This window comes from Helianthus annuus, chromosome 15 (assembly GCF_002127325.2).
Source record: "Helianthus annuus cultivar XRQ/B chromosome 15, HanXRQr2.0-SUNRISE, whole genome shotgun sequence".
NCBI lineage: Eukaryota > Viridiplantae > Streptophyta > Magnoliopsida > Asterales > Asteraceae > Helianthus > Helianthus annuus.
Window position 1 is genome coordinate 48,924,788 of NC_035447.2, and position 144,179 is coordinate 49,068,966.

The window sequence follows — 144,179 nt, forward strand, 5'->3', positions numbered from 1 at the left end:
CAGGTGACCTACTTTGAATCAAGTACAAGTGCGCAGGAGCACTCTGAAGCTTAAAGTAGTGGCTCGAATAAATAAAAAAACACGTTTGTATAAATAAAGAAATTATAAAATTTCTCCACTGTAAATTACGGGGTTTTATCCTGAATTATAAATAAATAATACTCGGGCATTTTCAAGTTTAAAACGACCCTGATAAGACATCCGCTGTAAAAATGAATACCACGGGTTTTCTGTCCCGCGGCTCCTGGACCGAGTCAAACCGGGCACGGGGGCCGTGACAGAAAGAGGTGGTATCAGAGCCACTGATTTAAGCCAATTAAGTATTTTAGAAATACTTAATTTATCTAATTGCCATTCTGTGATTCTGTGAAATTTTAAGTTTACAAAATTTTAACTTAGGATTATGTGCGTCTTCATGTGTGTTAACAGCATGAATGAAATATCAGAAGCCCTACAAAATATTTCAATCCATAGTACAGATATGGATATCACCGGTATTATTACTGGATACCAGGCGGACGTAGAGGAGCCCATGGTATTTAAAGCCCAGCCTCAGGAAAAACCTAAAGTAGTGAAAAAGAGACATAGGTGGGCGGGTTGGAGGCATGTGCGTAGGAAGAAGCCAGCGACCCAGAAAACCATGAAAAAGGACGACCCAAAAGACAAAGGAAAAGGCATAGAAATTGGAGAGAGTTCTAGACAAAATCAGGAACCCCTATCTTGGGAGGAAGAGTTAGATCGTAAACTGTCACTAGGAGATATCATTGGATCAACCGATGAAACTCTCCCTAACTACCCAGCAGAAGCCTTACTGCCTGTTAACCTAGAACCTGCTATTCCAGACCCTATTATGCACCCTAGACCTTTTCCAGGAACCTTAGAACAGTGGTGGTCTGCCGACTGGCAATTTCAGAATATCATAAATAGCCCTAACACTTTTCTCCCTCAATTCGACCCAGAACCTGCACCGAACCCACCAATGAGTCACGAGAACTTAGCAGAAATTCGCCATTTTGGCGAGGAATTAGTGGATGCCGGAAATAGGATTCGGGAAGTAGGAGAGCAGATCTCCTGGTAATATGACGAGAGGGAGCGTCATTTCTGAAAAAGCTAGTTAACAGGGATCGCAGGTGGAGGTGTGGTTGTAATGTATAATAGTAAAATATAAATCGTGTAAAATAGTTTTAAATAAAACCTTGTAAGATAAGCTGTGTGTACGGAAGCATAATATTAAAAATATATAAATCGGATAGTCGCAAAGTCGACAATTTTGGCTGTACATGTTTTTGTGATAATTTGTTTTCTTAATTGTTTTTATTAAAGTATTAATTGCCTATTTGTTAATGTACAGAATGGGTAAATAAAAGCTCTCGGATATTTACCAACAATTAGACAGTACCCAAAAGACTAAGAAAATCTCACCCCAACCAAAGCCCTCAAGATATTCAGTGAATACCAATGAAGGAATATTTATTCGTAAAGCATCTTATGAAAACCCACTTACTCCCGAGAAAAGAGACTGGATTATTAGAAAAAGCCAAGAAAAAGTAGGAACATCCAATTCCAAAGAAATAGTGATTAATAAGAAAATTGGTAAAAACCCACCATGGGAAGACAGGTTAGATGAAAAATGGTCAGACCTTTATATGTTAGCTACTACTGCTGCAAACCTTGATCCGTAATCAAGATAAGTAGTAACACAAAGACCAACCCTAGTAAATAAATAAGTATGAGGGAATAAAATAAATGCAGGATGTAATGATTATAGTATGTTTTGGGGAATTTCCGTTGTAATAAATCTATAGGATTGTGTGCTTATTTGTTTTAAATAAAGTTTGATTGTACAATGAACTCAAGTATTTGTGCTAAATAATAGTTTATAAACACTCAGATGGAACACGCTGTAAATGAACCAGTTAACGAAGTTAACCAGTCAGAACATAATAACGAGGATCATTTCCTAAATCGGCAAGATGTAGAAAACATTGTTGCTCAAGGAATAGTCAATGCTATCCCAGCCATCGTCGCTGCAGTGAAAAGTCCCGTTGAGCCTTCGCAAGCTCACCCTTGTAAACGTACGCACGACGATACTGCAAGTAATAGTATCAACGGAGGTGGTAATAATAATAACAATAGAATTCAGGCCCCTCAACATAAACGAATGAAAGCTGCAACACCTGGTTGCACTTACAAAGAATTCCTTGCCTGTAAACCTGTGGAAGTTGCAGGCAACGAAGGGGCAACTGCGGCACTACGTTGGTTGGAGAAAACCGAAGCCGTAATTAAAATAAGCAAATGTGCCGAAGAAGATAGAGTCATGTACGCTTCGCACCTTTTTAAGGAAGAAGCGTTGGAATGGTGGAATACTGTATTACAAGCCAAGGGAAGTGACTTGGCTTATGCCATAAGTTGGGAGGAATTTAAACAGCTGATAGAAAGAAAGTTCTGCCCTGAATATGAGAAAGAGCAGATGGCGAATAAATTTCTAAGCCACCGAATGGTGGATGTAGATTGTCGATGGTATACTTCAAAATTCTTTGAGTATGCCAGAATTGTACCTACTATGGCTTCGCCAGAACCGGTACTTATTTCTCGTTATATTTGGGGTTTAATTAGCGAGATTCGTGATATTGTCAAAGCTGCGAGACCACGCACAATTGACGATGCAGTGGAGTTAGCCAATACTCTAACTGACGGACTGGTACGCACTCGGGAAGAAAATAGAAAAAAAGATTTGGCTCAGAAAATTTCCCAAGGATTTCGTGTGGGTAGTGGTAGTAATTTCAAGAAAAGGGGAACAGGACAATCCTCTGTCATGCCATATTGCAAAAATTGTAAAAAGAAGCATTTCGGAAAATGTAGGGAACCCTGTAACTATTGCAAAATGGTAGGCCATCGGGAAGAGACTTGTAGAAAGAAAACCACAGTCTGCTACAACTGTGGAGAAACTGGGCATTATAAGCCAGATTGCCCTAAATTGGTCAAACCAGCAGACAACAAGACTAAACCGGCTGAAGGAACTACCAAGAGGAACGCTAGAGCCTTCCAATTGACTACTCAGGAAGCCGAACTAATTCCTGATGTCATAGCTGGTACGTTTTTAGTTCACAACGTTTATGCAAAAGTATTATTTGACTTTGGTGCAAACCAAAGTTTTATAAATACTTCGTTCTGCCAAGCCCTTAACTTACCTTTAGTCAATCTTAGGCAAATTTTTACAGTTGAAACGGCATATGGAAATTCTGTTAAAATAGACAAGATTTTGCAAAAAGGAAATATAGAACTATTAGGCCATAAATTTTCTGCAAACTTGTTACCAATGAACTTAGCCGAATTCGATGTCGTATTAGGAATGGATTGGTTAGTAGCCAACCATGCTCGAATTCTCTGTGATAAAAATTCCATAGAAATTCATACACCCACAGGAGAATTAGTAACAATTACCGGAGACAAACCACAAAAGCCACTGAAATTTATTTCAGTAATGAAGTTGGCCAGTTATTCAAGAAAACAAGGAATAGCATATATGGTTTCAGTAGTTGTTAATACCAAAAGTAAGAAACTGGAGGATATTCCAATAGTATCCGAATACCCAGATGTCTTTCGAGAAGACTTACCAGGATTACCACCTGATAGGGAGGTAGAATTTAGAATTCATCTAATTCCCGGAACGATACCGATAGCCAAGGCACCATATCGGTTAGCGCCAACTGAAATGTTAGAATTAAAGAAACAGTTAGATGAATTACTAAGTAAAGGATTTATACGACCAAGTGTCTCTCCATGGGGAGCCCCGGTGTTGTTTGTAAAGAAGAAAGATGGATCAATGAGAATGTGTATCGATTATAGGGAATTAAACAAGGTTACAATTAAGAATCGATATCCATTACCTAGGATTGATGATCTTTTTGATCAATTGCAAGGAGCTAGATATTTCTCTAAGATAGATTTGCGCTCCGGATATCATCAATTAAAGGTACAAGAAGAAGACATACCTAAAACTGCTTTCAGAACTAGGTATGGACATTACAAGTTTACAGTCATGCCCTTCGGGTTAACAAATGCTCCAGCAGCATTTATGGACATGATGAATAGAATCTGTAAACCATATTTGGATAAATTTGTGATCATCTTCATTGACGATATACTTATTTACTCCAAAAGTCAGGAGGAACATTGTGAGCACCTACATGCACTCTTAACTTTGTTAAGAAAAGAAAAGCTTTATGCCAAATTCTCGAAGTGTGAATTTTGGCTCAAGGAAGTGCAATTCTTAGGACACATGGTGAATCATGAAGGTATTCACGTAGATCCCTCCAAAATTGAAGCCATCACCAAATGGAAAGCCCCGCAATCAGCAGCGGAAGTTAGAAGTTTTCTAGGATTAGCTGGTTATTATAGACGCTTTATTAAAGATTTTTCTAATATAGTCGTGCCATTAACCAAGCTAACCTGTAAAGCTGTAAAATTTGAGTGGGGACCAAAACAGGAAGAGGCTTTTAGGATTTTAAAGCAAAGATTAACAAATACCCCAATCTTAGCATTACCAGATGGAACAGAAGATTTTGAAGTTTACTGTGATGCTTCTATGCTAGGATTAGGATGTGTGTTAATGCAACACAAAAAGGTAATTGCGTACGCCTCAAGACAATTGAAGAAGCACGAAGAAAATTACACAACTCATGACTTAGAATTAGGAGCAGTAATTTTTGCCCTTAAGATTTGGAGACACTATCTGTACGGAAGTAAATTTACTGTCTATACAGATCATAAAAGTTTAAGGTACATATTTGGGCAAAAATAATTAAACATGAGACAAAGAAGATGGATGGAAATCCTAAGCGATTACGACTGTGATATTCAATATCACGAAGGAAAGGCAAACGTAGTCGCAGATGCCTTAAGTCGTAAATATCACGAAAAGCAAAGGCGAATTCGTGCTCTTAATTAAATCTTCAGATAGATTTAATGGAACAATTAAAGAATGCTCAAACGACAGCAATCAAAGACGATGCTGAAGGAATGAAAGGTTACATAAAAGAACTAGAACAAGGAAGTGATGGAATTTGGAGATTCCACAAGAAAAGGATTTGGGTACCTAAACAGGGAAATTTAAGGAATAAAATTTTAGAAGAAGCTCATAAATCTAGGTATACCATGCACCCTGGAAATAATAAAATGTACCAAGATTGAAATAATTTCTGGTGGATAGGTATGAAAAAGGATATAGCTAGTTATGTATCTAAGTGTCTTACTTGTTCCCAAGTTAAGGCTGAACACCAGAAACCTTCAGGGTTACTCCAACAATTAGAAATGCCTGTTTGGAAATGGGAACTGATAACCATGGATTTCGTTACTAAGTTACCCAAAACCAGAAAAGGTAATGATGCGATTTGGGTAATCGTGGACCGATTAACCAAATCAGCTCATTTTCTACCCATGAAAGAAACTTTCAGCATGGCAAGATTAGCAAAATTATACGTAGATGAAGTAGTGTCCCTACATGGAGTTCCACTCTCGATTGTATCGGATAGGGATAGTCGTTTCACGTCACATTTCTGGACAAGTTTCCAAGAAGCCATGGGTACTCGATTAAATTTGAGTACGGCTTATCATCCCCAAACAGACGGACAAAGTGAAAGAACCATTCAAACTTTGGAAGACATGCTTAGAGCATGTGTAATAGATTTTGGCGGAAACTGGGATGATCATTTGCCCTTAATTGAATTCTCCTATAACAATAGTTATCATGCAAGCATTGAAGCTGCCCCGTTCGAAGCACTGTATGGACGCAAGTGTAGAACTCCAGTTTGTTGGGCAGAAATAGGAGAAAGTCAATTATCAGGACCTGAGATCGTGCAAGAAACTACCGACAAGATCACTCAAATCAAAGAAAGACTAAAGACCGCTCGGGATCGCCAGAAAAGTTATGCAGACAACCGTCGTAAGCCGTTAGAATTCCAAGTCGGAGATAAGGTACTTTTAAAGGTTTCTCCTTGGAAAGGAGTAGTGCGATTTGGAAAGAAAGGAAAGCTAAGTCCAAGATACGTAGGACCATTCCAAGTAGTCCAACGAATAGGACCAGTCGCTTATCGTTTACAACTACCAGAAGAATTATCTGGAGTACATGATGTATTTCATGTATCCAACCTTAAGAAATATCTATCTGACGAATCTCTGGTAGTACCTCTCCAAGATGTACAAGTAAATGAAAGGTTGAAGTTTGTTGAGAAACCACTCCAAATAGAAGATAGAAAGATTAAGTTCCTCAAACATAAACAACTAGTGCTAGTCAAGGTCAAGTGGGATTCAAAGAGAGGACCTGAATATACTTGGGAGCTGGAATCGGAGATGAAACGCAAATATCCACACTTATTTCAGTAAATCTCGAGGACGAGATTTTTATTAAGGTGGGGAGGATGTAAGGACCTTCAAAAATATTCTAGTGTACCCGTATACGAAAACCCGGACCCTAAAACCCTAACCTACATGAAAAATCAAGTAAAATCAGATTTTGGGGTTTTAGGCGGGCCGCGTAAGATATAACGCTATCTCACGCGGGCCGCTTCAACTTAATAACATAACCGGATTAGTTATGAGTCCGGGCGGGCCGCGTAAAGATTGAATGAACTTTGATGCGGGCCGCGACAACTCAAAGTTATCCAGAAACCTAAACGGGCCACGTTTGGGCCACCTGTTAAACCTAGCCCATGACTAATCAGGCCTACGCCTAGATTAGGCGGCAATGCGGGCCGTGTAAAGGCTATGCGTGATCCCACGCGGGCCGCGTCAGGGTCATTTTCAGGCTATAAATAGCCTAGACCAGGGGCTTTCATTCCGTGTCGTTCAAATTCGTTTTCAAACGAAGCTTTACTGTGAAAAAATTATAATTTTCATATAGTAGCGAGGTGCTGCCACATTACCGGGTAATAACTCGATCGCTATTACGATTCGATATCCGATCGATTAAAACTATCCAACGAGTGTTTAAGTGCTGCTCAATCTGGGTTTATACTTTGTTATTCGTCGTGATTCCAACAGGATATTTGAGCTATGCTGTGTTATTCGTTGTGAATTCGCTGGATATTAAGTATCGCACTTTGTCATTTGTTGTGAGGGTTGTATCTCGTGAATTATCGTAACGGCTGTATTCGTTACTAACCTGGTTGTGTGCATTATTGTTAAACTAGGTTATTTGGCTCATCAGTAGGCTAGGTACTGCCCGTCTAAACTTGCAATGTGAGTCATTCTCTTTTTATCAACTGTTTTACAATACTCCAAATTATTTTCCAAAGTTATAATTACAGGGATTAAGTTTATGTAATCACCAAATTACAGCCGGTATGTGGGGTATTGTGCACATTACTATTTTTATCACTTTAGGTGGGCAAGCCTAAAATTTGTGATAGTCATCACTATTAGGGCGACGGGACCCAATAGTGGTTTGACCACAGTCACAGATACGGTCGAGTGACAAATACCTATTCTTGTAAATTTGTTTGATAAAAACATTGTAATCTCTCTTAATACTGTAATTTATAACAATGTGACTTTTTAGTTAAAATGAATGATTCACTCAGTATTTCCCCGCTGACAAAATATTTTTACAACATGTTTCAGGTGACCTACTTTGAATCAAGTACAAGTGCGCAGGAGCATTCTGAAGCTTAAAGTAGTGGCTCGAATAAATAAATAAACACGTTTATATAAATAAAGAAATTATAAAATTTCTCCACTGTAAATTACGGGGTTTTATCCCGAATTATAAATAAATAATACTCGGGCATTTTCAAGTTTAAAACGATCCTGATAAGACTTCCGCTGTAAAAATGAATACCACGGGTTTTCTGTCCCGCGGCTCCTGGATTGCGTCAAACCGGGCACGGGGGCCGTGACATTAATGTAATGTAATTTTTTATTTAACGTAATATTATTTGATGTATTTTCCTAAAAAGGAAAAGAAATTAAAAATAAATAATTGGGTAATTATTGCAAGGGACATTATGGGGCATCATACCACTACACCACTTTTGAACTTTACCCCCATAATACCCCATGCTAACTGGGATGCCATATGTCACTTCATGCTCAAGGGAGGGGCTTGACCTTCAAGGGACATTATGGGGAAGCATACCACTACACCACTTTTGAACTTCACCCCCCATAATACCCATTAACTGAGATGCCACATGTCGCTTCATGCCTAATAGAGGGGCTTGATCTTCAAGCCCCACTACACATGGTCTAATAGGGATTATAATCAAACCAAAATTTGACTGGCAAACCCAAAACAAACGGACGTGAATGATATGAGTATTCGGGTATGTAAATAAATTTAAAATTTTCCCAGCGTATGGTAACAAGGTGAATTTACCAAGCCATACCAGTATATAATTTATCGTATTTTTATTTTATTTTTTCTTGGTATTAGAATAATCTACTAATCCACTAATATTTAGTTTTTATGTCAAACTAGTAACTAGTATTAAGCAACCCCGCCTTGCGGCGGGGGCGAACACCAATGCCACACTACTATTAGCGACCACGAACACTAAAGTTGCAGCGTGTTAATACGAATAAATTAAACCAAAACGTAAAACATATAAAAAAAATAACTAAGTCGATATAGGACCCGAGCGTTACGACGAACCTGTCAAACGGGAAAAAATATACGACGTAAATACGTTTAACCATACACGCATGTTGCGCGGTGTTTAAGCAACATGTACAACTTATAAATGCACACACTTGGCAACATGTACAACTTATAAATGCACACACTTGGCAACATGTACAACTTATAAATGCACACACTTGTTGCTAAATAATAGTATATAAATAAATAAATTAGCATATAAAACCACCAAAGCAACATGTACGACTTATAAATACACACATGTGTTGCAAAATAATAGTATATAAATTTCAATGGGTGATAATGTAATATAAAAACTAAAATAACAAGTGTACTAGGGAATATCAACGTTTAACTTTAAACAAACTAATAGAATAGGGATATATTTGGAATGTATTTATGATTGTGATTATGTAAATCTCTCAAGGAAAATAGGAGATAGGTCTCTGTGTATATATATTATTGGTTAATGAATGAAGAAGGCAAGGGATTCAATTCTAATATGGTATCACGCCTTTAAACCCTAATTTTCGATCCTCTCCTTATCGCCCCCCACCTCCTTTTCTCTGCACAACATTCTGTTCGTTGCCTTCTTCACATCAGACATCATGTCTTCGTCTCTTCATCCTGTTGTTACAGTTGGAAACATCAAAACCCTTATTCCTATTACTCTTGACATCGAGAACAGTCATTACACAGCCTGGTCCGAATTATTCAAAATTCATTGCATCTCGTATGATGTATACGATCACTTGCAGCCGAAGAAAATCAGCGAGACATCATCCTTAGCCGATAAAGATAAAGCCAAGGACACGACCTCTTCTTCACCATCGTGGGAACGTCTCGATTCCATTGTCTTACAATGGATTTACGGGACAATTTCCACCGATCTTTTGCACACCATTCTGAAACCCAACACCAATGCACACACTGCTTGGACGGCATTGGCGAATATTTTCCAAGATAACAAGGCCACGCGAACCATTGACCTAAATAATAAGTTTGCCAACACACGTCTTGAACAATTTTCAACCATGACGGCGTACTGTCAGGCGCTAAAGGTAATTTATGATCAACTTATCAATGTTGGTTCTCCCATCACTGAAGAACAATTGGTATTACAACTCCTCATGGGCCTTACGGAAGCCTATGAGAGCACTGCCACTATCATTCAACAAACTAGTCCTTTACCGGACTTCTATGAAACTCGATCAAGACTATGTATGGCTGAGACACGCAAAACAAATCAATTCCACAATGCAGCCCAAGCCGCTGGTACCGCTCTTGTTGCGTCTTCTGACACTCGTCCGACGCCAAATTCTGATACTTCTGACTCTCGGTCAGGTTCCAGCTGTTATGAAGCTTGCTCAGATTCTTTTCGGGAACAACACAACCGTGGACGAGGTCGCGGCCACGACCGCGGACGTGGACGCGGTGGTTCAGCAGGTAGGGGTCGTGGTAATTCTGCTTCACAGTTCACGGGTCAGCATGGGTACCCGCCATGGACTTTTGGGTTCAACCCTTGGGCCGGCCCAAATGCCTCCTACCCTTGGGCTCCTTGGACTATTGCCCCCCCCATGTCCATACCCCTCCGTTCCTCAGCGGACGCCACCAAACAATGTCGGTATCCTAGGTCCACGTCCGGCTCAATCGTATGCGGCGAGCTATGCTTCGAGTGAATATGATCAGCCCGTCTACACTATGGATACAGGTGCGACTTCTAATATGACTCCACTTTCGGACAATTTCTCTTCTTTTTTTAATGATGACATTTATAAAAATATTCTTGTGGGTAATGGCAAAACTATTCCGGTAATTGGACATGGCAATCAAACTCTAAAACCTCCTTTCCCACCTTTTAAATTAAATCAAGTCCTTTATGCCCCTTCTCTAATTAAAAACTTGATTTTTGTTCGTCGTTTTACAACTGACAATCACGTTTCCATTGAATTTGATCCTTTTGGTTTTGTTGTGAAGGATCAAGACCCGGACCCCTATCCTACGATGCAATAGTCCGGGGGATCTCTACACACTTGATCCTGCACACATTACCAAGTTCACTACACCATCATCTTTTGCAGCTATTTCTCAAGACATTTGGCATCAACGTCTCGGTCACCCAGGATCAAATTTACTTCAGTCTTTAAAACATTCTCAGTTTACTCATTGTAGTACTGTGAAACCTAAATTTTGTCAGTCATGTGTTTTTGGGAAACAAGTTACACTACCTTTTATTGATTCTTATAATTCTACTTTTATGCCATTTGATATTGTTCACAGTGATCTTTGGACCTCCCCTATTCTTAGTGGTGGAGGTCATCGATACTATATTCTGTTTCTTGATGATTACAGTAATTTTCTTTGGACCTACCCTCTTGCTAATAAATCTCAAGTTTTCTCTACTTTCTCTACTTTTGCTAAACTTATTACAACTCAATTTAATCTCAAAATCAAACAATTTCAATGTGATAATGGACGAGAGTATGCCAACTCCTCGTTCCAACAATTTTGTAACCAAAATGGCATGCAATTTCGGTTTTCTTGTCCTCATACTTCTTCTCAAAACGGCAAAGCAGAACGGAAAATACGCACCATTAACAACCTTATTCGCACAATTCTTGCTCAGGCATCTCTTCCTAATACCTATTGGCATCATGCCTTAGAGGTTGCTACCTACCTTCTTAACATTTTACCTAGCAAACTTCTCAATTATAATTCTCCTACTCAACGTTTATATCTCAATCGTCCTAAATATGATCACCTCCGAATTTTTGGGTGCCTATGCTTTCCTCTTCTACCATCCACAACCATTCATAAATTGCATTATCGATCATTACCTTGTGTTTTTATAGGGTATCCTCCTAATCACCGTGGCTATAAGTGTCTTGACCTAGCCACTCATAAGATTATCATTAGCCGTCATGTTATTTTTGACGAATCCACGTTTCCGTATGTTGATCGTTCCCCATTGGATTTTCGGTCCTATGATTTTCTCCACAATTTTCCTACCTCTTCTCCACAAGCTCCCTTATTTCCCACTGTTACTTCACAGCCGAACACACCCCCTATATCCCAACATATTCCCTCTTATCAACCATCCTCCCAACCCACTCCTCATGGCCCATCTTTCGGCCCATCTACCTACCCTAACTCCTTCCCCACTTCCGTCCTATTTAATGGCCCACTAAACTCACATTCCATTCCCACCTCTTCCCCCACATTATTACCACAGCCTACCTCACCACAGCCCAACTCACCCTAGCCCAACTCCTCGCCACAGCCCACCTCGCCTCAACCCCACTCGCCCCAGCCCAATTCGTCACAACAGCCCAACTCGCCTCCTGTTCATCAGGATCAAATTCCTATTGTTTCTCCCATTCTTCAAGCCGATACCCCTTCGGCTCAAACATCTTCTAATACATCGATTCCTTCTCATACATCGTCTTCTCCACTTCCCTCTACTTCCACTCGCACAATGCGTACTCGTGCCATGGATGGTATTTCTAAACCAAGGCATTTTCTAAACTTATTCACCTCTTCCGTTGTTTCGTTACCTAAAACTCCCAAAGATGCCTTGTCCGTTCTGGAATGGTTTAATGCTATGACCCTTGAGTTTAATGCCCTTATTAAAAATAAGACGTGGGAACTTGTCCCTCGGCAACCTCACATGAATGTACTACGCAGTTTGTGGTTGTTTCATCATAAATACAAGTCGGATGGTACGTTAGAACGGTACAAGGCACGTTTAGTTTGTGATGGGAGTAATCAACAGATTGGAGTGGATTGTGATGACACTTTTAGTCCAGTTGTTAAACCGGCTACTATACGTACTATTTTATCGCTTGCTTTGTCACAATCGTGGACGATACATCAATTGGATGTCACAAATGCGTTTCTACATGGTAATTTACATGAGACGGTTTATATGTATCAGCCAATGGGTTTTCGACATAAACACTTTCCGGATCATGTATGTCGTCTCAAGAAGTCTCTTTATGGATTGAAACAGGCGCCACGCGCATGGTACCAACGATTTACGGATTTTGTTATCTCTATTGGTTTTAGACAGAGTCGTTGTGACCATTCTCTGTTTGTTTATCATCGTGGTACTGACGTCTTCTATCTACTAATCTACGTCGACGACATCATTCTCACTACATCTACGGATCGTCTACGGGATCACCTTATGCGTCGATTAGGTGATGAATTTGCAATGAAGGATCTCGGCCCGCTCAGTCATTTTCTTGGAATTCAAGTTACTCGCACGGGAAATTCTATGTTTCTATCTCAGCAACAATATACTAATGATATTATTGAACGGGCAGGTATGACTTCTTGTAACCCGGTTGCTACACCCGTCGATTGTAATCCGAAACTCAGTGCCACATCTAGTCCAGAATTTGACAATCCAACTCAGTATCGTAGTTTGGCAGGTGCACTCCAATATTTGACGTTCACTAGGCCCGACATTAGCTATGCAGTTCAACAGGTGTGTATGTACATGCACTCTCCTCGTCTTGATCACTGGAATGCTCTCAAACGTATCATCCGCTACTTAAAGGGCACTGTTTCTTTTGGCCTTACTTTGAGTTCGCTTGGTGATTTGTCTCTTCGTGCATACACGGATGCGGACTGGGCTGGGTGTCCTGACACACGTAGATCTACATCCGGGTACTGTGTTTATCTTGGCTCTAATTTATTGTCCTGGTCTTCCAAGCGTCAACCCGTTGTTTCGCGATCTAGTGCTGAAGCTGAATACCGTGGTGTTGCCAATGTTGTTGCTGAATTGTCATGGCTTCGCAATCTCATGTTGGATCTTCACAAACCCATGCATAAGGCTAGCATTGTTTTTTGTGACAATATAAGTGTTGTGTATCTCTCAGGGAATCTGGTTCAACATCAATGTACTAAACACATCGAGTTAGACATTCATTTTGTTCGTGAACTCGTTCAGCGTGGACAGGTCTGGGTTCTACACGTTCCATCGCGATTTCAGATTGCGGACATTTTCACTAAAGGCTTGCCTCGCATTTTGTTCGATGATTTTCGGTCCAGTCTCAAGCTTCGACCACCTCAAGCTTCGACTGCGGGGGTGTAATAGAATAGGGATATATTTGGAATGTATTTATGATTGTGATTATGTAAATATCTCAAGGAAAATAGGAGATAGGTCTCTGTGTATATATATTATTGGTTAATGAATGAAGAAGGCAAGGGATTCAATTCTAATACAAACTAACAGGCATGCCCGATACTCAATTGTTATTGAGTTGTTATTTCATTCTCTTTAATTTGAGTAGGTTGTTGTAGTTTTCTTAATTTTTTTTTAATTTTACAAGCTATAAAGTTACGTAATTGTGTAACGTTACGTATTATGTTCCAGTATGTAATTACGTACCATATGTGCAAGCAATAACAAATTCTCAATAACATCTATAATCACGTACCATATGTAACAAGTGTAATGTCATGTGATCATGTATCATTACGTTATTATAATTTTTTGAGTGTATAATGTTTTTTACTAGAGTTATGCTTATTACATGATTAGACATTCATAAAAACTTAATTGTTTTTATGTTATAACGTGATTAGATATGTAATATAAGTCGTTACTTGATTATAGATGCATTGTTATATTGAGCATTTGTTACTGCTCTACACACATGGTACGTGATTATTACATGGAGTATTTGTTACTGTTTTACACATATGGTACGTGATTCTAGATTTAGGTATGCATTAAGTATCCGGTACATGTTTGGGTATTCATTGATCAATTGGTACGTGATTATAGATGTAATGTTTACAATGAGAGTTTGTTACTGCTTGCATATATGTTACGTGATTTAGGTATTCTTTAATTATCTTCTGGTATGTAATTACGTACTGAAAAATAATCACGTAACTTTATAGCCTGTAAAGTATTTTTTTAAATTAGGAAAACTATAAAAATAGCCTACTCAAATGAAAGAGAATGAAATGATCGTTAATACGGTGTAATTTATTTAGAAAAATATTATCGTATAAAAAGTTATAGATGTTTGAAAATTATGGGAAAGTAGTTTAGTTCACGCGAGAAAAGACATAATACATTTTTTTCTATTTGTGTATTCAGCTGTAAATTCCTCTTACACATAATTGCCACCGTGCCATTTAGAACCATCGATCTTGGGAAATCTAGAGTTGAGGTTCTCACGTACACTTCGTACGTGAAATCCCTCTTGTACACTAGCCAGCCCCATAATGTTCATACTGAAATAACTAAAGTTATATACAATTTTATAGTTTTATTTTTTGTCAAAAAATTAAGTGTAAGTTACCTTTTACGTTCTTTAAGTTTCAGCAAAACTTCAAACGTTGTCCTTTATCTAATGAAATTACAACAGATGTTATTTATGTTTTAATTTATTTACAGAGGATGTCTTTTATTTCTATAATCTTTCTAGGGAGAAAGAACGCCACCTTTAAATAAATTAGAACATAAAGGACATCCGCTGTAATTTCATTAATTAAAAAACAATTTCTGAAATTTTGCTAAAACTCAAAGGACATAAGATACAACTTAACCAAAAAAGAAAAAAAATTCTGACGGTTACATGGTTGCAAAAGTCGTTAGGCACTCCCTAGTCGATCGATCGGGGAGTTGAGAGTACTCGGACATGTTAAATTATAAAGAAATTAGTTTTTGGAAATTAAATACATGTCAAATAACATAAATTTATTAATATCCATAACAAAATACGTGAAAAAGATATTCATTCTTTAATATGGTAGACATAAAAATTATGTTTTATTAGATTTTAAGTCAAACTCGGTCCGAGTTGACCTACTAGATACGATTTTGCCCAAGGTTGACCGCGTCTGACCGATTCCGAGTAATTAGGCGGAGTCAAAGAAAGTTGCATCGACAGCCTACCTTGTAGCGACTGCTTGGGAAGTACTCGGCCTTGAAAACCTTGTTTTACAACCATGGACGGTTATAATTACACACAACTTACAGTTAGTCACTTAATAAACATCCTTGGTTATACTTTTTTACTTTTAAATGTTTTGCACTGTAAAACTTTAATAATATTTATAGCGAGTGGCGGATCTATAAGAAAAATTCAACGGTATCTCAATTTTTATTTTTATTTTGAATTATGGGTATCATAATTTTTGCTCAAGAATATCCAATACGTAGAGCGAGGAAGAAAAAAACTATAATAATTTTGCACTCCGACAAAAAAGTTGAGTAGCACGGGCATCCCCTCAACCCCTCTTAGATCCGCCCCTACTTAAAGTTTGGTATGTAAAACATAGGCTCAAGCTTGTTTGTTAAACTCATGTGTGTTTATGCATCGGCTCATTAAGAATTTAAGTACTAAATCATGCGTAACTTGCGAACAACTCTTGCCATTTTATACACTATGATTAAATCAACTTCTCTCGAGTACAAACACAACATTAATATTGCTAACTCTGAATCAACAATTATATTTAGCAATTTTCCCGACAAGATAAGTTGAATTGCATCTAACAGATTAAAGTTGTATTGTAGGACTGCCATGTGTGGATGAGGATAATCTATTTAGTTATACTGGATTTACTAACTAGCCAAATATGACATTTACTAAAAATAGTCACACCTGTCAATTTAGTGCAGAAATTCATTGCAAATACGGGATTTAAATAAACTTAAATTTCAAAAATAAAAAAATTACAAGTTTTGTTCTTTATCTTAATACCATATATCAGGCGGTGTCCTTTTTAACGAATGTTGACAGGTCTTGCCCTTTACTAGGTATTTAGTTGCACATTTAGTCCTTTACACCCAACTCAGTTAAAAAACCGTGTTAAGTCTGAGCACGTGATAAGCACATGAGGGTATTTATGTCTTTTCCACCCCACCCCTTCATTTTCCCCTTTAAAAACCCCGAAACCCCCAATTTCCATTGTGTAGCATAAAGTTTTGAAATTTCAGGGTTCTTTGAAAAAGCCGGTGAATCAGGGGGTGTTTGGCCTAGTTTTTATTTTTTGGTTTATGCTTAAATTTTAAAGTAGCTTATAGCTTATTTTCTATCATTTGATAAGCTCTTTTTAAGTTTTTGAATTAGCTTATAGCTTACTAGGTTAGAACCCCGTGTATTACACGGGTTGAATAAATGTAATTTTATATACTAAATTAAAACAATTATTCTTTAAAAGTCTCGTTTATTACACGGGTTGAACAAATGTAATTTTATATATTAAATAATAAAAAAATTATATCTCTAAGAACCTCATATATTGTACTGAATAAATGCAATTTTATATACCAAATAATAAAAACTCGTGTATTGTACGGATTGAATAAATCTAATTATATATACTAAATAATAAAAAAAGTTATATTTTTAAAAACACTGTGTATTACACGGGTTAAATAAATGTAATTTTGTAACCTTGTATATTACACGGGTTGGATAAATGTAATTTTATAAACTAAATAATAAAAAAAATTATATCTTTATAAACCCCGTGTATTATACGGGTTGGATAAATCTAATTATATATACTAAATCATCATCATCATCATCATCATCATCATCATCATCATCATCATCATCATACTCAGTAAATCCCACAAATAGCAAAGCTAAGGTAGGGTCTGATGAGAGTAAGATTTAGAGGCTCCTTTCAGTAAGACCCCCGACTCAATAGTAGTTTTGCATCAAGATTTGGACATAAGGCACATAACACTCAGCAATCGGGACAAAGACCGATTAGTGCATGTTCCCTTTTGTCTTTCTGCTATCAACGCCACCACATGATGATGATGCATGATTAACCGTCCGCCGTTTTTAACGTTATTTTCACAAATTTAGTAAAATAACGTTAAAATTAGTGCAATTTCACTTTTGCCCACCGAGCGTCCACACATATATACATTATTAAAAGTTAGATTAGATTATATATGAAATTAAGTGTATAACAAAAAGTCTTTATGAATTTCACGTAGAATTAATTGGAGTCCTTTATTAAAAGTAGGTTAGATTATATATGGGCTTATACATGATTATTGAATGGTTGAATTTTGAGGGTTTTGAAATGTGAATTTGATTATGATAGATTATATTTTAGTTTTAAAACTTCTAGAATGATTGAATCAAATAAAAGGATTATGATTTCCTAGAAACAAAAATAACTGAGTTTTTTTTTTTCTGATCATTTTGAACATGGGCAAATAGAACGATAGCATCTTAATAAAAAAAATAACTAATTACAAATGTGAAACCCAATAATTTTAGTTATGTCCCATTTGAACGGAAAAGCTAAGTACAAACTAAATTTAAAAAAAAAATGCAATATGAAAATAAGAGATAGAATAATCGATATTTTTTTTTTTCATAAAATAAGAGATAAGGGTAAACTAAATAAAAAAGTGTCAATTTGGTAAATAATAATATTAAGTATGAAAAGGTAGGAAATTACAAATGTAGACATCTTCAATGAATGGTACGTGTCCAAAATCAGGTTTTTTTATTATATAGTATAGATTCGTATACCAATCAACATCTAAAAAAACAATTTAATAACATATTACATGAGTTTTAATTTAGAAGATCAACTTCATAAATTATAACTCCATATATATCCATTTATACACAGTATATTGAATTGAACATGAACCTTACTTATGAAAAAAAAAATTATATAAATATCCAAATGAATTGGTTTTCAATTAAATAGCCAATTACATGGTGGCCTAAAGTCAAACGTTGAACATAAGCAAAATGAATTCAAAACAACCAATCTAAGATATTCTTTGTTTTATTTTTGTCGAATAATATATATATTATTTTGTTTTATCTAGGAAATTACCATGCTTATAATCGATATTTTTTTTTTCATAAAATAAGAGATAGGGGTAAACTAAATAAAAAAGTATCAATTTGGTAAATAATAATATTAAGTATGAAAAGGTAGGAAATTACAAATGAAGACATCTTCAATGAATGACACGTGTACAAAATCAGGTTTCTTTTATTATATAGTATGGATTTTCTATCATTTGCCCTTACACAAAGAAGCTTATTCAAATAAGATAAAAAACCATCTAAAAAAAAAACTATAAGCTTTGTTAAAAAAGCTAGGCCAAACACCCCCTCAGATTCCCAGATATTCATGTTTCCTCTTTGTATTTCGCTTTTATTCAAAAACCCAACTCATTAGAAACCTTTATAAACTGGTTAACTACACCAATTACTAGATATCATCATATCCCCAAGCAAAACATCAAACTCGAACAATGGGTGTTTCGAATTCAAAAACAGAGCCCTGCGAACCATTGCGATTATGCAAAGAAGGAAGAGGCTTCATGAAACAAGCAACCGATTCACGCTACAATTTAGCAGCATCTCATGTTGTTTACATCCAGTCACTTCATAACCTCAGAATCACCCTCGGTAAATTAGCAGAAACAGGGGAATCCTCTGTTCCACCATCTCTAAGCCACATTCACCACAATTCAACCTTAAATTACATGAAATCAGCTGTAGTTGGTGCTGTAACAATTAATCTTAATCCATCCACTGTTAATAAAAGTTGTAAGGTATACGTAGACGACGTCGATTCGTTAACAATATCACCACCGCCACCGCCTCCACCACCGCGGTTCTCGTGGGACTATTTTGATCCTAGTGATGGCCTGATGGGAACTTTAGGTTAATGGATGTTGTGGTGAAACAGGGTCAACTTAGGGTTTCTGGGGTTTATAAAGGGGGGGAGGGGGGAAATGACGGGGTGGGGGAAAGATATAAATACCAGAGTTAAATGCTTCGTTGGTCCCTGTGGTTTGCAAAAATTTCATACTTGGTCCTAGTGGTTTACTAATTACACGCGTGGTCCCAAAAGTTGTCAAAAATGAACTCGGTTGGTCCCCTGACCTAACCTCTGTTAAATTTCTTAGTTAACTATGTATTAAATGACTATATTACCCTTAAACAATTAAAAAAAAACATACCCATCTTCTTCTTCAACCTTTCTTCTCAAATCAACCTGCAACACCCCTACCCAAACCCCCATTTCTATTTCCCACACACTGTATGACAATCACCACATCCTCACCTCCGGCTCAAACCTAGCCACGGCCACCTCGACCTGACTCAACCTACTAACCCCAAGTCCCAAACCCATCTTCTGCAATCAACGATCTCCAGGATGAATTGCGTTATGATCTGAATGTTTATGGGAATTTGACGTATAGTCAGATCGGTGGGTTGTCAGGAATATCCGCGCAGGATTTGTTTTTGTGGTTTCCGGTTAAGGAAATGCAGGTCGATATACCCAGTTCTGGATTGATTTATTTCGATGTTGGTGTTATTTCCAAGCAGTTTTCCTTATCTTCCTTTAAATCACCCAGGGAATGTTTGGCTAATTCCAATCGGGTTGTTGTTCAATCTATCTTTAAGGTAATTTTTTAACCTTTCACTTTTTTTTGGTTATTGTTATTGGATTGTTAGTTTTGCTGCCTTTGGTTTGACTTTGTATGGATAATAGATTTGGTTATTATGGGGTGAATTGTATTTTTTGAATTTGTTAGCTTGCAGTTTCTTGTTTATGGCGTGATCAATTTAGTTTGAAGAAGATGGGTATGGGACTCGGGGTTAGCAGGTTGAGTCGGGTCGAGGTGGCCGTGGCTAGGTTTGAGCCGGAGGTGAGGAGGTGGTGATTGTCATATGGTGTGCGGGAAATAGAAATGGGGGATTGGTGGGGGTGTTGCAGGTTGATTTGAGAAGAAAGGGTGGAGAAGAAGATGATGGGTATGTCTTTTTTAATTGTTCAAGGGTAATATAGTCATTTCATACATAGTTAACTGAGAAATTTAACAGAGGTTAGGTCAGGGGACCAACCGAGTTCATTTTTGACAACTTTTGGGACCACGCGTGTAATTAGTAAACCACTAGGACCAAGTATGAAATTTTTGCAAACCACAGGGACTAACCAAGCATTTAACTCTAAATACCATCGTGTGTTTATCACGTGCCTAGACTTAACAGAGTTTTTTAACTGAGTTGGGTGTAAAGGACTAAACATGCAACAAAATACCTAGTAAAGGGCAAGACCTGTCAACATTCGCTAAAAAGGACACCGCCTGATATATGATATTATGATAAAGGACAAAACTTGTAATTTTTCCTTCAAAAATTGGCCGACAGCACTCTTGACATTCGATTTGTACACCACTACTCCCAACTTTCAACTTGGTGTGGTACATATCGAAGGTTTGAGAGTATTATCAGCCAATGATAAAAGTTAAGATTATTTGAATACAGTATCCCATAATGTAAAGAAACTTCATGATGAATCTTGATATTACAAATCATTAATCACAAGTTCGTTTTTTTTTTTTTTTTTTTTTGTATCAAGACATACATATATAGCATCCAGTCATGCACAGCACAAATAATTAATGAAGGACTATTCACACAATCATTTAACACAGAAACATGTTTTATGATTTGGATTTAGAGGATTTTGACGCTTTCGACGCTGCGGCTTTCACAAGAGTTGTAGGTTTGATTGCACTCTTTGGATTCAAAGCTTTTCCTATCTTGAAAACCGCCCAGGCAGTCCCTACCGCATGCCCGACTGCGCTCATCTTTTCGTGATTCAATTTTGCAGCATCTTCACCATGCCTGTAACGCAAGCAATTAGCAACTATTAATGAAAATGGTACGGTACAGTTTTAGACGATTTAAAAACAAATCCTCAGTTGTAACCGGTCAACAAGGATAATTTAAACCCAAAAGATTAAGCGAAAATAGCAAACAAACTATGGATTATTATTTGTTCAACAAAGCTCAACTTAAATGAGAAAGTCATACTTGTGTGAAACATAGTCCGTCGTAACGGTTGAGGTTGTCGACATCACGTTTTTCCCGGCCACTTCAATGGCGTCACATACTTTGTCTGTGTACAAAAACCCAATATCAAAAATCAGAAGCAACGTAAACAACACAACGATATCATTATATTACACGACTTTACGAGCTTAGAGCAAAAACATATATATATAACACAAGAAGATAAATATTCCCAAATAAAGACACAAGGAATCTTAAGGAAGGAGACATACTGAATCCATCCAAAGATGCAAGAACTATTTCACCAGGGAGAAGGTTGAAGAACTTCTTGCCGGGTTTCGAGTTGACAATAGAGCCCGTAACAACTCCAGATACCTTCACAACACCAGAAAGTACACCGGTCGCCATACCCTCTGACATCTTTGTCAATCTCTTAACCCTGAAACAAAATTCATTTGTCCATATAAATCTTACACTATACCAACGTGCAATAATATTACTTCCTCGCTTCAATTCATATATTCAAATATGGTCATTTTACTGAACCTAATAAGGATTAGTTACCTCTTCATTCTCTTCAAAGCTTGAGGACTAACCTCAGCCTTGACCCCAGGTTTACTCCTCTTCTTCATAACCTCATTCCCCCACTTCAACCTCTCCACAGTCACATCCCCACACCACATTATCCCCCTTATCAACTGCCCCGACCCCGCCGCAATCATCCGCGCTACCGAACCGCTATACTCCTCCACATTCGGCGCCAACGTCGTCCAATACCCCACCGCAGCCGCTTTCTCCTCCACCTTACCACCACCATTCTCCACCACCACATTCTTCTCCACCTGTTTCACCGAAAACGCACTACACTCATCCAAAACCCTATCAAACTCCCCCAAAACCTCCCCCAAACCCTGCCCCGTGACTGTCAGCCCGTAGTTTAACAAATTATCCGATCCGAAACCCGAGTCCGAATCCGACGGAAGACGGAGCGTGAAAAAGTAATGTGATCCGTCTAACTTCACGGCGGCTGAGTCTTTCGTTAACGGCCATTGGATAAAGTCGTCGATTCGAGCGAGAACGGCGACGACGGCGTTACCTTGACGGAGACGGACTATTTCTAATACGCCGGAAGCGAGTTCGATGCTCTGTTGTTTGTCGATTAAGTGGATGATTGAGTTAGGGATTTTGAGTATTATTTCTTCGGATGATTGGATTGGTGTCTGTGAATGTGGATCGATGAAGAGATCTTGGTGTAGATCTGTGTAATCGAGAGAGGGGTACAGAGATGGAGCTGAAGGTGTAGGGTAAGATGAATATGATGGGTTTGATTGGATGATTTCTGGATAGAGGTTTTGATTTCTAGGAGGGTTTTGTGATTCCATTTTGATCTGATTGAGGATTTAGAGTTTGGATTTTGTTTGTAAAGATTATGTAACTTGGAAATGAAGGGATGGAAATCAAGTTGACGAGTAGCTAAGCTAACGAGTAGAAGAAATAATTTAATAAAAAATCTTATTTTATATTAATCTATACAACCTAATAAAAGCCTTAATTAGGGGACACATGTCCTCCTCCTAGGGCCTCTAAAGCTCATTTTCCCGCCATTTTTTTCAATTTCTTCATCTTCATATGAAACCCGATGCGGGATCCATTTACACTATTCGGGTCATTTGGGTACTTCCATATTTAAAGCTCGAAACCGTTGATTTGTTTCAATTCTCTCTCTCTTCTTTCATACGTTTCTCTCTTTTCCTTCTGCATCTCTCAATATGCTCTTGGAGACATCTTCAATATCAAGATCGGAAGTTGCGGCAGATGCAGAGTGTTTTACAAGAGGTTTCTCAAGCCTCTCTCCCTCTGCTCTCTACTCTTCATAGATCTGCATATAATCCATCCGATTCAAGGTTAGATCTATGTTTTTCTAGGGTTCCATAACAATCGATCTGATTACAACTACATCAAGGTGAGTCGATTCTTGGCTTGAAACAGTGATCTACCTTCGTTTGAAAATGTAACGTTGCTTGACTTATCTAAATCTGTTATTTTTCATCATCTGAATCGATAAACTGTTGATTTGATTTACAATAACCCATCGGTGATTAATTTGTTTTTTTTGGATCTTCTAAATGTTTGTTGAGATGTATGATTAGTTTTTCAAGTTTCTGCACTATTGGCCTTCCAATCAGAATGTCAACGAGGTATCTACATTTATCATTGATTTGTTTCGTATGTTGATTATGATTTTTACAATTATCAGTAGTTTTGTTGTTTCTTATGTTTTAAAATCAAGTATGATAGTATATCATAAGTAAACATCATGTTTAAGGCGTTTTTAATATGATTTTTAATGTTAAAATCTGTTTTCTAAATTAATTCGTTTCGATTGTTTAAGGTTTTGTAAACTTTTATATTGTTTTGTTATTGTTATGTAGCAAGTTTAGATATGTAGTCCCCACAATTTTATATAGATGTTCATGGTTACTGATATCCCTACAGTTTGAGATTTTTGTAAACTATTATACTTTTAATTCTTTTCATGTGTTATGTTTCAATCCACGTACGATTGTGTTTTACACCTCTTCTTTTGGTTGGAGAGTAAAATATATTTTCAATTGATGCTCATACAAGTAAACTGATGGAAACCCCAATCTTTATAATTTCATCAGGTATTGTTCACCACATTTACTTTTTATTTTTATTTTTAATCTGTTTTGTTTCAAGATTAACTGATTTCGTTAGCAGAGATTTGGGGGTTTTTTATTGTGTGTACTGAAGTTGGGTTATATTGGAGACGTTTGTTTCCTCTTTCAACAAGATTTTGTTTATTATGTAAAGTTTTAGAAGAGTGGGTTAAAGTTTTCATACTTGCTTATTGAGGTTTCGTGGAGTTACATCTAAATGACAAGTTATCAATTTAAGTTTGTTTACTATACCATCTCCATTTTGTTTGCAGAACTCTTATTATTAGCAGCTCTTACATTTGATTCTCTTGAAATATGAAAAAACCCATTAATGGATAGCATCAACAACCAGTGTTTACACTGTATATATATATAGGTTGGTTTTTAAATGTCTTATTTTGTAACTTTAGTACATAATTGCATGTTAATCAACTAATTAAAAATATGCAATGAGATGGTTGTTTTTATTCTTACATAGGTGGTTCTCACTATTGTCGATTTTGTTCGAGCGAGTTTGACTTCCCATGGGGACTATCAGCAACACTCTTGGTAAAAATGATAGTTTTAATAACTTTTTTTTTGGAACAATACATTAACTTTATATATTTATGTTTTAACATATTAACTATACCTGCAGGAGTTTGGTAATATCAAGTCTCCAATGTACTCAAGACTTCCTCAGTATTGACACCACTGCTGCCATTGGTGATCGATGACGGTAGTTGAGGTAAACGTTAATGGCAATCTAATATCGATGGTTTACAAAAAATACGTTTGTCACATCATCAATTCTTTCGGGAGCTTTTAATACACATTTTTTAACTAAATTTTTGTATACCTATTTGGTTATATTATAAGAACTTCGTTGGTCCTGTTTTCTCATGACTTTTTGATGAATAAAAAATGGATTTTAATTAGCTTTGATTGTTTACGAATAGTCGAGTAGAAGATCAAGTGTGGTTCAAGCAACACTATCGGAGAGATGTGGGTATCATTCACAGGGAATTCCGACTCTTTTTTTCGACGCCATCAATTACCTAATTCACATGAAAAATCTATGGATCAAGGTAAATTGATATCACCTTATGTTTAAAACTGAAGTTGCAGAAGTTAATTATTATGATTTATTGAGTTTTACTTGAGTTATTTTTAGTTTTATCTTTGTATAGAGGGTTAAATTTGTGGGTGTTGCTTCAATCAAGAGCTTTGTTTTGCTTGATTAGCTATAATTTAATATTAATTTTCTATATTTCGTGTCCGTTCGTACAACATTTGATGTCAGCACTAATGATGTAGTTTATTCAAGGTTTCCTACACATCAACCAGCTTAGAAGTTAAATTTTAACTCGTGTAACCATCATCTTTGTTTCTTTAGTTCATCTAAATTCAATGAGGTTAAAGGTTAAAATGGCTCAATTAACTGAATTATTTCTAATTGAGTTAGTCAGATTGCCTAGGTTAAGGTGTTTTTTTTTATCTTGATGTTCTCCAATCTATTAGATGTTCTAGCCTAACTATTGATATTTGAAACTACACATGGTTGTCTGCAATAACATCACGGTGTACTCAACTAATTCCACTTATAAACTTAATAATTAAATTTCAAAAAACTAAACGGAATTGCGAAAGTATTAACACCACTACTAGAGGGGAGCAACATTGGACCTAACAAACTAACCAACAAATTCGGATTGAAATAGGGATGAACGTTTGGTATTGGGTACCGGTGCCGAATTTTCCGTATCGATTTTTGCGGTACCAATACCCAGTTTTTGGCATTTTCGGTACCGGTTCGGTGCGATACCGGTAAAATACCAAATTTTACCTAAAAATAACGGTACCGTACCGAATATTTCGGCACCGGTACTCAATTTTGATAATTTTGGTACCAGTATTTTCAGTACCGGTTAGGTACGGTACCAGTACCATGCTTATCCATAGATTGAAATGGGTCGGCACGAAAGCTTTTTGTCATGCCTTTAAAGAAAGTTATAAATCTATAGTGTCCTACACCGGTAAAATACCGCTTTCGTACCGAATATTTCGGCACCGGTACCGGTACCCAGTTTTGATAAATTTCGGTACCAGTTCGGTACGGTACCGGTTCGGTAGTACCATGCTCATCTCTAGATTGAAATGAGTCGGCACGGAAGCTTTTTGTCTTGCCTTTAAAGAAAGTTATGATTTGATTTGCTGGTGATTTTAAAAATTTTTATTTATCTCTTTTGCCTTTAAACTTAGGTTCTAAGTTTCTATTAAATACTCTAGAAAGGTCCCTCTTGCGGGTTAGATTACGGCTCGGATTCTTGGTTAGCTTGCAACTGACATTTCATGGATCAGATCGCCACATGGAGTTTTAGTCAGCTGTAACGATTCAGGAGTTTTGGTCAGCTGTATCGGGTCAGGTTACATATTAGTTGCAACTATCATCCTAATACATATTCAGCAAGTACATTGAAAGTAAGCATTTGATTCACAAGCCAATTTTTATTTTTATTTTATTTTTTACTTTATTTTGGCCAGCAATTCGTCAGCTAATTAGTTTAATTTTTATTAGTATGAATATATAGAAATGTACTTTTAGATTATATTGAAATATGGATACGTGGGAAGAAGCAATAAGATTAGAAATTCCGGTATCCAATTTTGACAAATTTCGATACCAGTATTTTCAGTACCGGACCACTGGTTCGGTACAGTACCAGTACCATGCTCATCCCTAGATTGAAATGGGTCAGCACGAAAGCTTTTTGTCCTGCCTTTAAAGAAAGGTATAAATCTATAGTGTGCTACTCAGTTTCTTTGATGCTAAATAATAGAAAAATATAGCAAGTGATCGATAGGATATGTTCTGCAGGTTGGTGTAATAATTTTTTATCGAAAATATGCCAACCTTTACTCTTAAATGGGACAAATACGCTTAAAATGAATATGCCTAATCGCCTTTCGGACTCTCATTGTTTAGCTATATGGTTGCTACTTCATCCTACAAATATATATAAAGAAATATCTTAAGCGGATGTAAATACTAAAGCTTGGGACCTTGGATATATTATAAAGCCCCCTTAAACTCTTTGACCCGTCTGTTTTTTACCTAGCTTTTTAGTCTTTTCTTCTGACCCATTATCAATATAAATCTATTCTCTGTTTTTCGGCATCCACCCTTCCATTTTGCAGTTCGGGTGGCCGCAGGCAGTCAATTTTAATCATCTGCGCTATTACTATGCAACTATTTTTGCTTCAAGGTAAACCCCAACATTTGCGTGCTTTAATTTTTCGTATTTGCGTTTGCTATGTTGTGATTTGGTATCGATATCCGCAGGATTAAGGCTCTTGATGTTTGATTTTGGAGTTATACGTGCAATTTTTGCTTGCAATTTAGTTTAAGAAACCTTTAAAAACTAAAGGTTGGCTTGGTTTACGGGCTGATATCGACCATTGTAAGCCAAAATTTTGTTTATTTTTATTTGTTTGGTCCATTAGAAAAAAAACTACTTTAGATCAAATTACTGCATTCTTTGGTTTCTGGTTTAGTATATGCATCCTATGAAGTTGTATGAGTTATAATATGACTTAATTTATCGAAGACATAAATTCCTATTATAAATAGAAAACAAATAATAAAGATTTAAATAAGGTAGATGACTTTTTTTATTTGTTCTTATTGATCGAGTCTTTTTTTTAACAAGGGAATGTTATTAAAGATTACGTTTTATATTCTACATTTTAGTTCTCGGGTAGTTTGTAACTTTCTATATGTAAGTCCCGCACATAAGGATGCTAATTAGAAAGCGCATAGATAGATGCACAAGTTCTTGCTTCATGTTTATATTCCTTCATCTTTTTAGAGTTTATACTTAGATAGTTAGATGTCTTGGCAAATAGAATAATGCTGATTATACTGTAAAATATAATATGGATAAGGCCAAAAACATTATTTTATGATTTGATTTGCTGGTGATTTTAATAATTTTATTTCTCTCTTTTGCCTTTAAACGCAGGTTCTAAGTTTCTATTAAATAGTCTAGAAAGGTCCCTCTTGCGGGTTAGACCACGGGTTGGATTCTTGGTTAGCTTGCAGCTGACATTTCATGGATCAGATCGCCACATAGAGTTCTGGTCAACTGTAACGATTCAGGAGTTTTGGTTAGATGTATCGGGTCAGATTACATATTAGTTGTAACTATCATCCTAATACATATTCAGCAAGTACATTGAAAGTAAGCATTTGATTCACAAGCCAATTTTTATTTTTATTTATTTTTTGCTTTATTTTGGCCAATAATTCGTCAACTAATTAGTTTAAATTTTATGGGTATGAATATATAGAAAGGTACTTTTTAGATTATATTGAAATATGGATATGTGGGGAAGAAGCAATAAGATTAGGAAAATGGTGGCAAAACACAACTGTATTTAGTATTCCTAAAGGACTAACACGTAATATTTTATCTATTAATATTGTTTATTTTCTGTTTTTTAAGCCATTTAGGGTGTCCGGGGCACTTAGCAGGGAGGGGATCGGTGAGCTTAGTCCCCGAGCGGGAACACCGCACAAGATTTCTCACTTTTTGAATGTTTTTTTAATTTAATGAGTTGATATAATTGACTTTTTTTTTAAAAAAAAAAATAAAAAAACAAGTCCCCTAAGAGAGGAGTGCCGCCATCAAATTGAGGGTGTGAGGGGAGTTAAAAGGGGAGGAGTGCCGCCATCAAATTGAGGGTGTGAGGGGAGTTAAAAGGGGAGGAGTGCCCCTCTCACCCTTAGGAAAGGTATATAGTTATTGTTTATTGGTCATAATGTTTTAGGTGGTAACATAAATGTTGTCTCAATCTCGATATGCTGAATGAATTTCAATATTTGAACATACAAGAGTGTTAGCAAAGTGAGTTATGAATGGTTTGTTAATGAAAAAAAGGTTCAGATAACCATTGGAATACTTGAAGTACTACGTGTACTTATCAAGGCAAAGAACATCTTGGATTTTTTTCCCAAAGTGAATGTCAAATAATTACCTTTTTTCCTGAGTGCACCCTTTAACCATATCATATATGCAAATTTTCCAATTGATAGATTTCTTAATTGTAAGGGTAAATTTGACATTTTACTAACTAAAACTTACAATTGTTATAATATCTTACAAAGAGTTTCTTTTACGAGCAATTATTATGGAAACTGTATTTTCTTTCATGATTCTTAATAATTCGTTGGTATGGGTGATGATTGTTTTTTTAATTGGTCAAAAACAAATTCGAGGTTATTGGTTACTGAATTCCAGCAAGTAGAAGTATTAGAGTAACAGGCTTTCAATTTATATTTCAAACCAAAAAACGTATTTCCTTCATTTACTTATGTTTTCGGTTTTGTTACATCTATGGTACGATACTTTAAGTCCATACGTACAGTTTCTTTATGATCAGTATAAACGTAAAAAAATTTTCTAAAAATAAGAAACATATCATTTATCAACACCGCGAAATTCGCGGGTATTAGCACTAGTAAAATAATAAATCTTAAAGCCTTAGAAAAGCTTAATCTGTTTACACACTCACCAAGTAATCGTATATTTCAATAACCGATGTATATGGGCTGTATATGTCTGTAAGAAAATATCTGATGTGTTCAACTCCTATTTTTTTCCATTATTTTCTGCAGCATTCAGGTAAAGGGTAAATATAGGGGTTGCTGGTTCATCTTGAATGAGAGGCGAAGTTTTACTAATTATTTCACTGTCGTGCCTTGGGACGGCTGGATTTCGGGTTTCGGCGTATCTGGAAGAGCCAAGAGGCTGGCGGCGGTTGAGTAGTCGACCTTGGCCACAACGACCGGTGTCACGGTGATTGGCGCGTCGTTCATATCGTTCAAAAAAAAACCTATATTCACTAATCTTAAAAGTCAGAGTTGTATATATTAGTATTTTTGTCTACCGGTTAGGCTGTACATCACGTATAGGTTTATATAAATTGGATCTGATTACGAATTTAAGGTTTGGATTTTAGAGGTTTTATAAAGTTCATATAACTTGGAAATGAAGGGATGAAATGACGTTGATGAGTAGAAAACCAAGTAGGAGAAATGATTATATACAACTACTGTATTGGGTTACGACTATAGTTAGCACTTAGCATTGCCATTTATAACCTCTCAGCTTTCTAAAGACATTGTTATCATTTTTACATGTTTATTTTTATGTATTTGTCGGTATATATTTAGGTTGATTTACATTACATAAGTCTTTTTTTTTTTTTTGGGAAATGAGTTGGCTTGGAGATAATACGTTTGGGTGCCTGTTTTTATGTATGTTTTTCAGTTGTTCTATATTTTGACATAAATTTTATTCTAAAACGAGTCGGATCAAATATAATACGTTTTCATGGTATAAATTTGAGTTACTTTACGTTTTGAGGTCGCCGCAACGCATCGTACCATCCCGTAACTTAAAAAAACATAATTTTCTTACGTACTTATTTTTATGTACATGTCGGTATAAATTCAAGTTGGTTAACGTTTCGACGTAAATTTCTTTCTCAAATAAGTCGGATCAAATATAATACATTTTCGCACTTATATTTATGCGTGTTTTCAATTTGTCTACGTTTTGACATAAGTTTTATTCGAAGACAAGTTAGGTCAAATATAATACTTTTTCGAGTTACTTTACGATTCGACGCTGCCACTACGTGCGAGGAAATTTACTACAAGTTGTTATTATATTATTAATAGCAAAGTGATAATACTATTTTAAAGCTTAGACAATCAACAAAAACCTAATTAAAAATTCTGATAACCATGTTTTTGTCATGACAATAGAGTCAAAGTTTAAATTAATCACATAAGCCATGTTGTATATTAAAGTTGCATTAGAGTTTCAACATATCATTTTCATGAGAATTGTTAATGTTGGATGCTTAAATTATTTATGGAATCCTTTGGAGAAAGAAAGTTGAAATTCATGAATTTGGGAGAAAAAAAAGTATTTGACCAATATTTTATTTTACATTTGTCAACCACTCGATTGATGAAAATATCTTAGATGATTGTAGTCATAATTAATCGTTTATGTCGACGTAAGACTTTGTTGAGTCAGTCGTTAACAAACAATCTTGCAGTTTGAACATGATCCGTGCTTAAGGCTTTGTTAAAATTTGTACATGATTCATGCCTAAGGCTTTGTTAAGCTTTTTTAAGTTGTCATTTCAGTTTTGGTAGAGAATTTTGCTATGGTTTAAATCCTGACATGAGGTATAATTAGTATTTATTTGTGTAAAGTGGAAAAAGTGTAACCTTTGCCGCAGGGGCGTAGCTTCATGGTGGCTCGGGAGTGCTCCGGCCTCGCTAATTTTCCACTCGTAATGCAAATTTCATTGAAAATTCTTGATTTTTTTTTGTAGTGTAAAATCTTTGATTTTTAATAGGGTTGACAAATCGTGTCTTATTAGGTTTAACAGGTCTTTAATGACGCAAATAACACAAATATTAAACACGGATACAACTCGTTTAACAACTTTATATCTCATGTCATTAACACAGTTTCTATGTTTTATGTACCAATAAGAATTGATGGATCTTAGCCTCTAAATTTTATTTATTTTCAACAAGGTGAAAAATCACGTAGTGTGTTTTTCAATAAATTGGTCTAGTCGTGTCTTATACAGGTGACTTATTGCCAGCCCTAATTTTTAAGAGTACGACCCCTACTGATTTGGATTTTAGGAGTCAGGCCCGCACTAATTTTTCGATCAAGCTCTGCCACTGCGTTAACGTTAATTTTTTTTAAAGCTAGTTGAGTATTAACTTAAGAAAGACAATGTGGGGTTAGCTCACTTGGTAGAGTCTTCTGTCTCTTAGTGGGAGATCTTGAATTTAAACTCAAACAACGAGTAGATTATGATTTGTTTAGTTTAATTTAGAAATTTGTAAGCGGTTGGTATTAAAAAAAGTCTTTCTAACTTAATATCTCATTTATTATTTCTTGATGGCTTTGGTTGTGAAATAAATTAACGTTTATGAACACTCAAATTGTACGTTTGCAAGTTGAGTTTTGTAAGCTTGCAAGTTGCATTGTCAAGAAAGATTCAAACTTAGTGTTTCTATATTTTCGAATACTGAAATGGTACACATTGCCGACCATACGAAATGGATACTGTAAAAAATAGCCTATCTTTATCATTCACTTGGGTTATTTTATTGTTGGGCTGATAGTCTCGTTATGTTGATCTGTTTATGGTCATTTATTATTTGGGCTTCTCTTATTTGGGCTCCTAGCCTGTTTGTTATGTTGCAGAAAATATCTAAGGGGTGTTTTGTAACTTGGAGGGCTGTTCGTGGTCTTTGCTGATTGTTATGGACTTATGTGAAAGTTTGGAGTATAAAAGGCAGCTTTCTCTCTCTTCATCATTCAGTTAGCTTAGATCTCATCTTTGTTCTCTCTGGATTCTCCGATTAGTGTTTCTGTTGTACTTTGAAGAGTTTTGTGATAGTCTCTCACCTGTATCTGAGAGATCTATCTTGTTATGTTGATGATCATCTGTGGATGATCATCATAGTTTGTTTTGTTGTTTGTATTTTGTACTTGATCTTACATTTGTAAGATCTGATCTCATTATTGTGAGATCTTTGGGTATTTTGGGGGGTAAAGCTTTTGGGTTGGTTAAATAAGATTTTGGTCACTTGTTTTGTCACTATTTCTGCTGTTCATTTGTGTTTGTGTTCTTTCCATAAAATTCTACATGGTATCAGAGCTTTAAAGCTCTTGGTACTGTTTATTTCCGCTGTGTTAATCTGATTCTGTTGATTGTTGTGCAGATCTGGTGTTGTGGTGGTTAGATCTTCTGGATCTTGCAAGATTTGTTGACTCTCAAACCCTAGCTAGGGTTTCTTGTATCTGTGTGAAGAACTGTGTTGGTCTCTAAACCCTCGAAGGTTTAGGGCAAACTGACCAGTTGATTTGTTCTTGATATTGTTTGGAACTTCAGATCTGTTTAGATCTGGTGTTCTTGGATTGCTTGCACCCACTGTGAGATCCTTCTATCTCCCCTCTTTATTTTCTGTTGGTTGGTTGATTTAGTTGAAGTCGGGGTAGTGAGGACCGGCACTTGATTGTTTCTTGGTTGTTGTTTTTGATTGTTTCTTGGTTGTTGTTTTTGTTTAGTCTTGGCTCCTGTATAAAGACCTGTCCAGGCACTATAAGTGACGAACCTGGAATCTGGACACTGATACAGCTTCGCCTTAGGGTTTATTTGTTTCATTCTTGTGTTGTTCTTTTGTGTGATTATTTGTTCTGTCTATTATGAGTGATAAGGGTGATAGTTCTGGGTCATCCCAGACTTTGATTAGTAAACTTGATATTGGTGATCCCTTGTTTTTACATCCTAGTGATTCTAGTTCTTTAACAATTGTTGGTATAAAATTAAAAGGAACAGAAAACTATAGGGTGTGGTCTAGTGCTATGAAATTAGCTCTTGAAGCCAAAAATAAATTTGGCTTCATAGATGGTAAGTGTAAAAGAAATACTGAAGATGATGTTTTAGGAAGTCAGTGGGACAGATGTAATTCTGTTGTGCTGAGTTGGTTGTTAAACTCTGTTTCTGAGGAGTTATATCTAGGGCAAGTTTTCTCTAAGTTAGCCTCTGAAGTGTGGGTTGATTTAAAAGAAACTTATGACAAGGTTGATGGCTCTGTAGTTTATGATTTGTATAAAAAAATTAATTGCATTACTCAAAATGGTAGTTCAGTTTCTGAGTATTATCATAAACTTAACACTATGTGGAAACAGTTTGATTCTGTTGTTCAACTGCCCACATGTTCTTGTCAAGCTGCAAAAGATTATAATGATTTTTCTATGCTTATAAAATTGATGCAGTTTCTTATGGGTCTAGATGATATATATCAACCTGTAAGAACTAACTTGTTAACTAGAGAGCCATTACCAACTGTCAAAGTTGCTTTTTCTATTGTGTCTAGAGAAGAATCACATAGAAATTCAAGTACAGGAACTAAAAGTCAAAATGTGTCATTTGTTGCTAAAGGAAATCAATCTTTTGAACAAAGGAAAAAAGAATTTAGAGGTCCTAATCCTAATTTTAAATGTACACATTGTAATAAACTTGGTCATACTAATGATAGGTGTTATGAATTGGTTGGGTATCCTCCAGGTTTCAAAAGGAAACCTGGAGGTCAGAGTGGAAAAAGTGGTTCTAATAATAGGTCAAATGTTTCATCTGTATCTGCTCCTTCTTTGTCTCCTTTTACCCCAGAGCAGGTTGCAAAGCTTCTTAGTCTTGTTGGTGAGAAAACTAGTTCTGATCCTCAAGGATCTAATATGGGAGGTGAGTTTAGTAATGTTTCTTCTGCCATGAGTAAATTTGTTAGTTGTTCTAGTTTAATAAACTTTGGTTTTGATTGTAATTGGATTTGTGATTCTGGTGCTAATCAACATATGGTAAAATCTGATAAGGATATGTTTAATTGTGTTGATGTTTCTGAGTATGATTTAACTGTGTCACATCCTAATGGAACTAAGGCTAAAGTTTCTAAAATTGGTTGCATTAATCTTGCAAAAGGAGTTGTTTTATATGATGTCTTCTATGTTCCTGATTACAGTGTTAATCTCTTATCTGTGCACAAATTGTCTAAGGATAGTAAAATCAATGTTGTTTTTAATGAATATTCTTGTTTACTTCAGGATTCGAAATCAGGGAGAATCCTGGTGACTGGTAAACAGGATAATGGGCTGTATTTTGTGAATAAAAATGGTAATTCTGTGAATTTGTGTTTCAATAGTGTTAATAATAGTAATCTTTGGCACAGCAGATTAGGTCATCCTGCTGATCAGGTCTTGTCAATTTTAAAAGATGAGATAGGTGTGGTTGATGTGTTTAAACATACTTGTGAAGTCTGTCATAGAGCTAAACAAACTAGAATGCCATTTCCGTTAAGTGAACATAAAACTAAAAATGTAGGTGATGTTATTCATTTAGATGTCTGGGGTCCTTATAAAGTTACTAGTAAAGATGGTTTTAAGTACTTTTTAACTGTTGTTGATGATTACTCTAGAGCAGTTTGGTGCTATTTGTTAAAAAGTAAGATGGAAGTGTTTGAAAACATTGAAAACTTTTATCAACTTGTGTTAACTCAGTTTAAGAAAAAAGTTAAAATCTTTAGAAGTGATAATGGCACTGAGTTTGTTAACAATAAAATGGATGTGTTTTGCAAAACAAAAGGTATTCTACATCAAACATCTTGTGCTTATACACCTCAGCAAAATGGTGTTGCTGAGAGAAAGCATAGGCATCTTTTAAATTTGGCAAGATCCTTGTTGTTTCAAAGTGGTGTTCCTCTTAGTTTTTGGGCTGATTGTGTGTTAACTGCTGTTTATATTATTAACAGGTTACCCTCCTCTGTGCTTCTAGGAAAGAGTCCTTATGAGTTAATGTTTGGATTTAAGCCCTCTTATGCTCATCTTAGAGTTTTTGGTTGCTTGTGTTTTAGCACTGTTTTAAATGATTTAGATAAATTTGCTTTTAATTCTGAAAAATGTATCTTGATTGGTTATTCGAATGTTAAAAAAGGTTATAAGCTTTGGAGTTTAGATAATAAAAGAGAGTTTTACTCAAGAGATGTAAAGTTTTATGAAACTGTTTTCCCTTATAAGTCTCATCAATTAACCAATCAAGATAAATATGTTTCAGAAAGTATAAATCAATTAAACTTCTTTGACAGTGTTGAATCTTCAACCATTAACTCTATAAATCCCAATGATGAAGAGGGGAACAATGATTCTCATGAGGTTGCTGGTAGTGATCAGCAATCATTCCCCTCTACATCTGCCACTCCAACTGATGCTGAACAGCCCTGTTCAACCAGTGGAGTTGAAAGTAGTAGTAGTAGTGAAGGATTTGATAGGGCTGAGAACACTGGAACCTTAAATGATGAGAATAACCTATCTGAGGGAAATAGATCTAATGTTAGAAGGTCAATTAGAAATCCTACTTTACCAAAAAGGTTTGAAGATTTTGTTCTTAACAGCAAAACCAAGTATAGTTTAGATAAAGTTGTTAAATATTCCTCTTTATCTGCTGAAAATTTGTGTTTTACTACTGTGTTAAATAAAACTTCTGAACCGACTTGTTATGAGGAAGCAGCCAAAGATCCCAGGTGGGTTGAGGCTATGAACAAAGAAATGGAAGCTTTGTTCAGAAATAACACCTGGACTTTAACTGATCTTCCTCAAAACAGAAAGGCTATAGGATGTAAGTGGGTCTATAGAGTTAAGTATAAGTCTAATGGGGAAATTGAAAGATTTAAAGCCAGGCTTGTTGCTAAAGGCTTTAATCAAAGAGAAGGGTTAGATTTTGGAGAAACCTTCTCACCTGTTGTTAAAATGGTAACTATTAGAACTGTTGTTACATTAGCTGTTCATTATAAGTGGCCTTTGTATCAATTAGATGTGGACAATGCATTTTTGCATGGATCCATTACTGAAGATGTATATATGAAATTGCCACAAGGGTATTATTCTAAAAATGAAACTAAGGTGTGTAAATTGATTAAATCTTTATATGGCCTTAAACAGGCACCTAGGAAATGGAATGAAAGGTTGACTGATGTGTTGTTAAAATCTGGCTTTGTTCAAAGCAAGTGTGATCATTCCTTGTTTATTTTTAACAAAAAAGGTGTTACTGTTTTTCTACTTGTATATGTTGATGATGTGGTGTTAACTGGAAATTCTGTTGTTGAGATTGAACGTATTAAAAGGATTTTGAATGACACTTTTAAAATAAAAGATCTAGGTGTTTTGAAATATTTTCTGGGAATTGAAGTTTTATATGATAATGGTGAGGTTTTTTTTTGTCAAAGAAAGTATTGCTTAGAACTTTTAAATGAGTTTGGATACTTAGGATGTAAACCTGTAAATACTCCTATTGAACAAAGTTATTTGGTTACATCTAAAGTTGATAAAAATCATGAGCAGCTAGCTAATGTAACTGGATTTCAAAAACTGATAGGCAAGCTGATATATTTGTCTTTAACAAGACCTGATATCAGTTATACAGTTCAATTTTTAAGTCAGTTTATGCATTCTCCAAAAGAGGTTCACTTGTCTTTAGCATTAAGATTATTAAGATACTTAAAGCTAAGTCCTGGTAAAGGAATTAGTTTTAGAAAAACTGATGAGTTGAATTTGTTTGGGTATGCTGATTCTGACTGGGCTAAATGTTTAAATACTCGAAAATCTGTTACTGGTTATTGTGTGTTTTTAGGAACAAGTCTTGTTTCTTGGAAAAGTAAGAAACAAAATATTGTTTCTAGATCAACTGCTGAAGCTGAATATAGGGCTATGTGCTCTATTACTTGTGAACTTATGTGGATTAAAAATTTGTTGTCTGAACTGGGTGTTAATTGTTCAATACCTATGCCTCTATTTTGTGATAGTCAAGCTGCTTTATCTATAGCAGCTAATCCAGTGTTCCATGAAAGAACCAAACACTTTGAGCTTGACTTACATTTTTTAAGAGAAAAGGTTGCTGATGGTATTATCAAAACTGAAAAGGTTGATTCAGAGAATCAACTTGCTGATGTGTTTACAAAAGGTCTTAGTGTTTACCAACATGAGACTGCTTGTAAAAGACTGGGATTGGTTGACTTGTTTCACCCAACTGAATGAAGGGGGGATGTAAAAAATAGCCTATCTTTATCATTCACTTGGGTTATTTTATTGTTGGGCTGATAGTCTCGTTATGTTGATCTGTTTATGGTCATTTATTATTTGGGCTTCTCTTATTTGGGCTCCTAGCCTGTTTGTTATGTTGCAGAAAATATCTAAGGGGTGTTTTGTAACTTGGAGGGCTGTTCGTGGTCTTTGCTGATTGTTATGGACTTATGTGAAAGTTTGGAGTATAAAAGGCAGCTTTCTCTCTCTTCATCATTCAGTTAGCTTAGATCTCATCTTTGTTCTCTCTGGATTCTCCGATTAGGGTTTCTGTTGTACTTTGAAGAGTTTTGTGATAGTCTCTCACCTGTATCTGAGAGATCTATCTTGTTATGTTGATGATCATCTGTGGATGATCATCATAGTTTGTTTTGTTGTTTGTATTTTGTACTTGATCTTACATTTGTAAGATCTGATCTCATTATTGTGAGATCTTTGGGTATTTTGGGGGGTAAAGCTTTTGGGTTGGTTAAATAAGATTTTGGTCACTTGTTTTGTCACTATTTCTGCTGTTCATTTGTGTTTGTGTTCTTTCCATAAAATTCTACAGATACAATAACCAATAAATTTAAAATTATAAAAAGTACAAAAGTATTATAAAAGCAAGGATTTTTCACTCGGTTCCTGTTCTAGCTTGTTTGACCGACCTATCCAGTCCATAAACATTGAATTTTCTGGCTATTTTCGAACTTTAGCTAAATGTTTAAGTGTTTCAAGTGTGGTAATCTTGCATGTTATTTGTGTATAACTTCATCATGGTATTTTATGATGTAGGATGATTTATACTAGCTTTATATTGTCCAAACAATGTTAACTAGTTTATAGATTTTATCTAGTTAGTGTTCGAATGCTTAATCGGGTGCAAGTTTCGTTTACGGATCGTTAAAAGATAACTTATGTAACTTGTATGGTAATTGAGGTTTATATATCCTTTTGGTATTTTCAACATCTTTGATGTTGTTTATGATGTTTAACATCATTTGTGGATCTTATATTTACCATACAATGTTGAATTTTGCTGTTAATTTGCTGAAAAATTGTTATTTCATGGTTCGGATCAGAAAATTTTTGTGTTTGTATATCTTTCGGAAAGTCATAACATGTATACTTGTTTTCCCACTTGGGTTTTGGTATAACCTTGATGTTGGACCTAATTCTAAGTCTTATACTTGTCGTTTTGGTGAGTACTTTAGGTGAGTACCAGAACCATGCTTACATAACTAGTCTAGCCGACCAATCTACCAATAGTCTTTGTGCATAGTTTGTATTGTTTCGCAACGTGACGAACAAAATTATGTGATATGCAAATGAAATATATTCCGTGAGACTGCTAGACTTATGAGACTTAAACGCATTGTAATTAAGTCTAATGCACGAAACTGTATAATTAAATAGTTATCAAATGTACGGAATTACCAAATAAATTTGCAGTTTGTCATAGTTGTGGTTATGAAACTTTGTATAACCGCTCAATCGGTTATGGTTATGAAGCTTAGGTTAACCGATATAACCGAACCGAACATGTAATGTTAAGTTTTTATAATAGATGTATGTTTTACATAACCATATAGAGGGTTTTTACTAAGACAAAAGTATGTTAATAACAAAATGAACTTAAGGTAGATACCATTTATTTTAATAATGAATTAACGTGTAATAACCATAATTTTTTTTTGTTTGAGAATTACCTTATTAAAAAGAACCACAAATCGTTAGTTTAACTAAAAAGTTTAGTCTTTATTATCTTATAAAAAGGCTCAAGCTAGGTTCAAATCGTGCACAATCCTATTTATTTCAAACCTTGCTTGGTCACTTAACCGAAATTAACCAAAACCGACTACATAACTGATTAGCCGTAATGTAAGACCCGGACTTACATTACTAAGAATTTATAAAAATTCTTACTTTTATAATAGTAATGCAAGAAAACATCCTTACAAAATTTTGGGTTTAATAAAATTCATAAGTATTTAAAACATTAACATTGTACGGTTTATAAAACAGCTAAACAAAAACAGAAGCTTTAACTTCAATTGTGTTCGGTTCTTCTTTAACTTGACCATTCATCCATAATGCCATACTGAGTACCTACATTGCAAAATTCGCCATAACATTAGTTATGTAATGTAATAAACATATTTAAGTATGTCTAATTACCTCACTTGCCTCAACAAACAAAACAAAAAGAAATTTTACATAACCCGCCGTAAGCTACAGTTGGCCACCGCTTACGGCCAACTTTCAACTTTTTGGATAGTTAAGCCCAACCGTAACCTACGGCTAGCCACCGTAGGTTACGACAACCATCAGCTGCAAAGAAAATACAGAAGGGACCTGTCGTAGCCTACGGCTAGCCATCGCAGGTTACGGCAGCCTGCTGCTGTACATTTTCCTTTTTACCCCTTTTTGGTAAAAGTCCAATATCTCAGCTAATACTTATCCGTTTAACATGAAACTTGTTCCTATTTGATCGTAAAACAATTATCCCATGTTAAACTTGCAATCCTCAACCCGGATTCTTAACCATGTGTTTTTCACTACCGATTCAAATTGTAAATTTAATTATTCGACCTGTTTGCATTAGCTAAGCAAACAAGCTTAGGAATTCACATCTTTTTCACATGAACATCATTTTTATGAATGTACCCCATTATCCGTGTTAAGTTCCTTGTGTTTTGCGCATCCGTTATCCGGTACGCATTCACACTTATTCATCCCGCTCAACCCTTTAACGGTTGAACTTAATTATTCCGAATTCTTTTCACAAATTCACCATCTTTCGATTATCACTCATTACTCGAATCTCTTGACTTTTAGTTCGCGTTTCCGTTACCCGGTTCACGCTTATATTCATAATTTTACCCGTCAACAAGGTTTAAACCGAAGTCATTAATTCGCGCACCCATTCCGGTATGCGTTAAAACTTCATTTTGACCCGTTTCGTTGTTCATATGAAATAATTCACTTTAAAACAAACCAAACATACCATAACTCCCTATTTGGACCCGTGTGGTTATTTATGTGAAAACCATCACTTTTAAACAACCAAACACATCAATACTCACTAATTTGACCCGTTTGGTTATTTGTGTGAAAACCATCACCTTTAAATAAACCAAACATGTCTATGTTCGCTTTTTATCCACTCGGTTCATTCGTGTGAAATCCATCACTTATGAATGAACCGAATTTCTTTAGTTTCACTTCACCATTCAACATTTATCAATACAAGAATCTTTAATAAAATCCTACGAAGCATAAAACCATGTACCTTAGAGCTTTCCTTTAAGTCGCATATCGCTCCCAACCTTATCGTCCACCTTATCACTCGAGTTGCCTATAAAGTACAACCCGACAATCGTTAATTTGTCATCATTATGGCTATTTCACCACATTTTCAAATAGTTAATTTGTATGGTTTACATCAAGATTTTCCATACATTAATAATAATCAAATTTCACTTAGGCATTACATCAGACACCTTGTAGGCATGAATTTAGAGCTTTTCTTTTTCTTAGGTTTATGAACTCCGAAAACCCAACTTCATTCCATATGAATATATACTAGGTTATCACCCGCGAACTTCGCGGGTAGGAAAATTTAATTTAATTGATAGATTTGTGTCATAAAATGACATAAAATATGTTTTTACAAATGTTTTATTGATTTATGTTATTTATTACACTAATTGATTTTTGGGTAAAGTTTTTTACACTAATTGACATGTGTAGATGAAATAATTTGCAACGAAGAACGGTAATAACAAAACTATCACCCACGACTTTTTATGACATCTCATTGGTGACGTCAGCTTCATCAAAGATATCAGCAATTCATGATAATCTTCTTGAACTTCAGCCTCTTTAGAAGGTGTTGTGTAGTTGAAGTACACCATTCACAAGAATCCTTAAAATGAGATATGTTGCTTCTTGGATGCCCACATAATTGCCCCCCACTGGAACATTGAATTATAGGCAAGGTAGTCACATAAAAAGCACCAGGTACATTACATTGTGAAACATGAGGCATGAAACTTAGCAAAACCTATCTAGAACCTACAACTCACGAAAGATAGGAATACCTTTTTATGAGTGGTACATGATGCAACTGTAGATGACACCATTTTTTTACTGGTACATGATGCAACTGTATATCACCTACAACAACTTTAGGTTTGACACCAACTATGGTTTTTACTCTTCGTAAAGCGACATAGCATCCACATGCTTGTGAATTTCAAACATAAAACACGTGGCCTTGAGCGATATGTGTTGTAGACCCATGCATAAATCATTGCAGCTCGCAGATGTTCACAAACCAATTTTACCTCAAACTCAGACCATTCATCTGCACCCCAACCCCATCTATTGTCATTTATTATGGTGTGCCTCTGAAACAATAATAAAATCAATTTCAAGAAACATGCGCATTTATCATAGATTCTATAATAAGCTTACCCCACACCAAAATCCTTTAGATGCAATATGATTAATAAAGCATTGCTACGCATCAGCTGATCAATATATGCGCCAAAGGTGGAAATGAGAGATAAAGGTCCTGAAACTTCGTCAAGCCAAAAGCATGACAACAGAACCAACCAACTGCAGTTTCTTTTTACCCACCCTTTGCTTAGCCAAGTACTTGTATATGATGCTAAACTTTGCTTGGCCAAGAACCTACAAAATCATTTCATAACTAAACTATAGATCTTAAGCACATTGGATTCAGAGGTTTTTACCAAATAGTGCAACTGGAATTGTTAACAAATATAAAATAAAAGAAGACTAAATATGTAATAGGGTTGTATGATATTCCTTACAAAATAAATTGATTTATATGAGTTAAAAAATAAAAGAGTTTTTAATATGATATATTTCATTTTGACCAGATCATGGCATTAGTTCCGCATCCACATTTGGATTAACTCTAAAACGAATATAATATTAGTTCTTTCTTGCCCTTTCTTAATTATCGTTAAAAACTAAATTAATAATAATAATAATAATAATAATAATCAACTAACAAAGTTGACTAACATGTGGTAGTTAACGTTTTTTTTCTAATTTTAACTTTTCTTACAGAATCCTATATAGTTGTAACAAAATCCATATTCATTAATAGTTGGAAAGAACCTCACACGTTTGATTAAATGCTTAATCAAAAGTAGAAGTTTGGAATGTTCGTGAAAAAACTTGAATCACCTCAAGATATAAAACCGAATCAATCCACATCACCTCAAGATTATACAAAGTCTATAATAGGTTAAAAGTTAATACCCGATGAAGACTTTAAAACCACCTCAGGATTAGAAACGCACCAGGGTTTCGAACAGCCACATTGTAGAACAAAGTTGCTGCAGAGGCCGGTCTTCATCAAATATGTGTAATCTGTTGAGCACAAACATGACGATACTCATCAGTTTATCAAACAACAAATATAGCCTCAATCATATCCAAATAAACCATTATACTCGAAAAAAATTATGCAAGTTAAGATGAACTTACCAGAAGCAGAAGTTGACCAGAACTTCAACGGAAAAAGGGTGGCCGGAAACGTATTCCTTGTCACCGCCGCAACTGTTGGATTGCTCAAATAAATGGCAGTTTACTTTAGCCCATTTTGCACGATTTTCATTCATTTGATAAGATATAACATCTCAGTTATTCAACAACACCTCTATCTTTGAATCTTTGATTCAAAAGTTTTCAATAAAAACAAATTAAAATAATTGAAAGCCACCTAACATGTATTTGTAATGTGTAAAAGAATCTTTTAAATCATCGTACAAAAGAAAATACAAATGGGCACCCTCCAAATCTTGAATTATAAAGAACCACAATCAACATGAACCTACAGATATCCCAAAATACCATTGAAGAAAACCAAATTGACCTCAAAATTAATGGTGAATCTCGAGTGAGCATTTAATCATGGACCTCCGTATATTTAGAATGATTCCCTCCCAAAATCACGCTCTACAAACAGATTAAAATCATCACATAGCAAGTAAAATGGTTCAAAAATACGATAAAACTCACACGATCAAAGCAAAGTGCATATTATCAAGCTTCACCGCCATATTTGTACAAAAAAGCAAACACAAAAACTGTAAATCACACAACACACCTGAACAGAGGTTGGTTGTATGCGACTTCCAGTAGAAACTATAGTGGTTGATGTAGTGATTGAGAATAAAAATTGACAAAAAATTGTTTTTTTTTTGGCTTATATGAAAGAGAACAAAGTGGGTAGGGCCCCGTCATGGCTGCATCACAATCCAGGTTGCCCCGCCAAGATACGGGTCCACTTTCACACAAAGTCCTCAAACTTATTATGCTCGGAAACATTATACGCAGAAACAAAGAAATCTTCATCGCCAACACAGATGCAGATATATACATACAGAAATAAATCTTCATCGCCACTACAGCCAACCCAAACACCACATCCACATCTCTTACAACATAAATCATGGACCTCCGTATATTTAGAATGATTCCCTCCCAAAATCACGCTCTACAAACAGATTAAAATCATTACATAGCAAGTAAAATGGTTCACAAATACAATAAAACTCACACGATCAAAGCGAAGTGCATATTATCATTCTTCACCACCATATTTGTACAAAAAAAAAAACGAACACAAAAACTGTATATCAAACAACACACCTGAACAGAGGTTGGTTGTACGTGACTTTCAGTAGAAACTATAGTGGTTGATGTAGTGATTGAGAATAAAACTTGACAATTTTTTTTGGGGGCTCAGATCTGCACATATGAAAGAGAACAAAGTGGGTGGGGCTCCGTCATGGCTACATCAGAATCCAGGTTGCCCCGCCAAGATATGGACCCACTTTCACACAAAGTCCGCTAACTTATTATGCTCGGAAGCACTATATGTAGAAAGAAAGAAATTTTCATCGCTAACACAGATGCAGAGGTATACATACAGAAAGAAATCTTCGTCGCCACTGCAGCCAACCAAAACACCACAACCATATCTCTTACACCATAAATCATGGACCTCCGTATATTTTGAGTGATTCCCTCCCAAAATCACCCTCTACAAACAGATCAAAATCATCACATAGCAAGTAAAATGGTTCACAAATACGATAAAACTCACACGATCAAAGCAAAGCACATATTATCAAGCTCCACCACCATATTTGTACAAAAAAAAAAAAGAAACACAAAAACTGTAAATCAAACAACACACCTGAATAGAGGTTGGTTGTATGCGACTTTCAGTAGAAACTATAGTGGTTGATGTAGTGACTGAGAATAAAACAAGAAAAAAAATTATATTTTTGGGCTCAGATCTGCACATAGGAAAGAGAACAAAGTGGGTAGGGCCCCGTCATGGCTGCATCACAATCCAGGTTGCCACGCCAAGATACGGGCCCACTTTCACACAAAGTCCGCTAACTTATTATGCTCTGAAACATTATATGCAGAAAGAAAGAAATCTTCATCGCCAACACAGATGTAGAGGTATACATACAGAAATAAATCTTCATCGCCACTGACACCATTTATGGTTTTAACTCTTCGTAAAGCGACATAGCATCCACATGCTTGTGAATTTCAAACATAAAACATGTGGCCTTGAGCGATATGTGTTGCAGACCCATGCATAAATCATTGCAGCTCGCAGATCTTCACAAACCAATTTTACCTCAAACTCAGACCATTCACCTGCACCCCAACCCCATCTATTGTCATTTATTATGGTGTGCCTCTGAAACAATAATAAAATTAATTTCAAGAAACATGCGCATTTATAATAGATTCTATAATAAGCTTACCCCACACCAAAATCCTTTAGATGCAATATGATTAATAAAGCATTGCTACGCATCAGCTGATCAATATATGCGCCAAAGGTGAAAATGAGAGATAAAAGTCCTGAAACTTCGTCAAGCCAAAAGCATGACAACAGAACCAACCAACAGCAGTTTCTTTTTACCCACCCTTTGCTTAGCCAAGTACTTGTATATGATGCTAAACTTTGCTTGGCCAAGAACCTACAAAATCATTTCAGAACTAAACTATAGATCTTAAGCACATTGGATTCAGAGGTTTTTACCAAATAGTGCAACTGGAATTGTTAACAAATATAAAATAAAAGAAGACTAAATATGTAATAGGGTTGTATGATATTCCTTACAAAATAAATTGATTTATATGAGTTAAAAAATAAAAGAGTTTTTAATATGATATATTTCATTTTGACCAGATCATGGCATTAGTTCCGCATCCACATTTGGATTAACTCTAAAACGAATATAATATTAGTTCTTTGTTGCCCTTTCTTAATTATCGTTAAAAACTAAATTAATAATAATAATAATAATAATAATAATAATCAACTAACAAAGTTGACTAACATGTGGTAGTTAACGTTTTTTTCTAATTTTAACTTTTGTTACAGAATCCTATATAGTTGTAACAAAATCCATATTCATTAATAGTTGGAAAGAACCTCGCACGTTTGATTAAATGCTTAATCAAAAGTAGAAGTTTGGAATGTTCGTGAAAAAACTTGAATCACCTCAAGATATAAAACCGAATCAATCCACATCACCTCAAGATTATACAAAGTCTATAATAGGTTAAAAGTTAATACCCGATGAAGACTTTAAAACCACCTCAAGATTAGAAACGCACCGGGGTTTCGAACAGCCACACTGTAGAACAAAGTTGCTGCAGAGGCCGGTCTTCATCAAATATGTGTAATCTGCTGAGCACAAACATGACGATACTCATCAGTTTATCAAACAACAAATATAGCCTCAATCATATCCAAATAAACCATTATACACGAAAAAAATTATGCAAGTTAAGATGAACTTACCAGAAGCAGAAGTTGACCAGAACTTCAACGGAAAAAGGGTGGCCGGAAACGTATTCCTTGTCACCGCCGCAACTGTTGGATTGCTCAAATAAATGGCAGTTTACTTCAGCCCATTTCGCGCGATTTTCATTCATTTGATAAGATATAACATCTCAGTTATTCAACAACACCTCTATCTTTGAATCTTTGATTCAAAAGTTTTCAATAAAAACAAATTAAAATAATTGAAAGCCACCTAACATGTATTTGTAATGTGTAAAAGAATCTTTTAAATCATCGTACAAAAGAAAATACAAATGGGCACCCTCCAAATCTTGAAGTATAAAGAACCACAATCAACATGAACCTACAGATCGATTTCCCAAAATACCATTGAAGAAAACCAAATTGACCTCAAAATTAATGGTGAATCTCGAGTGAGCATTTAATCATGGACCTCCGTATATTTAGAATGATTCCCTCCCAAAATCACGCTCTACAAACAGATTAAAATCGTCACATAGCAAGTAAAATGGTTCAAAAATACGATAAAACTCACACGATCAAAGCAAAGTGCATATTATCAAGCTTCACCGCCATATTTGTACAAAAAAGCAAACACAAAAACTGTAAATCACACAACACACCTGAACAGAGGTTGGTTGTATGCGACTTCCAGTAGAAACTATAGTGGTTGATGTAGTGATTGAGAATAAAAATTGACAAAAAATTGTTTTTTTTTTTTGGCTCATATGAAAGAGAACAAAGTGGGTAGGGCCCTGTCATAGCTGCATCACAATCCAGGTTGCCCCGCCAAGATACGGGTCCACTTTCACACAAAGTCCTCAAACTTATTATGCTCGGAAACATTATACGCAGAAACAAAGAAATCTTCATCGCCAACACAGATGCAGATATATACATACAGAAATAAATCTTCATCGCCACTACAGCCAACCCAAACACCACAACCACATCTCTTACAACATAAATCATGGACCTCCGTATATTTAGAATGATTCCCTCCCAAAATCAAGCTCTACAAATAGATTAACATCATTACATAACAAGTAAAATGGTTCACAAATACAATAAAACTCACACGATCAAAGCGAAGTGCATATTATCATGCTTCACCACCATATTTGTACAAAAAAACGAACACAAAAACTGTATAACAAACAACACACCTGAACAGAGGTTGGTTGTACGTGACTTTCATTAGAAACTATAGTGGTTGATGTAGTGATTGAGAATAAAACTTGACAATTTTTTTTAGGGGCTCAGATCTGCACATATGAAAGAGAACAAAGTGGGTGAGGCTCCGTCATGGCTGCATCAGAATCCAGGTTGCCCCGCCAAGATATGGACCCACTTTCACACAAAGTCCGCTAACTTATTATGCTCGGAAGCATTATATGTAGAAAGAAAGAAATCTTCATCTTTAACACAGATGCAGAGGTATACATACAGAAAGAAATCTTCATCGCCACTGCAGCCAACCCAAACACCACAACCACATCTCTTACACCATAAATCATGGACCTCCGTATATTTTGAGTGATTCCCTCCCAAAATCACCCTCTACAAACAGATCAAAATCATCACATAGCAAGTAAAATGGTTCACAAATACGATAAAACTCACACGATCAAAGCAAAGCACATATTATCAAGCTCCACCACCATATTTGTACAAAAAAAAAAAGAAACACAAAAACTGTAAATCAAACAACACACCTGAACAGAGGTTGGTTGTATGCGACTTTCAGTAGAAACTATAGTGGTTGATGTAGTGACTGAGAATAAAACTTGAAAAAAAATTGTTTTTTTGGGCTCATGAGCTGCACATAGGAAAGAGAACAAAGTGGGTAGGGCCCCGTCATGGCTGCATCACAATCCAGGTTGCCACGCCAAGATACGGGCCCACTTTCACACAAAGTCCGCTAACTTATTATGCTCTGAAACATTATATGCAGAAAGAAAGAATTCTTCATCGCCAACACAGATGTAGAGGTATACATACAGAAATAAATCTTCATCGCCACTGACACCATTTATGGTTTTAACTCTTCGTAAAGCGACATAGCATCCACATGCTTGTGAATTTAAAACATAAAACATGTGGCCTTGAGCGATATGTGTTGCAGACCCATGCATAAATCATTGCAGCTCGCAGACCATTCACCTGCACCCCAACCCCATCTATTGTCATTTATTATGGTGTGCCTCTGAAACAATAATAAAATTAATTTCAAGAAACATGCGCATTTATAATAGATTCTATAATAAGCTTACCCCACACCAAAATCCTTTAGATGCAATATGATTAATAAAGCATTGCTACGCATCAGCTGATCAATATATGCGCCAAAGGTGAAAATGAGAGATAAAAGTCCTGAAACTTCGTCAAGCCAAAAGCATGACAACAGAACCAACCAACTGCAGTTTCTTTTTACCCACCCTTTGCTTAGCCAAGTACTTGTATATGATGCTAAACTTTGCTTGGCCAAGAACCTACAAAATCATTTCAGAACTAAACTATAGATCTTAAGCACATTGGATTCAGAGGTTTTTACCAAACAGTGCAACTGGAATTGTTAACAAATATAAAATAAAAGAAGACTAAATATGTAATAGGGTTGTATGATATTCCTTACAAAATAAATTGATTTATATGAGTTAAAAAATAAAAGAGTTTTTAATATGATATATTTCATTTTGACCAGATCATGGCATTAGTTCCGCATCCACATTTGGATTAACTCTAAAACGAATATAATATTAGTTCTTTGTTGCCCTTTCTTAATTATCGTTAAAAACTAAATTAATAATAATAATAATAATAATAATAATAATAATAATAATAATAATAATAATAATAATAATAATAATAATAATAATAATCAACTAACAAAGTTGACTAACATGTGGTAGTTAACGTTTTTTTTTTCTAATTTTAACTTTTGTTACAGAACCCTATATAGTTGTAACAAAATCCATATTCATTAATAGTTGGATAGAACCTCGCACGTTTGACTAAATGCTTAATCAAAAGTAGAAGTTTGGAATGTTCGTGAAAAAACTTGAATCACCTCAAGATATAAAACCGAATCATTCCACATCACCTCAAGATTATACAAAGTCTATAATAGGTTAAAAGTTAATACCCGATGAAGACTTTAAAACCACCTCAAGATTAGAAACGCACCAGGGTTTCGAACAGCCACACTGTAGAACAAAGTTGCTGCAGAGGCCGGTCTTCATCAAATATGTGTAATCTGCTGAGCACAAACATGACGACACTCATCAGTTTATCAAACAACAAATATAGCCTCAATCATATCCAAATAAACCATTATACTCGAAAAAAATTATGCAAGTTAAGATGAACTTACCAGAAGCAGAAGTTGACCAGAACTTCAACGGAAAAAGGGTGGCCGGAAACGTATTCCTTGTCACCGCCGCAACTGTTGGATTGCTCAAATAAATGGCAGTTTACTTCAGCCCATTTCGCACGATTTTCATTCATTTGATAAGATATAACATCTCAGTTATTCAACAACACCTCTATCTTTGAATCTTTGATTCAAAAGTTTTCAATAAAAACAAATTAAAATAATTGAAAGCCACCTAACATGTATTTGTAATGTGTAAAAGAATCTTTTAAATCATCGTACAAAAGAAAATACAAATGGGCACCCTCCAAAATTGACCAGCAATATGAAACACATATAAACCTTAAATTGACCAGCAAACAATCATCAAAAATAATTAACATAGTAGCAAAACTGTAAATTCAAAGCAAAATCTAAATTTGGATCAAACACGGGAAACTATGTGTACCACAAAAAAAAAAAAAAACAAATATACCGTATTAATTCACAGATACATAAAACCAAGTGACTAAAAATCAGGATAAATCAATTTTGATGCTCAGATGTATAAACAATCAAACAAAAGAGGATAAATCCACCATGGCTGCATACTTACCGGTTGCCATGTGATAGCACAAACTCATTCAATCTTTCACATGACCATCCAGGTTGCCCCGCCAAGATGCGGATAATCTCATCTTTGCTCGATTTCACTCGACGCATTGAAATTCATCGTAACGACCTCTTAAAACTAATCAAATCATACAGAAAAAAAAAGAGGCAAGAAAACAATCAATGAAAACTTTTGCTACTCTAATCACTGCAGCCTTTGGCTCATGTTTCTTCAGAATCAACAAATAGCAGAGATAACATCAAGCTTACTTACATATAAAACCAAAACGTATTGAATAGAATTAACAAACAACTTTGATCATTACAATTTCAAGCCAAAATAGATTAGATATATAATAATTGATAAAACTCAACTCTAAAGCAGGTTAGAGATAAACTCCAAAGTAGATTACAACACCCGTTATCTATAATGCGATTGTTATACCAATCTTCATACCCTTCTTGGTAATACCTTACTAATCTCATTAGTAAAAAAACAAATAATAAATAAATTAACGGAAGCCATCATTAAAGTGCTATCTTCTTCAACAATTTTTACCAATTCTTAATCTAAACGGAGGTAGCCATGTAAAAATCAAAATCTTAAGTATGTACACAATAACTTTAATACCCAGTATGATTAAAAACCTTAAATCATGAAAATAAGCGATAAACAAAATCAAAATCATTGGTATTCCACATAATTAAGCAATAAAAAAAATCAAAAACGAAATTAACATACCAGAGGAAATCGATTGCAACAGGGGTGGTTTTGAAATTCAATTGATTTTGATTAGAATTCGACAAGAAGGTGAAAAGCAATCCAGAACATAGTTAGATTTCTATGGACAAACAACAATCAAAATAATCTGGTATTTACAAATTATTAAGCGATAAACAAAATCAAAAGCGTAGATAAACATACCTGTGGAAATCAAAAACCCTAGATCTGATCTGATTTGAGAGAATCGGCAAAGAGGAGAGGCGGAGAGATGGAGAGGAGCGTGTATTAGGGTTTGGAAATGAAGCAGTAAAAAAAGATAAAGCCTTTTTATATAGATCCGAATTAATAGGTAATGGTTGACCCGAACAAAAACGGATCCCGCGTCCCACTTCCATTTTGGTTTGTGTTTTGTGAATTTTGGTTTGTGTATTGAGAATTGAGATGAATTCCCTCCCAAAATCAACCTTCACTAAACCAATGGTTGCCACATCATCAAAATCAAAATGGCTTCACCATTCAAGGACACATAGCCCACATCATCTCATTTATTAATATATATAGATTAATTAGAATTAGATCACTAATAAAATTGCAACTATCAAGATCATCATATCAAGCTAGTACTCTTTAGATTCTTTCATGTTGAAATAAAAAAACCCATTTATTCGTTCAAATACATAACCCTAACACCTCAAAAATGCTAAACTCTTCCAAATTTAGCATGCATAGTGATTTTTAAATACCTAATAGTAATGTATTCTACCATATAACCTATAGTCCATTCAAGAATTGAGATTCATGGTTCTTCTTTATCATTCTTACTTCACAAAAATACAAAATTCAACATACCTTATGATCCCTTAGACTAGGTGATCATTAAAACTGATTCATACACGAATTTAGACTCCTGATCGATCTTCAATTTGATTATTTTGGTTCAAAGAGGGATTTTCTCTTTCTTTCTCCTCACTCGTCGCCCCTGAGCACACACAAGTGTGTGTTTTAGGTTTGAAATTTTTTTATTAAATTTATTATTCCTAATTGCCCATTTCAGCCCCTCATAAAAGGGACACTTTTCAATGTTTTATTATTTATCAATAAACAATTAACCAAGTGAAGTTATAATAGTATTCACGTATATAATAGTTACATTAAGATAAATATAAATGATAAATATTTGCTATTTTTAGGGGCGTTACAAGTAACCGAAGTTGGGTTATGGTTACCAAAACTCCGTAACCGAACTAGCGGCTATGGTTATGTTTAATGGTAAAAACCAAACCAAGCCGACTTATGCACACCCCTAATACATTTCACCTCCAACAGCCATCACTACCATCATCAGCCACCATAATCATCACTATCCACCACCACCACCATCCTCTTCTTCACTACATTACATTTCGCCACCGACATCCATCATTAGTAACACCAGTGATCACCATTAGCCACCACAATCATCACCAACCACTACTATCACCACTAGCCATCATCATTAGCCACCACCATCACCACCAGCCATTACCATCAACCACCGCAATCACTTCTAGCCATCACCAACCACCATTGGACACCACCATACCCCGTCATTACCACCATATCAACCAGAGATCACTGTTTTCCCCGCCACCGTCGTCAAACCAAAACCACTCAAATATGAGGTTAATGCTCAATCCAATCTGAGAAACACTTGAACCAGCCACTGGCCCACTGTGCCTTGCAAAGCTCCAACAGGTTAACTCCGGTAAAACGAAGGCACCCGCGAGGAAAAGGAGGTTGCCAGAGAAGATGATCAAAGGCATCGATAAGGAGGAATGGCCATATTACATTTTCAGTGGAGTGCGGTGACCAAGCTATTCAAGGCTGGCAGTGGGTTCGATTTGCATAGAAGCGAGAGAGAGAGAGGGGGAAAAAAGAGAGATAAACCATTCGGAGAGATCTATCAATAACCTTCGGAAGTTGCATGCATCGCAAGAGAAGACCGACGGTGGGTCTTTTGTGTAGAGAGAGTAAGAGAGGGTTTGTTTAATGTATATAAAAATGTTTTTCATCGATTTTACAAGTTAAATTCATTTATTTTCTATTTTTAAAACTTATCTAAATGAGGCACCATTTACAAGTATAACTATAACTTATTATTTTTAAATATATTCTACCTATCTATAGTGGAAAGTCGGTGGATTTCCATCAACAATTCTTAAAAATTTTATTAAAATGCACTTTTAGTCCTTTGTCGTTTTCTTTTGAAGAACACAATTTTATACTCTATACTATTAATCCATTTACAACCCCGTAGAAAGTCCTTGGCATTTACAAAAACATTTCCTCCTTTTTCCATTCACCATACAACCACTTAACTTTAGCACTTATAACCCCTAAAGTATTACTTCATTCATAACTCCCTAAACTTTTGAAAAATACAACTTTTATCTAATCCAAACTAATCCCTACATATTTAACTAATTTTTCTTTTGCTAATTTCCTTTTTATGAAAATAATTTGTCATTGTATTTAAGAAATTTGTAAAAAAATCATTTTGACGCACTCGAGTCTCTAAAGTTTTGTGTTTACCCATGTGATTCCTTTACCTAAAAAATTATTTTTACATGCGTATTTTTTATGTGTCAATGTAAATCAAGTTGGTCTACGTTTCGACGTAAACCTTTTTTAAAGACGAGTAAGTTCAAATATAATATGTTCGTTGTAAATTTAGTTGTGAATTGAATGGGTCAAATATAATATGTTTTCATTCGAGTTACTCTACGTTTCGACCCTACTATAATGCACTAGGGGTAAAATTTCAACCCATGTGAATACATCTTTTGATTACACGTGCCAGTTTTCCCTTTATACACGCTTTATGCTTTCTATTGTACATTTCCTATGTATGAATCGGGTTACATATAAATACGTGATGATTGTATTGTTTATATTCGATTACATTATAGTTTGATCCAGTCGCAATGCTTTTGAGTTAAACTCGGACACATCAAAACACGTGTTTTCACATGGTGTACACCATCACATTATTCAAATAACGTTAAGACTAATTCGTTTGATATTTGCAATGTACCCGCACCGCAATGCACACGGATCTGAGTACTGGTATAATACATTATGGGGCTATATTATTCACGTTCACATGTCAACCTTATGTCCTTAGGCTGGTGAGTGTGGTTTAAAGCCCCTTGGGGCTTTATTATGCCAAGTTTGCGCCACCTCATATGCGCGTGGGGGGGGGGGCTTTAAAGCCTCTTCTTTTAGCATCCTTGCAATGGTTTAAAACCCCCATCATCATTACCTAATTATTTGTTTTTATTTAATTTAAACTCTATTTAATTTTGATATATTAATTTAAATCTAAATAACATGAATAAAATATAAAACCCATAATTTAAATAAAAAAAGTACAACTTCACTTGAAAATAAATACTAACCTAAAAATGCTTAAAAGGTTAAACAGAAACTAAATCTTCACTCGTCATCTCCTCCTTGTTCACTATTAAACCATAGGTGCTCGGTCAGATCAGATCAGCTCGAAGGTTAAGGTGTGTGTCCCTGTCATGTATCCTCGCTTGGATAACTTCCTTCTGAGCATAGGTGAGTAGTGTTTTGCAACTACCAATTTCTCTTCGTGTGAAAAAAGGATATTGGCCCGCAAGATCTTTAGAATTTCTTAACAAAAGAGACAGCTCATACGAAACAGGCACCTAAATTGTGGATCGTCGTACAACGGATCTTCACAAAAATAATCTTGCACCTAATCGATCTTGTTCAATAGACGCTTGTCTGGTATGTGTTGTAGACGATTCAGTTTCTTCTCGCAAACACTGAATCGCCTCCTGCGCCGTTGCAATAAGCATATCGTCGGATGAAGGGCTGGACGAATCGGATGAAGAGTGAGATGACATTTTTGTTATGAAAATAATTGGAGAGAATTTGTCTGTTTTAGTGAATTAGTATGTGATTGGTGTGTGTAAAATATATGTATATAATATTTTATTTTTTTATAAATCTGACCGGTTGTAAACTGTCATATTGACCACATCAAAAATTGTGCAAAACGCCCGTTATGAGCTTGGCAAAATGAAGGATGGCACCTCTTTTGGCGCCTGAGAAATGGATTGATGACGCTATGGGTTGCCAAAGATGGTGATGTGACGGGGGGCGGTATACTACCATGCCCCCGGTCTTATAATTAATTTCAGAAATTTTGAAAAATATATATATTTTTTTATATGAACTATGTTCATATGATTTACAGACTTAAAAAATAATAAAAAAGAAAAGAGTGCTTAAACAATCAAACAGAACAGACGCAGGAGTCGGCAACTGAGAATCGACCGGAGATATAAGAAAAGCTTCACACTGACTCCGCCGTCTTTATCCCTCCGTGAGTAAGTAATAGTGAGGGTTCGTTAACCATTAGATATACATCAGATTTCAGGTTCCCCAATATTACTGTTATCTCTTTGGATTTCGAAATAAAAGTTTGGTATATTTCATGAATTGTATAAAAAATGGTAGCTCTGTCTGAATCACGTATGATTTTAAAACTAGGGCTCTTACGTGGTTTATGCTTATTTTCACTTGATTATTAGGAATAATTTGGAGTTTAGGGACCCTAAATTTTATGCACATAATGAAAGGGGAACCCATAAAATTTCACTAATTGATTTGAAAGCCTTCCATGTTTCCGTAGAAACATCATCATTGTATGTCATGACCAAACGAAATGGTATGTTATATATGACTACACTTATCAGTTCATTTACCATTTTCTTTCCTAGATCAAACATTATCTTTGAAATTATTCATAAATGGGTCAATTTGTATCTGCAAGGAGTGTCAATGTGCGTGAAAACCTAGAAGCAGCAACACTCGGTAATATTTCTTGATTTGTCATAAATACATCTAAATGCTTGACTTCAGGGCTTGATGTTGGTGAACCTTCATAAGTGTATCTTGAACTGCACCTTGGGACCCTTTTACTTTTTTAGTCAAACATGTGTGCTACTGCATTTGTAATCCTCATGTTCATTGGTCATCATTATGGATATTGCAAATCTGAGGCTGATCCAGATAGTCATAACTCATAAGATAGATATGACTCAGTAAGTTGTTGGTCCTAAAGGTTTTAAAAAAATGGGATGATTTTTTGCTTGAAAATTACCTTGTTTGACCGTCAAAAGTCAAAGTGCAACAGTTCCATGTCTTTATACTTTTCAACGGATTCCAACCTTGAAACAAGAGTATATTGAAAGACAGACACTTCACACATGATCAAGTACAAGTAAGTAGTAACAAACATAAAGATATTCTCGTAAAATCATGCTTTCATCTTGATGCTAAAGTTTTAAGTTAATACTCGAATATAATCGTTTTGATTTTTGTTGGCTTTGCTGTTTTCTTTTTCGTATTAGTCACTTTGTTATCTAGTGTAACAGAGTCATTTATATACTTTTAGACATTTATTTATAATATTGTAAACAAGAAATTACCTTATAAAACCTTGCAGATAAAACATATGAACTTCATGTTCTAGAATTCCCACCCCTGCAGAAAGTCAATGAAAAGAAAATACTCATCAACTTTCACTTATTATTGAATTTAAGGTAAAATTCTTTGAAGTTTTTCTAGCCGCCTACATCAGTTTTGTTCTGAAGTTGCTGAAAATCGAAATTTTGTGCATTGGAGAAGAGAAGAGTAAATATTATCCAAAAACAAAAGATAAGATAAAAGTTGATTATGTTTTCATGTAATTAAAATGAGCCTTTTCAAGAATCGTTAAAGAAAGGAATAACAGTACCTCCTCTTGTTTGGTCTTTAAAAGGGAGTTGATATCTGTCTTTACATAACAAAACCCAAAACTTGTATCTATTACTTCGAGCTCAGGGGTAGACACATGTCCCTTGGTGAAAACTGTAATTGCTCGGCATTCTTTTATTTGTAAAGTTTCCAACTTTGGCAATGAGAAAGCCTCCTTCCCCAAGCAAAATCCCTTGAAACTTGGAAGTTCGCCTAGTTTTAAGGACTTTAGAAGAGGTAAGATAATCTCATTTACTTTGGCATCACATTTTTCTTCTTCCTCCTTCACAACTACCTCTATATTGTTGCAGTCACTTATATGTAGGTCTTGGAGTTGCACTAGGCTGTTAACCATGGAACATGTAAAAACATGTTCCAGTTTATGGCAATATGTAATAGAGAGAGTTGTCAGGTTTGGAAATTCCAGTACCATCCACTGATTGCTCTTCCATAGATACTTGAGATCTCCTACATTGGCTAACTTGACTTGTGTTAGGTTTGGAATTTGGACAAGAGTTTGTGATTTATTTGTTCCTTCCGATGATCCTACTTCAAATACCTCTTCTAGCCCATGACATGTATTCATAGTAATCTGTTGAAGCTTTTCCAATTGTAGCAGCGCATTAGATGGTAAAACAGTCTTTCCAACATATCTATACTCTATATTAATTTCTATCAGATTATGAAAAGAGCAAGGGACTCCTTTTGGAATAGTAGGCTCTGAAGAAGCTGGGAATGTGGTCTGCAAATAAAAGAAAGAAAACACAAGGCGTTTGTTTGAGGTTACATCCTTAAAAAATAAGCCTGAAACATAAGAAAATTAATGTTTCAACAAATGTAAAAGAAAAGTGTACCTGATCCAAAGTTTCATGAAAGTTAAGGCCACATTCAGGACTATATTTGCCTAAGCTTGTTTCTATGTACTTGAGCTTTGGAGTTGTTGACTGACCAGATGTAAACATCATCAATTGAGGGCAATCATCGATCAATACATGATCTAATGAGGGCCATCGAAAGTCATTCATCCCCAAGAAGAAACCCTTGAGCTTTGGTAGTTTGTCAAGTATAAGTGTCTCTAGATGAGGGAATACCACACCTTTGGATGATGCTTCTTTTTCTTCTTTCATAATCACTTGTATTGCCTTGCATCCTATTACTTTTAATTCTTTGAGTTGCTTGAGGCTTTCAAGGGTGGAGAATGTGAATATATATGATAGAAGGTCACATCCTGTGATTTTCACTCTTTTTAAGTTGGAGAGCTGAGGGAGACCTACGATAGTAAGGTTTTTTATTGGTGGACCACCAACAACACGTGCACCTCCTTCATCAACACTAGATTCACTTTCAAATACCTCTGTCATCCTACTGCAATTCCTAATTTCCAGCTCTTGAAGCCTTTTCATTTGTCCGACTGCATACCATGGAATTAGACTTGACAATGCATCACACTCCTTTATGGATATCTTTGTGGGGTATTGGCACAATGACCAACAAGCAACGTTTACTTGACCACTCTGCAATTATTATAATTTTGATTTTTATCGACGTAAGGAGTAAACTTATTCATCTAAATTTGATGATTTTTAAGTTTCGTTAAACCAAAGCATTAAGGTTATATGGCAATCTTAAATAATCCTAATTAATACCGTACCTGGAACTCATCATGAATCATATTGGAGGAAAGTTTATCACTCCCGCACCTCCTGCCACCATCATCAACACTCTTTAGACATCGGAGCATTTGAAGCTTCAGAGTGTCCAAATGAGGAAAGAATGCGGTGTCTTGGTAAGAAGATGCAGATGTAATGTTTTCGTCATCTTCTCTCGAAATAACCTCTTCCATACCACCACAATCATCAATGTCCACACTCTTTAAGTTGGATAAATATTTTGCCATAAGAGGAGACAACAAGTACTTTATATTGTGACAAGAATTCAAGTAAATGCCTGTGAGGTTTTGGAAAGGAAATCGCAAAGGTGGATGATGACGAATTAAGAATCTATTCCAATTGCACCTCCACACATGACTCATCTCTTCCAACCCAAATAGATGTATAGTTTGAAGGTAGGGAAGTAGTAGTGGCGGTTGAGTTGTTGCTAATTGCCTACTACTTGTTGGACTATCCATATCAAACACCATCTCACCCACTCTTTTATCACTCAATAATTCAAGATGTTGAAGGTGAGGACAGGTGTGCGGAAGATAAGATGGGTATGTGACATCTGGAATGTAATCATCCACTTCTGCTATGACATTAATCTGCATGTAACGTTAAATGTAATTAACATTTTTATAATGTCTTCATTCAACACATTAAATATCATATAAAGTCAAAAAACAAAATGGAAACACTGGGGAAGGCCAACCAAGAATCATGAAAACATAAATAAATCACACAAGATAATTTAAGTTACGTGAAATAACTTGAAACATAATTTCAATTATTGATTGTGATTTGGTATTGGTAAAGAAAGTAGTAAAAGGAAACAAATAGAAACAAAAGCATTTGTGATATTTTAATGTGTGAAAATTAAGATGTGGCATTAATTAATACTTTATTCAATAAAATTTGACAGCTGGATGACATAAATACCTTATTGAGCGATGTAAGTGCACTGAGATCAAAATTGGCTGTGACAGGTGTGAACACATTTTTAAACCTCTTGCAATTAGTTATGTAAATGGTTTGTACAGCTTGAAAGCCAGAGGATATTAGAGTTATTTACACCTCTCTTCCTCCACAACTCTTTAAGCTTATTTAAATATTCAGTGCTTCTTAATCTGCTAATGTATCCCTCCATTTCACTAACATTTTCAAAGTCGATGTTGAATATTACTTCAATGGAACCGCAATTAATATAAAGTCAAAAAACAAAATGGAAACAGTGGGGAAGGCCAACCATGAATCATGAAAACATTAATAAATCACACAAGATAGATAATTTAAGTTACGTGAAATAATTTGGAACATAATTTTAATTATTGATTGTGAATCAGTATTGGTAAAGAAAGTAGAAAAAGAAACAGATAGAAACTGAAAACATTTGTGATATTTTCATGTGTGAAAATTATAAGGGTGAGAGGGGCACTCCCCTCTTAGGGCCTTAGGGGAGTCCCCTCTCTTACACACATCCAATCAGGTTATGCCACGTCAACTCCCCTCTTAAACTCCCCTCACACCCTTAATTTGATGGCGGCGCTCCTCTCTTGGAGGAATTGTTTTTTTATTCAAAAAAAAAATAATAATAATTGATTTGTTGAAAATTAGGGTGGCCCACCATCTCCTCTCTCCTTCATGCGGTGAACCCTCCCCGATCCCCCTCCCCTATTTGCCTCACCGCAAGGATGGCGGCACCCTTCCCGCACGGCAAACAAACCCCCCGCATGGGGTCACCGAGGGTGCTGCCGACACCCTAAGATGTGGCATTAATACATTCAATCAAATTTGACAGTTGGGTGACATGAAATACCTCATGAGCCTTGTAGGAAGTAAGTGCGCTGAGATCAAAATTGGCTGTGACAGGTGTGAATACAGTTTTAAAACTCTCGCATCTGAATATATAAATGGTTTGTACAGCTTGAAAGCCATTGATGAGGATATTAGAGTTATTTACACCATTCATCCTCCACAACTCTTTTAGATTGTCTGAATCACGAACTTCAATGCTTCTTAAACTGCTAATGTATCCCTCCATTTCACTAACATTTTCAAAGTCGATGTCGAATAATACTTCAATGGAACCACACTCTTTAACTTCAAGCTCTTCTAAATTATTCAGCATTGGCAATGGGTTGTTTGGAAAAATATTGATAAGTCTATCACACATGTCCACGTTGATCATTCTCAACATGTTTACATTATTTTTCTCAGCAGTAGACATTTGAGATGGCCATATCTGCTTCAAGTTCTCCATATAAAAAATATCTAATTTCTCCAACTTAGGTATCACAACCTACACAATAATTAAGCCCTATAAGATTCGTAAACTGCATATGACTTGCAATTACAAATGATTTATAGCTTTAGATATAAAGGTCAAAATGATGTGTGTACCTTTTTGTTCAATAAGGATTCTATCGCACATGGATTACTGTTGTCAGGATAAATGCTTGTGAAGCTGGGAAGGAACGAAAGATCCAACTCTACCATTTCTGGTAACTCAATCACAGTTCCACACAAGCTTACCATGCTTGGTAGATCATGTAAATACAAATAATTCAACTTTGGGAATCTAATCACCCCAACTGCACAATCCTCACCAACCAGTGTTCTCAAAACAGGGCAATAGGAGATTTTGAGTCGCTCCAGTTTCTTCAAACCACTTGCCATGCCAACTGTGAAGAGGTATGTCAAATCTTTACAATCAGAAACATGAAGGACCTTTAAATTGGAAAATGAGTGATGCATCGACACATTTTCAACATGATTCACTTGTAAATGAAGCTCCTCTGTTTTCTCAAATAGATCACCGATTTTGCATTCTAGCAGCTCATTGCACTCACCAACTAATTTAATCGTATTTCTGAATGAATTTCTCTCATCATCCTTCCATGTATACAATTGACAACCGATAGATATTCTAAACCTTTCAAGTTTTTCAAAAGACAAGTTTTTCGGTTGGATATCGTTCTTAAACAACTCCAACTCTAATGCAAATAGCCTCTGTGAAAGTATCTCCAATTCGGCACAGTTGGCATCTGTGAAATCAATACAACTACCTCTATAAGCTCTCATATAAAGTTCTTCAAGGCTGCCCAAGTTTTGAAAGACACCATCGTCAATGCGTAGGTCAACACATCCAGTCAAATCTAGTAACTTCAGTTTTTTCAACATTCCTATCATCGATGGCAACCTTCTTATTCCACAATCAACAAGGCTCAATGCTTCCAAGTTGCTAAGACTTCCAAGGAAAGATATATCATCAATCAATGGGCATGAACGAAGGCATAGTGTTCGAAGTTTGGTGGAGTGTTCAAACATTACCGGAAGTAATGGAATACCCATATTCTCATAAGAGGCAACCTCAAGTTTTTCTGAATTTTCATAAATACCTTGAGGAGACTTGAGGAGGTCATCCCCATCCATAACAATCAAGAGTGAGAGATTTGGGTAATTAAAGTCTACAGGAAATTTAGTCATACCTGTGCACTTTAATAAAATTCTTTCATAAGACTCTTTTGCATCGTTGTTTATAAGCTGATGTCCAGACATATTATCATGGTAGACTATTGAAGCTTGTTTGACTTTTGAAAAATTACTTAAAGCAAAAACACGCACGAGATCATGCATCTTTACACATCCCATGCGATCACTTTCTGTCAACAAGTTTGCTTGTATGAGGTTGTTAACACATATGATTGTTCGTCTTCTTGCTTTTGCTAAAGTATCCACCTTAGTAAACAACTTCAATCCCCATCCATATCTCATCAAGTCCTCGATAGGAATATCGAAGTCTTCAGGAAATAAGCCACTAAGAAGAAAAATTGATTTGTCATCCTCCTTTTGAAGATTGTTGTAGCTCATTTCAAAAACTTTATGGACGATGTCATTAAGGTCTTGAAGGTCTTCATGTTGTAAATTTGAAAGTGTTTCTTGCCATGCCTCCTTTATGTTACCGATAAGACTTTTGGCAATGGTTTTTAAGGCAATAGGCAAACCCCCACATTTATTCACAATATCTTCTCCTATCTTATGGATCTCTGGTTCATCACCATCTATAATAGATGGTCCCACAATTCCAAAAAATAAAGTTTTTGCTTCTGCTTCATCTAAGACGCGTATTTTAAAAACTGAGTCAGTTTTAACACCCATCCGAGCGCAAACATTTTCAGATCGTGATGTGAACAACAACTTAAACCCATTTGGCAATGGACTTAGTCCAACATCTTTAAGATCGACCTCGCTCCAAATATCGTCCATTATTACCAAAGTTTTCTTTCCTTGTTTTGACATCTCTTCAAATATTTTTTGAAGACGATCAGCCCTTGCATCTATAACTTCTTCTTTTAAATCCTCAGAATCAATGTACTTTGCAATAGCTCGTTGAAGAGCAATTACGTCGGTGTTTTCCCCAAGAACCACCTTCACAACCCTATCAAAAGAATTTGAAGCTTCCACGGCCTTCTTTAGTTGTTCCATCATTGTGGTCTTGCCGACACCACCCATCCCACATAGAGCAATCATCTTTTGGGACTCATCGTTTGATCGAAGGGATTTCAAAGCTGCCTTGTATATCAAATCTCTTGACTTGAAGTTGTGTTGGGTACCATCAGTACTGGTAGAGGTGGGAGGTGCTATAGAAGTAGATACAACCACAGCAAGAGGTATTTGTACGTTAGTAAACACGATCTCAGATTTCTGTGTTTCAAGAGCTTGTATCCCCTTGAGAATATTATACGATTGTTTTCCTGCTTTGTATCTTTTTGCAATGTTGAAGCATCCGATTCCGCCAGTTGGAATACTTTGCGCCTTTTCGTTAACCTCTTTGACTTTTTCCAACCATGGCAACACATGGTGAGATACCTCATGATTTCTTGCAACTTCTTCTTCCCAAGTATGCCGAATATCTTGCTCTGTGAGATTCAATTGTTCCATTTTCTCCTTCATATCTCTAACATATCTTCTGGAGGATACCAGAAAACCCAAATGCTTCTTAAGAGGGACCATCAATGATTCAACAACAGGAGTAATAATTGAACTTATAATAGCATCCATTTTTTCAACTGCAGTTTAATACAAGCAATTAATAAAAAGTGCATGAGGAACCGTAATTACCAAAGCAGTGCTTTTATAAAGGCAAATTTCTTTTTAATTCCATAGCAGTTAGTGATGTATTTTTAAATTTACAAAACTATTTATTGTTCTCATTGATTAACATTTTTTTACCGATTTTCCAAACCAGGAGTTTGTTTCTGTAATTAATTTTAAGCACATGAATGAATGACGATGTTTAATCTAAAACCTATTGTGCTGATGATGAGAGTGTTTGACAATGATACATGATATGAAATGGGGGTTTCGGTTTGGGGGACACTACTAGAAAACTACATATTTTCCTACAAAAGTTTCCCACAACTCAAATTTTGTTACAAGTTTTCTACAGTTTTCTAACAAAAAAGAAAACAAAAAAAAAAAACCCAAAACATTTTTACAATTTTCCAACAAAATTTCCACACAACAAACATTTGTAGCAATTTCGTCACAACATTTTTTAGTTTTTCGACAAAATTCAGATAAAATAAATTAAAAGTTTTTATAATTTGTAACTACAACAGAATAAATAATAAAAAAAATAAAATTTGAAAATTTGTCGGAAGTTGTAACAAATTGATACCGTTTGCTACATATTTTCGACAAAAAAAAAGTTAATCTATTTTTCATTTCTTAATTTTTGAAAAGTAAATAATTTAATAAAAAAATTAATTTGTAGGAAACTCGTAGCAAATTGACATTAGTTGCTACGGATTTCCTACAAAAAAGAAGTTAATTTATTGGTAATTATTCATTTTTAGAAAAATAAATAAGAGTAAACTTCCGTTTTGCTCCCTGTGGTTTGGTCACTTTAACGGTTTTGCCCCAAACCTTTAAAAATAGCCATTTTACTCCCTGATGTTTTGGTTTTGTTGCCAGTTTGCTCCCTGCGGGGAGCAAAATGGAAAAACAAACAATTGGAATGAAGTTAGAGGCGGGGAGCAAACTGGCAAAAAAACCGTAACATCAGGGAGTAAAATGGCTATTTTTAAAGGTTTGGAGCAAAACTGTTAAAGTGACCAAACCACAGGGAGCAAAACGGAAGTTTACTCAATAAGTAATTTAAAAAAAAATGTCAAGTTTGTCGAAAATTTGTAGCAAACATACACCATTTATTACAGATTTCCTACAAAACAAAGTTATTTTATTTGTTATTTATCAATTTTAGAAAAATAAATAATTTTTAAAAATAAAATGTCAAATTTGTCAAAAATTTGTAGCAAACTAATACCATTTACTACAGATTTCCTACAAACAAAGTTAATTTATTTTTTATTTATCAATTTTAGAAAAAATAAAAAATTTTAAAAAATAAAATGTCAAATTTGTCGAAAATTTGTAGCAAACTAACACCATTTACTACAGATTTCCTACAAAAAAAGTTAATTTATTTGTTACTTATCAATTCAGATTTCCTGAATGTAAGGGTCGCAAGATGTTTGGCATAGGGTCTTCTGATCCTGTTTTTTGGTGACCGGGAAAATATCATCCAGAATTTGCGGGTCTAACGATGATGCCCGACACTCGCAGGAGGTATCATTATTTATTCTTTTTATTTTGATATCGTAAAAAAACTTAAACGATATTGGGAAGAATGAGTTTGCTGAAATAGATGTAAATAAGTAGGAAATAGAGTTATCACTAGATGATAATAGGTTTGATCTAAAGCATTCAATCCTCGGCTCGAATCAAACCATGTAAAGAATATATAGGAAATGATTTTTACTATATATGATTTTTATTATGTAACACAGAAAGAAAAAGTTGCTTCTAAAATCAGCCTCTTAAGTTTCACACCATGGCTTTACACTTTTTGGTGTAGCAGCAGTAGGTTCAGTAGGTTCAACAAGAACATTCTAATGACATGTATAATATAAGGTTAGAACACACTCTTAACTGATTTCCTTTAAGTTCACCAGGTAAAAATAATGTTACCCTTTCAACACGTTTGTCATGTAAAACTAAAACGCATTCAAGACAGTCAAATTGGCATATCATATAAACTGAGTAGTAATAAGTTGTGGTTTCGCTTAGCAGACCATACAAGACATTCTCGTATTCGGATCATATCCTTCGCAAGTGCGTTGACGCCGTATAAACGACATGATTTTGTGTTCTCCCTCTCCTGGAGAGCTTGCATCAGAGAGAATCACTTATAAACAATAATATGATATCTGAATATCGTATTGTTAAATGATATGGGAATTTTGACCATATGTTTTTGTTAATGCGTATTAATTATATCTTTTTGTACAACTTTCAGCTTCAAAAAGTTCAGGCGGAATTAGAAAAAGAACGCGAGGCCTGATAAAAAATAGAATCCCGTTTCGAACAGTTTCAAGAGGAGCGCGAAAAAGAGCGGGCCGCCCAAGCGGCATGGCAAAAAGCTATGGAAGAAAAGCTCAAAAACATCAGAAATAAGTAAAAGCTCTCGTCTTGTTAAGTATTAGAATGTTAAAGATCGGATTAGTTTTGAATGCTTTTAATTAAGATTTTTGGTGCGTTTTGGATTGTTTTAAAATTTTTGGAATTTTTTTAATGTTTCGGAATGTTGTTTTAATATTTTTAGAATGTTTTAGAATTTTCCTACAATTATTTTTGGAATATAATAATAATTTTGCTGCATTTTTTGCATAAAAATGGTTTTATTTAATTTCTTTAATTTGTTAAAGTTTGTCACAAATCTGTAGCAAACAGCTGCAGGATTTTTTCCTAGGTTGTAGGAAATTTGTAGCAAACAGTTGCAGAATTTTTTCCTGGGTTGTAGGAAATTTGTAGCAAACAGCTACAGGATTTTTTCCTGTGTTTGTAGGAATTTTGTCGTAACCTTTAAATTTTGTTTTTTTTTTTGTAGGAATTTTGTGGTAACCTTTAAATTTGTGTTTTTTTTTTGTTTGTAGAAATTTTGTCACAAAACTTAAAAAAAACATTTTTTAAGTTGTAGGAAATTTGTCGCAAAATTAAAAAATATATTTTTTATTTGTAGGAAATTTGTAGCAAACTGTTAAGAGAAAGTTTTATAATTTTGTAGGAATTTTGTCGTAAAATAAAAATAATTAGTAATGATTATGGATAATTTTTCTCATTAGTGTGATTAATTTTAAAAGTAAAATATCATAAAATAAAATACAAAAATAGGCATAATTGTGGAAGAATTGTAGGAAAAACATAAAAAACCGGTTTGTAGGTATTTTGTGGCAATGCTTGTGACGATAAATTTTTGTCGAAAATTTGTGAGAAATTTTGTCAGAATTTTGTAGCTATCCTGATTTTCGACAAGCATATTTTGCACGAAAATTTTGTAGCAAATCTGTAGGTAAGACCAATTTTCTACAAATTTGCTACAAATTTGGCTGTCACAAAGTAGGCACTTTTCTAGTAGTGGGATAGGCGATGGAATTGTGGTGATTGTGTAAAATATAAAAAATGATAAGTCTAGCGATGGTGGAAGGTGGTGGAGAATATATGCTAAAAAGTCGGTCAAATTTTAAATTAGGAATAAAGTGTTAATGCTATTTAAAAAAAATAATGTGACTTCAACATCAACACCCTTCTTCATCTTATAACTTTAAAACTTACCTCCTCTAATTATTTGGTTTGGCGTCATCACATCAAGCCCATCTTCACCCTTCAAAAGTTATCCGACCACCTTGATGGCACTTCATCACCCGGCGCGAAACTCATCAGAAAGCCGTCATTCTCCTTCAAGCTTCTCTATATGAAGAAGCGGCGGCTGAGGTTTTTAGGGCTCAAGAGTGCATATAGCAATGCTTCTGTTGAACGCATTCATTCTTTGCGTGATTCTCACCGTAACATCATGAAAGGAAACTATTCTGTCACCGAATTTTATCGTCGCTTTAAGGCCATATGTGACCAGTTAGCTGCCATTGGTCAACCTGTTGCGAACTTCGACAAACAACATTGGTTCTTGTGTGGTTTAGGACCATCTTATGAGAACTTTTCTACAGCCGTAAGAACTCCCAGCCCTGCTCCCTTATTTTCAACCTTGTTGCTAAAGCTAAGGGACATGAGCAATTTCTACAAATCCTACATGGGTCACAAACTCCCTCAGCCACCTTTAATGCCCATCAGACCCATCCTTCCCATGTTAGGGACCGCTCATCGAGAGGTTCTAGCTCTCAAGGATCTTATAATAATAGGGGACGTGGTCAAGGACGACGCAGAACCCCTCATTGTCAACTTTGTAGAACAAATGGTCACTATGCTTCCTCTTGCCCGAATCTACATACTTATGCGTCTCAGGCGACGCCTACCGATGAGTCTCTCGCAAAGGCATTTCATGCTCAATGCCATGTCAATTCCAATGAACCTGATTGGACTTTTGATACTGGCGCAACAGATTATATGGTTCCTAATTGTGATTCTGTAAAGCACGTGAAGCCCTATCAAGGTAACAATCGTATAATATTTGGCAATGGTAAAAAGCTCCCTATTTCGCATGTGGGTTCATCGACTTTAGCTAAAAACATCCCATTACATAATGTCCTTGTTATTCACTAGAAAATTGTTGTCAGTGAGCAAGTTAACAATGGATCACCCTATTAATGTCCTATTTTCTCAACCTTTTTTCATGTTCAGGTTCACTAACAAAAAAGGTGCTAGCTAAAGGGATTTGTGTGGACGGGCTTTATGTACTCAAGGATGAATCTCGCGCCTTGATTGCTACTAGAGTTTCTAATCGGGCTTCTTTTGAACTTTGGCATGCCCGTTTAGGGCAGGTCTCTTTTGATGTTATTTCAACTTTGAATAAGTTTGGTGTTTTTCTACTACTTCTTTATTGCCCAAACCAAACACTAGTTGCACTTCTTGAAATCTTGCTAAAGGACAACATTTATCTTTTAATCTCAATTTTAAACGTTCATCTCATCCCTTGGATTTAGTGCATTGTGATTTGTGGGGACCATCTCCTATATGTTCCAAAGATGGTTATCGTTATTATGTTATGTTTATTGATGATTATTCCAGGTTCAAGTGGTTTTATCCTTTAAAAACCAAAACATGTCTTTATTCCATACTATCTATTTTCCTCAAACTTGCTCAAACACAATGTTCGAGGAGAGTCAAAGTGTTTCAAAGTGATGGTGGTACCGAGTTAGTAAACTACACAGTTACAAGACTTTTCGAAGAGAATGGCACTTTCCATCGCCTCCCATGTCCGTACATGCCTGTGAAAGTTTATGGTATTGATTTACTGAAAAATTGCCTACTGAATACATTTTACATTGAATATATAATTGACTTTTCCTAACTAACATGCCTCTATTATGGACATAACAATCATTCCTAAAATACATGAGATATGAGATATCTCGTTTGCTAATACGCCCCCTCAGTTTGAGCGGGGGTTTTGACACGCGGTTAAATTGGAGCGAAAAGTTTGAAATAACTGTCTTGAAAGGCCCTTTGTAAAGATATCGGCATACTGCAAGGGAGCTGGTACATGAAGAACCCGAATGTGCCCGAGACGGACTTTCTCACGAACAAAATGAAAGTCTATTTCCACGTGTTTAGTTCTCTGGTGTTGCACGGGGTTCTTGACGGGTGGTCCGTAGGACAACCCTTAAAAGGCTTAACATAACGCACATTCTACATTTTATCCGGTTATTTGTGTGAATAAGGTAATCACAAGATGATGTTGATGCAGGTGTTAAAGTGTGCAAAATGCGGGTTTAAGGAAGCTTGAAGGATGCTAGAGGCTGGCGTGATCGAGATGTGTGGAAACCAAGGGGAATGAAGGAAATAGGAGCATAAGATCACTCAGAGCCGTAAGCTACGCCACCAGGCCGTAGCTTACGGCACCTATAACATGCCAAAAATTAGTGCCGTAAGACAGGAGCACAGGGGCGTAAAGAATTGATGCTCACCGTAAGCTACGGCGGCTGGCCGTACCTTACGGTGCCATGTTGAGTATTTCAATGAGCTGGGTGCCGTAAGCTACGGCAGGCGGCGTAGCTTACGGCGCCGACTGTGCCAAAATCGTAACTCCCGCATTTAAAGTACATTTTATGGTGAATTATGATGTCTCATCATGTGTTTTCGGTTACTATTTGAGGAAAACGAGTGGGGGACTATTTAAAAGGCACTTGGAAGCTAAGAAACACATCTTTTGCATAATCTTTTCACTAGAATCATTTGGGGAACAATCTTGGCACTAAATTCTGGTCTTGTCTTTGTTGGTGGAACTTGTGAACATTGTTATTTCTATTTTGTCATGATGTGTGTTAAAGCCATGAGTGGCTAGGTACTTTAATGACTATTTTGTGGTGAAGGTTTGTTTAGACTTTTGTGTTCTTATTTGCATTTCTAGAATATCAATCTCTTTTCATTTAAATTGATTGTTATGGTGTGTAATCGATTGTTAGTAACAGGTTGATTCTTATTTTAAACTAATTAGAAACCATACGTTCTTGGTGCCGTTGGCAATCGGGATATCATGGGTATAGTTAGGTTTGGGTAAGGGTTGATTGATCATCGGGTGATAACCTCACGTTCTCGGAATCTGAGTACTTCGTCCCCTTTCATCACTGCAATTGTTTATGCATGAACTATGTCTATGTAGTTCTTTCTAGTTAAATGATTAACACAAAAGTTGAAGCAAACCGGATACACAAGATAGTCGTTTATTTCTCAATTGTTTACAACTTCAAGTTTCATTTCGCAAATTAGTTAATTAATCTTAGTTTTTTTAAAACCAATCAAATCCAAACAACTCGTGAATTTTATTTTTCTTGCAATTAGTTTAATTTAGTTAACCTAGAGAAGCATCGCAAATAGCACATTTTCCACAAACTCCCTGTGTTCGATACCCACTTGCCACTATTTACATAGTTGTTATTGGGATTAAATTTGCGTGACCACGACATCACGTCAAATTTTGGCGCCGTTGCCGGGGAGTAGTGCGCAACGTGTGTTATTTTTGTTCTTGTTTTAAGTTTGTTATTTTTCTGGTTTACGCGAGGTGTGTTAGTGTGCAGGTATTTACAGGTGCATGCGTACTAGGAGCTCTCACAAGCTATCACCATTGGCGTTTGATCCGGAAATCGAGCGAACTTTGCGAGCAAACAGAATTTTGCTAAGGGAAAATACAATCAATAGTTCACCAACAACACCAGTTACACCAATTCGATACATGGATCCACCACCACCACCACCCACTACGGGTGAATTTACCTCACCATTTATACCAACATCCACTCAACCTTCACCTAATACTACCATTCCACCAAATACTACCGAACCCACCATACTTCAACAGGTTACACCAACCAACACCACACAGCCCATTACTACCCAAGAAGAACCAACCGTCACCTTTAACCCTTCCACTACTATACCACCATTATCCCATTTTTTCCCGGGTGCGGGTCCATCATATTCGAGCCATACTATGGCACCAATTTCGTCTATTGTCCATGCTACACCGTATCGACCACCAAATCAATCGGGTTTCCAATACTCGACTATTCCATTTGGGCAATCATCGGGAATTCAAGGAGATGGGTATGATGAAGGTTATGAGGAATTTGAAGGTTTTGATGAAGAAGGATACGGTTATGGGGGTGATGGAGAGCAAGGGGAGTACGGTTATACACAAGGCCAAGTACAAGTGATTCCAAATGTTGGTGGGGTTCAACAACAACTCATACCTCAACATATTAGGCCAAGGCCACAAGGGCCGCAAATGCAACGTCCGGTTCCTTTGCAACAAGTTCGACCACAACAGGTGCAACCGCAAATTCAAAGGCCAATTCAACAACCAATGGTACCACAAGGGCCCATGCAAAGGCCAATGGGTCAAGTTCGTCCAAGAGGTCGATTTGGTGTGCCAAGGAGGCATCTTAGGGAAAATGCAAGGGGAATTGAAGCACATTTTAGACCGGTGATAACGCACAATCCTTCACCGGTGGTTATTCCTCATAACAACCAAGGGAGAACTTTTGAAGTAAGAACCAATTCGTTACAAAGTTTGCCGAAATATAAGGGGCTAGCAACGGAGGAGCCTTATTTCCATTTGGAGGCCTATGACTCAATTTGCAATACTCTTGGGAGTCAAGGTTTTTCGGCCGAGGATATCAAGTTGGTACTATTTCAATTTTCTTTGGAGGACAAGGCAAAGAAGTGGTTCTACACTTTGCCTTCGGCATCTATTTATACTTGGGCGGAGATGCAACAAACATTCTTAGACGAATTCTATACCGCCCAAAAGACCAATGATGCGAGAAAAGGGTTGAGGAGCTTTCAACAACAACAAGGCGAAATGTTCCATGAAGCATTCGAGCGTTTGAACATGATGATTAAAAATTGTCCACATCATGGGATTGAGCTTTGGGAGTTAATGAACGCTTTTCATGAAGGGTTGTGTGCCGAAGATGCACGAGATTTGATGTCCATTACAAATGGGACATTTGGCACAAACTATGAGCATGAGGATTGGGAATTTTTGGAACAAATGGCGATCACCTCAAAGAGAAAGGCTCAAGCTTCAAGGAGAGCACGACCGGCCGTTACCCGAACACAAGTGCATGCGGTTGATGATGGTAACATACAAACTTCTAATAAAATTTATGATGTTTGTGCATTGTGTAACGAAATAGGTCATGCGGCGGAAAATTGCCAAGGAATGGTGGAAGGGCAATTTGAAGAAGTTTATGCCATTCAAGGTCAAGGAGGGGGTGGTAGAAATTACAATATGAATTCTAACACTTATCACCCCGGGTTGAGAAACCATCCGAATTTTCGTTATGGGAACCCTTCGAATCAATCAAACCCGAACTTTCAAGGTAGCCAAGGGAATTATGGTTCGCGCCAACCTTACAATAATCAAGGTGGATATAGAGGTGGGAACAACCAAGGATACCAAAGGCAATACCAAGCGGGTCAAGAACAAGGGGGGTCTTCGGGTGGAAATGAAATGATGGAAATGTTGAAGAGTATGCAAGCAGAGATGCAAAAGAGGAACCAAATGGATGACGCACGCATACAAAAGGATGAGGCGCGAGACAAAGCAATCCAAACTTTGACCACTCAAATGGGTCAACTTGCAACCGAAGTGTCCGAATTGAAGAAGGGTAAAGGTCAATTACCAAGCGACACTAAGGTAAATCCATCCCACGGTACGTCAAGAGGTAACAATGTTAATATTCATCATGTGAGTGTTTTGAGAAGTGGGAAAGAGTATAAAACCAATCCTTCACCGGATTTGGTTGAAGGGGTGGTTGAGGATATAACGGGTCAAGAAAGTGAGGAAGAAAACGAACCACCCATTGTTTCTTCTAAAAAACCCAATTTTGAAAAACCCGAAATTATTAAAGAAAAAGAAAAAGTAAATGAGGGTGAGGGGTCTAGTGAAGTACCGTTTCCTTCGGCTTTATTAGACCCGGGTAGAAAAAATTTTATTTCAAAACGGGGTCCTCAAAAAGAGGAAATGTGGGAGGTCTTCAAACAGGTTAAAATTAATCTTCCTTTACTTGAAGCTATTAAACAGGTACCCGCTTACGCCAAATTTCTAAAGGAATTGTGTACTCAAAAGAGGCAACAAAAAGTGCCTAAATTGGTAGATTTGACGGAGCGGGTAAGTGCGGTATTGAAAGGAGACCTTCCTCCTAAGTTACAAGATCCGGGAACGCCCTTAATAAATATTCAAGTTGGAAATTTTCAAACCACAAGGGCGTTATTGGATCTTGGAGCCGGAGTAAGTATCCTACCGGGGGGTTATATGACCAATACGATTTTGGTCCATTGAAGCGGGTTGAGACAACGGTTGTATTAGCCGACTTGTCTCATAAACTTCCCCGGGGTATCGTACGGGATGTTATAGTTAAAGTTGATGAATTTTATTATCCCGTTGATTTACTTGTGCTAGATTACTCATCCGCGGACCCAATTCAACAACAAAATGTTATTTTGGGTCGGCCATTTTTGAACACCGCACACGCTATTATTGATTGTCGTTATGGTACAGTTGACATGACATTCGGTAATAGAAAAATGAGGTTGAATGTTTTTACTAACGGTACTAATGTGTATGGTGATGAGTGTTTCTTAGCAGATTTTATAGATGGTTATGACCCGAAGGTGTTCGAAGAAGAAATTTTGGGTTCTTGTGTTTGTGATATGTCTTTGCAGGTTCACACATGCGAGTTAGAGGTTGAGGAGAAAGAACAAGAAGCTCTTGCGGTGAAGGAAGGAAGTCCACCATGGACTTACCAAACAGATACTCTACCGGTGGAAATTGATTCGGGCACAAAGCCTTCTTTGGAAAGTCCACCAAGTGTAGAGTTGAAGGAGCTACCAAAGCACCTAAAGTATGCATTTTTGGGGGAGAATGATACCTTACCGGTAATCATTGCTTCCAACTTGGAGGTAGCTCAAGAGGAAGAATTGATGCGGGTGTTGAAGGCTCATAAGGCAGCGATTGGGTGGACGATAGCCGATTTAAAAGGTATTAGTCCATCCATTGTGATGCACAAGATTATTACAAGTGAGGATGCAAAGCCGACCCGTGAAACACAAAGAAGATTAAATCCGAATTTGAGAGAGGTGGTGAAGAAAGAAGTCATCAAGTGGTTGGATGCGGGGATCATTTACCCCATTTCGGATAGTGCATGGGTAAGTCCGACACAGGTAGTGCCTAAAAAATCCGGCATCCAAGTAGTGAAAGATGAACAAGGTGAGCAAATCGCCACCCGCCCGGTAACCGGGTGGCGAGTGTGTATTGATTATCGGAAATTAAACGCGGCTACCTCAAAAGACCATTTCCCGTTACCCTTCATTGACCAAATAATTGAGAAACTTTCCGGTCAAAAATATTATTGTTTTTTGGATGGGTATTCGGGATATAACCAAATTGCTATTCACCCGGACGACCAACACAAAACCACGTTTACATGTCCATATGGTACATTTGCTTTTCGGCGAATGCCATTTGGATTATGTAACGCCCCCGCCACGTTCCAAAGATGTATGATGAGTATATTTTCGGACATGGTCGGGGAGTCTCTTGAAGTGTTTATGGATGATTTTTCCATTTTTGGTCCAAGTTTTGACTCTTGTCTTAATGAATTAGAAAAAGTTTTAAAAAGGTGCGTTGAGACAAACTTGGTACTAAGTTGGGAAAAGAGCCATTTTATGGTTCAAGAGGGTATTGTTTTGGGGCATGTCATTTCGGACCGGGGAATGGAGGTAGATAAAGCAAAAATTCGGGTAATTTCATCTTTACCTCCACCAAAGAATGTTAAGGGGGTGAGATCTTTTTTGGGACATGCGGGATTTTATCGAAGGTTTATTAAAGGTTTTAGTGTAATTACAAAACCTTTATGTAACTTGTTATTAAAAGATGTTCCTTTTGATTTTACTGACGAATGTTTGCAAGCGTTTCATGTTTTGAAGGAACAGTTGGTGAAGGCTCCCATTTTGCAACCACCGGATTGGTCAAAGCCGTTCGAGATTATGTGTGATGCTAGTGACACGACCATTGGAGCGGTTTTGGGTCAAAGGGTTGATAAGAAGCCGGTGGTGATATACTATGCAAGCAAAACTTTGTCCGAGGCGCAACTCAACTACACCACAACCGAAAAAGAATTATTAGCGGTGGTGTATGCCTTGGACAAGTTTAGATCTTACATTTGGGGGAGCAAGGTGATAGTGTATTCGGATCATAGCGCGGTCCGATATTTGATGGAAAAGAAGGATGCGAAGCCCCGGTTGATTCGTTGGGTGCTTTTGCTACAAGAATTCGATCTTGAGATTCGGGACAAAAAGGGATGTGAAAATGTTGTTGCGGATCATTTGTCCCGAATCCCGTTAGAAGGTGTCGATGACCCAAGTGAAATCAATGAACGGTTCCCCGATGAAGACTTGTTGGCCGTCTCCACTTATGTTGCACCTTGGTATGCCCATTATGTCAATTATTTGGCTAAGGGTGCAATTCCAAGTCATTGGACTAGGAAAAGACGACAACAATTTCTTAGTCAAGTGAAGCAATATATATGGGATGAACCCGATTTGTTCAAAATCGGAGCCGATCAAATGATACGAAGATGTGTTCCCGAAACGGAAGTTTTAGAGATCTTGATTCATGCTCATTCATCGGCGTGTGGTGGGCATTTTAGTGGGAACAAGACGGGTTATCGGGTGTTATCTAGTGGGTTTTATTGGCCCACGATTTTCAAGGATTCTTGTGAGTATGCCCGGAATTGCATCAATTGTCAAAGAATGGGAAGTATTTCGAAACGTGATGAAATGCCGTTAAACCCGATTTTGGTAGTAGAAGTATTTGATGTTTGGGGAATTGACTTCATGGGTCCTTTCCCAAACTCAAATGGGTTTTTATACATTTTAGTGGCGGTCGATTACGTGTCGAAATGGATTGAAGCTATTGCCACAAGGACCAATGATCACTCCGTTGTATGTAAGTTTGTGCAATCTAACATTTTTGCTCGTTTTGGTGTGCCTAGGGTGATAATAAGTGATGGTGGGTCGCATTTCAAGAATTTCAATTTTGGAAAGTTGCTCAAGAGATACAATGTGAACCACCGCATTGCCACACCCTACCACCCGCAAACGAGTGGTCAAGTGGAAGTATCTAACCGGCAAATTAAAGAGATTTTAATGAAGACGGTGAGAACGGATCGGAAGGATTGGTCAAGCAAGCTTGACGATGCATTGTGGGCCTATCGAACGGCTTACAAAACTCCACTTGATACCACTCCTTATCGGATGGTTTATGGGAAAGGATGCCATTTGCCTATGGAGTTGGCACACCGGGCGTATTGGGCAATTAAGACGGTAAATGCAAATTACGATGAAGCGGGTCGGGCGAGAAAGCTTCAATTGAATGAAATAGAGGAAATAAGGGATCAAGCCTACGAATGTGCATCCGCATACAAAGACAAACTTAAAAAAGTTCATGATGCGAAGATCAAGAAAAAGAACTTTGAAGTAGGTCAGAAGGTGTGGCTGTATAATTCAAGGTTGAAATTGTTTGCGGGGAAATTAAAAAGCAAGTGGATGGGTCCTTACGTTGTCCGAAGAGTGGGAAGGTTCGGAGATGTTGATATTCAAGACGAACGAACAAACAAGCAACAAACGGTTAATGGGCATCGCCTCAAACCGTACTTGGAAGGGAATGATATCAACAATCTTGAGCTAGATAAAGTGGGCTACATTTTACGCCCAGTGGATGATGAGGAAACGTGAAAGAGGCCCAGGTTTGGTATTTGTAAATATTTAGGATAGTTTATTTTATTTCAAATAAGTCTCGTTCAAACCGGTGTTTGAAACAAGTGTGGGGAAATTTTCACGAATTTCCCGAACATAGTGTTGAGGACAACACGGGTTTTTAACGGGGGGTAGGGTAAAATTTATGTTTTTCTTAAAAATTATAAAAACTCATAAAAAAATATATATATATATTTATGCAGGCTTGCGTTGGCCCCCCTATGCCCAGTACCCGCCGTAAGCTACGGTGGGGGGCGTAGCTTACGGCGGCCATTCAACAATTAGAGCCATACGCCAAGTGTCCCCTGTCTTACGGCGAAACATTTTTACCCAGATGTCACCGTATGCTACGGCACAGAGCCGTAGCTTACGGCGCCGAGCAGCTTTGTGGGTTTTGTTTGTCGTCGTTTATGTATATATAAAAAAAAAAAAAGAAACTATAAAATCCGAAAATTTATTAATAATAATAATAAAACAATTATCTAAAAAACCCCAACCATACACTTCTCCCATTAATCCCCAACCACATTTTCTTTCCTTCTTCTACTTCTCTCTATCAAGAACCCTAAAACTCCATAACCACAAACCTTTACATTTTCATAACTTTCTCAAAACAAGTCCGATTTCGGTGATTCTTGGGTCCATTTTGGGTGGAATTTCACAAGGAATTCAGATTTAGTATTGAATCTTGAAGATTCCTTAGTTTTCTGGGTCGAATTTCAAACCCTAGGTGCCGAAAATTTGGGTCTTTTTGTGGGTTTTTGTGTGAACTTCAAGCTTTAGTGATTCTCATCTTCTACAACACCAAGGTATGCAATTTTTGTTCATTCTTTGAAGTACATTGAGGTTTGTAAGTTTCCATCATGTTTTTACTTACACACTTGCTTGTATGAGATAGATGATAGAACTTTGTAAACCATTGATTGTTATTAGTATAAATGTGTTGATGTTTTATGAAACTTTGTTGGAAAAATTCTGATTTTAGGGGACATCATGCCAAAATTTTGTTTGCAAAAATAAAAATTTTGGGTTTTTGCACATTTATACCTATAACATGAAGCAAGTGTGGGGAAGATGGGATAAAAATAACTAACTTGAATTGTTTGCTTTGTTTTTGAATGTGTGTAGGTATGGCTTCTAGGAAAGGAAAGGGGGTTGCAAGTTCTTCCCAAGGGGATGCGGTACAACAAAAAAGGAGGAGATTGGCTCGGATTGGTGACCCGGACTCGGAGGAGGATGCACCGCCAAGGGGGCCAAAGCCGGATTGGACAGCCGGCTCATTGTTAGACCAACCCGCGGAATGGAGAGCGGATTTATTTCACGAACAAATGAACAAGCTCAAACAAAGGGGAGAAGCTTTTATTTGTGAAAAAGAAATCCGGGAGGCTGATTTTGCCCCATTCGGGATCATAGCAAAGTTTAACGCGTTGGGTTGGGGAGCGGTCACAAAGTGTTATGATGGCGAGAAGAAGAAAATGTATGACACGCAGATTCAAGAGTGGGTGGCATTACTTGAATGTCCCCCATTCAAGGCTCCAAATAAGATGCGGTTGGTTGGAAAGTGTAATGGTGTGAAGGTAGAGATGTCATATGACTCTTTGCGCCGGGTAGCAAAGTTTGATGATGGGCCGGCCAATGAGTACATCTACCCAAGTCTTAAGGATCTTTACCACGAGCCCGCTAAACATCCACAATGGCAAAACATGCTTGACTACCTCTTTCTTCCGGGCACAACACATGGGAAATTATATAGAAGAAATTTAAGAATGGAGGCGAAGTTGTTATTGACGTTGTGCATGTACAATGTCATGCCAAGGCGAGGTGACAAGATGGAGGTACGGTTTCAAGAAGTGCCAATCTTGTATATGATGATGCGTGGGTCACCCAAGGTTCCTTTCCGATTTTTGGTACTAAACAACATTTGGTTGAGCAAGAATAGTAGGGAGAAGAAGATTATACCTCATTGCCGGTTGATTACGGCATTGCTCAAGAAGTACGGGGCAATCAAAGGAGATGAAAAAGGGTCCTACAAGAGGTTTAGACCATTCGACCTTAATAATCTTGGGTCGGATTGGACCTACACAGAATCGGAAAGGTTTCATAAATTGAAGACGGATGGTAGAAAGTGGAGAGCCTTAAAAGTGGATGCGAGACCGTTGAGGCCGGGAGAGGAAGAGGAACCCGAATCAATGGATGAGGAAGTGAGTGGGGATGATGATTATCGTGAAGACACTTTCACGGTAGATGTTCAAGGAGGAAGTGTCGGTCAAGCGGGGATTCAAGGAGCCGGCGTACAATCTGGCTATGTGGGTAGTGCATTTGACTATGCACAACAGGCTTATGACCCGTATTGGGCCCACTCGGGGGATATGGGTCAAATCATTCAACAAAGGCGGCCACCCACATTCGGCAATTGGAGTGAACCAAACCAAGTGTTATTTGATCAACAAACTTTTTTGGGTGCTAGTGCGGAAAGGGCTATCAAAAGAAGCTATGATAGGAATGAGCAAATGAACCGTGCTCATAGATATGCCCATGAAGAAGAGATGAATAACCGTTACTTGGATGATCGACAAAGGCGCATGCATGATCAATGGCATGCGGGGCAACCGGTTGTGGGAGATCCACCCGTTGTGGATTACACCACACTTCCACCATATGATGGTAGTGTGTCATACCCCACCCCGCCATTGCATCATTCTCAATGGGTGGACCCGCATGCCATGAGTTATCAACAAGCAAATCCAAGCAGTGATCAAGGAAGCAGTAGTAGCGGTGGAGCATTTGGTTTTGGTGAGTGGACGGATATGATGACGTCCATCTTTGGGCCTCCACAGCCGAAGTATTACTAGCCAGGTCGTATTTCGCTCCTTTGTACATTTTTGTATATATGTCTATGTGTTTATGTTTATGTTGCGGTTGGGAGGTTGGGTGGTGTTTGTGTTAATATGTTGATGGGTTGTGAGAGTTGGTGGTGTTTCTAAAAAAAAAAAAAAAAAAAAAAAAAAAAAAATTTGGGTTTGAGAATATAAGCCTTTGGGGATGTTTTTGTTGAAAGCGATCTTTCCCTCAAAACCATACATTGGGACAATGTATCCCAAGTGTGGGGATGGGGGAAATTTTTGAGAAATTCAAAAATTTTTGCAAATCCAAGCGAAAGTGTAAAATTTTGAACACTTGATATTGTTCCAGTTGACACACCGACACCCATTTCAAATCTTTTCTTGGTGAGAATTGAGCCACGTATGATTGTTAGTGATATTTCATTGTTTGAGTGGCGTTGTGTGATTGTGTGTTAATAGAACTTGTGTGTGAATACTTGTTAAATCTTAGAGTCAACATGCTTTTGAAGATGATAGGGGACTTCTAGGATGCCTCGTCTAGGTGAGTGCGAGTGTGGGATTTGGGGGGTTGGACCTCATTAATTATATATATGAGCATGGTTGCGAGAGGGGCGGGGGTTTGGACATTTAGTTGCCCATTTTGTGCTTAAAGCCTATCATTTGTTACCCCCTAGTTAGTTACCCAAAAATTTACCCGATTTGACCCGGTCTTATAGTATTAGTGGTTGTTTAGTAATTTGTGATTTAGTTGTTTGAAAAAAAAAAAAAAAAAGAGAAAAAGCAATGAAAATATGAAAATATAAAAAAAAAAGTGATGTTTAGTTGTCTTGTATGTAGTAGTTAAGTTTGATAGTTGTTCGTTTGTTTCATCGTGTAATAAAAGACCGGGTTAAATCCTTCGCTACCACATATATATTCCTTTTCCTACCCTTGCACCTAGCCCCGTTACAACCCGTAAGTTTCCTTGATTTAAAAGCATGCTAGACATTTGTTAGGAGGCAACTTGATTTTCATACAAGCTTATTGTCGCACACACACATATACGCATTGAGTGGTTTAGCATAACTTGCTAATTTTTCTTGTCACCGAGAGTTTGTGAGGGGTGTGTCTTGTGGTTTGATAAAAAGCTAGTAAAAGGATGGCACTTTGGTTTGGTTTGCATGATTGGTCGCTTATGGTTAAAAACAGTTTTTGAAGTGGTTGCTTGGGACAAGCAACGGGTAAGTGTGGGGATGTGACGGGTGGTCCGTAGGACAACCCTTAAAAGGCTTAACATAACGCACATTCTACATTTTATCCGGTTATTTGTGTGAATAAGGTAATCACAAGATGATGTTGATGCAGGTGTTAAAGTGTGCAAAATGCGGGTTTAAGGAAGCTTGAAGGATGCTAGAGGCTGGCGTGATCGAGATGTGTGGAAACCAAGGGGAATGAAGGAAATAGGAGCATAAGATCACTCAGAGCCGTAAGCTACGCCACCAGGCCGTAGCTTACGGCACCTATAACATGCCAAAAATTAGTGCCGTAAGACAGGAGCACAGGGGCGTAAAGAATTGATGCTCACCGTAAGCTACGGCGGCTGGCCGTACCTTACGGTGCCATGTTGAGTATTTCAATGAGCTGGGTGCCGTAAGCTACGGCAGGCGGCGTAGCTTACGGCGCCGACTGTGCCAAAATCGTAACTCCCGCATTTAAAGTACATTTTATGGTGAATTATGATGTCTCATCATGTGTTTTCGGTTACTATTTGAGGAAAACGAGTGGGGGACTATTTAAAAGGCACTTGGAAGCTAAGAAACACATCTTTTGCATAATCTTTTCACTAGAATCATTTGGGGAACAATCTTGGCACTAAATTCTGGTCTTGTCTTTGTTGGTGGAACTTGTGAACATTGTTATTTCTATTTTGTCATGATGTGTGTTAAAGCCATGAGTGGCTAGGTACTTTAATGACTATTTTGTGGTGAAGGTTTGTTTAGACTTTTGTGTTCTTATTTGCATTTCTAGAATATCAATCTCTTTTCATTTAAATTGATTGTTATGGTGTGTAATCGATTGTTAGTAACAGGTTGATTCTTATTTTAAACTAATTAGAAACCATACGTTCTTGGTGCCGTTGGCAATCGGGATATCATGGGTATAGTTAGGTTTGGGTAAGGGTTGATTGATCATCGGGTGATAACCTCACGTTCTCGGAATCTGAGTACTTCGTCCCCTTTCATCACTGCAATTGTTTATGCATGAACTATGTCTATGTAGTTCTTTCTAGTTAAATGATTAACACAAAAGTTGAAGCAAACCGGATACACAAGATAGTCGTTTATTTCTCAATTGTTTACAACTTCAAGTTTCATTTCGCAAATTAGTTAATTAATCTTAGTTTTTTTAAAACCAATCAAATCCAAACAACTCGTGAATTTTATTTTTCTTGCAATTAGTTTAATTTAGTTAACCTAGAGAAGCATCGCAAATAGCACATTTTCCACAAACTCCCTGTGTTCGATACCCACTTGCCACTATTTACATAGTTGTTATTGGGATTAAATTTGCGTGACCACGACATCACGTCAGTTCTCGGATAAATAAACAGCTGATATGTTATCACAATAGACAATAGTGGCTTGTCGTATAGGAACATATAATTCCAGGAGTAAGTTTCGGAGCCAACTCGTTTCAGCTACAGCATTTGCAACCCCCCGATATTCAGCTTCGGCACTTGATCTGGATACTATGGGTTGTCGTTTAGAAGACCAGGATATTAGATTATCACCGAGATAAACACAATACCCGGAGGTGGATCTCCTAGAGTCAGGACATCCACCCCAATCAACATCAGAGTAAGCTGTAAGAGATGTAGCTGGTGAAATGTTTAACCGAATCCCATAATCAACTGTCCCCTTTAGATATCTCAATATGCGCTTCACAAAATCCAGATGAGGTTCTCGCAGGGCGTGCATAAATAAACATACCTATTGCACGGCATAACTTATGTCTGGTCGGGTGAATGTCAGATATTGCAAAGCTCCAGCTAGGCTACGATATAACGTGCCATCGGGAAGGAGTGTCCCGTCGGTTGCGCTAAGTTTGGAAGACGTGTCCACCGGAGTAGCACAAGGCTTGCATTCTGACATATTCGCACGATGCAAAATATCTTGAGTGTACTGAGATTGAGAAAGAAACATACCATTGACGTCGCGAGTGACTGAGATACCAAGAAAGTAGTGAAGATCTCCCATATCTGTCATAGCAAATTCACCAGACAATAGCTTGATAATTTTGGTTAAAAAATCTGATGACGATGCTGTGAGAACGATATCGTCAACATATAAAAGCAAATAAGCTGTATGATCACCATGGCGATACACAAAAAGAGAGTTATCACGTGTACTCCCTTTGAAGCCGTGAGCGAGTATGAATGATGAGAACCTGTGAAACCAAGCGCGTGGCGCTTGTTTTAGTCCATAAAGGGACTTGGTTAGCCGACACACATGGCTTGGCTTGCAAGGATCAACGAAGCCCGGTGGTTGGTGCATGAAGACAGTTTCATTCAAGGTGCCATGTAAAAATGCATTTTTAACGTCCATTTGATGTATAGGCCACCCTTTAGATAAAGCTAACGTTAGTACGGTGCGTATCGTGGTGGGCTTGACCACCGGGCTAAACGTTTCCATACAATCGATGCCCACTGTTTGTGATTTACCATTAACTACAAGTCTCGCTTTGTAACGGTCCAAAGTGCCATCCGGTTTAAATTTGTGACGATAAAGCCACATGCAACGAATGACCGGTTGTGACTACGGCCTAGGAACCAATACCCAAGTTTCATTATCTAGTAACGCTTTATATTCATTTTGCATGGCCTTTTGCCAATGTGGGTCAGCCAAGGCTTTCAAGTGAGATGTAGGTAGTGGATAGATAGCCGGATTAGAACTGATGTGAAGGTTATACTTGGGGTTTGGTTTGGAAATTCCATCCTTGCCCCTGGTTGTCATGGAGTGGGTGTTTGGTGGGGTGGTTGTAAGGTGACGTGTGGGTAGGGTTGGTAGGTGGTTGATGAGGTGGTTTGGTTTACAGTGGGAGCGAGGTTCGGTGTTGGTGATTGATGCGATATAGGTGGTGGGCTGTGGTGAGTAGCGGGTGGTGGGTTGGTAGGTACCGTTTGCGGTTGAGGAGATAGTGGCTGTGGTACTGGCGCAAAAAATTGGAAGCTCGGGTGACACAAAGGTTCCTCGTCAAGGAAGGTATAGGTGGTGCTAGGTAGTGGTTCGGAAAATGGGAATTTGTTTTCGTCAAAATCTACATGTCGGGAGATATGGACTTTGCCAGTGATGGGATCAAGACATCGATAGCCCCGGAAGTGGTCCGGGTAGCCCAAAAAAATGCACCGAGAGGATCATGGGTGGAGCTTGTGTGGTTGTGTGGCGGACATGTTTGGATAGCATGCCCAACCGAACACCCGAAGGAGAGCATACGTAGGATGGCAGTGATAAAGAGCAAAAGTGGGAGTGTTAAAATTAAGACGTTTAGTGGGAAGGATATTGTGCAAGTAGGTGGCCGTGTGAAGGGCCTCGACCCAAAAGGTTGGTGGGAGGTGAGCGTGAACGAGAAGTGCCCGGATAATATCATTAAGACGTCATATCATCCTTTCGGATCTACCATTTCGTGACGACGTTTGCGGGCAAGAGAAACGAAAAACAAGGCCGTGTGAGTTTGCAAAATTATGAAAGGCAAGGTTATCGAACTCCCCTCCTAAATCACATTGGAAAGATTTTATATTTTTGTGAAATTGGGTTTGGATGAGTTTATGAAATTTAACAAAATTAGTGAAAACCTCTGATTTGAACTTTAAAGGGTATACCCACACATAATGCGAGTAATTATCAATGAGGACCATGTAATATTTATACGAAGATTTGCTTAAAACTGGTGACGTCCACAAGTCACAATGAACGATGTCAAACGGTGCATAAGTAAAGGATGTAGAATTAATAAAAGGAAGACGTTTACTATTCGAAACATGACAAGAATTGCAAAAGTTTAATGAATCCTTATTACAGTGAATAAAAGATGTACTAGAAAGCAAATTTAAAACTTGTGATCCGGGATGTCCGAGACGATCGTGCCACTTATTAGATGAAAAAGCAAGACAAACATGAGCGGGTGAGGTGAACGGGTAGAGATCCCCAGTGCTATCATGGTGTGAAAGTGGGCGGCCAGTCTTGAGATCCTTCAAAGTAAAACCATAAGGGTCAAATTCAAAGGATACTTGGTTGTCACGGGTAAATTTTTGGACTGAAAGTAGGTTTTTAACAACATTGGGTGCCACTAGAATGTTATTGAGTTTGTAGGTTTTGTTTGTTGTGTTAATAAAGCTGTGGCCAGAACCCATGATTGACAAAGTATCACCATTACCAACAAATATTTTAGCATTACAAGAAGATGATAAATGGGATTGAATTTTACCTTGGTCCGGAGTTAGATGAGAACATGCGCCTGAGTCCATGTTCCACTGCGGGTCATACTGGTTCAATGACAAAGTGCTAAGCGTCGCCCTGAGTTCAGTTGGGTTCAGTGGATCAGGATAAGTCGGAGTGGTGGGGTAGGCTGGCTGCGGTGTAAAAGGGGGTTGGGCTGATAAGCCGTAACCAGGATGCTGCTGATGTTGGGCCATAGTGGGCTGGGGTTAGGCTGGGTGCTGCTGATGGGTTGAGTTCGTGGACCTGGTCCAGTTAGGCGTCCATGGAGACTGGGCTGGGTGAGGGTAGGGTGGTGGGTGAGAAAAATTATTGTTACCAGGATAGTAGCCTCCACTGTTGTTGTAGGGTTCATTGGTCCAGGCCTGCTGTGGATAGTTATTCCATGATTGTGAGTACCCGGAATGATTACCCCGACCTCTTCCACGTCCGCCTCGGCTGGAACGTCCCCGTCCACGGCCCCGAGAGGACTGGCGCTGCTGATAAAAATCATACTTATGTCCAGGGTGCATAGATGGTGGCGGCGGTTGTTGCTGTGGTTGGGTTGACATCGGTGGAGGGTTGGTACCAGGAGTTGCAGCTAAGGCGGTCTGAGATGCTTGTTGACGGGTGGCTTGTCTTCTTTGTTCCTTATCGACCATGTCCCTGGCATCGTCCCACGACGTGTTTGACTGATTAATAAATGCAGCAGTGGTGTCATATTCCAGTGGTAGGCCGCGAACTATTTGTAGAACCAAGCGTGTTTCGGACACATTATGACCCACATCATTAAGTTGCTCAGCGATCTCTTTGAGTTTTTGGAAATAATCATTAAGAGAAGAGCATGAGGCTAAAATTGTAGTATTGAAAGCATGTTCAAGTGTGGCAGCGCGAGATTGCTTATTGTTGAGGAAGATAGATTGCAACCGGTTCCATGCCTCCTGTGCAGTTGATTCAGTTTCAAGAACTCGGACCAGCAAGTCATCCGAACGAGTGCCATAGATCCACTGGAGAACTATGGCATCTATTTTGCTCCAAGAGTCGTAATTCTCCTCGGTTTCACTTGGAGGATCTGTACCGTCGATGTGTGCTAACACATGGTAGTCGCGGGCATGAAGTTTGAACAACTTCACCCACGCAGAGTAGGTGACTTTAACTCCGTCCAGAACTCGCACCTTATTCTGGATGTTCGTAACTGAATAGACGGGATGAAGAGGTTTATCGGTCGTAACCAATGTCGATGGGGTTTGCATGTCACCCATGTCTGATCGGAAAAAGCAAAGAAAAAAACCGGTGCTAGGGTGTCAGAACCTAGAGCTCTGACACCATGAAAGTTTATGGTATTGATTTACTGAAAAATTGCCTACTGAATACATTTTACATTGAATATATAATAGACTTTTCCTAACTAACATCCCTCTATTATGGACATAACAATCATTCCTAAAATACATGAGATATGAGATATCTCGTTTGCTAATAGCCTGAACAAAATAGGCGAGTTGAAAGGAAGCATTGACATATTGTGGAAACTTGTTTGGCTATGTTGTTTTATGCCCATGTTCCTGCTTCTTTTTGGGTGGATGATTTTACATTGGCTACATTTATTATAAATCGGTTGCCAACTCCCCTATTGAAGCAGAAATCACCTTTTCAACTTATGTTTAATCAACATCCACAATATGCAAATTTTCTAACTTATGGATACCAAGTTTTTCCTTACTTGTGTGATTATTCAAGCAAAAACTGGAACTGCAAAGCATCCCGTGTGTCTTTATTCACAACATAAAGGCTACAGTTGTCTCGATCCATCTACATAGTGCGTCTTTATAACCAGACATGCTCGTTTTAATGAGTCGGTATTCCCATTTTCTGGTTCATTAGGCACTACCGATTGGTCCTCTTTGGAGCTGGCTACTTATGTTGAGGAATTTCATGATCCACCAACAACATTGCACCCTAATGTTAAAAAATTTTCTAGCCCTGTCACCATAAACCAACCTCCTTGTTCACTTTGTACCACACAACACCACACTCACACTCCACGGCCCATCGCCTAAAACCAAACCCTTCGCCCGCCTCACTCTCACGTCCAGGGCCTATACCAGCCCAACCCAATCCCATCCCTAATCTCTTACCATTCACACCAGCTCAAAATGCTCCAACCTCAGCCCAACCCGACACATATGCACCCGCATCAACCTCAGCCCAAGAACCTACGGCCCCGGCCCAACTCCTCACTTCAGCCCATTCCACCACATCCCAAACTGCTCACACTATTCCTTCAACAACCACTACTACATCCACTCATCCTATGCAAGTCTGCGCCAAGTCTGAAATTTATAAACCAAAGCATCAGGTGAATTTTGCCTCTCTTTCGACCCATGCTCTTCATATTGCTTTAAATGCTAGCACTGAACATCGTGCGGCAACCAAAGATCCCCATTGGATGGCCGCGATGCATGAAGAACTTGAGGCTCTTGCTAAAAATAAAACGTGGATTTTGGTTCCATGACCTCTATGCACTAATGTTATTGGATCTAAATAGGTTTACCGTATCAAATCCGACTCGGATGGCACCATTGAACGCTATAAGGCTCGACTGGTAGCGCAAGGTTTTACACAAATACCGGGTCTTGATTTTTCTCAGACCTTCAGTCCATTTGTTAAGGCTTCCATAGTACGGATTGTTTTGTCTGTTGTAATTTTGCACAACAGTTGGATGTCAAAATATGCCTTTTTAAATGGAAATTTAACTGAGACAGTCTTCATGGAACAACCACCAGGGTTCACTAATCCTCAATTTCCCAACCATGTCTACAAATTATCCAAAGATTTGTATAGCTTGAAACAGGCTCCTCGCGCTTGGTTCAATGGTTGAGCACCTATCTCATCTCATATGGGTTCACATGCAGTTGTGCCGATACATCCTTATTTGTTTTAAAGAAGGATTCATGTCTTATGTACTTGATGGTGTATGTCGATGGTCTCATTCTCATTGGGAATGATGAGTCTGCTATTGCCTCTTTCATCACATGGCTTAATCAAGAATTTGCAATAAAGGATCTTGGGGACTTGAGTTATTTTTTTGGGTCTTAAAGTGGCTTACACTGATACCGATCTGTTTTTAACTCAGTACAAGTATGCTAAAGACATTCTTTTGCGTGTTGAGCTGTATGACTCTAAACCGATGAGTACTCCTCTAGCTCCCCATGAGTCTTTCACGACTAATGGGTCGTCTTTCTCGGATCCTACGTTATATCGGTCCTTAGTTGGCGCTCTCCAGTATCTGACAATTACAAGACCAGATCACTCCTATGTTGTTAATCAAGTCTCATAATTTCTTTATACTCCAACTCTTGATTATTTTCAATCCCTCAAGTGAATTCTTAGATATGTCAAAGGCACTCTTTCATTTGGTCTCACTTTTAGTTGGTCTTGTAAATCATCTATTATTGGGTACTCTGATGCAGACTGGGCTCACTGTTTGGTGACAATGCGGTCCACATATGGCTACTCGGTATTTTTAGGTGGAAATCTAGTGTCTTGGAGTGCTAAGAAGCAGCCCATTGTTTCCCGATCTAGCTGTGAATCTGAGTATCATGACATGGCTAACACCGCTGCTGAAATTGTGTAGATCACACACTTGTTACGCGAATTGCATGCCTTACCACCAGATTGAGCGACTCTACTTTGTGACAACAAAAGTGTTCTGTTCATGACTCAGAATCCTGTTGCCCACAAGCGTGCCAAACATATTGACTTGGACTATCATTGTAACACCCCAAGATTCTTATATTTGAGTATGTGCTAAAATAAATACAAAAGCATAACTTTTAGTTTGTTAGAATGGTAACTAGGAGCATGAACCTAGTTAGAATACAAGTAAATACTTTAACTTAAGAATAGAATTTGCCATTTATAATAATACACCAAACATGAGGGGCAAAATTGGGATAAAAGGAAAGATGAAATAATAAAACAAAAATTAAAGCCAAACCACACACATACACACTTCATCAATGTGTGTGTGTCGACCAGAGTAGGAGAAAGAGAGGGAAAAACCCTCACAACCCAAAATTCAATAAATTGGAAAGGATAATAAGGCTAAATCTTGTGCATGAACCCAAATACATGATCATCTAAGCATGCTTAACAAGTGGTAAGTTGCAATTTTCGATTTGGTTGATTTTGATATGATTAGTATGTATGAAATTTGCAAATTTTTGAAGTATGTTAGTGACATAGTGTTAATTGCTGAAGAATACATGATTAGAATCAATTGTGAATGCTAGCTTGAATGAAACTGATATGTATATATGTTTTTGATAGGAAGCCTTCTTAAATCATGAAGTGGGTTTTTTGGTAATTGATCATAAGATAGAAGATTTTAGTTAGAACTATGATGTAAATTTGTCAACTAGGAGGTAGGATGAATGTTTGTGTAAATGTTTATTCGTTGTGATGATTTGAGTAATCGGTAATTTATTTTGGAAGTTTAGTGTGAATGAAAGTCTCAAGTTGGTAATTCACCTTGTCCCACATTGGTGTGGGAACAAAAAGATAGGCTATTTATAAGGTGAAACCTTAATGAAGCCTTTGAAGTCTTATGACATGTTTTACCACAAGTCCTACCCGCGCGCGCGCAGGGGGGTGCAAAAAATGGAATCGGATTTAGTTGAACTCGCGTATGCCCGCACGTCCTGCGGACACGAATGCAGCTCCGAAAACCCGGGCTCGCGGGAGACAGTTTTTGCACTCGAGACTGACTAATTATTTTTTATTAATTAGTCTTTAAAACGTTTGGTCTTAATGGGTCTTTAACTGAAATGATTTTCAGTTTTAATGAGAATCATTATATTATTCAGTTTCGAAACCGCTGAGCCATTATGTGAGTTAATTCTCTGCAATGATGAGGCATAAGTTTTGAAACCGACTAGCTTTAATTCTCTGCAATGATGAGGCCAGAATCAGTTATGATCTGTGCCTATAAAACCCAATGCAGACGACCTGTTTAAACACACCTCAACAGCTTCTCTCTCAATCTCAGTTTCTGCAACACAACACAACTTCTTTTCGTTTCAGGCAAGTGCTCAAATCCGGCAGTGCGCGGTGCTGCTTAGAACCGGCGTACCCTGGGAACAGACGACGAATCTGTTTAAGGGAATTGTGTCAAACACAAGCCCGGTTCACTCGTTTACTGTTTCTTCAATTTTATTACATTCTGTCCAGTTTCTGTTCAATTCTTCGATACAGGTTTTCTAACAATTTATGCATGTATAGGAAAAAAAATGTTGGTGTGTAAGAACATGAAAAACAACAATTTCTAAACAACAATGATTGTCGCACACCAAGTGCTCGATGAAATGCATTAGATGATAATTGTGTGAATAAGTGACAACTATTAGTAAAATTCATGTTTAGAATGTGAGTATGCGTTGTATGTGGTGAAACGGATTCATAAGAACTAAAAGAAAATGAATGGGTTAAATGTAAGGAAGAAGGTTCAAGCAACAAGAAGCCTCAAGGCTCGCAAGATCGAGGTACGCTACTTGTATGATTAAAGTTTTATTCATAGTAATGCTTATTGTTATATCTTGTGGTAATCGTACTATGTGTATGAATGATCAAGTGATTGACCCGTTACAAATAGGTCAAATGAACTAGAATGCTAAGTTAAAGAATGGTCAAGTGATTGACCCGTTACGAGCGAACTAGAATGCTATGTTAAAGAATGGTCAAGTGATTGACCCGTTATGAACGGGTCATGCGAACTAGAATGTTAAGTTAAAGAATGGTCAAGTGATTGACCTGTTACGAATGGGTCGTGCGAACTAGAATGTTAAGTTAAAGAATGGTCATGTAATTGACCCATTATGAACGGTTATGAACGGGTCAACTGAATCAATGACGATGATGACCAAGCATGATTAAGTTCCACCCGATACTAACAGGACAAACATGTGAACGCCAAAGAAAATAAAAAGAGAAAGGAATGTAGAAGTAGTATAGTTTGTAAATGAGATATTGAATGGTTATCATGGTTGTTGGAAGTTTAAATTCCATGTTAGATGCATTGCATTAACTTAATGACAATTGTGATTGTAGGTAAATCTTTGATTTAGTTGAGATGCCGGCTCGGAACAAACACACTACTCGACCATAAGCGCTTCCGGATTAAAATTTTCAAGGGTCAAAACTTTTGTTATAAATTTTAGTTAAGTAGTTCCGTCATGTAAACATGTTAAACTCGTTCTTCGAAACTGTATGTAATGTTCGACATTTTGTGGTTGTAAAAATAGTGTAAACTCGTAAATTTCGTTATGGTTTGCCAAGCTTTGCTTCTTTCTTTTGTCGAATCTAAAATGGTCGATTAAATCTTAAATGGATGGGCTTAACAATCATTTCATTCGGGAACTTGTCAGGCTCTGCGAAGCTTTACACAAAGTTTGTTTCAATCAATCTCCAGGTGACACATGTAAAACACATGTGTCGATATCATATTGAACATCTCACGACTTTTTATTTTTAGTTTTTCTTTCGGTTGTTACACCGGTATTGTAACCAACTAAATACCGACTGAAACTGAACTCCCATTACATTGTGTGAGAGAATCCCACTAGTATACAATTTATATAGCATAGGTCAGAACATGCTATATGTATAATTTTGATGGTGTATGGACCAGAAGTCATTTAAAAAGCTAAAATATATAAACAAAAACCAACTAAGATGCATGTAAAGCATCAATACATAAAAGAAAATATATTCTTGCTTGCTGATGTATTACTACTTTACTGATTTGTCATGAAAAGGATTCAGAACTTGCAGGAAAAGATTATGATTTGTAATGAAGAAAAGAGAAATACTAAGTCAAACTTATCTATTCTATACCACTATAAAACACATTTGACGAGTGTAGTCTTGTAATTTACTTTCCATTTTAAATTTGTAAGACAAGTTTGATGTATAGAATAAAAATGTTCTATGCAATAGTTCTTATTTTGCTTAAATTTCTCCTAATTAATACATTATATTTCTCCTAATTAATACATTATTTAATAAACTTCCGCTAATTAATACATTATTTATGTACGTATATAATAATTTCAATCATATGATAGTTATATTATGGTGTGTGTAGAGTGTGTGCGCGTTAGGTATGTGTGCGTGAGGTGTGGGTGTATGTATGTGTGGGATGAAGGGTTTCTGGAGTTTATGGGGGATCCCGACCAATATAGATAGTATTTTCAACTTGTCATTTTAACTTCGAAATTTTTCCAATTTAAATTATTTTATATCATTATAATAGTTGTGGCAGGTGCATAAATTACGAGTCAATTCTTTATTTAATTTACTTTTTTTATAAATGATTTCTTAAAAACTACGTATTACCTAACTCTTGTAAGTTATTGCATTTGTTGATATGGTCAATTCTTTATTTAAATTACTTTCTTTTTAAATTATTTCTTAAAAGCTACGTATTACCTAACTCTTGTAATTCTTTATAAATTATTTCTTAAAAACTACGTATTACCTAACTCTTGTAAGTTATTGCATTTGTTGATAGGGTCAATTCTTTATTTAATTTACTTTCTTTACAAATTATTTCTTAAAAACTACGTATTACCTAATTCTTGTAATTCTTTATAAATTATTTCTTAAAAGCTACGTATTACCTTAACTCTTATAAGTTATTGCATTTGTTGATATGGTCAAATCTTTATTAATTTACTTTCTTTCTAAATTATTTCTTAAAAACTACGTATTACCTAACTCTTGTAATTCTTTATAAATTATTTCTTAAAAGCTACGTATTACCAAACTCTTGTAAGTTATTGCATTTGTTGATATGGTCAATTCTTTATTTAATTTACCTTCTTTCTAAATTATTTCATAAAAACTACCTATTACCTAACTCATGTAAGTTATTACATTTGTAAATATTAAAATATACACAATTTTGAGAATTAATTATTTTATACTTATTACTCATACAAAATACTTTTTATTAAAAAGTTATTGCATTTGTTGATATTAAAATATATACAATTTTGAGAATTAATTATTTTATACTTATTACGCATACTAAATACTTTCTATTAAAAAAAAAGAGTAAATTGCCTTTTTAGTCCCTGAGTTTTGTCCAAATTTGCCATTTTAGTCCAAATAGTTTTTTTTTGCCTCTGGGTCCCTGACTTTTCCCTTTTGTTGCCATTTTGATCACATACACTAACTCCATCCAAAAACTTCATCTTTAACCAGGGGTATTTTGAGGATTTTCATTTTAAATGTTTTCAAATGCCATTTTGATCCAATTCCAAAAAATCAAAAAAATTCCAAAAAAATCAAAAAACTTCCAAAAAATAATAAAAATAATAAAAATTCTAAAAACTCATAAAAATTCTAAAAAATCCAAAAAATCCGTTTCGGCGCGAACCGTTTCGAACCCGAACCGTTTCGAGCCGTACCGTTTCGACGCAAACCGTTTCGACCCGTACCGTTTCGACCCGAACCGTTTCGACCCGAACCGTTTCGACGCGAACCGTTTCGACCCGAACCGTTTCGAGCTGAACCGTTTTGACGCGAACCGTTTCGACCCGTACCGTTTCAACCCTAACCGTTTCGAGCCGAACCGTTTCGACGCGAACCGTTTCGACCCGTACCGTTTCGAACCGAACCGTTTCTAGCTGAACCGTTTCGAACCGAACCGTTTCGAGCTGAACCGTTTTGACGCGAACCATTTCGACGCTGAACCGTTTCGACCCGAACCGTTTCGAGTTGAATCGTTTCGACGCGAACCGTTTCGAACCGTACCGTTTGATGCGAACCGTGCCATATCGACGCGAACCGTTTCGAACCGTACCATTTCGGTGCGAACCGTTTCGAACTGAACCCTTTCAAACCGAACCGTCGAAACGGTTCAGCTCGAAACGGTTCGGTTCGATAAGGCACGGTTCGGTTCGAAACGGTACGGGTTGAAACGGTTCGACTTCGAAACGGTACGGGGCGAAACGGTTCAGCTCGAAACGGTACGGGTCGAAACGTTTCGCGTCGAAACGGTTTTGCTCGAAACGGTTCAGCTCGAAACGGTTCGGGTTCGAAACGGTTCGCGCCGAAACGGATCTTTTAGAATTTTTTTGATTTTTTATGATTTTTTAGAATTTTTATTATTTTTTAGAATTTTTTGGAATTTTTTTGATTTTTTGGAATTTTTTTGATTTTTTGGAATTGGATCAAAATGGCAATTGAAAACATTTAAAATGAAAATCCCCAAAATACCACTGGTTAAAGATGGAGTTTTTGGATGGAGTTAGTGTATGTGATCAAAATGGCAACAAAAGGGAAAAGTCAGGGACCCAGAGGCAAAAAAAAAAAACTATTTGGACTAAAATGACAAATTTTGACAAAACTTAGGGACTAAAATGGCAATTTACTCAAAAAAAAAAAAAAAAAGTATTGTTATAAAGCTAAATAAATAACTTCTAGCATATTGAAGTTAAATTAATAGCTAGTAATGATAACACCTCAGTGGCCACAGTCCCACACCGTCAAGTAGATTTTCATGGGTAAAATAACAAATTGGAAAGGCCTGTTATCAATAAAATGCAACTTATGTAGTGTAGGTTATATTAGTGGGGTTGGTGGTGTCCAGTAACAAAACAAAACATTGTAAAACACTCAAGTCTGAAATCTTGGGTTCAAGTCAAACAAGAAACAAGAAATTCGCAGTTTACAAAAAATATAGCACATGGTATGCAAGATGATTATATTGCTACAATACCGAAAGATATAATTAATATACATAGGCTATAGCAAGATGCATGCAAATCATGAGTACATGAAGGGTCTAGAATACCTGCCGGCCTGAGTGGTGTCTTGCAACTTTCTCTTCTGATCTTCTATTTTTTGGTAAAGAAAAGGAATATGAGATGTGGAGAAGAAAATGGGAACAACTGGCCAAGTTATATAAGACTATCTAAATAAAATATCATTATTGCTGTATATAATAATGTTGGTTTTCTTCAAATCTCATGCTGTCTAGGCTGTATATAAGAGCATTCACATCCAATCCATCAAATTATACATACATTCCACTAAAAAACAACTCCTATATAAATATATTTTCACTAAAAACAAATACTTTTTCTTCAAATCTCATAGTTGTGGGCCTTAATACTAGTTGTCATTATCTTGTAGAATAGACATGTAAACAATACATACAAACATTTTTATATTTTGTTTTTTTCGGTTTAAAACAAAATAGAAACCTTACGGGAAGATGATAACAATAGTGTATCTTTAAATAAAATTCAAACAACTTGACTACAGAAATCACTAGTAGCTCAGTTGGTTCCTTGTGTGAACTAGGGATGAGCAAAATGGACCCGGTACCGGTACCGAACCGGTATCGGTACCGAATTTATCGAACCGGGTAATTTTTCGGTACCGATTTTAGACATTTTCGGTACCGGTTCGGTACCGGTATTTACCGATTTTTACCCTTAAATACCGGTACCGAACCGTACCGTACCGGGTATATTCGGTACCGGTACCGCTACCCACTTTTGAGGATTTTCGATTCCGGTACCGGTTCGGTACCGGACGGTACCGAGCTCATCCCTGATAGAAGGTTTTAGTAAACTTAATTATACTTATGATATGTAATTATATTTACACTTATATAACTTAGAATTCGGATCATGTTGATAAGTTATGGCGGGTGATAAGCGGGCTATTTCGAAAACTGTCCAATGAGAGTTTCTCCCGCCAAACTTAACCGCCATGTTTGTTCATATAAATAATAGGGATCCGGCTACATTCTCCGGTACCAAGACATTCAATAACGATTCGTTCTTGTTTTGTCCATTCGTTCCATTCGTTTCAATATTCATTCAATCATGTCGAATAATTCCGCTGCCAAGTATCCAGAAATGCACCGTGATGAAGATAATGATCATGGGCCTTTGCCAACATGTGGCATCAGAACCACTTCATCAACATTACCATGCCAACACTGTCATGAAGAACAAAGCGCGAGGGAGAAAAGAAATCAAAGAACAAGATTGTGTTTTTACTGTCACCGACCAGGGCATTATATTTACGAGTGTAAATCGAAAGAAAATGATGAAAATACACAACTAATAAGTCAAGCAGTAAATGCCGGAATCCGAACTCAAAGGATATCTGCAGAAGATCGGAACGAAATGATAGTGACGGGGATCGAAGGCGGTATGTGGGGAGACATATGGTATTTTAGTAATTCGTTTTCACATCATTATGCCGGTAACATAAATGTTTTTAAACGGATAAAACATTTAGTGGGTGTTGAAACGAATTCTGGGGAAAATGAATTTCTATTTATGCGGGGCATAGGGGCTGTAGAAATTAAGTCAAATAATGAAAGATTATTGATTCAAAGCGTTTTCTATACGCCTGAATTAGACAGAAACGTTTTAAGCATGAATCAACTGACTTTGCAAGGATTCACGGTCAATAAGGCCGGAGATACTTGCAAGATTTTTCCCATGTTCTCTCCTCCGGTAGTTAATTCGGTAAATGAAATCACTGGATTGTCCAAGGAAGATGAATTGGGCTTAAAAGAAAAACAAAAGGTGATAAGTCTGAATGATGTTAGCGAAAGATATAAGGAAGAGTATCTGAATTCATGTTTTGAGGAACTGCATGTTTCCTCTTGTGAAACGGATTGGAGTGTCATGATCATAAGGGCTTTGGAATTCAAGAACTTCAGTGATTGTAAAAACTTACTGAACATGCTGGAAGATGGGAAGTTTGTATTTCATTACAAACATGAATTAGAAAAAAAATTCGAAGAAATGTTACACTGGTTCATCACAGTTTATTTAGGCATAACCACAAGGCCAATTCCACCGATGATGATCGACAACAAAAGGATAGACTTACTAAGTCTATATATGAGTGTTGAAAGAGACGGAGGTTACCGGAGTGTAACTGAAGAAAATCTTTGGCCGATAATTGCCAAAGATATGGGATACGAGTATAAGGATGGAGAGTACATGAGGGTAGTTTATGCCATGTACTTGGATGTTTTAGTTTATTACTACAGGTTTAAAGATGTACAGGAGAAAGCATGTGATTGTAACACCTCGAAAATTCATGACCAATAAAATAAAGACACGTGTTAAGTAAGACAAACGTGTCAGGAACCCGGATCAAATAAAGATGTATGGTAGGATTAAAAAGGGCGTCATGTTATTAAAATACCTCTGAACGACCAAGTTATAAAATCCCAAGATCCTTGAATCATTTTGATAAACATCTGATATTAGCCGGTTGTTCTAAATAAATAAAATTCCATCTTATATGGAAAATTTTGATTTCTAGAATATTGTTGTAAACATTTGAAAGATTGGCTTCTTGTTTTAAGAATTTTAAACTTGATAAGAATGCATGTCCCTATGTTCCGACACTTTCAGAAACTTAACACAAGAGGCCAAATAGTGTAAGGGCATGCAAAGCATGCAAAGGCTGAGCAAGGGACCCTCCTACTGCAGTAAAAGCATGAAAATTCGGAGTTTACGAAGTTACATGGTCAAGGCTTGAAGATTGTCAAATTTTTGAATTCTGGTCAACGGTTACGGACCGTATGGTTTTAAGCTTACGGTCCGTAAGGTGCCTATCTGGGCGATGTCAGCAAGGGTCGGTTACAGACTGCAACCGTTCAAGCCTACGGTCCGCAAGAGCTGCTTACGGACCGCAAGAGCTTAGGCTTACGGTCCGTAAGCCTGTCGCTGGCAGCAGAAAATGGACAGCTGCCTGTTCAGCCAGTTCCACCGCCTTACTTATATGGTTTTCGAAATCAGGGACTTGCTAGGCAGTATTTAGCTTATTAGGGACACCTGGGATGATCTTGTAACCATCCTAGACTTCTATGTCTTGATCTTGAGCTCATTCTCATTTGCACTCAAGGCATTCTCTGGAGCTCCTGGACAGCAACCAATTCTTCTTAGGCTCCATAAGCATTCTTAGGACTCTTGTAAGTGTCCTTAACCTCCCTTAATCCAGTTTAGCTTTGTTAATTAGCTAAAAGTCAAACCATCGTAATTAAGGTTTGACTTCGAGATTAGTCAGTAATTACTCAGTCAAATCTCGAATTAAAAATACCTCTTAGTAGGTAATTATGTGGGTAACAAACCCTTAAAAGGGTATTTCCAGATTCCCACTCTAACCATGTTAATTGTCGAGTCAAAGCTTACTTTAAAAAGTCAACAGAATGTTTATTTGCAAATTAATGCATAATTAGCAATGTAGGGTACATGCAACCTGTTTGATCATTAATATAACTTGGTAATGAATGTAAGAACATGTCCCAACATGTTCAACTCGACAATTTTCAGTATAGGCTCGGTTTGGAACCAAAAGTCGCATAGTTTGACTTCTGCTTTGACTTTCAGTTCTGACCCATTTAAGCCAAGTTTAGGATTGCCTTAGAGCTTCTTTTGGACCTATTTACATGTTAGTATAACCCCCTGTGATTATACAACTTGGTCCATTAGATATCCTATTCACATGCATGTTTCTGTTAAATGCTTATATGTTGACCATTATGCCCAAATGACCTTAAAATATGATTTTTGGAAATATAAAAGGGTAGACACCTTAGCTACTGATTTATAAGTTTGCACCAAAAATTTGAGATCAGTTGGAGGTATAGATTAAGAGTTATGCTCAATAGCGTAATTAGAAACTTCTTTAGTAATTAAATGGCGTAAATTGCATATAGCCTATCTAAACCCAAATTTTTATATAAAACTTTATACCTACTGATATAAAATAATATTTTTGGATTTTTAAAGATTTTTATTCAATTTTAGGCTGAGCATAACTTAGTGTTTTAAGCTTAATTCGGCTAATGCCGGTTTTGCCCTTTTGGACTATGAAATGAGTTTTGTAAATCCTATTGACCCCAAACTTTTTCTACTGATCTAATATGTTAAATAAAGTATTTTGAGCCTTCTGGAATTTTAAAAATATCAGCTTTCTATACCAAACCCGGAAATGGCTCTAAATCGCCTTTTTAAGCGTTTTTAGCACATAAGTATGTACTAGAACCTCTTTAAGCATATGGGGTTGAAACCTACTGATGTAATCAATAAATTTTTTATATTCTATCAGTAGGCAAAATATTTTTACTCAAGATTCCAGTTTTGACCTTTTAGGCATATGTGAAATTACCAAAATGTCCCTTCGGAGCATAGTATGGTTATAAGTAATAAATCTCACATATGTATGATACCCTATTGTCATAACTTAGTAAATTAAGTATATTTACTGATTTAATCAGACCTGTAACTCAGGTTATTATTTAAACTCTTTTACACCCTTTAAAATGACCAAAATGCCCTTATGAGGCATAGTTTTGGTTTAAAACCATTTGGGGCATAATGGAAGGTATCTTACTGATATCACAACATGTTTAAGGCATAATAACTTAGGAAACTTGTATATGACTCTTATGGTTACTCGTTACGCACTTTACGCGTTCGGATCGCCTTATGCAACTAGTTTACCCATTTTAGCCGAAACGGGTCAAACCATATCTTTTCTGTCTCAAAATCCAGATTGTGATTAAGTTACCCATATTAAACGAGTATGCAAGCTTGTTGGGTCAAAACAACATTCTAAGACGGTCTTCGCCTTATCGTGCGTTTAAACCGTGATCGTCATTAAAAACTAACCGGTCTAAGCTTTGGCTAAATTAAAAGACCCGTTAGGATTCTAATAGGTTATTAAAAACCTTCATTCCAGATATAGGAGCCCAGTAAAAGCTATCTGTACTTGCTGATTTGATACGGCTGGGATTAAATTTATATTTAGGTCAGGTAAATACTTTTAACTTATTTTCCCTTATACGGGCTTGGGGTACGGTATATAAAATACCACTTGGTTGGGTAATTGACCTTAACCGGTTGGTGGTTAAGTGTGGTCAAAATAACCCGTTTGAAAATGTTGTTTTGTTTGTTTAACGCCTTTGGGGGTTTAATGACCATGTCCCGGATATCCTTGGCATCATTCAAAGAATGGCCACGACCTTAGCACACGGGTGTAGGCGTACACCCGTAGTGCATTAAAATCAATAAAGTATAACAGTCGGTACGAGAAGAAATCTCGCGGAGGAACTATACTATGTGGTGTGTCTATTAATCTTTAACCCGGTACGACCCGGACAACTGAACGCATAACAAACATGTAATTCTTTTACAAGATTATAAGCAAATAATGATCCCAAGTTATAAGAAGTTTTGTGCCGCGGGCATTCAAACCTTTTCAAAATGAGTCAGTTAAATTGTATTTACCAGTGTAAACTGACGTATTCTCCAAAAAGGCTAAAGTGCAGGTACTACGCGTAATAGGCTGGCCACTCCTTAGCATCACTAATAAGTCTCGCAAGCTTAGGATGCATGAAGTCTGTTGAATAAAAGTCTCCTCTTTGTTTTGATCCGCATGTGGATCTATTTCGACTATTTGTGATACTGGATATTACGGTTTTATTTGGTTGAAATAAATCTTTCTTTTGCTTCCGCTGTGCATTTATATTTTTGTATTGTTTGACTATGACGATATCAACTACGTCACGGAACCCCACCGGGCCCAACGGTGACACGTGGAAAATAGGGGTGTGACAGTGATTTAGAAAGAATGAAGGAAAAGGAAGCGGCGCCAGACGTGCAAGTGCAGAAGTGATCAAGGACGTGATAGCAATGGACCATTATGCACTTTATGCGGGCAACGACTGGGAAGGGGCATGGAACATGCACAAGAGACGAAGGAAGTTCGATTTCAAGGAAGCCCGGAAGGCCGTCGATGAAGCCAATGAAAGTGTACTCAAGTTTGCTGCCAAACGTAATTAAGTTTAGGGGGAAGTGATAGAAGGTTTTAGTAAACTTAATTATACTTATGATATGTAATTATATTTATACTTATATAACTTAGAATTCGGATCATGTTGATAAGTTATAGCGGGTGATAAGCGGGTTATTTCGAAAACTGTCCAATGACAGTTTCTCCCGCCAAACTTAACCGCCATGTTTGTTCATATAAATAATAGGGATCCGGCTACATTCTCTGGTACCAAACATTCAATAATGATTCGTTCTTGTTTTGTCCATTCGTTCCATTCGTTTCAATATTCATTCAATCATGTCGAATAATTCCGCTGCCAAGTATCCAGAAATGCACCGTGATGAAGATAATGATCATGGGCCTTTGCCAACAATCCCTAGTGTGAACGTTGATACACGTTAGGGGCGCGGGTTTGAAAACCGTATCCCCTTTACTTTTTGTATCTTTATTTATTGAGTAAACTGCCATTTTGGTCCCTGTGGTTTGGCGAGTTTTGCCACTTTAGTCCAAATCTCAAACTTATTACATCTGGGTCCCTGTGGTTTGCATTTTGTTGCCATTTTAGTCCAAATCTCAAATCAGGTCAGATTTAAAAAAACATGGTTTTTGTCCTTTTCCTCAGGGGCATTTTGGTCATTTTATATTTTATAAATAAAAAAAATATAACAAAATCCCAAACACCCCATATCTCTGCACTCTCTCTCTCTAAACAACCCCTCTCTCTCTTCTCTATCTCCTCTCTCTAGAACACCACCACCACCACCTCCTCTCCGTTCATCCACCGCCGCAGCAGCAGAAACCGCCATCCGTCGTTCCAATCAAATGTCAGATCAAACAAGAATCCAAACCAAGAATCCCCACAAATCAAAACCCCTTTACTTCCAATCACTCCAAACCAAACCCAAAACCTAAACCCACAAATTCAAGAACAAGAACAAACAACCCATCTTCATAAAACCCTCAAAAGATTCGAACAAGAACAAACCACCATCGTATCATCACCCCCACCACCGCATAACCCGAACGGAACTGACCTTGCCCCAAATAGAAACTACCCATCTTCATAAAACCCTCAAAGGGTTGCCGTCGCCGCTGCTGATATGCGGCTCCGCCACCGTTGCCGCTGAAACGCGGCTCCGTCTCTTTGATCTCCCTCTCTCTCATGCATCTCTCTCTCTCTCTCCGCCGCTCATGGCGGCTCTGCTGATGTCGTACCGTCCGCCACCACCACGTGGTGGTGGTGCTGCCGCCGTTGTTTATCGGGAGGGGACTACGAAGGGCAGGGGATAGTGGTTGATCGTTGTGGTTACGTGTGGTGGTTCACCGGATAACCAGTCGCTGGAAAAATGAGGCGAATGAGGTTTTTTGGTGGTGTCGTTGCCGGCTGAATCGAAGAGGGAGGATGTGGGTGTCTATGTGTGTGTGTGTGTGTAAGAGATGGAGGAGTGGATAGTGATGGTGGTTGCGGCGGCCGGAGATCGGTGGTGTTGGCGGCGATGGTGGCGGAGGTTGGGGATGATGTGGGGGTGGTGGTGGTGTGGTGTACGTAGTTCAGAGAGAGAGGGAGACAGAGAGCAGATGTTGAGAGAGAGAGCAGATGGAGAGAAAGAGAGGAATGAAGATCTTTAAATAAAATCCAAAAAGACCAAAATGCCCCTGAGGAAAAGGACAAAAACCAGTTTTTTTTTTTTTTTGAAATCTGACCTGATTTGAGATTTGGACTAAAATGGCAACAAAATGCAAACCACAGGGACCCAGATGTAATAAGTTTGAGATTTGGACTAAAGTGGCAAAACTGGCCAAACCACAAGGACCAAAATGGCAGTTTACTCTTATTTATTTTAAAGCCATTTGAATAGGTTTTGTTTATCATAAATCCAGTTAGTAACATAATGCAACTATTTTATTAAATAAAAAATAAATAGAATTCTGAATTGTTTATTTTGTAAATCCTAATTTAAAATTTGAAAAAAAAAACAATTGAGTAAACTGCCATTTTGGTCCCTGTGGTTTGGCCAGTTTTGCCATTTAGTCCAAATCTCAAACTTATTACATCTGGGTCCCTGTGGTTTGCATTTTGTTGCCATTTTAGTCCAAAATCCAAAAACCCTAGTTTTTTGACTGTTGCAACCTCCTATTTTGTCCTGTAGTGTAGGGGCATTTTGGTCCATGTTAATTTATTATAACATTTCAATAATTAATAACATCATCTTCAAGAACATCATCAAACTTCATCATCAAAACCTAGAAAATCAAGAACATCTTCAAGAACATCATCATCAAAACCCAGAAAATCCAGCAAATCAAGAACATCATCTTCAAGAAAATCAAAAACCGATTTGTAAAAAGAAACGAGGCTCAGATCTGTATCTTCAAGAACATCATCAAACATCATCATCACAGCCTGCACATATGTATAATTGATTATACGAAATTCAGATCAGAAGTTACAAAACAAAAAACCGACTCAAAACACAACATCAGAACCGATCAAAATTCAAATCGAACACTCATCACCTTCAACATCAAAAGTATACAAAATGTATCATTGATTATATGAGATCCAGATCTGGAGGACTCAAAAACTCAACATCAAAACTAATCAAAATTCAAATCGAACACTCATCCGATCTACAAATGTCAAACAAACAATAACAAAATCAAATCAAATCAAATGAATTTGCAGTGACCAATATGAAAACACAAAGATCCAGATCTGGAGGACTCACGAACCGAAAGAAATAAGTATAAATAAATCAAGGACTCTGAATCAAGTATAATACCAACCACCACCATTTCTATTTTCAGATAACCTCCACCTCCATTCTCCGGCCACCACCACCAACATAACCTGAAACCTCTGAAATCTTTTCCGACAACCACCACAACACCCCTACTACCTCTGATTCACTTCAACAGTGAAAATCCTACCAAATGCAGCCACCATCACCACCCTTTTCAACAGTGAAAATGGCACGAAGACAGCGGTGGTGTGATCTGGTGCTTCTTCGGTGCCGGATTTTTGGGGATTTAGGGTTTGAGGGGTGAGGTCGAGGAGAGTAAGGGTGGAGTAGTGGAAGCCGTAGTGGGGGTGGGGTCGAGGTGGAGGACGGATTTTCTGGCAGACCAATGATGATTTAGGGTTTAAGGGTGAGGAAGGAGGTGAGGTCTGGTAGGGTTTAAGGGGTGAGGAAGGAGGTGGCGGTTGTGGTGCTATAAAGAGAGAGAGAAGAGAGAGAGAGAGAAGAGAGAGAGAGAGAGTAAACTGCCATTTTGATCATCATCATCCCCAATATCATCATCATCCTCCTCCTCATATATTTTTTCTAAAAAAACTAAAATAAATGAAATTTAAAAAATGACCAAAATGCCCCTGCACTGCAGGACAAAATAGGAGGTTGCAACAGTAAAAAAAACTAGGGTTTTTGGATTTTGGACTAAAATGGCAACAAAATGCAAACCATAGGGACCCAAATGTAATAAGTTTGGGATTTGGACTAAAGTGGCAAAACTGGCCAAACCACAGGGACCAAAATGGCAGTTTACTCAAAACAATTATATTATTCAGAGTTAACTGTCATTTTGGTCCCTGAGATTTAGTCATTTTTTGTCACTTTAGTCTAAAACTCAAAACTTTGAATATGGGTCCATGTGGTTTCATTTTTATTTCCATTTTGATCTAAAAGTAAAATCACCTCAGATTTCTCAAATAAAATCCTAGTATTTTGTTCTTTTCCTCAGGGGCAAAATAGTTATTATAAGTTTTATTATAACAATTATTAATTAAAATAATAAAATTAAATATTGTGTTTTAACCTTATAAAAACAGTTCCTCAAACATCATCTTCTCCAAACCCACTCTCTACCCCCTTTCTTCTTCATCTCTCATCAAACCACTAGCACCACCGTCACATCTGCCTAGATTTCGGCGCCACATAATCATCATCCATGACCCCCCACCCTTCAACATCTCATCCACCCAATTCACAAAACCCTTCAATTTCCCCCAAAACCCCCAAATCTTAAACCTTTTCACCCAACAATGGAACAATGGAGGCCACTTTCCTCCCAAACAGACCAGCTCTCCTCTATAACTAACCAAACCCACATAATCAAACCCACAACAAAGACATGGGTTCAATCCCACAACTCTCCCGCCACAACCACCATCACCATAATCTTTCGACATTGACCCCCTGTTGCAACACCTCATCCACCTCTCATCTCCGCTGCCTCCCGCCACCACCCACAAGCAGAAGCCTATCCAATCTGTGGAAACAAGCAATACCCATGTGCTAAATACAAGTAATTTGTCAAGAAAATATGGATTCAAGAATACCCATTTCAAGAAAAGTTGTACAAGTTCAGTTCTTACCCTTGAAGATCCAAAGATTGAATCTTTGGATGTTGATGATGTTGAAATTGTTGAAAAGTCTCTTGCTTTTCTTTCAAAAGAGGGTAAGTTTGTGTTGGATTGTATTTTGGAACAGTCTTTATCTGGCTTAAATGTGTTTTTGTATTCAGTTAAGTTTAAGTTGGTTGAGGTTGATTTGGTTAGTGTTATTAAGGGTTTGAATCTTTTAGGCAATTGGGAAAAAGCCCTTTGTTTGTTTAAATGGATGGTTGAGTGTTCAAAGAGTGGTCAAAGTTTGAATCTTGATAATGAAGTTGTTGAATTGATGGTGAAGATATTGGGTAGTGTTGAAACAATGGTTAACACAAGGATAACCAAGAGGGTCGTTTCACTTATGGGGTTCAACCTCTTCTCTTGCTCGTATCGGTGGCCTGAGATCTGCAAAACAGTAAACACCGTTAGTCTCGTTAAGAGGGGGGAAGGGGGTTTTCCCTCTTAACCAGGCTCCGGCGTGAGAATAAGTACTGCTCTGAGAGGAATAAAACAGTGTGTGTATAGAGTGAGTAAAGAGAGCCAAGATCCTGAACCTGAATGATGAAGGGTCTTATTTATAGCCGGATGGTGACGAAGGAGGAAGCAGCTGTGCCAGCTGTGGGTGCGCGCCAGCTGTCCGACCAAGGGGAATATCCTCTTGGTCTGCTCTGTCGCGAAGGGTGTAGTGGTACACGTGGCGTCCTTGTATTCGCTTGCGCTGGGTACCTCGTACTGGTCGCGTCAGCCCTGCTCCCTGGATTGTCGCAGGCCTATGTGGCCTTCTCTCAATGGTGACACGTGTTGTCCTTTATGTTGGGCAAAGCATCTTTGATGCCAGCTGTGAACCGCCTAGATGTCTTCTGGAAGCTTCTAGAAGGTTCTGGTGACATGGATGCCTTGTGTGCACAAAAGTGGTGTGGTCCCTGCCATGTAGGCAGGGAATTGGGACCATACCTCTTCAAGTCCCCCCAGTCCAGTGTGCCTTCTAGTTGAGTTGATCGTCTAGGAGGGATTCTGGACTTATGAGAGTTATCATCTCCATGCGTCGCGTTGAAGTTGGTTCATATAAAGTGAGCCAAGTGGTGGCGTGCCGGATGGTTTCTACCTTTTGAAAAAGTGAGCCAAATGGACGTATGCCGCATGTGTTTTGGCCCTTTGAAAAAAGTGAGCCAAATGGACGCATGCCGCATGGGTTTTGGTTCTCTTGAGAAAGTGAGCCAAATGGACGCATGCCGCATGGGTTTTGGCTCTTTGAAAAAAGTGAGCCAAATGGACGCATGCCGCATGGGTTTTGGCCTTTTGAAAAAAGTGAGCCAAATGGACGCATGCAGCATGGGTTTTGGCTCTTTGAAAAAAGTGAGCCAAATGGACGCATGCCGCATGGGTTTTGGCCTTTTGAAAAAAGTGAGCCAAATGGACGCATGCCGCATGGGTTTTGGCCTTTTGAAAAAAGTGAGCCAAATGGACGCATGCCGCATGGGTTTTGGTTCTCTTGAGAAAGTGAGCCAAATGGACGCATGCCGCATGGGTTTTGGCCCTATGAAAAAATTGAGCCAAATGGACGCATGCCGCATGGGTTTTGGCTCTCTTGAAAAAGTGAGCCAAATGGACGCATGCCGCATGGGTTTTGGCTCTCTTGTGTTTGCTTCTGTTGGAAGTTTGGTGGTTATGGGGAAGTGTTTGGTGTGACCGTCTGACGTCCCTGTCTTTTCGGAGGTGAACAGTTGCTTTTGCAGTGACTTTCTGTCACATCAGCGACAGGTCTGTCACATCAGCAGACCCTGTCGCCCATGCTTCCCGAAAAACGAGCCGACGTCTTCTCTCTCCTGTGACGTGTCAGTCATCTATTGGCTGCTTTTCCTGTTTCCTGACGGTCCACTATCCATCGCATTAAATGCGATGGGTTTAAATAGGGGGCGGTTACCCTTTTCTTCTTTCATTCCTGAATTCTAAGTGTGATTTTCTCTCTATCTTCCTCCTGTGTTTTTCTATCTTTCACATTTTCTTGAGTTCAAATCATCTTCTTCTTGACCTTTATCATGGCTGAGAAGAATCCAACTCAGAGGAAAAGGAAGCATAGAGGTAGGGCGCCTCCTGGTCCAGACCAAGCCGTTATTAACTGGAAGGAGGAGGAATTTCAGATGCTTGTGAGGGGGCATAACTTTCGTCCTGAGTGGGGGGCTCGGTACCCTCCTTCTGGATCCACTGCCTTGGATGCCCCTCCGGGTTTTATCACGTTGTACGCTGCTTTTTTCCGGGAAGGCAATTTTAGGTTGCCGATTACGAAATTCACTGTTGCTGTTTTGAGGGGTTATGGGCTCCATATTTCTCAGATAAATGCAATTGGGCTCCCTCGGATTACCCATTTCGAATTTGTCTGTAGGTCTTACCGCGTTGAGCCTACGTTTGAGATGTTCAACGCTTTCTACAGTGTTTCGTATACCAGCGGCTTTTACTCTTTTCAAGCTAGGTCAGGGGTTGCTCCAGTTTGTTCTGTGCCGTTAAAGGGCATCCATGACTGGAAACAAAAGTTTTTTTACATCCGTCGTGGTGTGATTCCAACAGATATGTTATATCGGCAAGTGAGTCAAGGGATCCCTAAGGTGGATGTTCTTCCCAACTATGGTGATCAAGACTGGTATAAGAAGATAACTGCGAAGCCGACTGCTATTTCTCAACTGGATGAGATGGCTTTAGTTGGTGCAGGGATGAGTTTGCTGTGGGTTCCTAAACATCCGCTGGGTCAACCTGCGTATAGCCATAAGGGCAAATGTATGGTTCTTTCCTGTCTTACCACTTGATTATGTCCCTTTGTGTTTACTATGTGTCCTTACTTTTGTTGCCATTTTGCAGTTGGTTACAGTTTGTTGAATGCCTTGGACCCTAAATCAGCGGGTGCCATGGTTGAGGCTATCCAGGCTGATGGGCATCCGACGTGGTTGGAGCAGATACGGGGTCGGTTTTTGCATCCTACCGACGAAAGCCTGAGCAGATATGCTGATGAAGTTCTAGGTGAAGATGTTTGGGATGACTTTGTCGATTCGAGTCGAGAGGAAGTTATCATCCTTCCTAGTGGGAGTTCTGACCCGAATGTTGGAGATCTAACCTCTCATTACGCGCGTGCAGGTACCGCGCCTGGTGGTGTTGCTGACCCCGTGCATGAAATTGTTGGGGATGATGATGATGCGGAGGCATCTGTTGATCCGTCTGACCAGTTGGAGACGAGAAAGAAGGCACGGACCGATAAGTCTAGAAGGAGAGAGGAGAAGCCTGAGAGTAAAGGTGCTGGTTCTTCTCGTAAGCGACCCTCTCCTCATCCTTGTCTAGGTTATGTGGTAGTTTCTGACACGTTGTCTGGCTTAGGGGTTGGTGAAAAGAGTCAACAGTCGGATCCTGATGACAGTGCTACCCTATCTGAGCATATGAAGAAAAAAGCTCTCGATGATCACAAACGTCACCTTGATGAGCAGGCTGCTGCTGCTTTTGCTGCCAAGAAGGCAAAGCTTCAGAAAGAGGTCCCCCCAGCACCCTCAGAGTCTGAGATTGATTTGGGCGTGTTTAGTGGAGGTCGTGGGAATTTGTTGGAGGAGATATATGCTGCCTCTGCTCCTCTTCCTGGTAATTTTCTTTCTTTGTACGCTTGTCGTATCTTTCCTTGGATTGCTCTTTAATTGTTGTCTTATGGCAGCATCCAAGACTAGCAAGAAGCCTCGGGCGGCGGATATTTCTCGGATTACTCCACCTACTTCTCCTCCCTCGAGGACTGTTGGCTTGACCCCTCCACGTGACAGTGTTGGTGCGAATGTGGAGGGTGGTGAAGGGTTTGTTGAAGGTATGTTTGAGAGAGGTGATGCTGCTGGAGGTGATGTTGGAGGCGATGCTGCTGGAGGCGACGGTGCCGGAGGTGATGTTGCTGGAGGCGATAAAAGTAAAGGTGTTGAAGTGGAGATGGAGTCTAGTGAGACTACTCCGCAACAAACCATTTACACAAAACGTCCTCCTGGTGGGGGTGGAGCCACTTCTGGTTTTGTGCGAAGCCCGCACTTTGAACCTAATCCTGATGATTCCTGGGGTAACCCAGCTTGTGATGATTTGCCTCACGTCCCCCGTTGGAGCCTTACTCAGGGCTCTCGGATGACTGATTTAAAGAACTGTCATGAGTTTTTCTCTTTGTCACTTCCGCCTGCGGAGAGGATGTTCCAGAAGAATCGCAACCGCTTTGCCCTTATAGATGACCATGTTAGTGCTGGGGTTCACTTCTTTGCCACATCGCAAGAGATTCTTCGCGAATGGAGGTCGATGGGGGAAGAAACTCTTGAGTTTGAGGAGGCGAAGAAGTCGTTTTCTGAAGAGAAAGAGAAGTTTAATGCGGAGAAAAAGGGCTTGCAATGGCGGGTTGCTGAGGCTGAGCGGAAGCTTGAAGAGCAGAAGCAGTTGAACGAGCAAAAACAGAAGGATTGGGAATCTGCATGTGCTCGTACGAACTCGGAGATGCAGTCGCAGCGTGATGCTATTGTGCGGCTGTCTGGTGAGAAGACGGCCCTTGCTGATGAGGCTCATCAGGCGCGTCTTGCTGCGGAGAAGAAAGAAAAGGAGTATGTTGCTCGGATCGACAAGCTGGAGCTTCTTGCTCAGGAGAAAGCTGCGGAGTGTGAAACTGCTCAGCGCCTTCTTGATGAGAAGACGGCTGAGTGTCGTGCTTCTGAGCTTCTTGCTGAGGAGGCCTCAGCTGATAGTAGGTGGTTGCTTTCCCGCGGCGTTCCTTTGGTAACGTTTTTTGTTTTCTCATTTCGTTTTTGCCTTTGTATATTCTTGTTCTTACTCGATCTCGTTCTCATGCAGATTGCTGATCGTATTTTGCATTCTTCTGAACTTGCCCGCTATATGTTTGAATTGGGTAGGGCAGGGTATAATAGTGGAGGCAAGTTTGGGTATGCTGAAGGCAAACTTGCGGCCGCGAACAATGAGAAGGATTTCCACTTTGAGTTATATAAAGATGATTGTGATGCTGCTTATGCTGAGAAGCGAAAAGAGTTCTCGACGCTTGATTTAGCTGTTGTTTGGGCCTCTGGGAAGTTGGCGCACAAGGCGAATGGGGTGGCTTTGTTGAAAAAATCCTTGGGAGAAGATGGCGATGATGCTGCGGGAGGTGCTGGCTCCAGCCATACTTGATAGGTTGTTTCCGGCCTGCGTGCCGTGTATGGCCCTGAATGGGCTTGTAATGGTTGTTTTTGAGACAATTTGAAATTTCTTACCTGTGGTGTTATGTATTTGACAGATATGTTGTTACTTTGATTATGGCTATGCAAATTTTGAAATCGTCATAATATGTGCATGTTTAATTACTTTGATTAGGTGTCACGAATGAATGATGGCGCTGACAGGTGATGTTGTGTTACTACAACGTTTTTATTCTGTCGTTTAAGTATGCGCGCTTGTATGTGACATACGAAGTGATCGAGTTGCAGGTTATTGTGTGAGCTCAGCTGGGATCACAGCCTTGGGAGCATTACAATGTTTAGTTACCTTGCTATCGATATTTTCGTGTTTATGTGGGCACGAAGTTATGTTTTTTGGCGTTTTGTAGGCTTTGGTTGTGTTTCTGACCCGGCTGTTCACTTGGCTGTGACGAGCCTTGGAGGTCTACAACGTTTCCTATGGTCGAGCCATTGATGTTTTCGTGTACGCCCGAAGTAATAAATGCAGTTGTGACAAAAAATTTGCATGAAATAAAGGTAGCCAAACACTTCTTGTATTAGGTAAATGTGTCGGCGATTCGCCCTATACGATTACATGTTTGCATTATATGTAGCATTTTCGTAACTGTTGAGCATTCCAGGTTCGTGGAACCTCTTTGTCGTTCATGGTGCGTAGCTTGTATGCCCCCTTGCCGAGGACCTCATCAATGATGTACGGGCCTTCCCATTTGGGAGCCAGTTTTCCTGGTTTTTCTGCGTTGGACGCTTCATTGTCCCTTAAGACATAATCTCCTGGGTTGAAGGTGCAGATCCGGACTCGGGAGTTGTAATACTTTTCGAGCTTTGATTTGTATTTGGCTTCATTGATTGCTGCCATCTCCCTCCGTTCTTCTAGGAGGTCCAGGTCGATCCTCCTTTCTTCTTCGTTATTGATCAGATTCATGGAGAGCATTCTCGGAGATGGAAGCCCGATTTCCGCTGGTATCACAGCCTCGGACCCATAGACCAAGCTGAAAGGTGTTTCTCCATTGCTTGTTTTTGGCATTGTTCTATGGGCCCATAATATGCTGGGTAATTCATCGACCCACCCACGTCTTTTTTTCACCGAGCCTTGCCTTTATGCCATCGACGATGCTCTTGTTGACTGCCTCAACTTGACCATTCCCTTGTGGATGTGCGACCGACGAGAAGGTATGTTCGATATTTAGTTCCTTGAACCATCGTTCGAGATCATCTGCTGCAAAGTTTGTTCCATTATCGGTGATGATTCGGAGTGGTAGGCCGAATCGGCATATGATTTGTTCCCAGATGAATCGTTTAACAACTGCTGACGTGGTTGATGCGAGTGTCTTGGCTTCCACCCACTTGGTGAAGTAATATACCGCGACTATGATGAACTTGACTGCCCCCGGAGCTTCTGGGAAGGGGCCCACCATGTCTATGCCCCATTGCTGAAAGGGCCATGCGGTTGTTACTGGTACCAGTTCGTTTTTTGGGCGCATGGTTTTTGGTGCATGCCGCTGGTAGCCGCTGCACTTCCTTAATTCCTTCACGGCATCTAGATGCATTCCGGGCCAGTAGTAACCGGCGTTCATTACTTTTGCCACTACCATACGTGGCCCGGCGTGGATACCACAAATGCCTTCATGTACTTCCCGGATTAGATAATTTGCGTCGTCGGCATCAACACATCTAAGCAGCGGGCCGAGATATGACTTTCGGTACAGTATCCCGTCTGCCATCTGATAATGTTCTGATTTATACTTGATTTTCCGCGCCTCAGCTTTATTTTCTGGAAGTATCCCGGACTGTAAGTACATGATTATGGGTGTCATCCAGGACGTGGTTCCTGTTTGGATGACGCTGACTTCTCTGAGTGGAACAGATGGGTTGCTCAAAACTTCTATGCGTACGTCTTTGGCTAGGTGCTGGAAGCTTGTTGACGCAAGCTTGCTTAAGGCGTCTGCCGGCTTGTTTTCACTGCGGTTTATGTGGTGCACCTTGTAAGAATAGAAGGTTTGCAGCAACGTCTTTGCTTGGCTGAGATAGAGTGCCATTATGTCGCCCTTGGCTTCGTACTGGCCGTTGATTTGGCCTGCTACTAACATGGAGTCCACATGTGCTTCGATGTGTCGGACTCCCATTTTGATTGCCAAACGCAAGCCGGCCAGAAAGGCTTCATACTCTGCTTCATTGTTTGTGCTCTTGAAGTCTAGGCGTATGGCGTATGTGAACTCATGTTTGTCAGGGCTTACTAGCCTTAGCCCTGCGCCTGCCCCATCTTCGTTGGATGCACCATCTGTGTACAGTAGCCATGGCTCTTCTGTTTGTTTTTTCTCAGCTTTCTCCCTTGCCTTGCATTCTCTGTCTTTGTCGTCTGGGACTTCTGTCATAAAATCTGCCAAGACTTGGCCCTTGATCGATGGACGTGGTCTGAAAACCACATTGTGTCCCCCTAGCTCTATCGCCCATTTGGCCAACCTTCCTGATACTTCTGGCCTTGCTAGGATATTCCCAATATTGTAGTTTGTTAGCACGTGGATGACGTGGTTGGCGAAATATCGGCGCAGCCTTCTTGACGCGTGAATCAGTGCAAGGACAAGCTTTTCCATGATTGCGTATCTGGTTTCTGGGTCGGTCAAGGTTCTGGACACATAATACACAGGTGTTTGGACACCTTGACGATCAACCAGCAGTACGGCTCCGACTGCCTTGTCGGAAGCTGAGAGGTACAGGACCAAAGGTTCTCCTTTGTTTGGTGCGGTTAGAGTTGGCAGCTTGATGAGACAGTCTTTCATCTCGCGGAACGCATTTTCTGCTTCCGGAGTCCATTGGAATTGGTTTTTCTTCATGCAGTTGCGCAAGGTCTTGATGAATGGGAAGGATTTTGCAGCGTGGTTAGCTAGGAACCGATTGAGTGCTGCCAATCGTCCTGCAAGCTTTTGCATGTCTTTGACGTTTGCTGGTGAAGGCATCCTTTCTATGGCCTGGACCTTCTCTGGATTCACCTTAAAACCATCTTTAGTGACTATGAAGCCGAAAACTTTCCTTCTTCCATTCCAAATGAGCACTTTGTTGGATTCAGTTTGATGCTTACGCTGCGCAGCGTGTTGAAGGTCTTCTGGATATTTGCCAGCATCGCGCTCTCCTCCTTGCTCATGATTACCAGATCATCCATGTACACTTCTATGTACTTACCGATGGCGTCACTGAATGTTTCGTTCATCAACCGTTGGTACGTAGCACCTGCATTCTTTAAGCCGAACGGCATCTTGGTGTAGCAATACAACCCTGTTGGCGTGCGGAAGGCGGTTTTATCCTCGTCTTGGACGGCCATTTGGACCTGGTGGTATCCTTTGTAGCAATCCAAGAAACATTTCCACCGGAATGTTGCCAAAGAGTCGATTTTCTCATCTATATCTGGTAAAGCGTAGCAGTCGCGGGGACATGCTTTGTTCAGATCCTTGTAGTCAACACACATTCTCCAACTACCATTCGGTTTCTTTACCATTACTGGGCTTGCTACCCATGTTTGGTACCGGACTTCCCTGATGATTCCTGCGTTTAGCAGTTCCAACACTTGTTCTTTCATTGCATCATGTTTGATATCCCCCAGGTGTCGTTTAGCGTGCACTACTGGCTTTGCATCCTCTGAGACGTTTAGCCGGTGCTCTGCGATATGCCGTGGAACACCAACCATATCAGCTGGAGTCCATGCGAACACGTCCATGTTTTCGTGCAATAATTTCTTTAGCGCCGCGTGCGTTAGGTCAGACATTGCGGGCCCCAGAGTGACTGTTTGTTCTGGGTATGCGCTGTTCAATACCCATTTCTCTGCTTCTATGCGCGATGTCTGTTTGCTTGCTTTTGCCAGTCTGATTTCATCTGTTGCTAGCACTTCTTTGCTTGCGTATATCAACGCGATGCCTGTTTCGGTTGGAAAGCCTATGGCAGAATGTGGTGCGGAACAGATCATGCTGAAATCTCCTTGGGATTCTCTTCCTAGAAGGATGTCATGTCTTGAATGTGCCGGTAGTACCATGAATGTGACTTCTTCAGTTCTTGAATTTCTTCCATCAGAAAGCAACACTGGGAATGATATTTGTCCTAGGGGAAAGACGGCCTCGTTGCAGAAACCAGTTAGTGGGTAATCGACTGGTTCTAGGCGCGCCTTATCCTCTTGGTCAAATTGATTGAAGCACTGTTCGTATATGATGTCCGCGATGCTCCCGGGATCAATAAAGATGTAATCTGTTTGGTAGTGGCCGATCACCCCTGGGATGACTATTGGCCGCTTTTCTCTTGGACCTCCCCTGACAACTGGGAACACCACTTGCTTCTCGCGCCATGAATCATCTTGCGCGCGCTTGTTGTAGTTTTTTCTTGGTCGCCGTGGACCTCCTTGCACCATATGAGTTTCTAGCTTTCTGAGCTTCTTGTTGTCTGGACCTTCATCTTTTCGTTGTATCTGGCGGTAATCGCGCTTTCCTCCCTTGACTAAATGACTGAGCTTTCCGTCTCTTAGAGCTCTTTCGATTTCTTGCTTTAGGCTAAAGCAGTCATCGGTCAAGTGGCCCGTATCTTTATGGAATTCACAGAAGAGATTTTATAACAACCCTCGGTAAAACCGACACCTCTCATAATAATTCTGTCACCCTAATATATCTTTAAATATATCAACTTGTCTTTATATGCACCTCGTATGTGAAAACCGAGCCCCAAAATAGATTATACTATATAAAATAAATAAAAACAATAAATTATTAAGCTGAGGCGGGCCGCGTAGGGCCTCACCTCAAGCTTATGCGGGCCGCGCGAGTATGTAACCAGACTTCGCCAAAACTATAAGTTAAGGCGGGCCGCGTGCAAGGTAGCCCAAGTTCATGCGGGCCGCGAGCACCTGGAAATCTGGCAACACCCTGGGCCGCCACCTGGCCGAACACCCGTCGAAGCTATACGATGACTGGGCCAAGCTACGCGTTGACCCAGCCTTGACGCGGGCCGCGTAAGCTTAGCCCATATGTCACGCGGGCCGCGAGAAACCCCAGATCAGATCCTATAAATAGCACGCATCGGCTTCATTCGACGATCGCTCAATTTCTTTCTTTCTTACTAAATTTCCGAGTAGTATACACTATACCCGGGCATTATACCCCCTAAAATAGCGAGGTTCTGCTACGATGTAAGTATTATAACCGCTGGAGACGTATTAGATACGCTGCCCGATTGATCTAGGGTTCCGTAACGGCTGTCGTGGTTCTGCCCGACGTAGTCGTTGGAATGCCGTCTCGGGGAGGGTATTACTAATGTTAAAATGGGTTATTATACTAACACACGTGCATTTGTGTAAATTATAGATATTCACCAGGAAACCCTAAAGAATCACCTAAGACAGCAATGTGAGTTGATCCACTTTTTGTTAACTGTTTTACAAAACCTTAAATTTCTTTCCATGCGAATGACAGTTATTGAGTATTTGTAAGAATACAATTACAGTCGGTAAATTTGGGGTTTTGTATACAAAATTTGTTACCACCTGGTAAAGGAGTAACATGACCATAAGTCGGAACGACATTACCGTGTGGTGGTAATTGATATAACTTGGAAACAAATGTAATTGCGGATGCGCCCTCAATACTGTTCACTGTGAATTTTTATTTAAACCTGATTAAACTGGGATTCACTCACCAGTATTTCCCACTGACAAAATGTTTTTAAAACGCGTTTCAGGTAACAATATGTGAAAGCCAAATAGAAGCCAGCTGGACAGCACTGAAGGCTTGGAAAAGTGGCAATAAAGTTACCTAAGAATAAAAGAGATGCTTTTTAATAAATAAATAGGATTTATTCCTATGAAATGTGTATTGAAAACTTGGGTTTTACCCATATGTTTAATGTTATAAAACATGGTGGTTTACTCTGATTAAAATATTTCCTAACTACGGTCCTGATGAAAATTTCCGCTGCCAAATTGGATAAATAAATGTGATACCACCGAAACTGGCTCACGGCCGCCCGTTCCCGGGAGATAGGGATCGGGGGATGTGACAGAAGGTGGTATCAGAGCTATGCCACTGATTCAGCCACAGAAGTGTTCTGCTGACATCAAAATTCAAAAGTGTTAGGAAATAAATTATGGAAATACGTGTATAATTGTATTTCTTGCTCTGTGTTATCTGACTAATTGTTAGTTTACAGTATGAGTGACCAAGGACCTTCTGACGCCTATCGTCAACTGTCTGGTTCGCCTAGGAGCGAAGGCACCTCCTCTTCTCAGCCTGCCCTCTCAGCGTATTCTGCTGACACAGAAGAAGGGATCTTTGTGTTTAAGGCTCAGTCTGAAGAGCCATTTCCTCAGAAAAAGAGGGGATGGTTCAGTAGGGGAGCGCACGAGCGTAGAAAAAGAATGAAAAAGTTGCAGGAACAGCGAGTGTTAGCCGCAGCAAAAAGAGAAACTGATGCTTATAATCAGGATATGCTCAATAGGGGTATCGCTAATATCCATATATTAGCAACCACTGCTGCTGACCCAAACCTGGAACAAATGCTAGCACCCCAACCACAAAATCCTGATCAACCCATGGAAGTAGAAGACCAGATAGAAATGCCCGATTTCAACCCGGAGGAAATACCTAGGGTACCTGCACCTGATCCTCTAGACCCAAACAATTACGACCCCTGGTGGGACGATGTTAGGGACTACGTGCAACAAAACCCAATACAGGAAAATGTGCCAATGCCCAACTTAGGAGCTTACCCAGGGTTAGATCCTCAAGATCCCTACAACATTAGTGATGCATATGTTAGGGAAATTTTAGAGAATCCATACCCGTACCAGGCCCCTATGCCTCCGTATCAGGAACCCATACCTCAGTTTCCAAACCCAGTCCTAGAACCTGCACCCCCAATGAGTGCAGAAAATGTCCAGGAACTTAGGACTTTTGGGGAGGAAATTTTAGAAAGCAGTGATCGTATGCGACAGGTGGGAGAACGCCTCGTATGGAAATACGATGAGCGTAATATGGATTTTTGGATGAATCCATATCAGTGAAGGTGATGGTAGAAACAGTAATAATAATAATAATAAAATAATATATGTGTGTATGTGTTAGAAAAAAAAAAAAAAAAACTACGGATGCATACTATTAGTATTGTAGCTTTATATTTCAGTCGGTACTGTAATTTTAATTTCTGTACTAGTGTGTAATGATGCATACTATATAAATAGAGTAAAAGTCGCAATGCTCGACGTTTTTGGTTAAACGTGTGTGTCATGTGATTGGCTATATTCAAATATTAATTGTGATATTAATATTTGGTAAATGTTTAAAATTCAGATGGCCGACGAAGGAAATCAAGATAATCTGAATAACGATAACCAGAGTAACATTAACGTGGTTAATGAGAATCCGGACAACAATAACAATGGAAACCAAATGGATAATAGTGCCGTTCAACATATAGTGGCACAAGGAATTATAGATGCAATGCCATTTATTATTCAAACAGTTCAAGAAGCGAATAATAAAAGTAAGCATAGCAGTAAACGACCCAGTGAACTGGAAAACAGCGTGAACAATGGACCCGTACTTCAAGCGCCCATTCCCAAAAGAAGAAGAACCATGCCATATGGTTGTTCTTACAAAGAATTCTGGTCCTGTAAACCAATAGAATTCTCGGGCAATGAAGGACCCATTGCAGCCCTACGCTGGATAGAGAAAACTGAGGCTGTTCTAAAAATAAGTAAATGTGCTGAAGAAGATAAGATAATGTTTGCTTCAAATCTGTTTAAAAATGCAGCCTTAGAATGGTGGAACACTATCCTCCAGTCAAAAGGAAGTGATAGGATTTATAACATGGAATGGGAGGAATTTAAGAATATGGTAGAAAGGAAATTCTGCCCTCCCAATGAAAAGGAACAAATAGCAAATAAGTTTCTGAATCTGAGAATGACCGGAGTAGACAGTAAGGGTTACACTACCACATTCTTTGAATATGCTAGGATAGTACCTACCCTTGCATCACCTGAACCGGTATTAATCTCCCGTTATATCTAGGGCTTAATTGGAGAAATTAGACATGTAGTCAAGGTAGCTAGACCCCAAACTATAGAAGAAGCTGTAGAACTAGCCAATACCTTGACAGATGAGTTAATCCGTACTAGAGAAGAAGACCAGAGGAGAAACCTAACCCAAAGGCTTACTCAAGAATTCCGTTCTGGGAATTCCAATCGTAGGAATGTAGGTTCTACCTCTGCACCATACTGCAAAGTCTGCAAAAAGAAGCATTCTGGAAGATGCTCTACTTACTGCAATTTCTGCAAAGCACCAGGAGATAAGGAGGAGACATGCAGAAGAAAACCAACTAATGGGATGTGCTTCAATTGTGGAGAAAAAGGTCATATCAAGCCAAACTGTCCAAAGTTAGCCCCAGCTGCGAACAACAAGAACACTAAAAATGCTAGAGCATTCGTTTTAACTACAGAGGAAGCCAGGATGATTCCAGACGTAATTGCTGGTACGTTTTTAGTTAATGATATTTTTGCTAAAGTATTATTTGACTCTGGTGCCAACCAAAGTTTTATTAATACTTCATTTTGCAAACTCCTAAATCAATCATTAACTAAACTACCACAAGAATGTCTAGTAGAAACCGCAAATGGAGAAACCGTTAGAATTTCTGAAATCTTGCAGGGAGCAAGAATAGAAATTTTTAATCAAAAGCTTATTGCAATCCTTTACCCAATGAATCTGGTAGGATTTGATGTTGTATTAGGAATGGATTGGTTAATAGCCAATAAAGCAAATATTTTATGTAATCAAAAGTCAATACAGATAAAATCACCAAGAGGTGAAAAGATCACAATTAAAGGAGATAAACCATCTAGATCCACTAAATTCATCTCTGTAATGAAAACTGCAAGTTGTATAAGGAAAGGATCTATAGTGTATTTGATTTCTATAATCACTAACACTAAAGGAAAAGAGTTAAAAGACATTCCAGTAGTGTCCCAATTTTCAGATATCTTTCCAGAAGAATTGCCAGGACTACCGCCAGACAGGGAAGTTGAATTCAGAATTCACCTGTTACCAGGAACAGCACCGATTGCCAAAGCACCTTACCGTTTGGCACCCGCTGAAATGCAAGAACTGAAGAGACAACTAGACGAATTGTTGGAGAAAGGATTCATACAACCAAGCTCATCGCCATGGGGAGCGCCGATTTTATTTGTCAAGAAGAAGGACGGATCAATGCGTATGTGCATTGACTACCGTGAATTGAACAAAGTCACGATTAAGAATCGGTACCCATTACCGAGGATCGATGATTTGTTTGATCAACTTCAAGGAGCTCGATTTTTCTCTAAAATCGATTTAAGATCAGGATATCATCAATTAAAGGTACAGGAAGAGGATATTCCTAAAACCGCATTTAGAACAAGGTATGGTCATTATGAATTTACTGTCATGCCATTTGGTTTAACCAATGCCCCAGCCGCATTTATGGACATGATGAACCGAATATGTAAGCCATATTTGGATAAATTCATAATTGTCTTTATAGATGATATTCTAATTTACTCTAAAAGTAAAGACGAGCATGCAAAGCACTTGCACTTACTTTTAAGTTTATTGAGAAAGGAGAAGCTCTATGCTAAATTTTCAAAGTGCGAATTTTGGTTAGAACAAGTACAATTTCTCGGACATTTAGTTAACCATGAAGGAATTCATGTAGATCCAACAAAGATCGAGGCAATTACTAAATGGAAAACCCCAGAGTCACCAACCGAGGTTAGAAGTTTCTTAGGATTGGCCGGTTATTATAGAAGATTTATTCAAGATTTTTCTAGAATAGCCATTCCTTTAACTAGGTTAACCTGTAAATCTGTTAAGTTCGAATGGGGACCAAAACAAGAAGAAGCCTTTAGAATTCTTAAGCAAAGATTAACCCATACACCGATACTAGCGTTACCAGAAGGAACTGAAGACTTTGTAGTCTTTTGTGACGCTTCTAAGTTAGGTTATGGATGCGTATTGATGCAACGTCAAAAGGTTATAGCTTATGCATCTAGACAGCTTAAGAGTCATGAAGAAAATTATTCGACCCATGATTTGGAATTAGGAGCCATAATTTTTGCCCTTAAGATTTGGAGACATTATCTTTATGGTAGTAAGTTTACCATATTCACAGATCATAAAAGTTTAAGATATGTATTCAGACAAAAAGAGTTGAATATGAGACAGAGACGCTGGATGGAATTACTTAGTGATTATGATTGTGATATCCAGTATCATGCAGGAAAAGCCAATGTGGTGGCTGATGCTTTAAGTCGAAAGTATCACGAAAAGCCAAAAAGGGTACACTCTCTTAAATTAAATCTACAAGTAGATTTAAACAATCAAATTAGAAAAGCACAAAAATCAGTAATCAAAGAGGATACTGAAAAATTAAAAGGAATGATTAAGGAATTAGAACAAGGAACAGATGGAATTTGGAGGTTCCATAAAAAGAGAATGTGGATACCTAAATTAGGAAATTTACGTCACCGTATATTAGAAGAAGCTCATAAGTCTAAATATACGATGCATCCAGGAAGTGATAAAATGTACCAGGATTTAAGGAAAAATTTCTGGTGGATAGGAATGAAAAAGGATGTAGCAGCTTATGTTTCTAAATGTTTAACTTGCTCACAAGTTAAAGCTGAACATCAGAAACCCTCAGGATTGTTACAACAATTAGAAATACCAGTTTGGAAATGGGAATTGATAACAATGGATTTTGTTACCAAATTGCCTAAAACAAGAAAAGGTAATGATACAATCTGGGTGATTGTAAATAGATTAACCAAGTCAGCTCATTTCTTACCAATGAAGGAAACCTTTAGTATGGAACAATTAGCCAAATTGTATGTAAATGAAATTGTTTCTTTACATGGCATTCCTTTATCAATTGTTTCTGATAAGGATAGCCGTTTTACCTCTCATTTTTGGTCAAGTTTCCAAAAAGCAATGGGAACCAGGTTAAATCTAAGCACAGCTTATCATCCTCAAACGGACGGTCAAAGCGAAAGGACAATTCAGACAATGGAGGATATGCTTAGAGCTTGTGTAATTGATTTTGGAGGTAATTGGGACGAACACTTACCTTTGATAGAATTTTCTTATAATAACAGTTATCACACAAGTATCAATACTGCACCATTCGAAGCACTTTATGGACGAAAGTGCAGAACCCCAGTCTGTTGGGCAGAAATTGGGGAAAAACAATTATCTGGACCCGAAATAGTACAAGAAACAACTGATAAAATCATTCAAGTCAAGGAACGACTGAAAACAGCACGTGATCGCCAAAAGAGCTATGCTGATAACAGACGCAAACCATTAGAATTTCAAGTGGGAGATAAAGTATTATTGAAAGTCTCTCCCTGGAAAGGAGTGGTAAGATTCATCAAAAGAGGAAAGCTTAGTCCCAGGTATATTGGACCTTTCAAAATTCTTGAAAGAATAGGACCGGTAGCCTATCAGCTACAACTGCCAGAGGAAATGGCAGGAATACATGATGTGTTTCATGTATCTAATCTCAAAAAGTGTTTAGCTGATGAATCACTCGTAGTACCTCTTAAGGATATAGAGGTTAATGAACAACTCAAGTTTGTGGAGAAGCCTCTGCAAATTGAAGATAGGAAAATTAAGAATCTCAAGCACAAAAGACTAGTTTTAGTCAAAGTAAAGTGGGACTCCAAAAGAGGACCCGAGTACACGTGGGAGCTTGAATCCGAAATGCAAAAGAAATATCCACACTTATTCCAGTAGATCTCGAGGACGAGCTCTAAAACAAGGTGGGGAGGATATAACAACCCTCGGTAAAACCGACACCTCTCATAATAATTCTGTCACCCTAATATATCTTTAAATATATCAACTTGTCTTTATATGCACCCCGTATGTGAAAACCGAGCCCCAAAATAGATTATACTATATAAAATAAATAAAAACAATAAATTATTAAGCTGAGGCGGGCCGCGTAGGGCCTCACCTCAAGCTTATGCGGGCCGCGCGAGTATGTAACAAGACTTCGCCAAAACTATAAGTTAAGGCGGGCCGCGTGCAAGGTAGCCCAAGTTCATGCGGGCCGCGAGCACCTGGAAATCTGGCAACACCCTGGGCCGCCACCTGGCCGAACACCCGTCGAAGCTATACGATGACTGGGCCAAGCTACGCGTTGACCCAGCCTTGACGCGGGCCGCGTAAGCTTAGCCCATATGTCACGCGGGCCGCGAGAAACCCCAGATCAGATCCTATAAATAGCACGCATCGGCTTCATTCGACGATCGCTCAATTTCTTTCTTTCTTACTAAATTTCCGAGTAGTATACACTATACCCGGGCATTATACCCCCTAAAATAGCGAGGTTCTGCTACGATGTAAGTATTATAACCCCTGGAGACGTATTAGATACGCTGCCCGATTGATCTAGGGTTCCGTAACGGCTGTCGTGGTTCTGCCCGACGTAGTCGTTGGAATGCCGTCTCGGGGAGGGTATTACTAATGTTAAAATGGGTTATTATACTAACACACGTGCATTTGTGTAAATTATAGATATTCACCAGGAAACCCTAAAGAATCACCTAAGACAGCAATGTGAATTGATCCACTTTTTGTTAACTGTTTTACAAAACCTTAAATTTCTTTCCATGCGAATGACAGTTATTGAGTATTTGTAGGAATACAATTACAGTCGGTAAATTTGGGGTTTTGTATACAAAATTTGTTACCACCTGGTAAAGGAGTAACATGACCATAAGTCGGAACGACATTACCGTGTGGTGGTAATTGATATAACTTGGAAACAAATGTAATTGCGGATGCGCCCTCAATACTGTTCACTGTGAATTTTTATTTAAACCTGATTAAACTGGGATTCACTCACCAGTATTTCCTACTGACAAAATGTTTTTAAAACGCGTTTCAGGTAACAATATGTGAAAGCCAAATAGAAGCCAGCTGGACAGCACTGAAGGCTTGGAAAAGTGGCAATAAAGTTACCTAAGAATAAAAGAGATGCTTTTTAATAAATAAATAGGATTTATTCCTATGAAATGTGTATTGAAAACTTGGGTTTTACCCATATGTTTAATGTTATAAAACATGGTGGTTTACTCTGATTAAAATATTTCCTAACTACGGTCCTGATGAAAATTTCCGCTGCCAAATTGGATAAATAAATGTGATACCACCGAAACTGGCTCACGGCCGCCCGTTCCCGGGAGATAGGGATCAGGGGCTGTGACAGATTTGGGTCTTGACCCCTTTTGTTGCGCATCTGCAAGGGTGGCTTGAACTGATGGTTCTCTGTGGCTAAAACTTCAGAAGGTGTTTTGGTTAATGGAGTCCACTGCTTTTCTCTGTTTTCGCGCTTCACTTCTTTTCGATGGGCTATCTGATTGATCGTATGGCGCGCATCGTCCCGTGGGGGGCTTCTTTCCCTGTTCCCAGAAGCCCTCCAGGGTTGATTTCTGCCCCTTCTGTTGTTTCGATCGTTATGGTTGTGTGCGCGCTGACGGTGATCGTCACCGGTCAGTTGCCTGTCTGTCTGCGCAATAGTCTTGGCCGCTTCAATGAAGGTTTCCCAGTCTTTGGGTCCTCCATCTCGCCCTTTGATTCTTTTAACCAGATCGTCGCACTTGACCGCTCGCATGAAGTGTGCGCGCATCATTTTCTCTGGTATGTCTCCGATCTCTAGACATTCTTTGTTATACCTTGTAATGAAATCTTCTACGCTTTCATAGTCTTTTCTCCATATGTTCAGACAATCACCCGGATCTCTGGCTTGTCTTCGCTGCTGAGAGAAGTGTGCTAGGAACTTCTCTCGGAAATCGACCCATGATTTGATTTTGCCAGCCGGTAAGTTGTCGAACCAAATGCGCGCCGCGCCAACGAATGTCTGAGCAAACAGGTGGCACCATGTTGGTAAGTTCCATCCGCCTGTTGCTCCTGCGCCTTTAAACACCTGAAGGTGATCGTCTGGGTCCGTCAACCCGTTGTATTTACCCACGTTGTGTGGTAACTTCGTTTTGTCGATGGCCGCGCACGCGATTTCTTGAATGAATTTTGAATTTTCAGCCATGTCCTCAGGACGATAGCTCAAGGTGTAATCATCCTCTGCTTTGGGGTTGTACCCCGCGCGCTTGGTTGGTTTGTATGCTTCGTGTTCCGGAGGAAGTCTGCTAAACACCGTGGATTCCCCCTTGTAAGTTGGGTCGTCTTCCTCCTCTTCCCATTCTGTATTCATGTTGCGTGCGCCCAAACGGGTTTGGATCGGTCTTCGTTGTAGATTGGAGGTTTGAACGAAGTTGCTCTCTGTTTCAGCATAAGTATCGCGCGTGCCTTGTACGCTGGGTCTTCTTACATGTTGCATTGGTTCTCTTTCTGGTCGTAAGTTCCACGCGTTTGTCTGCTGAGCCGTGTGTGTACTCAGAGACCTTGGTTGTGGAGTTATGAATGCTGATTGGTTAGCCTGTGCTTGGAGCAAGGCTTGTTGTGCACTAAGCTGCGTACAAACGAGGTTTATGGACGCCATTTGTTCGGCATACCAGGAAGCCAGAGTTTTTCCCTCGGGTAGCCCTAGAAGTGCAGAGTAGTTGAGTTGTGCTTGTTCCGATGGAACAGAAGGGCCTGGTCCATGGCTTACAGTCTGCATCGGCGGAGGTGTTTGGTGTAATATCCCCGTTGGAGATTGGAGAGCAGCTCCGTTTGTGGTTTGAGTGATGATTCTTGTGGGTGTTTGGAAGATGGGTCCAGTTGTGGTTTGGCTAACAGCCCTGGACGCACTTCCAAAAATGGATGGAAACTCGTTGTTCAGCTGACCTTCTTGGATGGTCTCGTTCCTTTGACCTCGTTGGACGTGTGCCGTGTCTGAAACGAGTTCAAAGGAAGAGACTTCTCTGTTAGCTGGGTGTGAATGATTCTGGTCTGCCATTTTCACGAGTGTTTTTTAGAAGAGAAAAAGAGGTGAGAGTGGTCTTGCAAAAAAGCGGATGGCGCCAATGTTGAAACAATGGTTAACACAAGGATAACCAAGAGGGTCGTTTCACTTATGGGGTTCAACCTCTTCTCTTGCTCGTATCGGTGGCCTGAGATCTGCAAAACAGTAAACACCGTTAGTCTCGTTAAGAGGGGGGAAGGGGGTTTTCCCTCTTAACCAGGCTCCGGCGTGAGAATAAGTATTGCTCTGAGAGGAATAAAACAGTGTGTGTATAGAGTGAGTAAAGAGAGCCAAGATCCTGAACCTGAATGATGAAGGGTCCTATTTATAGTCGGATGGTGAAGAAGGAGGAAGCAGCTGTGCCAGCTGTGGGTGCGCGCCAGCTGTCCGACCAAGGGGAATATCCTCTTGGTCTGCTCTGTCGCGAAGGGTGTAGTGGTACACGTGGCGTCCTTGTATTCGCTTGCGCTGGGTACCTCGTACTGGTCGCGTCAGCCCTGCTCCCTGGATTGTCGCAGGCCTATGTGGCCTTCTCTCAATGGTGACACGTGTTGTCCTTTATGTTGGGCAAAGCATCTTTGATGCCAGCTGTGAACCGCCTAGATGTCTTCTGGAAGCTTCTAGAAGGTTCTGGTGACATGGATGCCTTGTGTGCACAAAAGTGGTGTGGTCCCTGCCATGTAGGCAGGGAATTGGGACCATACCTCTTCAGGTAGGGAGCCACAACATAGAATGATTTCGAACTTGTTTGATAAATTTGATGTCTTTGATGTTGTGGATTGTTTGCTTGACGTTTGGGCTCTCACTACGATACTTTTTGTTCCCATTACGATACTTTATTCCCATTCTCCATTTCCCCAGAATAGTGAGATTACGGTTAAAGCACAATATTTATTTTTATTATTTTAATTAATAACTGTTATATAAAAATTATAATGACCATTTTACCCCTAAGAAAAAGGACAAAATACCATAATTTTATCTGAGAAATCTGAGCTGATTTTACTTTTGGATCAAAATGGCAATGAAACTAAAACCACAAGGACCCAGATTTAAAAGATTTGAGTTTTAGACTAAAGTGACCAAACCTCGTAGACCAAAATGGTAGTTTACTCTATTATTTATAAACTTAACAGTTAAAAAAAATAAACCTTAAAGTGTTTTATTCTTCCTTTTAAATAAAGAATAGAAACAGAAAACACTAATTTAACTATATAAAAGTTATTTTTATAAAATTCTACTTATATTTTTATAAATCTACACTTATTCTATAAAAGTTATTTTTTGTGATTGAAACAATAAAAGAAGAAAAAGAAATGAAGTTAGAAACTTTAGTGTATTATCATTATAATTAACCTTTACAACAATCATAGCAAAACATTAACGAACAAGGTCTTAAAATTTTATATTATACATTAACAAGTTATTATAATGTATCATAAATTATTAATGCTCAAATTTATTTTTGTAATAAATCTATCTACTATAATAAAAGAAACCAACTTTTGGACACATTTCATTCATTGAAGGCATCCTCAAATATACACTTATTTTATACTAGGTTTTTACCCGGGATTGCTTCCCGGGCTCGGGAAAGTTATTTAGATTAATTAATTACTATTTGTTATTAATACGACCACATTACATCAACCATCTTATTCTATTCAACAACATTGTCTTAAAATCACGGAAATAGATCATGAGCCGATATTATAGATCAAACAAAAGCACAACAGGACCACATGAATAACATCGTTTCCAATTTTACTTCAATGCACTTAAATGATCGGGTGATTTGGGATTTTGTAAAAATGTTTGTTCTTGTACTTATTAACAAAATAAGATGTTCACCAAAATTCAAACAGATGTTGACCAAAAGTAAATCAAATGTTCAACATAAACACTGAATCTATAACAACATATACTACAGACACTGATTATATTCAAACTACTGATACATAAACATTGATTCTTCATTCCACTGTTGTAATCTAAGCACTGATGTTAAGGATCAGTGCTATCTTCAAAGGGTGATCAGACCTTGAATGACAATGCTTTGATCTTCAACAATGCTTGGATCTCATCAGTAGTTTGAGCTTCAATTTTTATGCTTCATCAGTGGTTGGATTCCAATGTATGTTGAAGCTTTGCTGAGCTGTCATCTTCAAGTGCCATTTTCTTCATAGCCTCTTTAAAATATCCAGCTTCTTGCTCTTTCTCTTCTGCATCAGTCAACTTTTGCCTCTTTCTTTGGTTTAACATAATGACAAAGGTATCTGATGATGTGAACAGTGGTTCAGAATTGTGGACCTGCTTCTTTGACATGTTAATAGTTTTGTAATCAGGCTTCTTTGGAAGGCTAGGATCTGTTTCTCTCCTTTTTCTCAGCCTTTCATAAGCTTCATCAGTGTACTGCCTTGTCCATTTTGCTATGGCCTTGGCAGGTGCAACCTTTGCATCAACCAACTCTTGTTTCTTTCTTTTATACTCCAAGGTAAGATCATCAATAGCCTTTTTGTATTTACGCCAGTTTGGTGCTGACCTTTTCATGCTTGGATCTCTTTTTACTCTTTCAATTATATTGAGTTCTGCTTTGAGACCAACAAGTGGCCAATCTTGGAATTGTTCTTCCTTGGCAGGGTAGAACTTCTCACTCATGATCAGTGCCAGAATTTCTTTTCTCACATCTTTTTGCAGGCCAGGTTCTGGTGGTAAATTTGACATTTCTTTACTCAAATCTCTAGCATAGTCTTCCATGAGCTTGACTTTCGTGAGTAAAAACTGATAATGACTTGAATACACATTGTCATTTTCTCCTTCGCATTCAACCCTAACTATTATTTGAGCTTGTTTAGCTTTTAGTTTTAGATATTCATCCATGTTTTTTGGATTTCAAAAACCAAGCAGAGAAGGGAATTTCCTTTTTGAAGGATAATCCACTGTGTAGAACTGCCTCATTTCATTCTTTACTGCATGGACTTCCAGTGGATAACTGGCAGCTGCTGGGGTAGTATCTGCAGAGTCATATCCTTGAAGAGCTATTGGATCTTTGATTGGATTGACCAATTTTGGAGGAATGAAAGATTCAGTTTGGTGATTTTAGAAGGTACAGATGAAACAGGATCAGGTGCTGGTATGTCATCATCATGCACTTGAAGATTTTTTCTTCTAGTATACACACTTTCAGGAGGAGGTGTTTCTATTTGAGGTTTTGGAGCAAACAGAATTATGGCTTGGGAAGGATTGTTAAAAGTGGTAGGTAATTGACTAACAGTTGTCGAAACAACTGGTGTCTCAACCACTGTTGTCACTACAACTGTTGATGTATCAACAGTTATCTTTTGCTTTAAGGCAGGTGGTGAGTTTTGTGATGATGGTTTTGTTTGTGGTGTTTGAGTAGTGATGGTGTGTGTTTGACTAACAGCTGTTGAAACAACTGGGGTTTCAACCACTGTTGCAATTACCACGGATGATGTGTCAACTGTTGTCTTCTGCCTTTTAGCAGGTGGTATTGGTGGTGTTGAAGGGATTTTTGGTAATGGGGATAAGGCAGTGGATGTAGTGTGTGTTGAAGTGGTAGTGGTGAAAGTTGTTTGGATAACAGATGTTGAAACCACTGAAGAAGCAACAACTGTTGATACAACAGGTGTTTTAACATCTCTTGGTTTGGAAGATTGATGTGTGGAGCTTTTGGAAGGTTTGGGATTTTGTTTTGTGGATTTGGGAGGTGTGGTTTGGGTTGTATGACTTTTCTAGTAGACTTTCTTATGGGTTGAGAATTTTCTAGATCCTTTGGCTCAGAAATACCCTGTTCATTCATCTCCATAAAAACTCTCTTCTCCTGTTCAAACCTTCCTTTATCATTTTCCTGCATATCCTTTTTCACCCTTGCTTTTGCATCAGCAATGGCATTTAAGGTTACATCAACCTTTTGGGAACCATCTGGCAAGGAGATGTGTGCAAGCATTGTTGAATTATCTGGTGCAATGTATAGACCATCTTCATATCCCTTTTTCTTCAACTGCCTCATTTTCTCCGCCATTTTAGCATTATTTGGTGGTGGTTTGTCCACAAAGATGATAGAGGGAGGAGCAGTGCCAGTGGTGTTCATAAAGTGAGCCTTCAAGGTTTTTATATCTGTCTAGGTGTCTTTGAACCTGGCTTCCATGATATTTCTGATATTTTGAAGCTGAATTTCATGTTGCTGATCAGCATTTGCTCTTTGTTGGTGAAGCAGAGGTTGAAATAATGCCCAAAGGTCAGTGGGAGCAGGTGGTGCCTGCTGTTTTTGTAACAACTGTTGCAGTATGGTTTTGATTTCTGCAACAGATGTATCCAGTTTGTTAACCCTCTCCATCAATTTTCGGTACATTAAACCATCATCCAATTTAATGGGATCATCTGATTCCCACCAGAGGTGGTTGTAACAGTGGTTGACTGAGGGAGACTTTCCCAAAAGTCATCCCCTGTTGCCATTTTTTCTTGGAACTGGGGACTTCTTTCCTCAGTAGAGGTTACCAATCTAAGCTCACCAGTGTATACAGGATACACACCAGTATTTAGAAAGGTTCCCATAGAAGAAATTGCCTTCAAGGAAGTCTCATTAATGAAACTACTGTCCAAGTGTAAACCAGTGGGTTCAACACTTGTAGTAGCTGCTTCACTTGAACTACTGACAGGAAGTACTTGTACATCCTGCAGCGTAACCTCCTCAGGTGTTGTTGGTGGGTTAGCAATGATAGGGAGCTCAGACTCAGTCACTTTCTGTGGCATGCTCTCAGTGATAGGTGGTTGAGAGGAACTGATTGCTATCTGAGTAATATCAACTGCATCCAACAAAAGTTTTGTTTGTGGTGGAATTGTAACAGTGAGTATGGGAGTGGAAAGAGGATTTGCCCCGGGCAGTGGGCTGGGGATGATGGATTCAACTGAGTCCAAAACAACATAATTTGATGTCCCTATTCTTACAACCTGTTCTTTTTGAAAAGAAACAGGAGGAGCTTGAGGCTCAGGTTGAGATATTTCTACCATCTGCTGTGAGGAAGTAGCAGCAGTGGTTTCTGGTGACTTTTGTGTTTTCACCGGCAGTTGCTCTGGGATCTCATCTTCCAGATTTGCCTTTGTTTTAGGTTTGAGGGGCTTTTGTGTTTTCTTTTGTCTTGGTCTTTTGGTGGATTTAGGTGTGGGTTTCACAGCAGTTGTTTTGTTGTTGTAATCACCTTGAGCAGTGGGCTCAGCAGCAGGTGCCTGAGGAGCAGTGGTAGCTGCTAAAGTCTGCTCAGGAGCCTCTGCTTGTGTTTTGGACACTTTTGATAGCTTTGTAAATGTTAACGGTGTAAGACCATTTATTTGAAAAGATTCACCCTGGATGAGTACATGAGCATCATCCTTTCCAAATTTCTTTTGAAAATAAAAGCTTAGGAACCTTGGAAATAGTAAAAATGATTTGCTATCAACATTTTTTACCAAGTCATTAAAGATCTCCTGTGAATAGTTAAAGTTTTCCCCATGCAAGATAGCATATACCAGGTATTGGATCTTTAATGGAATTTCATTGAAAGCAGTGGTCTTATTAGAAACACACATTAAGAGGGTATGAAACAAAAACCTTGGGGCAGGGGGAAAACTGCCTTTTTGCAAAGTGTCTTTTTTCATTTGCTTTGCATATCCTCTTTCTAAAAAATCTGTTTGATACTCTATTTTAGGGAAAGAAGTCTTACCTTTAAGATCATTGAGTTCAAACACCTCAAAGATGGTTTGTGGTGTGATTTTAACATCAACACCCTTTATCGAGGAATTGATCGCTATGGGTGTTTTATCTTGATATTCAAGTTTTGCATCTTTCCAAAATTCCCTCTGGGTTGCCAAGTAAATCGGAGCATCAGAAGTCAACAAAGTTTTGTACTTTGAAGAAGAAAGGGCATCTATGACGGAATTGAACGTTTCAGTGTTACTTGGTTTTGTCAACAGACCCAAGTAGTTATGGGGAGCTTTGTATCGAATTTCTATGACCTTTTGACTGGATTTCCTTTTAACTGATGGAGACCTTGATTTTGCCATTTGAGGAAGAAGGACGATGAGGAATTTTGAGAGAAATGGAGGATAACTACTTTGAAAAAGGAAAAATGAATTCGATTCGACAGTTAAAAAGCTGTTTGGGGGTTTTGATCAGGGTTTTATAGCAGAAAAGGTGAATGCTGACGTGGCAGCGGTAACAAAAGATCTGACGGCTATGAATTGTCCACGAGCCAACCCCTGGTAAGTAATGGAACACAGTTGTTTTATAAAGACACTGATGGAATAATAACAGTGGTTGCAATGATTACAATGAAAACAGTGGGAGACTTTAAGTTATCAGTGGATAGCCTGAAAACATTTTAATGCTTATAATTCATAAAAAATTTTGATTTTAACTATTTTTAAGATGATGTTGAGATTTTTAAAATAAAGTATTACATATAATCAGTTAGCATGCTGGGGTGATGTGACAAATACCGTTATATATAAACAACCTAGTGATATGAAATCTAACAATCTAACAGAGTATAAAACACTGATGTGATAAATATGTTAACATAAACAAAGGTAGGATATCTGCTTTTAATTTGAACAACTTTTGTTATTGGGCAGTGGTTCGTATTTGAGTTTGTATAGCGTTTGTCTCGAGAGATAAACTTTATGAACCACTGCTATACTAAACACTGTTACATAAGAAACACTGATAAATAAATAATAAAGTTGAATCCGCTGTAGTTGCTGAAACGCAGCTGCTACTGAGCAGTGGCTTCCTTTCGTTGATCAGCCTTTAGGTACATAAGTGGTTGTCTTTAACAGGGCTTTGTCCTCAATAGTGGAATGCTCTCATCAGTCTTTAAGTACATCAGTCTTTATTGAACATCTGATTTACTTTTGGTCAACATCTGTTTGAATTTTTGGTCAACATCTTATCATGTTGTGCTTTTGTAAGATCTATAATATGAGTTCATGATCTAATTCGGTGATTTTAAGACAATGTTGTTGAATAGAATAAGATGGTTGATGTAATGTGGTCGTATTAATAACAAATAGTAATTAATCTAAATAACTTTTCCGAGCCCGGGAAGCAATCTCGAGTAAAAACTTAGTACCGTTACATATAAACATCTCAGTGATATGAAATCTAACAATCTAACATAGTATAAAACACTGATGTGATAAATACTGTTAACATAAACAAAGGTAGAATATCTGCTTTTAATTTGAACTTTTGTTGTTGGGTAGTGGTTCGTCTTTGAGTTTGAATAGGGTTTGCCTCGAAAGATAAAATATAGCTAACCACTGCTACAGTAAACACTGTTACAAAAGAAACACTGGTACATAAATACTAAAGTTGAATCCACTGTAGATGATGAAGCACTGCTGCTACTGAGCAGTGGTTTTCCTTATACGGATTGATCAGGCTTTAGGTACATAAGTGCTTGTCTTTAACATGGCTTTGTCTTCAACAGTGGATAGGCCTCATCAGCCTTTAAGAACATCAGTCTTTATAAGGAGCAGTGATTAATTATAACAGTCCTTAGCATGATCAGTCGTTATAACCACAACATAACCCTTTGAGAGGAAGCATTGACACTATTAAACCTCTGTTGTCTTACCAAACAGATGTTCAGACACAATTCAACATCAACATAATTTAAATCTTACTCAAACACCAAATAATAAATAAAAATAAAATACAACATAGATTCATAAAATTAAATTTATTCATTTATTCATGACCTTAAAACTAAAAGTCCAATAATTACATGACATACTGAACAATATTAAAGTTCAAATCTAAGAATAACAGCAAGAATTAAGAAACTTTAGTTTCAAACCCATCGATTGCTGAACCTCTAGATGTATGTACTTCAGCATCGCCAAGAACTGCACGTCTCTATCACCGCACTCTATATTACTGACAACACAAATAACAAACAAACCTAAAATGCAAAGGTCTCTTCTCAACTGTTGTAGCACATCTAAGTTTTCAAGATATTGCACGAATCTATCCATACTTTCTATAAAAGAAGAAATCCCAATGACAAACCTGACGCAAGAAAACCTGACTTTCGATTTAACGAAAATCGAACAACGCAACTTTTCACGATGTTGCAACAATGATACTGCAACATCGATATTGAAAGGTTGATGTGTGATGGGAAGCTTCATTAAAACGACGATGTTGGAACAATGAAACTGGAACGATAACATGTTCAACAAACATTGGAACAAAGAAGTGTAATCGAAGATTAGCGCCTAAATCACGAGAAAGATGCATTCGAGAGAGAGAGATACACACACATATATGAGCGAGCGAGATTTGAATGTGATAGCAGATAATTATATCTTATTTATATGATTAGAATATACAGTTTGAATTTTGAATTTTGAATGTGGGAACTGATAATTATTAAATTATCTTATTTATGGGGAACTGATGTTTATTGGGAACTGATGTTTATTGGTAATCGACAGTAGTATATATCCTTATATCCTCCTTTATTAAAATATTAAATATTAAATATTTGAATTGTTATGCAAAGTAGGAAAAAAAGAGAGAGAAGGTCAATTGTCATGATGACTTTTCTGTAATTATTGATATTATCAGTAATTACTGATCTGATTTGAAAGAAACTGTCATGATGACTTTTCTAATTTTTAAAACATAATAACCGTCAGTTTGAAATTCACATTTTGCATATTTTAAATATCCAAAGCTCAAGAAATTAGCATTAATTACTGATTTGATTTGCAACAAATAGTCATCAATAATTTTTTTTATTTTTTAATATAATTTTAAACTTTATGATCAAAACAATGTTGGAGGAAATCTTACCTCATTGGTCATTGGTATGTAACGATTACGTAAAATGGTAATTTCGTTGTAATTCTAGTTTTTATTTGATAATTTCAATCTATCACTAATTAACACCATCAATAACAAGAAAATGAGCAATGGCTGTTTTTTTAGGAAAACCACTGATGGTCAATATCAATAGATGTCAACAATAAAAAAGTGAGCAGTGGCTATTTTTCCTATCAGATGATACCCAACAGTTTTTTAAACACTGATGTTTGGACAGTTAATGGTCAACAGATTTTGAAGAAACATATGTTTCGCCTTATATATCAATTGTTGTCTGGACTTAAACAGAAGTTTGACCTTAAACAGATGTTTGCCCATAAACAGAAGTTTGACCATAAACAGGTGTTTGCCCATAAAGAAATGTTTATCTGGCGGTTTAAAACCACTGTAGGGTTAAAATTGTTTTTGTGGAGGTTGAAGGGGATTGAAACGACTGTTAGGTTAAAATATAGTTTTTTGGAGAAGGAACATGCTTAAAATGGTGGTTTAAAACCACTGTTCGGTTAAAACTGTTCAACCTAACATGTGTTTCCATTAACTATTGACGAAATTGCAAACAGATGTTAAAACCACTGTTTGTTATTATACTTCTTTACAAAATTACATAGAATTCAAGAAAATGAAACAATGACTTAAAGAACTATAATTTAACACATAATCTAATCGGGCAAAGCAATCTATTATATGAGAATTCACTGATTCTTACAACATGAAACAAAACATCATCATCTGCAATAATCAGATGATCAAAATGCAGTACATGAAAACGCTTCTTCAGCTGTTGAAGAGTAGCCCTTTCCTCATATACTTAATCCTTAACTTTGTTCATAAAGAGCTCCTTTAAAACAAACTTTATGCTTCTTTTAATACAAAAAAGGCAGGAAACACCATTACTCTAGTAAGATAAAATCTTATCTTAAAACAACAGCAGATCCTTTCTTGCGTTTAGTAGGAACTACTGTGGGTTCTACATCATCATCTTCTGCACAAGTCAATTATAATCATCATTTAGTCATAAGCAAAAATTATTTTACCTATAAATTTAATAATCTTTCTTTGTGTTTAATTAAACTTTATGCTTCTTTGAATACAAACCTATAATAACCCGCAGCAGATTGTATGAATTTCAAACAACTGTGATTAGACTGAAATATAAACCGAGAATTAGAGTATATCACTTCAAAATTAAAAACTCAAAATTGAAAATCGGAGTAGCAAAAAACACATACTTTAAACGATGTTGGAACAATAATACTGGAAACAACCGTAGAACAATCATCATCATTATCATCTGCAACAGATCATTGACAATCATTATTTAGTCAGAACTCAGATAACAAAACTTTAATAAAAATCAAAAATAAAAACACCTAGCATGATTATGGCAAACCAAATATCAACAAAAATCAACAGATGAAACCCTAATTTCAAAAAGAATAATCGGTGAACATATTCACAGATCAATAATCAACAGATGTTGTACTCATATCATAACCATTAAGAAAAATCAACACAGATCTATAAACATACAAATCAAACCTGAAGATGAAACAATCTTGTAAGAGAAATACCGCAGAACCATTAGCCGGCGCCCCATCTCTTGATCTAACTCCCGAATGAAACCCTAGCAATGGTTACATGAAAAGACCCAAAACACAAAGGATTACTGTAAATAAGAGGAAATCATGAAAGTATTTCAATAAAAAAAAGAAGAACAACCCTTTTGATGAAGTAATGGATGAACAAATGAAGAATGTACGCCAAAATCTAATTTACAGCGTTTGTGAAATTTGAATCGCCGGAATATAGAGAGAGAAGGAACCCTGGGCATTTGTAAAAACCTAGTTTGTAAAGAAAGAGGAGAAGTGAGAAGAGAGATATATAAGGAAAAGGACAGTGGTACTGTTGGGCGGGAAAAGAGAACTGAGGATGCCCTAATTAAGTGACAAGTGGCCCAAATAACTTTCATTTATTATATATAATAGATTAATATTAAATCTTATCATACTTTAATAAAATATTATCCTCAAATCTAAATTGTTAATTTAATATATTTTTAAAACAAATACCTATTTTTCCTACTTATCTTATATTAAATATATAAATAATAAATTAATATTAAATTTTATCCTAATTTATTAAAAATATAACTTTTTTATTATTTGGTATACAAAATTATACTTATTCAACTCGTGTAAAATGCAGGGTTTTTAAAATTTTTTATTATTTACTCTACAAAGTTACATTTATATAACCCGTGTAATACACGAAGTTTTTAAAGATATAACTCTTTTATCATTTGCTATATAAAATTAGATTTATTCAACACGTGTAATACATATGGTTTTTATGGATATAATTTTTTCTTATTATTTGACAAATTTTTCAACCTGACTATACACGAGTTTTTTAAAGATACAACGTTTTTAGTATTTAATATACAAAATTACATTATTTAATCTATGTAATACACATGGTTTTTAAAGATATAACTCTTTTTTAGATCTCTTCAACACATGTAATATACGGGGTTTTTAAGGATGTAATTTTTTTTATCATTTGTTAGTTTAATTCAACCCGATTATACACGGGTTTTTTTAAAGATACGACGTTTTTAGTATTTAGTATACAAAATTACATTTATTTAATCTGTGTAATACATATTGTTTTTAAAATATAACTTTTTTATTATTTGATATATAAAATTACATTTATTTAACCTGTACAATATGCGAGTTTCATAAAGATATATAACTTTTTATTATTTAATATATAAAATTACATTTATTCAACCCGTGTAGTACACGGGGTTCTAACCTAGTAAATAAATAAAATATATTATGTGTGATCAATATGATTTAAATTGAAATCTTACGGACAAAAAAATGGACATTATATATATATATATATATATATATATATATATATATATATATATATATATATATATATATATATATATATATATATCAATTGCTAACATATGTTTGCGCCAGAGAAGTTGATGCTTTTTCTACTTTCGCCATATAATTTCTTGCGTTTTCATTTTGGACACATTATTTATTAAGGGTAGTAGTGGTGAAAAATATTAGTTCTACCTAAGATAAAAATTTGAAACAAATTAATATTTTATAGTCAAAATTGTAGACAAACGGTTACATTTTTGCAAACATTTGTGTAAAATCTATTGTGTTCAATTTTTCTTCGACATACCGGTATAGATTTTATTAAAAATAAAACTTTTATTCTAAATAAAGTATTTTCTTTTGTATTATAACTTATACAAGTGTTGAACGGGTATCTTGACGAACCGAACCGATCTCGACTAAACAATATCGGTGTCGTGTTATCAGAACCGCTACCGGTATTTGTTTTTTTTATCATTTCTGACCGATGTAAGACATTTGCGGATATCTTTTTGAACACATTACGATTTTAGTTTTTTTAGCTTTCTCTTTCGAGTGTTATCGCAAGTATCGGTACCCTAACGATCCAAACTGATAACGATTAAATACCCGCCGCATAGCACGGTGAATTCCACTAGTTATTATTACTATATGATAATAGAGAAAGGTAATGAACAGTTAACGAGGGCATGTTTGTAATTTTTCAATGCCTGATCAACTTAACAAGATAACATTTGGAATACGGCGGCCGACAAAACAGTTACAAAGAGAGAGAGGGAGTGCGGCATCGGAGAGAGAGAGAGAGAGCGCGCGACGTCGAAGAGAGAGAGAAAGCGACCAACGTTTGTGACGGTACAGGAGTAGAGGGCGATGGGGATGTTAGCTCGGAGGCTGCCATGGCTCTGATAGTGACGACGGTTAAACGGCTAGGGTTTCGATCAAGTTCCGGCATCTTTTCGGTAAGCCCTTTTCTCTTGCATGTTCGCTATTTGGTTAGATCCGGCAACTCAGGTTGATATGAGGTTGATATGATGAGTAGGTAACCTCCGGTGAGGTTCGAGCGAAGATTCCATGGAAGAACTTGAAGATGCATGTCTCTTTTTCGAGTAGATCAACAAACCTCGAGATGGAAGACAGAGACGGATTTGGCTCTCCGGCTTCGACACTGTGAATGCGCTAAACATGGCTCTCCATCAAAGACAAGATAAGCTGCACATGGTTGCGGGGTTATGGCGGCGCACCGGCGTCGACAACGATGAAGAGGCATCCACCGGCCGGAGCCAATCCGGCGTTATCAACAGGTTATATATTCTTGATATCTATTTCACACTTCGAGGGTTTTCCGGGAACCCTAACAATGGTGGCGGTGCCGGTCAAGATGTCGATATTGCGCTGATCGTGCAACTGATTAATCACAGGTTTAATCATTCATATTTTATTTTACCATCATGTTGTTTGAAGTTATGATTTGGAGTTATTTTGTCAATTTTTGGTTGATATGAAGATTTTCATGTAAAATGGCGCCTAGATAATTAGATTATTAGAATCTGTAGAAATGATGGTGGTCCTGCTTCAAGTTTTGGAGTCTCAAAATGGATATGACGGTTCTATGATATAGAATGCATTACATACAAAAAAAATCCCGAGATCCCTAAACCCATCTCTGGAAATTTATACACACTAAATTGAAAGATTAATTTTTAGTGAACTTATGCTTCTTTTTGAATATAATCTTTCATCTCACAATACATCATAAATTTAGGAGGACACTAACCGTGTAACTAGATAATTGAAGAGAACAAAAGCGGATGGCTGTGATCAAGAGAGAGTGAAGATGGTACATATCTCAAACTACTATAGGACAGAGATGCTGATGATGTGAAAGTTACTAATTTGGAGGCCCACCTAAGGAGAGACACAAAATTTTCTAGCAAGTGGTTAGCTGATGAAAGAGGGACTGATGAGAGGAATGGATCAAAAGAAACTTCCAGGTTAGGAATGCAAAATTTCAATTTATTTATAGTAGAGTACATCTATACTAACAGCATGGTTAAATCTCCCTTTATTAAAGACTTTGATCTTTAATAAAAAATGGGTCCTCTTTGTGAAATTTATTGATCTTTTTGTTGTTGAATAAGCGAAAATGATGGGTGTTGACAAGAGTAACACCAGCACCACCAACAACACTTTCAATGCCGCAATTTATGTGTGCGGTTTTTAGGTTTGTTAACTTTTGCAACCACTGTGGTGGTTACGGTTTACTCTAAAAGACAGTTGACTGACTTGCAAAAGGATGAAGAACGGCTACTGCTGTAATAAGATATTGAAGACAAACAACAACTAACAAAACAAAGTGTTATTTCATTAATTATAAAATTATAATACAATGATGATTACCAGTATTAGTGTGCTGACGTGTTGTGCGATGTTGATAAACGCTGATTATACATGTAAGCTCATTTGGTATTTTAGACCTTAGTTCTTTATCCGGTGATTTTCTTTATTTGGGTTCCGCTGTTTTTTTGATATCATGTGGCTTTTTCCAGTTGGTGCAACTACTATTTATAGTGAATAGGGATGAGCTCGGTACCGACCGCTACCACTACCGGAACCGAAAGTACCGGTGCCAAAAATCCGCAAAAGTAGGTACCGTTACCGAATATACCCGGTACGGTACGGTTTGGTACCGGTACCAGTATTTGAGGGTAAAAACTGGTACCGAACCGGCACCGAAAATGTCAAAAGTTGGTACCGAATCGGTACCGAAAATGTACCCGGTTCGGTAAATTCGATACCGGTACCAGCCCGGGTACCATTTGCTCATCCCTAGACATAAAAAAGCTGACACGGCATTAGTATATGTCTAAATGTAACTTAAACAAGGCGAGCTCTCGGCCAGCGATGGCAACACTATTTTAGTAAGCTCTTTTTTCATTTTAAAAATCAAAGCGAGATTGATTTATGGAGACTAAATTCAATGTGGCATGTAGCGTTGATTGAAGAACAGTGACAATCCAAGGACTCGCGAGACTGAAATCTTGTACAGGTAAAGTGGTAAAACCCCACCCCTAACACACACACACAAAATAATTCATTTATATTGCTTTGTTATGATTCACAAAGTTCTTGAACTGCACTAGGGGGCTTTAACTTTTATAGTCAAACAGTAAGGCATATTAGTTAAATGCTGGGTGATTTTGACCTGATAACATATGTTTCAAAAGAAAGGGTTAATCAAGTCTTTGTAAAAGGTTTACCTTGCGAAATATTAATCGACATAAAAGATAATGGTTTTCTTTAAATTTACAGTTACATTAAACCCAATACCATGTACAAGAGTTGGAGAGTTGTTGGTGCTAAAGTTTTATCAAACTGGGATGGTTTTTGTGTTGTTAGAGTACTGTGTTTGACTAAAAAAGTCAAGACGTAACAGTTCAACCTCGACTATAAAAGTATTTCGGTATACTTATTGCATATCTTGATGTTAAAGTTTGAGATAATACTCGCTTATAATCGTTTTTGTGCTTTGTTAGTTTGCAGATTTCCCTTTCACTATCTAATATACAGACATAAGTATTTTTTCAAGCAACTACGTTCATCAAGATTGGCCACCAGTTGTTGCACATCTTATAGAGATAGACTTTAGGCTACCACTCAACAACTGGAATAGAGCACTACCACCCATCAACATCAACCGGCCAGCAAACAACTACAATGGCTCACCACCACCGCAAAACACTGGAGCAATACCACCAAGCATGGTAGGAGGGCCTAACTACCAACAGCAGGGGCAGTGTGGACAAACAATGGAGGCAATAATCCTAAATGGATCCGATTTGATACTTATTTTGTCCTAAACGTTATTCCATCCAATTCAATACAGATTGTGTATGTACATAGTATAAAGTCCAATTCACACATACTAGAGTCAAGTCCAATTCACACATACTAGAGAATCGAATACACCTTATACGAAACACCACAAAAAGAACATATTCACATAAGGACATACTAGAGAATCGCGCAACGCGCGACGATAAATAACACTAGTTAGAGAAAAATATCAATATCAAAAGGACATTAGAAAAAAAAAACATATCAATATCAACTACTTACTTTATATCTATCTATATCTATACTATACTACTATATAATACACTAGTTTAAGAACCCGCGAGGTTCGCGGGTGGACTAAAACACAAATGAATAACTTTAATTTATTGAAGTAATCGTTTGAATTAAATAACCGTTCAAGTAAAAATAAATTAGTAAACTACAATGAGACAAATAATGTAATATCTCGAGATACATGATGATGCAAATTTGTGTAATATATTGTGTTTATGGAAGATAATGGATAGCGAATTATAAGTGAACGTATTGTTTATTTATGTATAATTTTAGGTTGATATTTAAGTATGTGTATGCGTATACATGTTTTTTATTACATTAACAAAATTGATTAAAAAACAACAAAAAATAAACATTAAATGACTTCAAAAAAAATGTTATTATGATTTTTAGGGAACAGTTACATGGAATGAATGATCGAACGATGAATGAGTACATGGAGATCACAAGTCACGAAATACTTCTTTGTAAACTACATTTGTCGTTTTATTAGTAGTTTGCCTTCATTGTCCAAAATCAGAAGTTTAACTCCTTGTCCGGTTTTAACTCTCGATAAAGCAACATACAGCTGACCATGGGTGAAAACTGGCTGTTTCAGATACAGATCAACTCTAGACAGTGATTGTCCCTGACTCTTGTTAATAGTCATTGTGAAACAAACAGCCAACGGAAATTGTCTCCTTTGAAACTCAAAAGGAATTTTTTTATCAGAAGGTATCAAACTAATCCTTGGTATATAAGTGCGAGTGCCTATGTTCCCTCCGGATATTATCTCGGCTTCTATTACACGGTTATACATTTTTTTGACTTGTAGTCGTGTACCATTGCAAAGACCATTTTGTTGGTCAATGTTACGTAATAGCATCACCGGCATGCCTACTTTTAGTGCTAGCCTATGATTAGGTAAGCCGGATACTTTAAGACCGTTAAGCACATCATGAGAGTATAGTTTTTGTTGTGTAGCGTTTGGATTTTCAGACTGACAAAGACTGTCTGAACTAAGATATTCTCGTTCTTCGCCTGGGAATAGTGACAACAACCGATCATTAATTTCATGCACAACCTCGTTCTTAGGTGCAAGTATAGCCCTCTCACTGAAATAATTCTGATTGTTGAAGTTTTCAAGAATTGAAGGATACACAAAATCAATTAAAGTTGAAATGGGGTCCGATGTATCAGTGATCAGAAGGTCGCTTGGTATTTCAATTGATGCTTCTCCATCATTTGGACCACCAACATTTCCCTCACCTATATCCAAAAGCCATTTTGCAAATTGTTTTATTTCTTCAGCGTCCGATGCTGAACTTCCAACTGTTAACCTCATGTTTTTTGTTAGTCTCAGCAACTTACATGTATTCCACAGATAAGACGAACTTATTGAGGCATTGACAATCTCTTGTCTTCCACCATTTGGAACAACAGGAAGGATCTGTCTAAAATCGCCTCCTAAAACAATAACCTTTCCTCCAAAGCGGATATTTGATCTGTTGGAAGTGTCGATATTGAAAATGTCGTTCATTGTTCTATCCAACGCTTCGAATGCATGCTTATGGACCATAGGCGCTTCATCCCATATAATCAAGTTTGTTTCGTGTAGTAGTCTAGCTACATCTCCATCAGGTTTTATATGACAAACTGAATCCTCTGTAAGATTCAATGGAATACGAAACCTGGAATGCGCGGTCCTGCCACCAGACAATAACAACGACGCGATCCCACTGGAAGCAACGTTTAATACAATTTGACCTTTTGATCTGATTGCCGCAGATAATGTCTTCCATAAGAAGGTCTTCCCGGTCCCACCATAGCCATACACAAAAAAAACCCCACCTTTGTTACCCTCAATTGCGTTGATTATTTGTTGGAAACCTGACCGTTGCTCCTCAGTTAGCAAATTAAGTTGATTATTAAATTCAACTTCAAGATTGGTTTGGTCGTAGATACGCTCCTCGTTAATCAAACGATTGTCTGAATCAGACATAGACGCATTATCTGGGTACGGCATTGTCTCAAATCTTTTGAGTGATGAGTTGTTTCTAGCTAAGAATTTTTCAACTTCACTCAAAACGTAGTTTTTAAGCTGCTCATCTGGAATTGATAAAGCTGTAAAAAATGGAAAAAAAATATATTATGAAATCAAAAAATATTTAATGAACCAAACCATATATCATAAATGAAACACAAAACCATGTTTTCTTTAAACCGAAATTGTTTTTTTTTTTTGTATCGCAACCAAAAACAAAAAATAAAGGGGAGAAGAACAACATTTTGTGTAAAAGAATTACCTGTAACTCGA

The 144,179-nt window shown here is 37.8% G+C and overlaps 5 protein-coding genes, 2 long non-coding RNA genes and 1 other non-coding gene across 17 annotated transcripts in view; 2 read left to right on the forward strand and 6 right to left on the reverse strand.

The window, feature by feature from the left end:
* Window positions 1-20,941: 20,941 nt before the first annotated feature.
* Window positions 20,942-22,936, reverse strand: LOC110911577 (protein EARLY-RESPONSIVE TO DEHYDRATION 7, chloroplastic). Its single transcript, XM_022156201.2, has 4 exons — window positions 22,030-22,936; window positions 21,738-21,904; window positions 21,487-21,571; window positions 20,942-21,297 (listed from the first exon to the last, which is right to left on the reverse strand). The coding sequence occupies exons 1-4, from the start codon at window positions 22,845-22,847 to the stop codon at window positions 21,114-21,116; spliced, it is 1,254 nt and encodes a 417-aa protein (XP_022011893.1). The 5' UTR covers window positions 22,848-22,936; the 3' UTR covers window positions 20,942-21,113.
* A 118-nt stretch (window positions 22,937-23,054) lies between these two features.
* On the forward strand, window positions 23,055-30,067 carry LOC110911578. 6 transcript variants are annotated; one of them, XR_002577129.2, is made up of 10 exons: window positions 23,058-23,301; window positions 23,391-23,663; window positions 24,419-24,522; window positions 24,625-24,695; window positions 24,784-24,873; window positions 25,085-25,213; window positions 26,388-26,606; window positions 27,324-27,391; window positions 27,469-27,586; window positions 28,148-28,402. It is a non-coding gene; the product is annotated as an uncharacterized LOC110911578 (long non-coding RNA). The 6 variants fall into 6 exon arrangements; XR_002577125.2 differs by adding an exon at window positions 29,803-30,067 and having other exon boundaries at window positions 23,059-23,663; window positions 28,148-28,366; XR_002577132.2 differs by having other exon boundaries at window positions 23,055-23,663; window positions 26,415-26,606.
* Window positions 30,068-44,376: 14,309 nt separating this feature from the next.
* On the reverse strand, window positions 44,377-51,604 carry LOC110911566. Of its 3 annotated transcripts, XR_004881973.1 has the most exons (11): window positions 50,095-51,421; window positions 49,908-49,977; window positions 48,995-49,213; window positions 47,888-48,884; window positions 47,345-47,736; window positions 46,719-47,193; window positions 46,491-46,601; window positions 45,670-45,888; window positions 45,366-45,559; window positions 45,081-45,139; window positions 44,377-44,924 (listed from the first exon to the last, which is right to left on the reverse strand). XR_004881973.1 is itself a non-coding variant. In XM_035984566.1 (9 exons), the coding sequence occupies exons 5-9, from the start codon at window positions 47,691-47,693 to the stop codon at window positions 45,405-45,407; spliced, it is 885 nt and encodes a 294-aa protein (XP_035840459.1). In that variant the 5' UTR covers window positions 47,694-47,736; window positions 47,888-48,884; window positions 48,995-49,213; window positions 49,908-49,977; window positions 50,095-51,421; the 3' UTR covers window positions 45,146-45,404. The 3 variants fall into 3 exon arrangements, 2 of the variants coding, with proteins under 2 accessions (XP_035840459.1, XP_035840460.1); XM_035984566.1 differs by lacking the exons at window positions 44,377-44,924; window positions 45,081-45,139 and having other exon boundaries at window positions 45,146-45,576; window positions 46,532-46,604; window positions 46,719-46,790; XM_035984567.1 differs by lacking the exons at window positions 44,377-44,924; window positions 45,081-45,139; window positions 45,366-45,559; ... (2 more) ...; window positions 46,719-47,193; window positions 47,345-47,736 and adding an exon at window positions 51,428-51,604 and having other exon boundaries at window positions 47,744-48,901; window positions 49,908-49,980; window positions 50,095-50,166; window positions 50,690-50,824.
* A 4,089-nt stretch (window positions 51,605-55,693) lies between these two features.
* Window positions 55,694-56,805, forward strand: LOC118487585. Its single transcript, XR_004881976.1, has 2 exons — window positions 55,694-55,806; window positions 56,200-56,805. It is a non-coding gene; the product is annotated as an uncharacterized LOC118487585 (long non-coding RNA).
* Window positions 56,055-63,938, reverse strand: LOC110911567. Of its 3 annotated transcripts, none has more exons than XR_004881975.1 (8): window positions 61,273-63,938; window positions 60,689-61,171; window positions 58,869-59,477; window positions 58,072-58,731; window positions 57,219-57,959; window positions 56,911-56,965; window positions 56,583-56,649; window positions 56,055-56,476 (listed from the first exon to the last, which is right to left on the reverse strand). XR_004881975.1 is itself a non-coding variant. In XM_035984568.1 (7 exons), exons 1-6 carry the CDS (start codon window positions 63,931-63,933, stop codon window positions 56,951-56,953), a joined length of 5,169 nt encoding a protein of 1,722 aa, XP_035840461.1. In that variant the 5' UTR covers window positions 63,934-63,938; the 3' UTR covers window positions 56,055-56,649; window positions 56,911-56,950. The 3 variants fall into 3 exon arrangements, 1 of the variants encoding a protein (XP_035840461.1); XR_004881974.1 differs by having other exon boundaries at window positions 56,055-56,482; XM_035984568.1 differs by having other exon boundaries at window positions 56,055-56,649.
* Window positions 63,939-72,203: 8,265 nt separating this feature from the next.
* On the reverse strand, window positions 72,204-72,309 carry LOC118487756. Its single transcript, XR_004882699.1, has one exon. It is a non-coding gene; the product is annotated as a small nucleolar RNA R71 (small nucleolar RNA).
* Window positions 72,310-112,050: 39,741 nt separating this feature from the next.
* LOC110913669 lies at window positions 112,051-113,586 on the reverse strand. The gene has a single exon (XM_022158493.1). The coding sequence runs from the start codon at window positions 113,584-113,586 to the stop codon at window positions 112,051-112,053; it is 1,536 nt and encodes a 511-aa protein (XP_022014185.1).
* Window positions 113,587-142,304: 28,718 nt separating this feature from the next.
* Window positions 142,305-144,179, reverse strand: part of LOC110913670 — a 4,808-nt gene continuing 2,933 nt past the window's right edge. The window contains exons 4-6 of the mRNA XM_035984312.1: window positions 144,169-144,179; window positions 142,954-143,986; window positions 142,305-142,366 (exon numbers count right to left, since the gene is read on the reverse strand). The exon at window positions 144,169-144,179 is cut by the window's right edge and continues 1,210 nt beyond it. Of these exons, the coding sequence (XP_035840205.1) occupies window positions 142,327-142,366; window positions 142,954-143,986; window positions 144,169-144,179 (1,084 nt within the window). The 3' untranslated portion in view covers window positions 142,305-142,326. The remainder of the gene's footprint in view (window positions 142,367-142,953; window positions 143,987-144,168) is intronic.

Coding starts and splice junctions, on each gene's coding strand:
- LOC110911577 (XM_022156201.2), bottom strand. CDS start 22,847: ATGGAATCACAAAACCCTCCTAGAAATCAAAACCTCTATCCAGAAATC. Junction 21,572..21,737: donor TGCATCTTTGGATGGATTCA/GTATGTCTCCTT, acceptor TTTTGTACACAG/ACAAAGTATGTGACGCCATT. Junction 21,298..21,486: donor ACGGACTATGTTTCACACAA/GTATGACTTTCT, acceptor CTTGCGTTACAG/GCATGGTGAAGATGCTGCAA.
- LOC110911566 (XM_035984566.1), bottom strand. CDS start 47,693: ATGATTTATGTTGTAAGAGATGTGGTTGTGGTGTTTGGGTTGGCTGTA. Junction 46,605..46,718: donor CTGGTCAACTTCTGCTTCTG/GTAAGTTCATCT, acceptor GTTTGTGCTCAG/CAGATTACACATATTTGATG. Junction 45,577..45,669: donor CTAAAGGATTTTGGTGTGGG/GTAAGCTTATTA, acceptor AAATGACAATAG/ATGGGGTTGGGGTGCAGGTG.
- LOC110911567 (XM_035984568.1), bottom strand. CDS start 63,933: ATGGATGCTATTATAAGTTCAATTATTACTCCTGTTGTTGAATCATTG. Junction 61,172..61,272: donor AATCCTTATTGAACAAAAAG/GTACACACATCA, acceptor ATTATTGTGTAG/GTTGTGATACCTAAGTTGGA. Junction 59,478..60,688: donor CTTCCTACAAGGCTCATGAG/GTATTTCATGTC, acceptor CGTTACATGCAG/ATTAATGTCATAGCAGAAGT.
- LOC110913669 (XM_022158493.1), bottom strand. CDS start 113,586: ATGGAAAAGCTTGTCCTTGCACTGATTCACGCGTCAAGAAGGCTGCGC.